The 141,733-nt window shown below is 32.1% G+C and overlaps 17 protein-coding genes across 37 annotated transcripts; 8 read left to right on the forward strand and 9 right to left on the reverse strand.

The window, feature by feature from the left end:
• Positions 1–4,555: 4,555 nt before the first annotated feature.
• LOC126687308 (uncharacterized) lies at positions 4,556–11,767 on the forward strand. Of its 3 annotated transcripts, none has more exons than XM_050381836.2 (10): positions 4,556–4,821; positions 5,134–5,367; positions 5,520–5,754; positions 5,875–6,044; positions 8,325–8,467; positions 8,683–8,860; positions 9,002–9,578; positions 9,906–10,018; positions 11,023–11,263; positions 11,429–11,767. In XM_050381836.2, the coding sequence occupies exons 2-10, from the start codon at positions 5,177–5,179 to the stop codon at positions 11,654–11,656; spliced, it is 2,076 nt and encodes a 691-aa protein (XP_050237793.1). In that variant the 5' UTR covers positions 4,556–4,821; positions 5,134–5,176; the 3' UTR covers positions 11,657–11,767. The 3 variants fall into 3 exon arrangements, with proteins under 3 accessions (XP_050237793.1, XP_050237794.1, XP_050237795.1); XM_050381837.2 differs by having other exon boundaries at positions 5,175–5,367; XM_050381838.2 differs by having other exon boundaries at positions 4,556–4,782; positions 5,175–5,367.
• Positions 11,768–16,069: 4,302 nt separating this feature from the next.
• LOC130015681 (uncharacterized) lies at positions 16,070–20,170 on the forward strand. Its single transcript, XM_056106320.1, has one exon. It carries the CDS (start codon positions 16,070–16,072, stop codon positions 20,168–20,170), a length of 4,101 nt encoding a protein of 1,366 aa, XP_055962295.1.
• A 711-nt stretch (positions 20,171–20,881) lies between these two features.
• Positions 20,882–21,838, reverse strand: LOC126653409 (VQ motif-containing protein 20). The gene has a single exon (XM_050347300.2). The coding sequence runs from the start codon at positions 21,771–21,773 to the stop codon at positions 21,066–21,068; it is 708 nt and encodes a 235-aa protein (XP_050203257.1). The 5' UTR covers positions 21,774–21,838; the 3' UTR covers positions 20,882–21,065.
• Positions 21,839–26,760: 4,922 nt separating this feature from the next.
• LOC126653410 (putative F-box/kelch-repeat protein At1g15680) lies at positions 26,761–33,943 on the reverse strand. 15 transcript variants are annotated; one of them, XR_007632229.2, is made up of 10 exons: positions 30,807–32,307; positions 30,641–30,711; positions 29,932–29,985; positions 29,424–29,525; positions 29,204–29,319; positions 28,586–28,698; positions 28,359–28,500; positions 27,935–28,193; positions 27,498–27,667; positions 26,761–27,416 (listed from the first exon to the last, which is right to left on the reverse strand). XR_007632229.2 is itself a non-coding variant. In XM_050347303.2 (2 exons), exons 1-2 carry the CDS (start codon positions 33,864–33,866, stop codon positions 29,950–29,952), a joined length of 798 nt encoding a protein of 265 aa, XP_050203260.1. In that variant the 5' UTR covers positions 33,867–33,943; the 3' UTR covers positions 29,534–29,949. The 15 variants fall into 15 exon arrangements, 2 of the variants coding, with proteins under 2 accessions (XP_050203260.1, XP_050203259.1); XR_007632230.2 differs by having other exon boundaries at positions 26,882–27,416; positions 27,529–27,667; XR_007632227.2 differs by lacking the exon at positions 27,498–27,667 and having other exon boundaries at positions 26,761–27,458; positions 28,581–28,698.
• A 2,802-nt stretch (positions 33,944–36,745) lies between these two features.
• LOC126653871 (uncharacterized) lies at positions 36,746–38,117 on the forward strand. The gene is made up of 2 exons (XM_050347862.2): positions 36,746–37,008; positions 37,491–38,117. Exons 1-2 carry the CDS (start codon positions 36,922–36,924, stop codon positions 37,983–37,985), a joined length of 582 nt encoding a protein of 193 aa, XP_050203819.1. The 5' UTR covers positions 36,746–36,921; the 3' UTR covers positions 37,986–38,117.
• A 4,678-nt stretch (positions 38,118–42,795) lies between these two features.
• On the reverse strand, positions 42,796–43,725 carry LOC126687531 (uncharacterized). The gene has a single exon (XM_050382091.1). It carries the CDS (start codon positions 43,723–43,725, stop codon positions 42,796–42,798), a length of 930 nt encoding a protein of 309 aa, XP_050238048.1.
• Positions 43,726–44,830: 1,105 nt separating this feature from the next.
• On the forward strand, positions 44,831–52,747 carry LOC126688244 (synaptotagmin-5). Its single transcript, XM_050382876.2, has 14 exons — positions 44,831–45,342; positions 45,721–45,795; positions 45,887–45,994; positions 46,313–46,345; positions 46,464–46,553; positions 46,942–47,064; positions 47,917–48,060; positions 48,861–49,274; positions 49,846–49,980; positions 50,640–50,858; positions 50,967–51,239; positions 51,455–51,592; positions 51,690–51,992; positions 52,266–52,747. The coding sequence occupies exons 1-14, from the start codon at positions 45,136–45,138 to the stop codon at positions 52,488–52,490; spliced, it is 2,487 nt and encodes an 828-aa protein (XP_050238833.1). The 5' UTR covers positions 44,831–45,135; the 3' UTR covers positions 52,491–52,747.
• Positions 52,748–54,794: 2,047 nt separating this feature from the next.
• LOC126688243 (CRM-domain containing factor CFM3, chloroplastic/mitochondrial) lies at positions 54,795–61,410 on the forward strand. The gene is made up of 10 exons (XM_050382875.1): positions 54,795–55,729; positions 55,997–56,465; positions 56,541–56,671; positions 56,935–57,279; positions 57,744–57,900; positions 57,979–58,271; positions 59,815–59,874; positions 60,225–60,305; positions 60,423–60,653; positions 60,960–61,410. Exons 1-9 carry the CDS (start codon positions 54,932–54,934, stop codon positions 60,648–60,650), a joined length of 2,562 nt encoding a protein of 853 aa, XP_050238832.1. The 5' UTR covers positions 54,795–54,931; the 3' UTR covers positions 60,651–60,653; positions 60,960–61,410.
• A 330-nt stretch (positions 61,411–61,740) lies between these two features.
• Positions 61,741–65,248, reverse strand: LOC126653707 (cleavage stimulating factor 64). Its single transcript, XM_050347634.2, has 7 exons — positions 65,088–65,248; positions 64,934–65,011; positions 63,712–63,750; positions 63,046–63,624; positions 62,844–62,936; positions 62,379–62,561; positions 61,741–62,283 (listed from the first exon to the last, which is right to left on the reverse strand). The coding sequence occupies exons 1-7, from the start codon at positions 65,178–65,180 to the stop codon at positions 62,158–62,160; spliced, it is 1,191 nt and encodes a 396-aa protein (XP_050203591.1). The 5' UTR covers positions 65,181–65,248; the 3' UTR covers positions 61,741–62,157.
• A 4,921-nt stretch (positions 65,249–70,169) lies between these two features.
• LOC126686282 (NAC domain-containing protein 100) lies at positions 70,170–73,423 on the reverse strand. Its single transcript, XM_050380319.1, has 3 exons — positions 73,123–73,423; positions 72,149–72,414; positions 70,170–70,987 (listed from the first exon to the last, which is right to left on the reverse strand). The coding sequence occupies exons 1-3, from the start codon at positions 73,274–73,276 to the stop codon at positions 70,505–70,507; spliced, it is 903 nt and encodes a 300-aa protein (XP_050236276.1). The 5' UTR covers positions 73,277–73,423; the 3' UTR covers positions 70,170–70,504.
• Positions 73,424–90,739: 17,316 nt separating this feature from the next.
• LOC126653618 (uncharacterized) lies at positions 90,740–98,263 on the forward strand. Of its 2 annotated transcripts, none has more exons than XM_050347552.2 (7): positions 90,740–91,047; positions 91,145–91,620; positions 91,927–92,271; positions 92,943–93,326; positions 94,097–94,311; positions 97,084–97,347; positions 97,737–98,263. In XM_050347552.2, the coding sequence occupies exons 1-6, from the start codon at positions 90,917–90,919 to the stop codon at positions 97,327–97,329; spliced, it is 1,797 nt and encodes a 598-aa protein (XP_050203509.1). In that variant the 5' UTR covers positions 90,740–90,916; the 3' UTR covers positions 97,330–97,347; positions 97,737–98,263. The 2 variants fall into 2 exon arrangements, with proteins under 2 accessions (XP_050203509.1, XP_050203510.1); XM_050347553.2 differs by having other exon boundaries at positions 97,742–98,263.
• Positions 98,264–103,558: 5,295 nt separating this feature from the next.
• On the forward strand, positions 103,559–105,492 carry LOC126653440 (uncharacterized). The gene is made up of 4 exons (XM_050347335.2): positions 103,559–103,731; positions 103,937–104,116; positions 104,238–104,301; positions 104,940–105,492. Exons 2-4 carry the CDS (start codon positions 103,959–103,961, stop codon positions 105,207–105,209), a joined length of 492 nt encoding a protein of 163 aa, XP_050203292.1. The 5' UTR covers positions 103,559–103,731; positions 103,937–103,958; the 3' UTR covers positions 105,210–105,492.
• Positions 105,493–111,351: 5,859 nt separating this feature from the next.
• LOC126686220 (ribulose bisphosphate carboxylase small subunit, chloroplastic-like) lies at positions 111,352–112,858 on the reverse strand. Its single transcript, XM_050380265.2, has 3 exons — positions 112,639–112,858; positions 111,946–112,080; positions 111,352–111,829 (listed from the first exon to the last, which is right to left on the reverse strand). Exons 1-3 carry the CDS (start codon positions 112,816–112,818, stop codon positions 111,590–111,592), a joined length of 555 nt encoding a protein of 184 aa, XP_050236222.1. The 5' UTR covers positions 112,819–112,858; the 3' UTR covers positions 111,352–111,589.
• A 4,397-nt stretch (positions 112,859–117,255) lies between these two features.
• On the reverse strand, positions 117,256–117,911 carry LOC126688134 (uncharacterized). The gene has a single exon (XM_050382730.2). The coding sequence runs from the start codon at positions 117,769–117,771 to the stop codon at positions 117,481–117,483; it is 291 nt and encodes a 96-aa protein (XP_050238687.1). The 5' UTR covers positions 117,772–117,911; the 3' UTR covers positions 117,256–117,480.
• An 881-nt stretch (positions 117,912–118,792) lies between these two features.
• Positions 118,793–126,353, reverse strand: LOC126688190 (kinesin-like protein KIN-14O). 4 transcript variants are annotated; one of them, XM_050382799.2, is made up of 22 exons: positions 126,247–126,352; positions 125,732–125,934; positions 125,502–125,659; positions 125,147–125,257; positions 124,843–125,065; positions 124,537–124,661; positions 124,186–124,269; positions 123,960–124,037; positions 123,778–123,870; positions 123,265–123,294; positions 122,286–123,179; positions 122,113–122,194; positions 121,928–122,023; positions 121,554–121,733; positions 121,349–121,455; positions 121,098–121,277; positions 120,653–120,816; positions 120,328–120,581; positions 120,068–120,231; positions 119,583–119,917; positions 119,386–119,474; positions 118,793–119,143 (listed from the first exon to the last, which is right to left on the reverse strand). In XM_050382799.2, exons 2-22 carry the CDS (start codon positions 125,853–125,855, stop codon positions 119,076–119,078), a joined length of 3,639 nt encoding a protein of 1,212 aa, XP_050238756.1. In that variant the 5' UTR covers positions 125,856–125,934; positions 126,247–126,352; the 3' UTR covers positions 118,793–119,075. The 4 variants fall into 4 exon arrangements, with proteins under 4 accessions (XP_050238756.1, XP_050238757.1, XP_050238761.1 ...); XM_050382800.2 differs by lacking the exon at positions 126,247–126,352 and having other exon boundaries at positions 125,732–126,186; XM_050382804.2 differs by lacking the exons at positions 125,732–125,934; positions 126,247–126,352 and having other exon boundaries at positions 125,527–125,608.
• Positions 126,354–129,017: 2,664 nt separating this feature from the next.
• On the reverse strand, positions 129,018–132,312 carry LOC126687532 (pheromone-processing carboxypeptidase KEX1-like). Its single transcript, XM_050382092.1, has 3 exons — positions 132,107–132,312; positions 129,714–129,798; positions 129,018–129,359 (listed from the first exon to the last, which is right to left on the reverse strand). The coding sequence occupies exons 1-3, from the start codon at positions 132,310–132,312 to the stop codon at positions 129,018–129,020; spliced, it is 633 nt and encodes a 210-aa protein (XP_050238049.1).
• A 1,747-nt stretch (positions 132,313–134,059) lies between these two features.
• LOC126688112 (NADH dehydrogenase [ubiquinone] 1 beta subcomplex subunit 10-B) lies at positions 134,060–139,817 on the forward strand. Its single transcript, XM_050382694.2, has 3 exons — positions 134,060–134,404; positions 134,486–134,540; positions 139,557–139,817. Exons 1-2 carry the CDS (start codon positions 134,116–134,118, stop codon positions 134,521–134,523), a joined length of 327 nt encoding a protein of 108 aa, XP_050238651.1. The 5' UTR covers positions 134,060–134,115; the 3' UTR covers positions 134,524–134,540; positions 139,557–139,817.
• The last annotated feature ends 1,916 nt before the right edge of the window (positions 139,818–141,733 follow it).

Consider the following 141,733-nt stretch of genomic DNA (forward strand, 5'->3'; position numbering starts at 1 on the left):
TACCCTTGTCTTAAACCTCTACTCGGAACAATAGGCTCCATGCTCACACAGTCATCGATACTCGTATACCTGATAAAGGATAAACAATACATAATCAAATCAATCCACTTATCACAAAAACCCATCCACAGAAGCATCATCTCCACAAAGTCCCACCTTACTCTATCATACGCCTTGCTCGTATCTTTTTTTAGAGCTTCCATGCCAAATTTCCCCCTCCTTTTGCATCTCTGATAGGTGCAAAATACACCTATGTTTAAGAGTCAATTTCACATGCTTTTGTCATACTTTGATATGGTTTTCCCCTGTGTTTGTGTGCTTATTGTATGCGTTATCGTTTCAGGGATAACAGAGCAATGCGAAGTGTTTTGGGCAAAAAGAAGGAAGAATTCAAGTATCGGAAAAGAAGCGAGTCGAAAAGCGAAGAAACGAGCAAAATATGGCTGAAAATAGGAAGGGCTCGATCGAGCCCTTCACTTATGAAGAGGGGCTCGATCGAGCCCCATGAAGAAAATAGTCCAGGGATTTTCCAAGAAGCAATGGCTCGATCGAGCCCTCCTTCCTAAATGAATGGCTCGATCGAGCCCTAAGGGAAATGAAGAATTTGAATCTCAAGACAAGGACAAGACTCAAGGCTCAATTCCATTTTTGACCCAACACTCTTTTAGTGGGTGTTTTTTGTTTCCTCTTTTGTAACACCTATAAATACAACTTTATCTCATTTTTAGGATATGCAACATTTATGAGCTTTTGAATATTCTCTTAGTTATCTTCTTTTAGACTAGTAATCATCTCTAGGATTGGAGATTCCTCCATTGTTGAATGTTTGAAGCTTTTAATAGAGATTGAAGTTTTAGGGTAATTAATCCTGAAGATCACTGAACTTTTGAATTTTTTCATTTCAGTCACTAAACTATTTTTTTTTTATTTTGATCACTGAACTCTCATTTTTTTTCATTTTGGTATTTTCCGGCCAAAAGTGCTTAGGTGGCAGCCGAAATTAATTTTTTTAACCTGAAAAGTTGCCTTATATGGATTATTTGATCAAAAAAGTCATTTTCAAAGTGAAATTATATATGTGTGATAAATTTTCAAAATAAAACTTGTAAAATCCGGATGTCACATGTCAACTTCCGGCTGCCACCTAAGTATTTTTGACCTGAAATACCAAAATGAAAAAAAATGAAAGTTCAGTGATTGAAATGAAAAAAAATAGTTTAGTGACTGAAATGAAAAAATTCGAAAGTTCAATGATCTTCAGGATCAATTACCCGAAGTTTTATTATGGAAGATTTTATATTCTCTATTTCATGTTCTTGATCATTAGTGCTATAATGGTAACTAATCTTTACTTTTTAATGTCTATTGCTCATTTAGTTAGATTTATTGTTGTTTTAGCCATGATTGGCTAAATCCCCTTTGTTTGGGGGTTGGAATGAAATCTTGAATGTTTAGTCTTATGAGATATGCTTGTTTGGCTAATAACTTGTACTAATCTTGATGCTTAATGCCTACCTAGGATTAGCTCCCCTAAGTTTGTTATTAGTTTGCTTAGTGCACCGAGAGGTGGCTAATTAAATGTACCCACAAGATTAGGAGCCTAGGATTTGATGTCGCGAGAGCGGATTAGAGAATAGGCAACCTTAGAATCGATTGATTAATTGCATTTTGTTGACTTCCATGTTTAGGATCACGAGAGTGAACTAGATGTTGTTGCTTGATTAATTGCGGTTTTGTTGCTTTTTGAGGATCGAGAGAGCGGGAGTAGCGCTTTAGAAGCGATTCGGTCCTAGTTCGTACCAAGTTTGCATATCCCATAACCACAAATATTTAGGTTTAGTTCCGACCCCTAGACGCTTCCTTTTATTGTTTACAACCGTTATTAATTTAGTTTGTTAATTGCAAATTGCGTAGTTGGTTATTAGTTTAAATTAGTTCTTAGTAGTGATAATTACCAAATCCAATTGCTTGATTTCTTTCCAAATTGAAAATCAAAGTAATATCTCGTTCACTTTAAACCTTTTGTCCTCGTGGGATCGACATCCGACTTCCGGATTACTACAAGTTGGGTTTTATACCAACAGGTTTTTGGCGCCGTTGCCGGGGATAAGGTTGTGTTTAATTGATTGAGATCATTTTGAATTTCGGTCGAGTTAGCTTAAATTTCTGTTTTTACTTTTATTGTTCTATCTTGCGTTTTCGTGATTTACGCTCGGTTTTTTTGTTTTTGCTTGTGTAGGGAATTGTCCTTTGTGTATGCACAATACACGACGTGTCAATCTTCCACTCGAACCTTTCCAAGAGAACCTCGGTAGTTATGAAAGAGGCGTGAGAAGAAGAGCCCGGATTTCCGTAGTTATGAATAACGAACGGAATGACTATGAGGATGAGGAGAGGTTTAACCCTATAGGAGAAGGGGGAGGACAAAAATATCATCCACCTCCTCCTCCTCTTGAGAACGTAAACCGACAAAAACATCAAGAACGGCCAGGGGATAATCACCCCCAAGTGCACCCACAAGTGCAAAATCAACCATGACAAACCTTGTGCGAGTTCTTCTCACCGAATGTGGATAATGCCACGTTTGGATGTTTTGCGATGCCGGTTCAAGCGGCAACCTTCGAGATCAAGCCAAGCACTATATAACTCTTGGAAGTTTGGTGAAATATGTGTCTATTTAAGGCAATATTCAGTATCAAATAAAAGATATCTTTTACATGCGTCTCTTTCTCTTTTGTTATTTGTTTAATTATTCAACAACATACATACTTAATCACTAACTAGATCTTAACTCCCAAAGTTAAGCAACCAACTTATACGGATGGACCAATTCTTATGCCAAAGACTTTCCATGAAACTCATTACATGTTAAACATTTGGCAAACAACATTCTCGACACTAATTACTCAATCTCATATAAATTCTAACCATGGTAATCAACAATCAACACATACCCTAGGCATATGACAACTATATATACATTGAAGCAGGGTATTCATTGTTCAATCTCAATAATCAACATAAACAACTTATAAACCCAAATCTCAACACATATCACAATACCAAACTCAATAAACAAACAAATCATCAACAAGGGTCACAACTGGTTATCTCTTGATGATCTCCAAGTCAAATCAAAAGGGTTTTGAGGGAAAAATGAAAAGAGACATCAATGAGCTTGAAACCCAACATTCAAATATTCAAATCAACCAAATTCCTTGACTTTAAGTAATTAGAAGAAGTTTAGGGTCCAAGCTTTTAGAAATATAATGAATCTATATGGGGGACGAGTTGTTGGTAAGAAATCACTATAGGGTTTGTGTGTTCGCACAAATGAGCCAAAAATGCATTTTTATATGATTTCCAGGATTAACGATCACCCAAAGAATGATCGTCCAAACCTAGTGATTGTTCAACCCACAGGAAGTCATAAAATTCAAATGGACGATCGTATAAAAGGTGAATGATCGTCCATAACGCTTGGGCCCTTAAAATTTAATTTGTTTTTGTCAAACAAAGGGTTAAACACTCAGAACAATGCCAAACCTCAAATAACACTCACTCCACTCTAACTAAACCAGACATAATGTACCTCTAAGATCATACAACCAATCAGATTCGCCACCCGGCGAATGATACATGTCAACAATATAAGAGGAAACGCATACCATATCGACTTGAACCAAATCAACATCGAATACTCACACAAAACACTTGGAATACACATATGATACACATCAAGACTCAATCAAATACCACATGTGCTAACCTTAACATATCACAATCTAGAATAAAGTCTGAATTATAACAAGAACACGCCGAAAAGTAGTAGGGGGTATAACAATATGGATGGCACCGACAATGGTTTTTAGTTAGGTTTTAGTATTTTTGTAGGAGTTTTAAGGTATTTTAGATATTTTGAATTTTTAGAGTTTTTAATGACGTGTTAGGTGAGATGTAACTATTTGTTTTATTTTTTAAAAGTGCCACGTCACTGAATGTTGACAGTGTTAGAGCATCCACAATGGAGAGTTTTTAAAGCTCAATAACCTATTGGTATTAAACAATTCTCATTGTGAGAGCATAATATTTATTGAGTGGTTGATATGCACCAACCACTCAATAAGGGATCCACTCTTCTCTTTTACTTTTTGTTTTGTTCTTTTAAATTGTATTCAATGTAATAAATAAAAATGTGGGACCCTTATTAGTTTACTTTTTAAAGTCTAACTATTGTGGAGATTGTATAATAAATATGGGTTTTATAAAAAGCTGACGTGGCATGGCTATCAGACTCAAAAACAGTCTAATGACTGTGGATGCTCTTAATTCAAAAATAGACTTAAGGAGTTTATTGGCTTTCAAATCAAGGTTAAGAGGGTTTACAGATCGAAAATGAAGTTTAGGGACGACCGTGATAAAATCTAAAAGCTACTAATGGCGGGTGATTTTAAGCCTAATTGTAAGTATAGCGATATATTTTACATTATCTAAAATTATAAGGACTGAAAAGTAATTTTTCCAAGAAGTAATAGAATCTCCATTCGGTGAAGACGGTGAGGAGATAGTTGCTTGATTGCGCATTCAACATCTGTTAGCGTCACCTGACACAAAAACACAATCACACGCTAAGACATATCAATCTATCCAAATCACAACTTGTCTTTTTTGGATAAACTCACAATTACGACAGAATCATAAAAAAACTCTGTTCAGAACTACCTCAATTTGTAATTTGGTGAAATGGGTTTGTTGATTATGCTCACTGAACTCTAATATCAGGTGGGTTTTTGAAAAGACTGCAAATTGAATCAGTTTGAGGTATGGATGTGAACTTAAACTTATCATTTTCTTTGACATTTCCTTGTTTATAGTTGAATTAGAGACTTTGTTATTAGAGTTTAGTTGATTGTTGTGATAATTTATTATAATGGGCATTTGGAGGTGAGTTTTTGGAGTTCTGGATGATTATAAAGTTTTGGGCTTTTAGTTTGTTGAAGAATTGGCAGCTAGATTTTATTTGAATATGTTCCATCTGTTGATATCTGGGTGAGTTTTGACTAAAAATTGTGATTGGCATTTGGGTGATTAACAAAGAATGTTGTTGATAGTCTTCATTGATTGATGCTATAGAAAGGTGAATTCTGATTCTGGGGTTTTGAGTAAGAAATTAGAGATGGCAGCAGCTATTAAAGCTAGAAATATGCTTGAGGGTTTCGTAAGAGAAGGATCGTTTAAATGGCTACTGAGTAAGAAGAGTTCTTTTGATGAAGAATTTGAGGAGATGGGAAGGTCTCCATCTGCAAGCAGGAATTGGATTGAAGGGCTCTCGCCGCTAGCTAATATGATTGTTCGTAGATGCTCCAAGTAAGCTCCATAACTTTTTTAAGTTGTAGTTCTTTTTCCTGTAATTAGTTATGTTTCCATGACGCGATTTGATTACTGTCTGCCACTTTATGCCATTTGTCCATTTCATATTGTAATTGCTTTCTCATGGACAAAGGAAACAAATAATGCAGAATCCTTGGTATTCCTACAACTGAGCTACAAGAAAGCTTCAATTCAGAGGCATCTGAAACAATAAAGCATCCATCTCGTTATGCTAGGAACTTTTTGGAATATTGCTGCTTCAGAGCACTGGCTTTGTCTGTTCAAGTAACAGGTCATCTAACTGATAAAAAGTTTCGACGCTTGACATTTGACATGATGCTAGCTTGGGAGACTCCAGCATCTTCCAGCCAACCTTTGGTTAATGTGAGTTTGTTACAGTTGAGGTCCTGCTTTCACTTGTGTGCTGAAATTTTGTTAAATCGTTGCTATTGATTCTCTTACTGCGTTATTGATGGATGCCTACGTCTATCCTCTTTCTTATAGGTAGACGAGGACTTCACTGCTGGGTTAGAGGCCTTCTCTCGAATAGCTCCAGCAGTCCCAATTATTGCCAATGTTGTTATCAGTGAAAATCTTTTTGAAGTGCTTACTATGTCAACTGGTGGTCGGCTTCAGTTCTCCACCTATGACAAGTACCTAAGTGGACTAGAAAGGTGATCATTTTACATTATTGTTCAGAACTCGGTTTTGCGATGCTGCTGCTTGTCAAATTTATTTATTAGAATTTGAAAACTTGCTGTTTGAATGTTTGTTTCCTTTTCAAGAATTATTATAATCTCAGTTGATATAAGAATTTAGAGTTGCTTAGGTAAACTGTAACTGAAGAAATGAACTGATTATTAACTCTTTCTGACTTCGTGAGAAATGCTTGACAAATTTAACTCTGGTTGGTCTCAATTAGTCTAGAAGTCATTCACGGAGAAGTTTTGTGATTAGATGAAATAACCAGGTTGATATCGAGAAAACATTTTAGGGTTGAAAGTGCGTTTTAAAACTTACAAAAGTACAATGTGCATTTTTTTCATCAATCAACTGAACCACTGGGACAGAAGCAAATTAAAATCCTGATAATCATTGAAAATGGATTTTGAAAATACAAAGATCCCCTTTTTGTTTTACCACTAAATGGATTGGAACTTCTACTTATAACTCACAAGGCGCAACAGACTGGGTTAGGCCCCTAAAACATAGTTAATTTTTCTAATCTGTCTGAATAAACTTAATCAAAAGAAGCTCTATTACTAAAATCAAAGGTCTGCATTTAATTCCCCCAACCAGTATTAGTTTGACCTAATGAACATATGAACCGAAACCACAGCACTAAAAAGGCCCTACACTGAGTGTAGAGTGAAAATGTTGAATTATTTTATCTTTAATTTTGTTAGTTGCTTCTCCTCACGAGTAATTAGTGTTTTTTTTTTCATTATTCTATTCACATTTCATTACATCTACCAAAATGGAATGTTATATCCAGAAAAAAATAATGTGTTCTAAATTTGGGTCTTTTGTAGTCATACTAGCAGATCAATGTGTGATAGTTGAAACATGAATAGCAAAGATAGTGAATTAAATTATGCAGAAGCAGCAAAATTCAACACAGTAGAAAAATAGAGAATATTAACCAATGCTGACTTTGAATTTTGAGGGCGAGCCTTGGTACAACAAATAAAGCTGCTCCTTATGGTAACTTGTAGGTCACAATTCGAAGTTGCGAACGCCTTCTTCCCAAAACAATATTGAAAAAAGCATAACAATATTAAAAAAAAACATGGAGAATGCTGGTGCTATTGCTAATGTGTCCACACTCCCTGATCCTGCAAAAGCCCAGGAGAACTTTTTGTTCACCCAGAGCCCTTATGTACCTTAATCAGATCCCAGAAACTGTAATTTTATATATGCAGTGTCCCAGTTACAGGATATGCATTAGAGCTCTTTTAGCTTCACCTTGGATTTCTCCGACAAATGTAAACTTTGAATTTTTCTTCAGCATCTCATCCATGAAAATATCTTTGTGGGATGGCTTACTTTTAGGGAATATGTGACATTTCTAATTGTCAGATTTTTTTCCCACAACATGCTATCTGGTTTCCACTATTGATGCTAAATATCTGATGGGAAATGTTAATGCAGAATGAATGAATTATTTCACCCTGCATTAACTTATACATGAACAAGTTAAGGTCGCTTGTGGGTTTGCTAGGAACGGGAAAATAATAGGAAACAAAAATATTCATTTTAGGTTTAAGAACTATATTTGTCTTGATTATTATCAGGCTTAAGTATCTTGCAATTTTTCAGAACCGCTTTCCATTCGTGACTTTTTTGAATTTTAAACTGCCTTTCATCATATGAATTTTCCTCTTGAGGTATCACATCAACCTGCATAGGGAGTGTGATTTCTACGTACAAACTATCTGTGATGGATCCTATATCAAAATGCATCACAAAGCTACATGGATTGCGGAACATGCATGACCTAAATCAGATTCCTCACTGGAAATATATAATAAATTAAATTTTTGGACACAGAAACCATCCAGATAATTGATTTTAGTTGTGTGGTTGAAATGTTTATTATCAGGCTTATTTCAGTGTTCATTTTTTCCTGAATACCCATGGATGTGGGGCTGCCCTCTCTCAACCTTTGCCAAGCAGGCATATGCAGTGATGATGACTTTTACGTACTTAATATTTTGTATCTGACAATTTTCTTAGCATATTAGAATCGTTTCATTTTGAAAAGCTGAATAAGATATACATTAAGCCCAAGGGTATCCCGTTCATACACCTTAGACTTCCAGTTTGTTCCTTGGCAAGGGCCACTTTGTTTTAGTATGAAACAATCTGTTTGATGTTTTTTATTCTTCTAAATGTTAAAATATGTCGCCACATATTTCCAGATTTCATATTTTGTATATCATATTTCCCTGCAGGGCAATCAAAAAGATGAAGACACAATCAGATTCATCACTTCTATCTGCAGTTCGATTGCCCAGAAGAGAAAGGATTATAGAAGTCGATGGAACCGTCACCTCCCAGCCAGTTCTTGAACATGTAGGAATATCTGCATGGCCAGGTTGGTTTATTAAATTAATTTTTTTTATTCAATCAGCTTTGCATATATCCGTCTTTGTAAAACAGATGTAACTAATGCAAATTTTTATATTCATATAAGTTTTCCTGTTGAGTACTTACTTAAACTTATCATTTTTCAGATACTCTTTCTGAAAAGTGCATACATTATGTATGCCAATACTTGACCAATTTTTGTTAACGCTGTTGTGAATACAGGTCGGCTTATTCTCACAGATCACGCATTGTACTTTGAAGCTCTCCGTGTTGTATCTTATGACAAGCCGAAAGTATATGATTTGTCCGAGGATTTAAAACAAGTCGTTAAACCTGAGTTAACTGGCCCATGGGGTACACGACTTTTTGACAAGGCCGTGTCATATAAATCTATTTCCTTGTAAGGCATGATACATATTTGTTCTTCTGATTGAACCAATGCTTGTTTCATTTTTTCCATGTTATAATCTAGATGCTGTCTCATTCTCATAAACTGAAAGCTTCATCTGAAAATTTAATTTCATGTTTATTTTTTTTGCAGATCAGAACCAGTTGTCATAGAGTTTCCTGAGTTTAAAGGGCACAGTCGCCGTGATTACTGGCTGGCAATTATCCAGGAAATTCTGTATGTTCACAGATTCATAAATAAGTTTCAGCTAACTGGAGTTGCAAGGGATGAAGCACTTTCAAAGGCTGTGCTTGGAATTTTGCGACTCCAAGCCATTCAAGAAATTAGTTCTATAAACTCTGTTTCTGAGAAGGTTCTCATGTTTAATCTTTGCGATCAACTTCCTGGTGGAGATATGATACTAGAAACTCTTGCAGGCATGTCAAATGTGAGAGACTTAGAACACACGAACACTCATAAAGCAGGAGGTGGAATGTACTCAATATCAGCCATGGCCATGGTTTCCAATCTAGGCTTTGTGTTTGGGTCAAATTTAAGTGATCCAAATGAGACCGGGCTTGCTGTGGGCGAGATTGCTGTGGGAGAAATGAGTTCTTTGGAGAGAGCAGTTAAGGAATCTAGAAACAACTACAAAAAGGTGGTGCAAGCACAAGCAACAGTCAACGATGTTAAAGTAGATGGTATTGACACCAATTTGGCAGTTATGAAGGTGATACTGATATTAATATTGAACCTCTCATTTTCCTTCATTTATCATTTGCTCTTACTTTTGATCATTGCATTTTAAGTGCTGGATTGTGGAATACGTCTTTGTTTATTGGCAGTAAAAGGCAATGGTGAATGATCTCTTTGTTGGTTTTGGTAAATATATGTGCATTGAAACTATGGTACATTTGCTTATCAGACCTAACTTATTTAATTGCATCATCAACTGGACCATTTTGCATTTTTTTGTGCTGTCTTCTATTAACCATTCATCCATCTTTCACCATATGATTTCCTTATAATACGTTCTAAATTTCTCTTGCAATTGTAGGAGTTGCTTCATCCTGTCGTGGAAGTTGGAAAGTTGTTTCTTTCCTTGGCATTTTGGGATGATCCACTGAAGTCTTTGCTTTTCTGTTTGATTTTCACTTATGTTATTTGGAGGTAAGATGCTGACCTTTTTACTTATTGTTACAATTTACAATTAAGAACTTAAGTACAAATCAAAAGGTTTTTACTTGATGACTTCAATGACCAAACAAATTTGAGTTATCCCATTTTGCCCAAGTAATTTAAATTGGTAATGACAATGAATAAATCAGGGATCGTCTGTTGCACATAGATTGCATTCTGCAGTTAGGCATTAGATATACTGCATGTTTGCAATTATCAAATGCTTTTGCAATAGCTCATCAAAATTTTGTCGCCTTTTTCCTTGCATGCCAAGAATTAGGTTAAATCATGCTTGTCAGTTTTTGGATTTATTCTGATCTAATTGTCTTGAGAATGAGTGGCACTTGGATGAGGGGTGGTACTTTTATATTTTTTATTTCCATAATTTATGCTCCATCTCGGTAATAATGGCATGCGGTTGTAGGAACAGCAAAATGCAAGAGAGCTGGTGTGTTCAATTTTATGTATCGGACTAAATTTTAATTTTGAACACACTAGCTCTCTTGCATTTTCCTGTTCCTACCACCTCAAGGCCCAAGCAGTGGAATCCACTAAAATATAATGTATATCTATAACTAGAATTCCACTAAAATGTTCTTTCAGAACTATGCTGATGTGCCCTCTTAGAAATGTTAGGCTTTTTGGCCGTAGCTATAACACATTAGGTATCTTAATCTTCTCATACTGTAAAGTTGGATGCCACATTTGTCAGCTTCATTGCACTTTGGTCTTGTTTCCACATTGATGTGCTATGAGAGTACATCTCATTCTTTTGGATATTTGTAAACATATGGGAGACATGATCCGAGTTTTTAAATTCTTCTTTTTTGCAGTTGTAAAGTGTGTGCATTTTAACACTTTATTTTAAGAGGAAAGTATAAGAAATGACATGGTTACAGAAATAGAATGGTTATTTTAATGGATTAGGCGGATGGTTACAGATAGTTTGTTATTCTTTAGTTCATTTGAACTTATAGCGTGTTCATCGATCTTAGGGGATGGCTGGCTTATGCTTTTGGAGTGGCGCTCATCTTTCTTGCCTTGTTTATGGTGATTACAAGATTTTTTAACCAAGGCCAGGTGGATGAACTTAAAGTACTAGCACCTCCACCAATGAACACAATGGAGCAGCTTCTGGCAGTCCAGAATGCGATCTCTCAAGCTGAACAGTTCATCCAGGACGGAAACGTTGTCCTTCTCAAGTTCCGTGCCCTGTTGCTATCTTGTTTCCCTCAGGTTTCTCTCTTTTTTCCCATGTCGGCTTATTCAGCTTGCTTCATCCATTTTATCCTTAATATTTCCTCCATAATCGCATCAAAAGCATGTGCGCATCATCAGCATTTTCCATTCAAATTTACTCCGACATGCATTAATTCTTCCCGCTATCTATGTAATGATCAGGCAAGCGAGAAATTTGCAGTAGGACTTCTATGTGTGGCATTGATCCTAGCTTTCGTACCTAGCAAGTACCTATATCTAGTAACCTTTCTGGAGGCGTTTACAAGATATTCACCTCCGAGAAAAGCAAGTACCGAAAGATGGACAAGGAGATGGAGAGAGTGGTGGTTCAGCATACCGGCTGCTCCCGTTGTTCTTGAGAGAGAAAAGGAAGATAAAAAGAAGAAATGAGGCTGTAATTTTATGTATCTGAACGTTTATATGTATATGTAGTTATGTATAGTTGTGCAAGAATTCCAATTACTTCCATACCTTATCAAGTTTACTTTACTTCCAAGCAAACATCATTCTCACAGGAAAGAAATCCTAGTTCAGCAAAACATAAAATTCATATATTAAGGAAAATAACTATACGAATAATCTAGTTTCACTCTAATCTCTTAATACTTGATTAAAAATATTTAAATAACAAAATTGGTGACAATAGTTTTTTTTTTAATGGAAGTTATATAAATAGGAAGGAAAAAGATATTTAAATTAGATTAAATTAAATTTAAGAGCAATTAATTGCAAATACTCTCATGTTTATTGTAATTCACACTTTAGTCCCTCCCGTTTGAAAATTTTTATTTTGTCAATAGTTCAGTCTCTCTGTCCATTTTGAGTTAGTCAACAGAGTCAAATGACTTAGGAATGATAGAAACAAAAGTGAGGAACAAAATTGTTGAGAAAAACAGAAGTAACAGGGACCATATAGTTTTGTTGACTCTATCGATTAGCACAAAAAAGGGCCAAATGTTGTAAAAAGGCCAAACCTTTCATAAAAGTTTCACAAAAGTCTTGACCTTTCAATTTTGTCGATTTTGGCCAAAAACAAATTATTTGGTTTCAGTTGTGGCCAACTCTCAATTTAATTTCAATTGGCCTATGTGGCATGGCAAATATTGAAAGTTCATGACTTTTGTGAAACCAAATAATCCATTTTTGGTCAAAATTGACAAAATTGAAAGGTCAGGACTTTTGTGAAACCAAATAATCAGTTTTTGACCAAAATCGACAAAATTGAAAGGTCAGGACTTTTGTGAAACTTTTGTGAAAGGTTTGGCCTTTTTATAACATTTGGCCCACAAAAAAATAGACAGAAGAACTAAATCGTTGACAGAAATATAAATGAGAAACCATATCGTTTGATTTTCAAATACGAGAGATTAAATTGTGAATTATGGCAATTGTGCGGAGTCTTCTAGTAATTTGCTCTATATTTAAATGCGATACTCTATAAATTAAAATTTTAACATTTATTTATTCGACTAATGAGCTATAACTTAAATAATATAAGCGTTGGACATCAATTTTCTAAGTCGTAGTATGGATTCCTCCCACAAGCGCTTTCCTTTCCCCAATTATCAAAAAAGAAAACATTTATTTATTTACGATCGTAATAGATAAATATATAAATATAATCATTTCAACTACTACATTTTCTAATAGACAATAAGCAAACAAACTCCTATAATTGATCAGATTAACTACTCTTTCCGTTCTATTTTAGAAGTTTCATATTTTATTTTATGATGTCTCAATTTAAAAGTTTCATTTTTATTTTTAGAAGACTCTTATACTAAATTTCTCTTTTTACCCTTATTAAATCATCTTGAAAGAAATTATATAAAAAATTCCATTGTCATGAATAAGAGTAAAATAAGGAAAAATATAATCATTAACGTTTTCTTAGTGTTTTTTAATCTTTGTGCGTTTGCATAAATTAGTCTATTGCGCTTTTTAAAAAGGGAAGTTTAGGTATTTACTCCAAAAATAAAAATATTTGCACATTTTACCTCAACACAGAAAAGTTGCAGAAAATACCTCACGTTTTTTCCATATTTATGTTTTTACTCTGGGTTTAAAAATATTTATGATTTTACTCCATTATCATCTGGTTGTCATAAATTCTTCTGTAATTATATTTTTGCGCACATTATCATCCAATTATCATAACCTTATCATATTTCATTATCATCTAGTTATCTTACTGCAGTATTATGATAATAACGTGATAATATACTGATACTATGATAATCAGATACTGTTTTATCATAACATAATTATAGATATTATCATAACATTATCATATTTCATTATCATCTGGTTATCTTACTACAGTGTTATGATAACAACATGATAATATATTAATACTGACATGATAATCAGATACTGTTTTATCATAACATAATCATAGATATTATCATAACATTATCATCTTGATACCACAAATATCATCATCTCGGTATCATATGATAATATTATAATAACGAAATATGATAATATTATGATAACGATTTGATAATCAAACATTATTTTATGTCGAATTTTTTCCCCTCAATGTTATGATAACTACATGATAATGCAGTGATACTCATATGATAATCAGAAGCTGTTTTTTTTTTATAAAAAAAAAATTTTCTGCAGTATTATGATAATGTGATGATAATGCAGTGATACTTATATGATAATCAGATGCTGTTTTATTTGCAGAAAATCGTTTTTCGTGAAGAAAATCGTTTTTTCATCAAAAAATCGTTTTTCATGCAGCTTTATAGATCTAAAATTGAAAAAAATCAAAGAGTAATTTATTTAGATCTATAAATTAACATAAATCGTATTAACAGCACAAATTAAGAAAAAATTGCTAAAATCAAACATGAAAAGAACGGAGGAATGACGACGAAACGATGGCGAAGCAACGGCGGAGCGAGAAGGAACGATGAAGAAGAAAAAAAATAAAAATAGAGAAGAAAAAAAAAAGAAGAAAAAAAAAATGACGACCAGAAAAAAAAAAGAAGAAGAAGAAAGAGAGAAAGAGAAAGGGAGATAGAAAGAAAAGGAGAGAGAACAAAATAAAAAAGTGACAGGTAATAATATGATTAGAGTAAAAAAAATTTAGTTAGAGTAAAATAATAATAAAAAGTAGGTATCATTATAATATAAACATGTTTTAGAGTAAAAAAATAATTATCTTAAAAGGACGAGGTATTTTCTCGATCTTTCCCTTATTGAGGTAGGAAATCATATTATTTTAAAAACTATAGTATTTTTTCTAATTTTCTCTTTTAAAAAAAACATAGTCTAAGCTGTTAAAGTTAAGTCACTAAAAACTCATAATAATAAGAAAGTGTCTGCCCTAGCAGAATAGTTTTTTCTCTCTGGTTCTCTTGCAATCAGTTAGAATAGTGTTTTCAATGGACATTTTGTCCTTGTGTGAGTCTCTATCCCTATCCGATGATGAGGATATTGTAGTTTGTGATCTTGGAGATGAAGCGAGATTGGTTGGAGAACAAAAGGTTGCTCTTTCTTTGTTTGGTAAAGTCTTGTCAACGAAAAGGGTGAACCGGGAGGGGATGATTGGCACTGTCAATTTCCTATGGAGGACGAAGGAACCGCTAGTGGTGGAAATGGTTGGAGTCAATACCTTTGTCTTTAACTTCAGTTCTGAGGAAGATAGGAGAAGAGTAATAGCGGGAGGGCCGTGGAATTTCTAGGAAAGCATCATTGTATTGGAATGTCCAACGGGTATAGTGGATCATAAGGATCTGAGATTTGATTCAATTTCCTTTTGGATTCAAATACATGGCTTGCCTTTGGTTTGTTTGACCAAGGAAGCAGGTCGGTCTCTGGAGGACAGATTGGAGAGGTGGAGGAGGTGGATCCTGGCGCATCAGGAGATTGCCTTGGGAAATTCATTAGAGTTCGGGTGAAAGTAGATGTGACAAAACCTTTGAAGAGGGGCCTTAAGGTTAAAGTTGATAGTACTGGAAAGGTGGTTGTTGCTGCTCTGAAATATGAAAGGTTGCCGGAGTTATGCTTCAAATGTGGAACGTTAGGGCATCCTCTAGCTGAATGTCGAAAACAGCAGGGAAATGATCCTAAAGGTTTCAAATACAATGCTTCTATAAGGGCAGGTCCTATGCAGAGAGTAGGATTTAATAACAAACGTGTTAGAGGAGATGGGATGATGCCGGAAAGAATGGAATTGAGTAGAGGCTCAGAAAAAAAGCCATTGTTGAACACTAGAAGCGTCGTAGGGAAAGAGAAAGTGACAAACGAAAATCTCGGTGAGGCTGGAGGAAAATCAGGAAATGTTGCTGATTTCAGGGAAGGCAGAGATGGAAAGGAGATTGTTACCCAAATCTCGAATCAGTTGGGAGGGGAGAAAATCTCAACGGTTACTGATTTGGTGGAAGTTTGTATTGATAAGGAATATGAATCTGATATTTTTGAAAAAGTAGCGCGCATTAAACATAAAGGAAAGATGGAAAATGGGCCTAGAGGTGGGCTTAAGCTTCAGGACAAACAAAGAGGGGTGAAAAAGCCTGTCAGTAAGGGGAGTCCTTTTACTAAAAGACTTAACGGTAACATTTTAAACTCTATGCCGTTAAAGGATATAACAAACGGCAGTAATGTGCTAATTGGGGATTCTGGAGACCTAATTGAGAATAGCAATGGTGAAGGTGGGGAAAAAGTACCAAGAAAGTTATCTCAAGATGGAGACTATGCTCTTGGCGAAAATTCTATGGAGTTATCGGCGGTACCTGCTCAGCAGGACTGCCGGTCACAATGAAAATTTTCAGTTGGAACGTTCAGGGAATGGGCCCCCTTCGAACGTTCAATATTTTAAGAGATTATGTCAAAAATCTCAAGCCTAATGTGGTGTTCCTTATGGAGACAAGAATGGATAAGAGGAGAATGGAAAGAGTTTGCAGAAATTTAGAGATGGAAGGGCTGTTCACGGTGGATTGTGAGGGCAAAAGTGGTGGATTGGCGTTGATGTGGGGAAGTTCAGGTACGAAGGTAACCATTCTGGGCTCCTCTAAATTTCACATCGACTGTTTTGTTGAGGATGAGAATCTTAATAAGTGGAGGTATACTGGGGTGTATGGAAATCCTGTTCAAGCTCAGAGGATTCATACATGGACGTTGATGAATAGGCTTAGGGCTATGTTTAATGGCCCATGGATTTGTGGGGGAGACTTTAATGAGATCCTTAAAGAAGAGGAGAAGGAAGGAGGAGCCCCTAAAGCTGCCTCTTTGATACGCAACTTTCAGGAAGCGTTGAATGATTGTGGTCTTGTTGATGTGGGCTGCGGCGATGGAGAAGTCACTTGGTGGGGAAATAGAGGCTCTGGTGTTGTTAAAGAGAAGCTGGACAGGTTTGTGGTCAATTCGGACTGGAACCTAATTTATCCAGACTGTGTAGTTAAGTATCTGGATTTTTGGGGCTCGGATCACAGACCGATAGTTTTATGTGGGAAGCAGGAAAATTGTGGTGACCGAGGAAAGAGGAAAAGGGGGAGTAGATTTCACTTTGAAGAAGCTTGGGCTCTTAAAGCTGAATTTACGGAGGTTGTGAAGAAAGAATGGCAGAGGAACCCTAGTGGAGGGAGTGTGGTTGATATATCTCATAAGCTGAAAAGATGCAGTGATGTTTTCAAGAAATGGGATAATCATTCCAACAAAGGGATGAAAAGGGAGATAGCAGCGAGGAGAGAAAAGCTGAGAGTTTTGATGAATGCTCCTGCTGCTGATTTTAATTTTGATAGAGTTAAAGAAATGGAGAGGGACCTTGACTCTCTTTTGCATGAGGAAGAGGTGAGATGGAAGCAGAGAGCTAGAACAGATTGGCTAGCTCACGGGGATAAAAACACGAGATACTTCCAGCTTAGAGCTACGAAACGTAGGGCGAGAAATCAGATTAAAGGCTTGCAAGATGAACTGGGGATTTGGAAGGAGGAACCAGCAGCCATAGAAGGGATTATTCAGAGTTACTTTAAGTCCATGTTTGAGTCTACTAAACCGAGTAGCGTGGAGATAGATGAAGTTTTGAAGCACGTCACAACAGAGGTTAGCGGAAGCATGAATGACACACTCTGTAAAAGATTTGGGGATGAAGAGATAGTTAAAGCTCTGAAGGATATGGCCCCCACAAAGGCACCAGGCAAAGACGGTTTTCCAGCTCTGTTTTACCAGAGATATTGGCAGGTGGTGGGCAAGGAAATCACTGAGGTTTGTCTCTTAATCCTGAATAGTGAGATTGAAGTTAATTGCATTAATGAGACGATTATTTCTCTTATTCCCAAGATTAAGAATGCCAAATGTATGTCACATTTTAGGCCTATTAGCTTATGCAATGTGTTGTATAAGATTGTTTCTAAGGCTATTGCTAATAGACTTAGAATGGTGTTAGACAGTATTATTGACAGTGCACAGAGTGCTGTCGTGCCTGGTAGACAGATTATTGATAATGCCCTGATTGGTTTTGAGTGCATTCATGTGATAAAGAATTCTCGAAAGAAGAAAGATGGGATGATGGCCTTAAAGCTAGACATGTCTAAGGCCTACGACAGAGTCGAGTGGATTTTTGTGGAACAAATGATGAGGAAGCTAGGGTTTAGAGATCAATGGATTTCTAAAGTTATGCGTTGTGTGTCTTCTGTTCAGTTTTCATTTCTGTTAAATGGGAGCGTTAAAGGAAAGATCAGAGCTGAGAGAGGGTTGAGACAGGGGGATCCGTTATCCCCTTATTTGTTTCTGATTTGTGCACAGGGATTATCAAGCATGATCAACAGTGCAGTGAATAAGAAGTTAATTTCTGGAATTAAGTTTGGGGATGGGTGTCATATTTCTCACTTGTTTTTTGCTGATGACAGCTTGTTGTTTTGTAAGGCTAATTCCCAAGAGTGTAGTTTGATTAAAGAGATTTTGCAGGTGTATAGCAAAGCATCTGGCCAAGTTATAAACATGGAGAAATCTGCTTTGTCGTTTGGAAAGGGAACCAGGCCTGAAACAAGAGAGGAAATCAAAAGTATCTTCAATGTCCCAGAAGTTAAGTGTCATGAGAAGTATCTTGGTCTTCCATCCTCTGTGGGAAGATGCAAAGGTAACAGCTTTCAATCCATTAAAGATAGAATATGGCAAAAACTTAATGATTGGAAAAGCTCCCTGTTCTCGGGTGGAGGTAAGGATGTGTTGATCAGAGCAGTTGTACAAGCTATTCCTACTTATTTTATGAATTGCTTTAAATTCCCCAAATCCCTTATCGATGCCATTGAAAGACTTTGCAATAAATTTTGGTGGGGGAGTAGTGATGTGGCTAAAAGAATTCATTGGGCTAAGTGGAATTTGTTGTGTAGATCTAAATGTAAAGGTGGGTTGGGATTTAGGGATTTGGAGTGCTTTAACAAAAGTTTACTTGCTAAACAGGGGTGGAGGATTCTGGATCAACCAGAGAGTTTGATGGCTAGAATGTTTAAGGGTAGATACTTTAAAAATAGCTCCTTTTTGGAGGCTAAATGCCCTAGGACTGCATCTTATACGTGGAAAAGTATTATGTGGGGTAGAGAATTGCTTAGTGAGGGGCTGAGATGGAGGATTGGAACGGGGGAAAATGTGCATATCTATGGGGATAAATGGGTTCCTATGGAAAAATCCTTTAAAATTCAGAGTTTGCCCGTTCTTGATATAGATGCGCATGTTGTTTCTCTTATGAGGGTGCAGGGGTGTTGGAATACTGAGCTAATCCATGCCTCTTTTTCTACAGAGGAGGCTGCAAGTATAATCAGCATCCCTCTGGCGAGAACTAGACAGGCAGACAGATGGAGGTGGCATTATGATAAGAAGGGTAAGTTCACAGTGAGAAGTGGGTACCATTTGGCAATGGAGGTTAAATATAATGCTTCAAGCTCTGATTCTACAGGTGCTATGAAATGGTGGAAAGCTTTTTGGAAAAATCCTGTCCCTCTGAAAGTCAATGTGTTCCTGTGGAAGTGCTTTCATAACTGGATTCCAGTGAGGCTTAATCTACAGAGAAGAGGTATGTGTATTGATGTGTCTTGCCCAAATTGTGGGACTGATATAGAATCTAGTATTCATGCGTTATGGTTCTGTAATGAAGCTAAGTTGGTTTGGAATTCCTGGCCTTCTTCTGCTTTGTTAAAACCTGGTAGAAGTTGGAGCCTCCAAGACTTTCTGGTTTCTGCTCAGTTAGTGTTGAGTAAAACTGATTTTGCTGTTTTTGGTGTCATTCTCTGGTTAGTTTGGCATGCTAGGAACACCAAGCTATTTGGTGGGGATCATAAACCCAGGGATCAGGTAGTTCAGTGGGCCATTACTTATGTTGATGACTTCAGAACAGCTAATGAGAAGAAGACTAGTGGAGGGATGCGAAGAGAAGTAGGCAGGGAGGCTGCTACTGATAATAGATGGGTGCCTCCTAGAGGAAATGTGTTTGCTGTTAATGTTGATGCTGGATTTGCAGAAGATACTTTCACTACGGGAGTGGTCATTAGGGACTGGCGTGGAGAGGTTCTGACTGCAGAGTGTAGCAGGTATGAAGGAAGACCAGGTGTGGATGAAGGGGAAGCATGTGCAATCAGGGACGGCATTATTCTGGCAACAGAGACTAATCTTACTCCTTTTGTGATCAACTCTGACTCAAAAGTTGCAGTGGATAGCTTCAACAACACTAATCTGCCTTGTAATAGTGTGGGTCTTATTGCACAAGATTGCCTTGAACTAGTTAAGAACAGAAACTGTAATGGTTTTATTCATGTTAACAGGAACAGTAATGTGGTGGCTCATATGCTTGCTAGGAAAGCTTTTTCTGCAAACCACATTAGATCTAGATGGATGGGGCATGTCCCTCCTGATATTACTCGCTATGTGTTGGCTGACCATTCAGCTCTAGTTTGATTCAATAAAGCTTTTATGGATTTCAAAAAAAAAAAACATAATCTATAGCGGCCGTATTATAAATGGAAATAGGTGTTGTCAAAAAATTTAGATGTGATTTAATATTTTTCGACTATATAAAAAATACGGCCGCAGTTAGCATATTTAATTATTGCGACCTTATATAGGTCTCTTCGCAATATTTGGTCCCTAGAAACCTAATTTCTTGTAGTGTATGTAAAAGGTCTCATTTTACAAACTTACATGTACATGTAGAACTAGAATTTATGAGTTATAATTCAGATTTTATAAGCGATATATAAGCTACATTCTATTAAAGTTTGTATTCATTTTCTCCCACAAGCGTTTTATTTCCCCGATGATAAAAAGAAAAACTGCTAGTAATATGTTATATAATTTGAAATTTAAGATCAAAAAAAGGCTGTCCACAGCCAACTCTTTATATTATTATGTAGCTCTTCTATTTGCTGTGCATATGTATTATCTTATCTATAAATCTTCTTTTAAAAAATTTCATATTTCATTTAAAGACAGGATAATATTTTAGTTGCTATTTTTTATGTTTAAACTTGATCCAATAACGTTAAATTATCATCTGTTCTTATCTGGTGAATTTAAAATGTTCTTTTAAAACTAAACATCTCATTTCATACACCCAGCAATGAATTCAAAATTTCAAATTAACCCAGAAAATGAAACAACACAATAAACTAAAAATAAAAGAAATTTAATATGAATCAAGTAAATAAAAAATAAGTAATCTATCTTTTCCTGTTGTAATTTATTAACTATAAGTCTATAACTTGTAATTTATTCTTAAAATAACAAATTCTATCTGAACTTATTGGATCTATCTGAAAATAATAACAATAAAATGAATAAAATGGTAATTTATCTAATATTCACGGAACTCGTTTATCCCCTCCAATGGCGACGGCGACGACGAAATGGAGCTCCTAATGTTAGCCGGTGAGGTAAAATATAAAGAATCTGTATAACTATAAAATGGCTGACGGCGATGATGGTGCTGATTTGCACATAAAAAATCAGCTGAATTTGGTGTAAAAACCGGAATATTCGTCATATAAGGATTCGGCGGCTCAAATATCGGAGGCACAAAACAAGAATTAACCTGTGAACCGTCGCCGGTGATCGCCGAATTCTCGTCGGTGATAACCGACGATGACTCATTATCTTCATTTCCAACGATCTTTAAATTCTTTTTATCTTCCTCCGATGTAGGGTTACCTTTTTCTTGCTTAACAACTTGAGGCTTCCGCTCATCATCGTCGTCCGTACGTGATATTCCGGTGAGTTTCTGCACCAATGCCATGAAATCCCGAGGATGTGTATGAATTATTTTCGGTGAATGTGTGTAGATTATGACCGGATGACGTTGCTGCTGAGGCGGCTTAGCCGGGCCAGCCACCGCGGAGGAGGAACCCGAGGAGGAGGAGGAAGAGGACGGCGGCGACGACAATGAGGAGGAGGAGGATTTCTTGATCATGTGAGAGTCTTTATTGATTTTGAGCGGCGGAGGACATAGACTCACGTTAATGCTGGTTTTTGCATGGTGATCATGAAATGAAGGTGTAGGGCTCATTGTTTATGGTGAAAAAAATTTAGTATTTGAAATGTTTTGAGAGAAAAATAATTTTTGTTTGAAGGGTATATAAGAGCAAAATGTGCACCTGAATTTGTGGTTATGATTTGATTGATGGGTGGTGAGTAGGTAATGTGTTATCAAAAGATAACACTAAATGTGAAATCAAATATATATTTTGTTTATCTAGAATATATTATTTAATTAATACCTAAATTATAATAATCTAGATAGTTAAATATTGTTGAATTTCTATTTATTATGTTAAAATGGTTAAAATGTGTCACTGAAATAGTTAACAGAATTTAAAAGAGATAGAAATAAGATATAAATAGTTAAATATAAACTACTTTTTTAAAAAATACTAGTGTGAACATAATCTTATATCTATAAATAATATTTTCTCTGCTCGAACATAAATTATCTTTAAAATAATTATAATAAATAATATGTGTTTTTAATCTTATAATTTAAAACATATTAATTCACTTTTTTATAAATTTGTTTGATAAAAGTATTAATTAAAAATTATTAATTAGAATGTTATATTCTTAAAAAAATAACATTACGAGAGTAATTTGATCATTTTATAAAATTAAATTCAAATTAACATTTATTTAAAATTCTAAATTTATCAATCAATTTTTAAAATTTAGGGGGGGGGGGGGAAATAATTTTCATAATTGAGGGATGTAATTGTTTTTTTGCAAAATTTTAAAAGATTATAAGGACATGACAAGTGTATTTTGATGGGATACAAAATTTAAACATGTGAAAGAATTGTGCTGCATCAGGGAAGTGCCACTGCCAAGCTAAGAAGCACGGAAACTTCGATAAAGTTGCGTTTCCCGTTTCGGAAACGTTTTGGAAACCGGAAACTCTTGGACACCCGTACGAAACGTTTCGGGCCGTTTCTGTAAATAATAAAAATTTAAAATTTGTAAAAAATTTAAAATTATTACCCACAAGTAAAAAAATTTAACTAGTTACCCATAAATTTTACATTCGTATTGCCCACAATATATCAAATATACTTATTTGTGTTGAATTATATTATAATTTTTTATATATTTATAAATTTTTAAATATTTAGTATATTAAAATGAATTATTTTGTTAATTATGATAAATATTTAGATAATATTTTTATAAATATCCCTATATTTTTGTTATTTACACGTTTCCTCCACGTTTCGTGTCCTTCATTTAAAAAATTTTTTGTTTCCCCGTGTCCGTTTCGTATCGTTTCCGTTTCCCGTTTCCCGTTTCCGTGCTACCTAGCTGCCAAGTAATTTTAGGCGGTTTGATTTAAAATTGGGATGAGGTGGCATAATCTCCTTGAGTATTGGAATGGCAACTTAAAAGAGGTGGGTCTGCGTGGCCGTTAAAACATAAATATAGGTGAGTTGGGCATCTGCGACGCAATTGGCGGAAAAATTAAAAAGTTAGTTAATAGTAAGATTGCTCCTCATTCTGTTTACCCGCTTTTGGTCACATTCATAACATTTATTACACGTATATTATTAATCATCTTAACTTTTTTTTGAGTATATCAATCATTTTAATTAGGGAACGAATTTAATTAGGTTTTTTTTTTTTAAATTAGATTGAGCTAATTTTATTAAAAAAAGAAAAGCAAATTGATAACTTGTAAATTATCCGGGCGTCTTCTGAGGAGTCTTTTCGGCTAAGGGATATGCGAACAAAGGAACACAACCGTTAGAAGGGTGCCGAAAGGGAATTCCGGCAGACCTCTACGACGGTCAAGTAAGTTTCTAGTGAGAGAAAGAAGAGAGAAGTGAAAGAAGTATAGTTTTAGTTTAGAAAATGCGTATTACCCTTTGTCTTCATTCCTGTTTCTTATTTATATGTTGACTTTTCGGGATATGGTACGAGGTAGGTTTTGTCAGTCCGTACTCTCTATGTGCCTTTTGTGCTTACTCTGTCAGCTTTGTGAGTGTTAAAGTCGTTATTTGTCAGGATTAGTCTGTTAGTTTCCAACAATTCTCTGCTGTATTTTTGCGTTCGTCTTCGGCGCGTTGGATGTATTATGTGAAAGTTATTATCTGAGGAAGATGTCATCTGAGGAAACTATTATCCGAGGATATTTCAGTGAGTTTGGGATCTTCGGGGATGATTGTATTCGGCCCTCTTATGGTTACCATATGACCGAGTTGGACTGTTGCGGTCTGGAAAAAGTATTGAGTTTCTTATCAACAATCATTGTGGTCGACCTTGGGGACATGGAGATTATCAAGTTGTTTGCAGCTGTTCCATCTTGGTTGTTATCACAAATCGAAGTGAAAATAAAAGTGATCGGAGTCCATCTAATGATGATAAGTAGACAAAGTTAAATTTATTCAGTAAAACAAATTATAAAAACCCTCATATATTTATTAATCAAATTAGACCGAATATTTGAACCACCACTTAATTAAAAATGGACTTTTCAATTTAAAATTTAGAGTACGATACTCTCGATCCTCATAAATCGATGGACCAATCCCAGCGCTACCAGATCTCGACATTTAAAAATCAAAACGAGAGTCAACACTAAGGTTCGACTCACCAAAACAGCACAACACAACAATCGAGACTATGCCAACACAAAACATGCTAAAACGACCTCGAGTGCTACCCACACGACATAACAGAGATCGAACAACAGACGTCATTTTCCAAAACACACACGCGAGGCATACTAAACAAACAAATAAACAAGTTATGACTCTCACATAACCCCAAACCACCCAAGCATGATTTAACCCGCATATAAACCCAACATATAACAAATATAACACGTGATCATCTAACATGTTATCACGGAAAACGAATATGCAACATCCTATTATCCAAACATCATGTTACTACTAACATGGCAAACAATTCATACTACTATCGATGTATCAAACATCGAAAACGGGCATGTAACAACATATTCGAAAAGAAAATAACAGAGATCAACACGTAGCATGGCTTCAATCAATAGATATGCAACATCACAATTCCATGATCTACGTCCCACTGGCGCATATAGAATACCTAGGTATCATGTCAATCTATCATGTATCAAGCAACCGTGCCAAACATGAAAACATGCTTCGTAAACTGCTACCATATAAATATGTCTCAAATAATTCACCAAACATTTAACATATGAGAAAGCATGTGAATCAATACATCATAACATGTGTACCACTATACATGTAAACCGCTCCAATGAGTACAACTTATTAATCATATGACCAATTCGATAGCTCAAGTATCGATAAAAAAACAGCGCACAGCCAAAAACAACATGTTGGAACAAGTGTATTACTACACGTATCTAACCATATAACACAAAGCATGTAATCAAACAATTCTCAAACATGCTGCCAAACATGATGTATATAACATATTACCAACGACATTCAATGTCGACATTTTAGAGCATGGTCAAACAGTAAAAATACCAAAACAACGAAACATCATGAATCAAATTATTATTTTTTGTAAAATAATCTTTAAAATATTTTAGCCATACGTTAATCTCAAAAATACAAAAACTCTTTTCTTATCTAACTAAGCAACGAAACCACACCCTAGGATATCGTGCCAAAATAAACCATCCGGCTACCGTGTCAACACACGTGCCAAGCCAAAACCACTTTGCATAATTACGAAACATTGTAAAACAAAACACGTAATCATACCATCTACCATAAAACATATAAACAAAACATCACATAAATACGCTTAACCCAAACACCAATCATAACATCTCACGATAGACGGCCCATGCCCTATCGGTTATGGAAGAATCGAGAGAAAACGATTACGTGAAAAGACAAGATTTTGACTCCTAATTACGTAGTAGTTCCTAAAACACGACAACTGACAACACACTTAAGCACAAACTACACAACAATCAGCTCACAATGATCAGGTCTACTGAACTATTGCTCTAATGCCAACTTTGTCACGACCCGATTTCATGACATCGCAACTAGCGCTAGGAACAAAAGTGGTTGCTCCGGAACTCGTAGTAAGACTCGGAAAATGACAAATAACATAAACAAACAAATAATACAACCACATGATTGAAGAAAAACTGAGACCCCCACTCTCATCTCATCGCAAGCATAAACATTTAAAACGTGAGATAGAGAAAGCAAAACCATTTAAATAAAACATTTTACAATAGAGTGCGTAAAAATAAACCGTAAGCAAATACAACAAATAGACTCGATGTCTGACAATTACTACGGTCTACAATTAAAACGACTCAACTTCTTTTGAAAACCGAATCTTCAAAGTGAAAATGGAAGTCCAATAGCTTACTCGATAAAACCTGAAAATGGGAACAACAACGGGATCAGTCAAAACTGAGTGAGTTCTTTAAGTTATATTTAATTATTATTTTCAAAAACTAAAACAGTAGTACATATATCTATCGGCACAGAAATTAATGGAACTCTAAACCTCAACCGTAATATCACATAGTATCATTGAATTCAAGTGATCGTGAAACCCGAGAACTTAATCCATCGAGTACACTCACCGATTAATCTGTTAACCCATAATCCAATTCCATAATCCAAGGAATCAGAAAGGCCGAGAAATTAATTTATCGAGTACATCACCGACTTCACTTAATCCACAAGTTGTGAAGCCCGAGAAATTAATCCACTGAGTACATCACTAGCGAAGTCCGAGAAGTTAATCAATCTAGTACATCGCATAATGAAGCACAAGAAGTTAATCAATCGAGTACATCGCATAATGAAACCCGAGAAGTTAATCAATTAAGCACATCGTTACAACAATTGAATATCCTCAATACACGTATAAATCCACATTCCTAAATCGATTATTAGTGGTGGGCACGCAGTCCTAATGACGCTCATTCGGTAGCACGTTCCATGTTTTCCATACGACTTGTTCGAAAACTATTTTGAATATATTAAAATATTTTACTTAATAAAAGTAAATTTAACAAATAAAACTCATAAAAACCGCGTAATCACGGTACAATCTCCATCACTAGATCGCTCTTCGAGATCTACCTCGACTCCGACTCCCTCGATATAGGCGGGTCTAATACAAATCGATTAAGTTAACAAACGATACGACAACGACCACATCTAACTCTAGAATTCTAACAAACAAAATCATCGAGACAAACCACACACAAGGAAAACACTCGATTACACCAAAACACGCAAAAACACATAAATCAGGAAAACCACGAATTGCCATTATTAAAGGATTTCCTGATCCCAACTATGCTATGACTCAAATCCACCTTTCTAAATAAAGTCACTAAATTCCCAAAACAAGTTTCTAAAACTTTTAAACATTTTACTGGAGCGTCGACATGCTCATTTCGACCGAAACCTCGTTTTCAGGTCTGAAACTGAAGTTCCCGTTAGTACAGTACAAACATCTCAAAAACATAGCTAAATCTTTTGCATTTTCCACCTGTGTCAAACTATTTTATTTCCCTTGCATTCTTACTATTGCTTCCTTGGAGTTTGGAATAGAAGAAAAAATACTTTCACAAGCATCAACAGTAGTTGGTGGACCAGATGGAGGAGCAGCAAGACCAGTTGGCTTCTTGCCTGGGGCCTTCTTTTCTACAAGCAGCCGAGATTTAACTTCCCTGGGCACATAAATTAATGTCAAAAGTCTCTTCCGAGGGCTCCTGTATGGATAATAAAAGCACGAGATAGTATAAATTTACTCATTCAAAATTATCCAATTGCATCTATTACTTTGCTACTCCACCATCACCTACTGTGTGCTTAAGGATATAATTCACGCCGTAAATTATATCCTTAAGCACGGTATTTTCCTAAGGTGCTTGCAGGCTATTAGATGAAGATTAAGTTGGTTCCTTGATCTTGTTCTCATCTGCTTAGAATAGTCACCAGTGAGTTTACATAAAAAGTAAGAGAGGCACATGCTAAAGAAAATGATGCCCTCTTTGAACTATAAGTTTTAAGACCATCATTGTCGGAGTTGTATCATTAAATGTTATTTCCTACAGTTCAAACCCCACAAAGGTACCAGACTCAGAAAGGTAACATTTAATTTGAAGACTTTGTCATTTCAAAAATTATCATTTTTATTATTGCTGTGCAACTTATCAAATTATTACATATTGCAAAGAAAACTCACCTCGTCATCACCGTCATGGAAACAGCGCCTCAGCAGAACAAAAATGTGTGGCCGGAATAGAAACGCAGAATAACATTAAACAAAAGTTGGTAAGATATAATTCACCGCCAGCCATTGAAGTAAATAACACATGCACATACGGAAACACTACCTTCAAAGAATCTACCAGAGCACCAAACTTTTGGTGTAGTGTTGCTATTGTTTATAGAATTAAGTATGTGCATTTAAATTCAAGTAAAATGAGCACCTCAAATTTAATCTGCAATGATAAATTCATCATAAGAATGTATCGATATATTTGAACTAGACATAATGAGTAATTCACTAAGAATAATTGAACCAAACAAAGGGTAAAAGCAACTTGAACATGGTGAGAGGGAGAAGGATAGGTGAGAGATCAGAAAAAGTGAGAAGAAAGTCAAACCATTATATTCTGAATTTTCTGGCATTGGTGTAGTTGCGATTTCCATGTCAACTACCTTCGCCTCATTATACTAATGACGGAAATTGAAGATCTCATTAAAGCAAGGTGCTCTAATGCGAGCCTTCTATGATAATAAGGACATCTGCAACGAAAAAGCATAAAATATTAATATCTTTGAAACAGGCGGATCCTGTAAAATTTGCAAGACAAACAGGCAAGGACCTTACACAGAAGATTGTGTCTCTATAATTTTTTCCTTCACTTCTCCGGTTGATGTGCGCAGATTGCAAATTCAGCTGAAGTAGGCTTTTCATTAATTGGATCAATGGATTATAATTTCCTAGCTCCAGAAACAACAGAAATAACAATCACTTTAGCTTCCAATTCAACATTATGGAGTGCAAGCATCAATAATTCTATCCTATATAATATAACTATTTTATCTAAGGAGATGAAAGGAGTTCCATTAGATATTAAAAAAGGGAAGAGACACTAATAACCTGCAAATATAATTACAAATTTTAAAACTCTACTATGGATTTTAAACTATATTATAATCCAAGACACTCTACTATGTACATTTACGGATGATGTTATCCAGTTCCGTGCCTCTTTTTACTCCAAAAACAACTTCTTGAAGCGTAGTATGAACTCATAATCAAAACTCTGTCTGATTTAAATATTCTAGCCTTAATCTAATTGATTTTCTTTCCCTTAACTGGCTTCTTATAGATACAAAGAGAAAAGTCATTTAATTCTAGCAAGAATGTAAGCCATGAAGCTACAAATCAATTTCTACTCCAAGTCATATTGAAACACGAAAAGCAATGCAATGTAAATCATACTCATCAATTGTCAAAAGAGCTCTAGACTTGATATAAGTAAATTGAGGACTAAAAGATCTGAGAAGGCGACTATTCCCTGACATGCAAAGTTGTGGATGCAAAAGGCGACCTACCATCTATTTGACAAACCAAAAACAAATGTTAATTGATGCGTCATGACAATCCAAGTTGGCTAGAAATGTGAATTATTTATTTAATTCAAAAAAAAAAGGATACACACCTTGGCAAATTTGTAAACTCCATTGGGTCTGCATATGAATTTCAGTTTTCAAATAATATGGGAGGAGCAGTGTGCCCAAAGCAATGAAGATAACATTCTCTCCTGCAATAGTAATTTAAAGCAGAAAAAGCAACATTTTAATACATATAATTGCAAGTCAAAGACAACGTAACCAAAACATATTCATGCTAACACATTCCACATTACTATCTAATTTGAAAGTAAAAGGTTCATTATCAAGCTTACTAAAACATTTATTTAACAAAGAAAAATAACTTATCTCAAGTTACAAATTCTCACAAATAGGCACAGTTTAAATTGAAGAGGTATAGAGTGTCTTATTTAAATTTCACTAGTTGCAGTTAAAGAACCCACTCAAGTACTAACGGCATAACCTATTATAGTAGACATATGAAGTTGAATCTTACTTAAACCAGCAAAATTATAGCACTTACCAAAACTGAAACAAATGTCAAGGGAATTAATGATACAAATCTTAAAATCTTACTTAAACCAGCCAACTCTTTCACGGTTTCATCCACAATTCAGCACACTTGATCAGCTGCATCAGCAGAAAGTTGCACAGCATAAGTAACAAATAAGCCATATTTCAAGGATAACGTACAAAAGAATGAAGTTACATATATTGAAACTTCTAAGTTGAAGTTCAAAACCAAGAACAAAGATTTTAAATTGAAAAGAACTAAGCTTCTGGAAAAACGGAATCAACTCAGAAAAGAACACTACAGAACATATTAATAGCAGTTCAAACGAGCTGAAAATTTGTTGCGAGACGAACAGAAAATGACAGAAACAGTCTAGAAAAATCCTCTGGACTAACTTTAAGATCAGTAACAGTGTAGACACCAGGCTATCAGCAGATTGCACCAGATCCCCAAAATCAAAACCTAAAATAAAATCAAAATCAATCCCTCTTTGCCTGCAACTGCAACAATGCAGCTCTCATTGCCGAAATCAAACCCCACCACGCTCATTTTTCACCAACTTATATCATTAATTGAAAGTAAACCAAATAACAATAAATACTGAATCTCAAACCCTAAATGCAGATGCCAATAGTAATCCACCAAAAACAGACTTAAACCTAATAATAATCACTTAACCTAAAATAATAATCAAATCGATAGAAAATAAAAACACAAACACCTCAGATCAATCAAAATGAATATAATAAGAAACAAACAACTTCAGCTTACATGATAATCCTCAACAAATTGTCGCAGTTGCTAGGCAAAGAGGGATTGCACCGGATCCCCAAAATCAAAACCTAAAATGACAACTCCAATTAAACTAAACTAAAAAACTTCATAAGGGCAATTTGAAAGGAACGATTATATCAAAAAAGATTAATCGATCTATTACCAAAGATGGCAAGATACTAAAGATAAAACCATGGCCACCATATCCAGATTTCTCACCAAGAGCATGTCTCTCAGGATCAATAGCGAAAACAAAGTTGGTAGAAAATGAAAGTCGAAAGAGATTGAGAACTGTCGGATGATGACTTGTTGAACTTGAATGGGAGAGGAAAGAAAGCGCGACCAACTTGGCAATATGAGATGTTTGATAACTCTAATAAGACATTAGGGCAGACAATTGCAAGAAAGCGCGACCAACTTGGCAATATGAGATGTTTTTTCCATTGAATCCATGGTATATGAAGTAACTTTGATCTTGAGCAGAGCTCGGGTGTTTCTGGAAAACAGAACGAATGAGTAGAATATGCAGCAATTTTAACATGGAAAGCATTTGAAGATAAAAGCCAATGACTTTCTAAGTTACAGTATCCTCTTCTCTGAGGTTTTCCAATTGTGCTCAGATTCTTAGCCTGAAATGATATAATATGAATAAGCAAATACTTTTCAAAGCTGTTGCAATGTGACAAGCACTAAAACTCTAGTAGTATTAGTTTTTACTAAAACCAAGCTGACAATAATTCATTTTATCCTTAACTGAGGTCAGAAAACTATAAAGGAACAATAAAATGACCATTTGAACACAACTTATAGTTTTTAAAGGGAAAAAGTTAATTTATTACCAGAACAAAGTTGCTATCTCAGAAAATGAGCACACAAGTGGTAAGCACTATCATCAAATTTCATGATATCCAGGCTTGTAAGTAAAATTGCTTTAGTTTTGACATGGTCGATCAATTACTTCTTCTACCAGTTGACGTTGCATTTAGAAAAGATCAGATACCTAACTCTGCGCAAGCATAGTCAAGTAATAGCAGTTCTATTTAAAATGATGTGAATGCTTTTGACTTTGGGAATTAATTTACTCATTTTATTTAATGAAAATGATTTAATTCATTATATAGTATAAAATCAAGCAAGCAATTTTCTTGAATCTGGCTGTTAGATTGGGTCAAAATTAAATTATGTTGCTCTCATTTCCTTGCTTTAGTGAGAAATATAGTCACTCCTGCCCACCCGTGTTATTACAATAAACAAGTAAATTGTTTTGTACATATTTTGGCCAAATAATTCTCAAAAGGTTTAAGGTACCCAAACTCAAACATGTTCCAAAGATTCCAAATAATTCCCACAAATCATGGCACCATTACTTCAGTAGGCATATCCTAGGTAGCACGGACACGGACACGGACACGGGACACTAGGATTGGACACGGTAAAATGGTGTTACTTTAAGATTTTCTGTGTAAAAGATGAAGTTTCGTGTCTGAAACGTTTCCAAAACGGAACACGTTGATTGAATAAAGTGTCCGTGCTATCTAAGGCATATCATAAGCAACACAAAGGAATATGTTATATGTAACAATTTTGATATTAAACTACTGCAGAAAAAAGAAGCTGTAGAATAAATTTGGTATAACAGAAATAATTATTTCACTATAATGCTCACTTACTTGGAGATGTTGCATATTTAACAACTCTTTGATAAATTTTGTTCCAAATGGTTGTCAATGCAAATTCCATAGATTTTTATAATCAATCATAGATCGGTCTTCATTCTTCAGCTATTCATGATGGCTCAGTCATAAATAGCAAAACAGAGCAACTAGCAGCCAAAATATAGTAATAGAAGTATAACTATTTGAAAATTAACAACAAAGTTGTAATTGGCTAAAAATGGAATTAAATAGAAGTAAACAAGACATAGTTTATCCTAAATAAGGTAGGAGAAGCCAAGACTACAATGACTCAAGATAAGACTGAAAAAGCATAGACCTAAGCAGATAGCAATTTAAGGAATTGGAGATATAAGAGTTGGCCACAATTGAAGTCCCATCATATAAACAGTATTACAGAGGTAATCATTTGAAGACTCATATGCCAATTTCAAGGTTTTGGTTCTCAAATTGCAAGAAACAACATGCTGTCTTCGAACACCACCACCCAAATATAAAATACTGTGATCATATGGATGGATAGCAATCACTCGGTAGAGTCGCAAATCTTTCATCCAACTAGGGCCATGGCGGATGAACTCTTCTAACTCAAATTGGCCCTCGAATACCCACTCGGGCTGCTCGTTGTTGTTCAAGTAATTCAGTTTCCACATTTTCAGAGTGCTATCATTATCATAACGCAATTGACACATATAGAGAACCTCTGAGGATAAAGCAAGTAACATTGCTACATCTCTAAAGAAATTATGAGGAGGAGCAATAATGAACGAGAAGCTGTTTTTACTCACATCATAAACAACAATCTGCTTTCCAAACACAGAAACCCAATGCAGCAACCCGCGATAGTAGACGGCCGGAGTTCCAGAGCACCACATAAGGGGTTTTGGAGATGCGGCAATCAAACGTGCCCATTTTCCGGTGTCGGAAGAAAATACATCAACCTGAAACTCAAAAAGTTCTCTCTTACCTGTAACAGGAAGAAGAACTCGAACCACCGTGAATTTTGTGTTGTACGACGAGAAACCAAACACAGCCGAACCAAGAAATGCATCGGAGATATCATCCAACACGGTACGAGGAGGTGGTGGAGGGAGAGCAATGGAATGCTTGGTGATGGGATTGCAGACATAAAACACCGGTTGGTCTTGAATTTGCAGATCCTCCGTGCACAAGAACAGATCGTTGCTTGCACCCGCAATAAAATGAGTTGTTTTTTCTGGTAGTGAATTGAAGAAGGGTAAGAAATCAAAAGAAATTTGATGTTTATACTCGGAAGGATTGAAGAACAGATGAGGAAAAAAGTATTCGACGGAGAAATTCCCTAATTCTTGAATTTTTTTCTCATGATCGGAACGGTGGTGGCGGTCAAATCGATTAAGGAAATACTTTGATGAAATTAGGTCTCGCCATTTCTTACATACAGACTTACACTGGAAGGCGGATTTGCAAGGAACTCTATGCAGAATCTCCACCAACAAATCATCCCGCAGTACTCTGTTCATAGACGCACTTATTTCCTTCCTTTCACCTTCGCCGCCGCAGCCGCCCATTCAAGACACAGAGATTGACACCGGGAAAACAAATTGTTTATTTTCGGATTGCAGTCCAACCGTAGTGAGCAAATGACTAATTCACCCCTCAACTTAGTACGAAATATTAAAATGATATTCCAAAAAACAAAATTTGCTTGTTTTATCAAAAATTATTTTAGGATGTTTGGTTCAACTTTTCGGTGGAGTTTTTAACTTTTATTTTTTAAAAAACTCCACCAAAATATTTGGCGAGAATTTGTTAAGAATTTTTTGGAGCTTTTTGAATTTCCAACAACTGATGTTTGAAAAGCTTTATTTTGGAGTTTTTTGCCAACAACTGATAGCTGTTTCAATATTTTTAATTATTTTGACAAAATTACCCCTACTAAAATATATCGTTTTTTAATATATAAAATTATTTAATATTTTTAAATACTCTAATCATTCATAAATTATATAAAATTATTTTATTTATATTAAAACAACTACAATTTAATAATTTTTAAAAAATTTATTATAAATTTATTAAAAGAATATCTAAATAAGTTTAAACTAAATATTGCTTCTTATAAAAAAATAATTATTAATATTTTTATTAAATAATATATAATATAATATATTCATAATTTAATAAATAAAAGTAAAAGTATGTCTTTTACGGTTATTTTATATATAAACAGCTACAGTTAATTAAATTTCACCAAATATTTATGGTCTAACAACTAACAGCCACCAGATAGAAGAAACAGTTGAACCAAACAGGTCCCTAAAAATTCTATTTTGAAGTCACACAAATGTTTTTCTCATTTTTGTGTGATATTTGATTTCGTTATTAAGAGTTTTAATATTTTTTAAGATAATGAATCAATATTTAAAATTATGAATCAATAATAATTTTAGTTATTTTGACATGATTTTATATCACTATTTTGGCCTAAGAAGTACGGATGCTTCAACATAGTTGTGTTTTCTGTTTAGAACCCGAAAACTCATTCGAGATATAATCAATTATCCGTAAAGTTTATTATTCAAATTACTTATAAGATATTTTATATTTAAATATTTGTAGAATTATATAATATTTATAAAATACTTAAAAATCAATTTTTCATAAGTCATAAGTCCTAAACCGCTCTTACGTGATTAAACCCTAAGCAAATAATTAACTAGGTCTATTTAATTAAATAACTCTCGTTCAATTAATTAATCACATAACATAAATTAAAAGATCACTTTAATCTAAGCAGTAATTCCAATAAGCACAACAAATTCTAATCACTAATCCAGACCCTAATCACCTAATCAACAACATGACAATCGTACACAACCTCTAAATTAGGAGATTTAGCTACTCACGTCAAAACAATTAATAACAAAACAAGAATAATAAAAAGCATAGGACATAAGTAAGAAATAAATACCACAATAATTATATCTGTTTAAATATTAGTTGGATATCTCCATTTAATATCAATTGGTTTTAAGAGGAATTTACATGGTGTCAGAGCCTTATCCATTCACAAAATTTGAGTTTGTCCCGGCCCACGCAAAGCGTGAGGAGGGATTTGTTGCCCGGCCTAGTCATGCTACGCGTAAGGGGGAGTATTGAAGTGGGAAATCCCACATTGATTGTGTGTGTGAATGAACATGTGTTTAAATATTAGTTGGGCACCTCTAGTTAACACCAATTGATTTTACGATGGAATGTAACATGGTAACATAGTCTTTTCCATTCACACAATTTGAGTTTGGTATGTCCCACATAAGATGCATGAGGAGGGATTTTGTTTCTCGGTCCGGACACACTATGCGTGGGAGGGAATGTTGAAGTAGGAGTATTCCACATTAGTTGTGTGTGTGAATGAATATGTGTTTAAATATTAATTAGTTGGGTCTCTCCACTTAAAAACTATTAGTTTTAAAATAGAATCTGACATGATATCAGAGTTTTATCCATTTACACAATTTGAATTTAACTCGGCCCACGTGAGATGTGTGAGGGGTGATTGGTTGCTCAGCTCGGACACGTTATGCGTAAAGGGGAGTGTTAAAGTTCCACATTAGTTGTCTTTTTGAATGGACATATGTTTAAATATTAGTTGGAAAGATTCAGTTAATATCAACTGGTTTTAAAATGGAATCTAACAAGGGTTTGGGTATGGTCAATATAATTCGTCAAACTTGCAAATTGACTCATAAACTTTTAAGATATTACAATTAGTCCAATTTCTTAAATTTAGATCACAATTTCTTTAGATTTTATAGGGTATTTGCGGCTAATTACGTTTTAAACCTCCAAATTTGCAACTGCGCGCCGATCTAACCCGCTTGAATTTAGACATGCGGATCGCTAGCTCGTCATCCAGACGAGCTTCTCTAAAAAATTATCATAGAACGCTTCAGTCGCTTATCACTTTTTACATGTCCGAAAAATATTATTATCTATTGACAGAAAAAATAATTTCATTGCCACCCAATAATAGGTTTGCCCATTGTTTCCATAAAAGGGCAACCAAAATAAACAAAATTACATAAAGTGATTTACAACTAAAGCAGAGCTACATTTTCATCAAAAAAAAAAAAGCAGAGCTACATTAACATGTGAGAGCAATAATGTAAAACGAAAATTGGACAATTTGATCCAACGAAACAACTATATTCACAAAAAGGTATACAAAACATATGTTCAGGTAATCAAATTGTAAGATTAATTATGGGAAAAGCCATTTTACAATAGTGAAATGACTTCTATAGTAATAGATTCCCTTCACATCCATAAACAATGTGGGTAAAATTGACCACTCTATCATTATTTTAACCATAGAGCACTAAGTTACAAATAAAGGGCACAAAATCAATATTTGTGCTAATTTATATTACACGTGGAAGAATACAATTTGCTAAAGAGGATTGAAAAACCGTTGCTCATAACTAACTTCCTGCAGCGAATCTTGATACGATCTTAAATATTACAAAACTCAACGTAAATTTCAGTTTACTCCAAAAGAAAAATCAAGAAACCACAGCAAACTCTCTCATTTTTCTTTCTGTTCTTAAAAAAGAGGAAAATAAAATGGATAATGATAGCAAGCAATTAACTTCTCAGGAGAGACTCGAAGTAGGGAAATCGTCAGCAACGGAAACTCGGTCTGATGATAAAGTAAAGTGAATCTTTAAACTTTCTGTTTGGCTTATCGGAAAAGAAAATGTAGTTTAAATTTTATCATGCTTTTGGTTAATTATTTGATGCTTATGTTGGCATATATAGGTTATTTTTTAGTTAAGAAACGTTGCCTTTAATTGATCATTTTCTTGTTTTGATTCACTAGAAAATCTAAGAAAATAGAATTATTTCACTAAAATTGATGCAGAATCTCAGTGGGTTGAGAATTGTTTGCATGCGAAACAATCTTGACGTGTTTTAATGTATTGTATCTTGAAAGATAAAGCCGCATGCATGTAGATTAATTCTGTTTGGTTCGCAAGAAAATAACGATAAAGATTAACGTAATATATTTTCTTTTATCATCAAAATAATCAAGAATTCAGTTATGTATTTGATGAATAAACAGTTTCAAGATTCAGGGTTATTCTTTTGTTTGATGTTTATAATTTGTTGAGTAATTAGTTCTTAATTTTCAGAACTCAACTACAGGGGAAGATGTTGATAAGAATAGTTGTGTGAAAGCGGATCACGGAGCTGACATTCTTGCCGGCGCCGGTGAGGAAAATGACCATACGGGAGAGTTGAATGAAGTACAGGATGAAAACGGCGGTGCCGGTGATAACGGTGACGGTAACGGTGGTGCAAGTAATAATTTGGGTGACGGTGGTGCTGGTGATAACGGTAACAGCGAAGGTGATGTTAACGGTAACGGCGAAGGTGATGCTGATCATAATTTGGGCAACGGTGGTGATGGTGATAACGGTAACGATGGTGATGGTGATAATTTTGGTAACGGTGGTGATGATGGTAACGGGAACGGGAACGAAAATGGCGACGGTGGTGATGAACGTTTGGCTGTACAAATAATAAATTTATGCGTAGCGGTTGTGCTAACGGTAACGCTACTGGTAACGGCGGTGCTGTTAATAGCTTGGCTGGACGGGCACAATCCGTATAAATATGATTTATAGTTGACCCGTGAGGCAGTCATCAGTTTAGTTTAGGCTTATGGCAGGTTGCTAATTGTGGTGACTCTTTAGCACAATTAGCAACCTGAGGCCCAATTCAAAAATCAGAACATCTTCATCCAATAAGCAAATAAAATATGCGTTACTGTCACTGTATAATATAACTTTTCCCGTTTTTGCAATTTAAGCACAAAATACAAAACGTCTCATTTAATAGGACAATCTTTTATTATATGACATATATAATATAAATGTCTAAAATGACGTCGTTTTAATCATCCACACGGTTAAAACGACGTCATTAAAAAAAGGGTTAATTGCAAATTTATACACGAACTTTACCCTAATTTGCAATTACAACATAAACTTTGAAACTTGGCAATGTTAGTAACCAACTTTACACTTTTGGCAAATCGATACACCAAACACGAAAAACACTAACGTGGACATTGTAATATACCGCCATGTGTCATTGCGTGATTGGTCGATGTACCAATTTGCCAAAAAATGAAAGTTGGTTACTGACATTGCCAAATTTTAAAGTTTATGTCGTAATTGCAAATTAGGGTAAAGTTCGTGTATGACTTTGCAATTAACCCTTAAAAAAACATAAAATACATATCGGGCTATAAAAGTTTGAAAATGTTGTGCTAAAAGATGAGACAAATTGTAATTTGTGCTTAAAATAAAAGCTAAACACAAAAAATTGTATTATATGGTAACAATTACCCATAAATTATTCAGAATGTTTGATATTTAATGATAAAAATCTAATAAATATTATTTTATCAATTTACTTATGAATAATGTGGTACAATTATTATGCTGAATAATCACTTTTGATTCAATAAAAGATATACCAAGGACCAATTTACGGCTAAATTCTTTCTTTTATGTATTTAAAATGCAATGTTTTTGAAATATTGTTCTATAATTACATACTAAAAAATTTGAACTTTTAATAATTCAGAGTTCCAAACTTTTATTACTTATTGCAATTTAAATAAAACTTTTAATTTTTATAATAATAATAATCAAATTGCATCTTTTTATTGCAATAATAGTTAAATTGGTGGTCAAACTTGCAATAAAAAGTACAAGTTTGGCTATTATTATAATAATAAAAAATTTGATTATTATTTTAAAATTAAAAAATTTAGTTGAAATTGTAATAAGTCGTAAAAGTTTAGATCTCACCATTAAGCCTTCAGAAATCTGATAGCATTTGAACCGGCTTATATACTTCTCCATTCAGTTAAAATATTATGACTTTGATCATACTTTGATAGCCTAACAAATTTAAAAAAAGAAATAAAATTATGAGCATGATATGAAGCCTCGATGAGATTCTTGATCTGAGTGAGTTATAGAAAATACATCTATAGCCATATTTGGACAATCTACATAGATGATAGATTTGAATTTGGTTTTTTTCTTTTGTCTTTTTCTAAATTAAATTAGGGGTATTTTGAGTGTTTTAGATTTTTAAGGTATATTTCTGACGTGTAAGATGATATGACAGTGTCGGATTTTTTTTTTTAAAATGACAATTAACTGAAAAAATGGCGCCAGGGGTATTTTGGTCAAATTTGAAGTAAAAGGGGTTTTGTGAGCGCCGCCACAAAGATCAGGGGGTTTAGTGCCCGTTTTTAAATATCAGGGGGTCAAATTTGATTATTAGCCAAAATGGTGTCAGTGTTTTTAATTACAAAATTTTGAAAGTTCATGTACTTTTTTGCTAAAATAAAAAAATTATATTAATAACCAAAAACACGCGAAAATTTGTGATTTTTCGTGCATTTAAGCCAAAATTAAATTTAACTTTCGTCATTTGACTTGTTTTTTAACATAATATATATATATATATATCTTTATAAAATTTAATATTGTTTTTGTTTTTGTAGTTTTAGAGTTTAAAAAGTAAGAGAAGTAACAAAAAACTTAAAAGAATATAAACTAACCAAAGTACAAATTGAATTTTATGAAACAATGTTCAACTAAAAGAATAGTACTATATGTTACGCTGGACAACAATTCTCATACTTCATGAAATATATGAATGACTCGGTTAACAATGGAAAATTTGTTGCATAATCTAAAGACACTAATCTTAGTTTGCTCCCTAATTCAAGGACTTCAATTGTACGGTAAAATGAGATTATATAGGAGCATAGAGATCAAAATTGACATGAATAAATTATAACTATAGTTAGTTTCAAAAAAAATAAAAAATTATAACTATAGTTAATTTATGGAGATGGAGTGAATTGTTTGCTGTGTAATAGCAAATTTATTCACTTCCTGATAAATTTTAAAAACATATAATACTATTTATAGTACATGGTATTCTTAAGTATATACTCCCTCCGTCTCAAAACAATAGTCAACTTTCTCTTTTTCACACAGTTTAAGAAACACAATTAATGTTCTAATTTTCACAAATTTATTTTCGTTTTTCCTATCATACCCTTATTAAATGTTATGACTATAGGCTAATAACAATAAATGATACACTTTAAATAAGGATAACATGGAAAATAAGCATTTTAAATTGTGATTTATAAGGAAAATGGACTATTGTTTTGGGACAAAAAAAATAAGGAAAGTGCACTATTGTTTTGGGACGGAGGGAGTAGAATAAAGGATCGTTTCTTTTTCTTTTTTGTCAAAAAAATAAAGGATCATTTCACCCTCTTAATTTCGCACGAAATATCAAAAAAAATATTTAATAAGGGTTTAGGTCAAACAGACACAACTATATCAAAATGCATCGCCCCTCATCCTCGCCTACTTTCAACCCGCTTTTGAAACACACTCTTCATAAGAGAATTAATAAAAAAATTCAATAGTCCTTAAATTTTTTCCAATCTTCTAAATTAATACTTCAAGATTTTCAAAAAACAAATAATTTTATAACTTATACGAATTTTATTATATTTTTATATTCTCCACCCACTGAATACCGCCGACCCGCCACTGGAAAAAATATTTCGGCCACCGAATCTCCGACAGATCTGTTATTTTGAAGAACATATCAACAGTTCATTTGTTCTTCACGAGGAATATATGATATTTGTTCTTTGTGAAGAACAGATCTGCCGGAAAAAAATTCTGGCAGAAAATGATGGCGGCCATAAATTGTTTTGGCAGAGGATCTGATGTGTGCGGTGGTCGTCGGTCAAATTTGAGTGGTTTCCGAGGGATAAATTGATCGGGTTTACATAATTTAGGTATCCCCATTTTTATTTGGATGTTTTTGATATGAAAACGCAAGTTGTGGGTTAGTTTGACCCAAAAGCTTTCAAGATGATTTTTTTATATTTCGTGCCAAGTTGATGGGATGAATTGATCCTTTATTCTAAGTATATATGTCATTATCTTTCATAACAATGATAATTTTGTCAAGTTAAAAAATGTTAAGTCGATATTATTTTTTTATACTTTATCTTGACATCAGGAATCAACATTAAAAATGTTAATATGATGAGTTGAATTTCTTTAAACAATTTAAAACTTTATTAGTAAAATAAAGGAAAAAGGGATAAATATGCCCCTAAAGTCTAAAAGGGACAAATAAGCCTTCTATTAAACGGTATAATTAATAGTGTGTGCACGGTGTGTAAATTTTACTAACATAGGAAACGTGAAATCCTAGATGGCATTCCTAAAGCCAAATCAATCAAATAATTTATGGCGTGAAAATAAATTAAAATCGTATAAATTAGAATTTTTGATTGGTTTAAATTTGAGATTTCAAAATTTTTAATTTTAAAATCATTTTTTCATTATAAAGAAAGCTGAAAAGATGTAATGCGCAATTTTAATAATGCCATATAAGATTTATGTTTGCCATGTCAGCAAAATTTACACACCATGCACACACTGTTAATGCGTCATTTAGTAGAAGAATTTATTTTTTTTCTATTTAAATACGTCAGAGGCTTATTTGTTTTTAAAAACATTATGAGTTTATTTATTCTTTTCTAAATTTTAGGGTCATATTTACTCTTGCCCCAAATGTTATGGGCATATTTCCCCACTTTCCTTAAAATAAATAAATTTCAGAGTCTAAATACCTAATTATTTTCTAATATGAATTATCAATTTATACGTTGACAAAATACTACTTTTTATATAAATTTTAAAAATTATCATATAAAACTAACGAATTATATATTAAATAGTATTTTGCTAGATCGTGCGTTTATTTTTTTTATAAATATTTTTCTCTCCTTTATAATTAAAAATATATTGTAATGTTGAAAAATAGTCATAAAGAAAGCATGAAAGACAAAATGTGGGGAGCAACAATAGCAAATAAAATAAGTTGGTTAAAGGATATTCCAAAGTTGGATATATTACAATAGCCATCCATTTTTGACAATTACAAGCATATCCCACCGGTTAGGTCCATAGTCCAAGCATTGACTCCGACCGTTTGATCCATCTCATCCGTTAATGGTCAATCAAAATCAAAAACCAAGAGTCAAGATTTATCCAATAAAATATAACTTAATAAATTACATAAGAGTCTAAAATATAAAATAAACTACTTAAAGGGTTAAATAAGTTAAATAAAGTTCAAGTTCGTTGAAGCTGAACCATCAACCAATTATTAGGTTATAAATTTTACTTTTAATCCTTTCTTTTAGGGCATGTACTGTCAGCAATTACTATTCATTTTTAAAATATATTGGATAATTAATGTAAAATATCCTACTCTTTGTTAATCAAATTTTCTATAAATATTTTTTTTTTGCCGGATAAAAAGATAGTAGATAGATAGATCATAAAAAGTAACAAACGAGAAATATTACAACGCCTGAATATAAAATGACTTAACCACAGAAGCTAAGTCGTGTGCTAACCCATTAAACTTACGACTGCCATATTGAACTAAACAGTTAACAAAACGCTGCTTGAGACGCCATACATCTTGACAAATCCCCCAAGTACGGTAGTCCACTATATTATGTGAATTAATGACCTGTGAGACTTGAAGAGCGTCACCTTCCATTATAACATTATTCCATGAACATAAAACAGCCCAATTCAAAGATTCTCGAAGTGCCAAAAGTTCCAAAATTCCCGGATCCCAAATATGTCTGAAATATGCATGAAAACGGCCAATCACCAAACCATTAGAATCCCTTGCTATTGCAGCTACAAAACCGCAATGATGTACTCGAGAAGTAGATGCATCGTAATTCAATTTTATGAATCCTGGAGGAGGTGCTACCCATGCATCCTGAACTATTATATTATTGTTTACTGAATATGAGGATAAGGAATCTGGATTAATACCTGCATATTCAGAATAAGCAGCAACTGCAGCGTGCATCACCTTCAACGCACATTGTTGCTCATGTTCAAACTGTAACTTATTTCGGCTTTTCCATATAAACCAACAAACAAAACAGCAGAGGTTTAACAATTTCTTAGATGGATCCTGTGAAATCAAAGCAGTAGTGAGATAACGCCAAAGTAAATGAAAAGGCAGAGATGGGAAATTCAACTTACGCAAACCCAATGGTGAAGCAAACCATATTCTCTGAGAAAATGGACAAAGAAACAGCATATGAACCATTGATTCAACCCCGCCACAGTGAATACAGTTAATAGTAATATTACATCGAGTAATCAATTGTTCCCCAATTGGCAAAGCACCATGAAGAGCACGCCACATAAAATTTTTGATGCGAGGATAAATTGGTAATAGCCATAGATTTAACTTTACTCTCATATTGCATATCCCTCTTTTTTTAGTTTTTATTTGAGAAGCTAATGTTCTTTTTCTAAAATAAAACAAATAAATTGATAAAATATTCTTAGTTTTATGAAAAGAACTATAGTTAATAGTTTTAAAATATAAATATATTGATTATCTTTTATATATTTCTTTTAAATTTTATTAGAGAAATAAATAAAAAGGTAGAAGTTTTTGTTCTTTCCTGAAGTGGGAAGGGTATTATGACTTTTTCTCCTTTCTTAATATCCCCCTTTTCCATGAAATTATATACTTTGTGTATATCATATCATATTTTTTAATGGATAAGTTAAATTATAAGATTGATGATAGAATATGCCAAATGTAATATAAGAAATCTGAGAGTCTTTTAAGAATTTTTAGGAACATATCTTTCTAAAAATGCTAAAAGGAAAACTTAATTTAAAAACATTTGAAAAAAAATTATAAATATATTATATTAAAATATTTAAAAAATGTATCAAAAAATATTATGATGACACCAGAATTCGATGATAAATTTTGGTGAATTTAAAATTATGGTATTCAAATAAAATCATAATATAAATTTTGGTATGAAATTTAACGAATTATGATGACGAATCTGATGTTAATTTTGGTGTATTTTAGTGAATCTTGTATTATAATGGTATTTTTGTGATATGAATTTTAAATGGATCTAACGTGTGGATCACCACATGCCGAATCACCGCATACTAGTGTCAGATCACCACTTTTTCATTTTCAGTAAAAATATAAATAAATCAAAAATATATAAATTGTAAATTTAGAAGTGTAATTTTTCAAATTGTAAATGTATTTAAATAAATAAAATTTTCAAATTGCAAACCTATACGTTTTTTTACTATTTTATCTAAATTTGATTCTTTATAAATTGTAGAGTTTATTATAAAAATTATCTTAATTACATTCACGAACAGTATAATATTCAAGTCAAAACCCCTCTAGAAATGTAGATTATTCATCCTATTTGTACAAAAATATCCAAGTCTCCACATTGACCAAAAATAATAATACTATAAAAACAACAAACAGAAAAAAGATCAAAAAATTTTGCTCTTTGATCAAGTAAAGTAGTCATTTCATATGGTCTTTACTTTAGTTGAACTGGTAGACTTTTCATTTCTTATTAATTTTTGCTAAATTAGAAACTCTCCAAATTCCTTTTATTTAATCATTTTTAGTGAACAGTTAAGCTAACAAGAATTTCATTAACACTAACATTTACATCAACCAATCTTTCAGCTTTCCATTAAAAAAAAACGTTTCTTGATCATTAAAACTGTGTTGAAACGTTTTTATGATCATGGTAAGGGAAAAGATTGATTCTTTGTGCATATAAATGAGTAAAGATTTGAACTTTTGATGTGGGTATTGTTGTGAAAAATGGGTGGAGAAGGAAGAAGAAAAAGAAGAGGGAGAGTTAGTTTTAGTGTGGAAGAAGCTGTTGAGTTCTTGAATAATTTGTATGCAGAGAAGCCTGTTTTGCCCTTTTTGGTGCCTTTAGTTTTGGTATTTTGGTGTGTTGAGAGATGGCTTTTCCCTCTTTCCAATTGGGTCCCTCTTGTTCTTGCTGTTTGGGCCACTGTTCAGGTAATCTTTTCTCCATTTTTTGTTGTAGTTTAATGTTTGTTCATGTGTTTTTATAATCTATTATTCAAATGTTAGTGTCTGATGATGTTGACAATGTTACTGTTTTGATTTAGTTTTCCTTCTGTTTCAAGTAATGGAGATTTTTTATGTCTTTTTGTGTTAGTTATTTATGGCTTGAATTTGGTTGTCAGATGTTTCAGAACTTGTTTCACTGTATGCAAACTTCATATATTTATATATCTCTTAGACTCTTAGGCTGCCTTCAATGGTGCCTGCTGCTTTCATTTCAGCTCTATGTTGTATTAATAGTGAGTTTTAGTAACGATTTACATGCTCTGATGGACTATTGGTATTAATTACTTTCTATTCTCTTTGTAGTATTATAGTAATCAACGTCAAATACTTGTCGAAGACCTGAATAATAAGTGGAAGCGAGTTGTATTGAGCACCTCGGTATTTATTCTTTCTTTTCCTTTCATTTACATGGTGCTTATATGCACTTCATACGCGGTTTATTAGTTTGATTGTTTACCTGTTTATACAGCCAGTAACACCATTGGAACATTGTGAATGGCTGAACAAGCTGTTGTTGGAAGTTTGGCAAAACTACATACACCCAAAACTTTCAATAAAGTTTTCATCCATGGTTGAGGTTAGATTCCTTTGGATCCTGCATTTTTCTTACACGGCTTTCCTTTTTCTAGCTTGGTAAGGGATCAAGAACACTCGATTTTTGTGGTCATTTTACTAGTTCTTTGGAAATTAATCTGAGAAGCATATAATCCTGGAGGCTTTATCGCACATTATTATTTATCTGTGCTTTTAAATGTCTCCTTTTGTTTGATTTGTACATTTAATTTCTTGCACACGTATTGGCACATCCACGAGCTCATATGCACATATGCAAATTTGTGGTTTAGACATTTGCGTTTATCGGATTAAACTAACTAGTAAAACTTTTCATCTGCAGAAACGTTTAAAGCAGCTTAAGTCAAAGCTTATAGTAAGTGCCACACTTCTTATTCTCATAATGATGCGTTGAATATTATGAATTTATTATTCGGGGATTAACATTTAACATCAGTAAATGTGTTACTAAGGGATTATTTCTCTTCTTGCAGGAAAGAGTTGAACTACTAGAGTTTTCACTAGGTTCAAGCCCTCCTTGCTTTGGTCTTCATGGCACTCACTGGTCAACTTCAGGAGATCAGGTTTGCTTTTTTATTATCACTTTATGATGTTTATACTGTGTCAGAACTTAGCTGAATGAGTTTGTTTTCTATAATTATTTGCTGGATCCATCATTGCTCTCGGAAAAGAACCAATATATGATAAAAGGCTGCTTAGTTTTGTGACAGTTCAGATGAATAGCAGTGGATGACACTCGCTGTTGGTTCACTTTTTTTATGCATTGCTTTTCCACTAGTAATATACTATATTTCAATTTTAATCATTGCTGAAGCAACTTATGTAAATACTCCATAGGAATGATGTTCACTAATTTTTTTAGAGACCAAATTCATTTTCTTAATTTCCATCCTTTAGATTGCAAATATAACTGAGTTTCTCATAAATTATATTATTTGTGCCCTGTGACAGCGGTTTATGCGTATTGGTTTTGATTGGGATACCAGTGACATAAGCATTATGTTGCTGGCTAAGCTGGCCAAGCCGATGGGAACTGCTCGAATTGTTGTTAACAGCCTGCACGTAAAGGGCGATGTAAGTCATTTGATAAACTGCTTCAAATTAATATTCTGTTATACAATACTCTTTGCAGAAATGTGCATCTCCTAGTTATCGGGTGCATCACTTGTATGTAAAAATGTCTCTTACTTTACTATCTATGTATACCTTGTTTCAAATTACAAAATTTGGCACGGGAATCAATTACAATTTGGAAGTTTATTGTTTTGGTGATGTAGCTCCATGATTCATTGTATTCTAATCATTCTTTACTTCCTCGTTGTCGTTCCATTTCTTTGGTCCCTTTTCTCTTATCCAAAACATGGCCATTTGTGAAGTAAAAAAACCACTACGTTCTGACATGACTGCTTTATTTGGCCAGTTACAAATTATTAGTGATATTATTTTTGCAACATCATTTTCCAATTTATTAGATAACCTTACTATGGCTTTCCATTTCACATCAAAATTGCAGAGATGTGCATTAATGTTTATAGACCTTTCTAAAACTAAAAATGAGAAGTACATAAATTGGCGGATCCTCTTTTGCTGTTCAATAGATAGCAATCTGACTCATGTATTGTACGATGTAAATTGATGTCGATGACCTTTTCATTCATGCTTGATACGGTTAATTGTTGAGTCTGATTTCCTGGAAGCAAGCATCTTTATGGTAATTGATTTAGTTCTTTCTATTGAAGCAAGCATCTTCTTTTCAATAATTGTGGGGTTAGCTGAGAGGGAGCTTGGTGCCTAGAGGAACTATCCATTATGTGTGGTCCTTAATTCAGTGTTGTTTAAATAATACAGATTCCAAATTCCAAATGTTTGTGCTTTTTGACTGTTTCACAGTATTGTGCTTTTCTTAACAAGCAAATCTTCTTGCAGCTTATTTTGATGCCTGTTTTAGATGGAAGAGCAGTTTTATACTCGTTTGTATCAACTCCAGAAGTAAGAATTGGAGTTGCTTTTGGAAGTGGCGGAAGCCAGTCGCTACCTGCCACAGAGCTACCCGGTGTTTCTTCTTGGCTGGTGTGTTTCTTAAGTAATCGTATTTTTACACTAACATGAATGCCAATTTAGAATTCCTTTTTGGTCTTATACAATTACTTGAAATCCTGCTAATGTTCAGCTCCTCAAAGTGTACGAGGCAATCGTCTCTGACCTTGAAGCACATCTATTACGGGAAAAATCACTAGTAGATTTGCAGTAATTGCTGAGTAGTAAGAATAAAAGAGGAATGAAAGAATACCACTCTCACTGTAAAACTAAGAGAATCCTTTGACTTTAACATATTCTAAATAATTTATATATAGACTGGCTGCCGGGAGTTCATTGATAAACATTTACATACACATACAACCCCTCAAAACCTAGCAAGTACAACATGGACAACCAATCTTTGTAGTTCCATGATTTCAATTTGTGGTGAGTTTCATTTGTATAAAATTGTTTAAAGCCTGTGGCCTAATTGGCCAGAAATTAAGAAACTCCAATACTGGTGAAATGATAAGTGTTAGTGCGGGACACTTCTCCCACACTGACATGGGCCCGACATGGCTCCAAACCGAAATCATCACGGCCTTCAGAAAAAGTTGATTTGAACTATTGGTTTATGGGTACTTGGACCCAGGAATGGGTCTACTTACAAGTCATTGTTTGATTAGTTCCTTTTTACCCTCTGGAAGTTATACACTTCATCAACTTTATAGGATTTTTTTTCCCATATGGTTCTGATGCATTTTCCTTAGCATATCTTTCTATATGTGCCATTGGCTTGGCTATTTGTTATACTCTGGTAGTTTAATATTTTTTTGTTTTCTTAAACTCAGGTCAAAATTCTTACTGACACCTTAGTTAAGACAATGGTTGAGCCTCGCCGCCGTTGTTACTCTTTACCAGCAAGAGATTTGAGAAAAAAGGCTGTCGGTGGTGTTATTCATGTCACTGTTGTTTCTGCTAGTAAGCTTTCGAGGAGTTCCTTCAGAGGAAGCCCTTCAAGAAGGCAGCAAAATTACTGTTCAATTGGAGAAGAGAATTTTGATAATAAGGATCTGCAAACTTTTGTGGAGGTTGAGCTTGAAAAATTAATGAGAAGAACAGATGTCAAACCTGGATCAAGTCCAAGATGGAATTCCACATTTAACATGGCTTTACATGAAGAGACTGGAATTCTCCGATTTAATCTTTACAACTGTACTCCAAACAGTGTGAAGTTTGACTATTTGGCAAGTTGCGAGATCAAGGTATGATAAAGTTATCTTCTCATATAGCATGGAGGTCTGGCTATTTCTCTACATTATGCAAATAAGTTTCTGTGAGATTTTCTTTTGTAGTATGCTAACAATGGGGCAGGAGACTTATTGTTTCTGGTGCTATAGGCATTTTATGTGTTTTATGCTCACATGAATCGAGTCACAGTGCCTTCTTCTATCTAATGCAGAGACCTACTTTTCCTTCCTTTTCAATTGTTTCAGTGAAGTTCGTGCATCTCATTAAATAACATTAAAGTGAAACTTATAAGTGTCAAGTTATAGGCTCCACTAGTTAAACCTTTAAATAAGAATCCTATGCTACACTGTGAAAGATTCAGTTGAACGGGTATACGTGTTTTACATTTTGCAAGCAAACTTCTCTTTAATGAAAAATATAAAGAACAACCAAAATTTTGGAGTAAGATTCAACTGCATGGAATCAGCTAATGTCAATAAAATTTTGCACATCCTTTTAACTTTCAGAAAGCATTTTCGGATATCAATTAACTTAACATTGTCCGTGGCATTACTCGATAATTTTGTTTTTTGGACTTGTTGGCAGGTAAAGTATGTTCTAGATGATTCGACTACGTTTTGGGCAATAGGACCCAACTCGGGGGTGATTGCTGAACGTGCTGATATTTGTGGAGAAGAAGTGGAAATGATTGTTCCATTTGAGGGTGTCAACTCAGGGGAGGTATTGCAAAAAAAAAAATGTGTTGCTCGTTGCCTTTTCTTTATTGGTAGAACTGTTTCTCTGGTGCTTCATTTGTTGGTCTTTCAAAGGAAAAGCCTCGTATTTTAATGTATCGCCTAAAAATGGCTTTAGTTTGTTTTCACTTCCATGTAAATTTGCCAGGAATTGGATAGTAAATGTGAAATATACGTGCATTAACTCATCATAACTTTGATGAGTACTCATCATAAGTTTGATTAGCAACCATCATTTTCCAAATACTACAATTTCTGATCCTAGACTCTGAGACCAGATAGACATGATCACTAGTTGATTCTGGTTCTCTCTTTCCAGCCACCAAATGTTGAATCCCGTTAGCGGTAGAACATGTTTTGGCTGGTACTGGAATTATTTATTTATCATATCTTTTTGGACAACACGTTTAACTTTAGATAGACAAAATGGTAATTTCTGTCTAGTCAATGTAAACATTGCAAACTTCCATTATTAACTTTGCATGTGTTGCACATTTTTTTGACCAAGGGTCAGTTTAAATGCCAAATATTAAATAATATTCTTTCATTTTTGTTCGTCATTTTGCAGTATGAATTTGGCAATAAGAAATCGTCTTTATATTTTCTCACTTAGCAAGACATTTCGGCTCTCTTTCAATTGTGCAGTTGACAGTCAAGCTTGTGCTGAAAGAATGGCAATTCTCTGATGGCTCACATAGCTTCAACAAGTTCCCTGTTAGCTCTCGGCAGTCGATTAATGGATTATCAAGTCTTGTTTCGAGAACAGGAAGAAAAATTAACATAGCTGTCGTGGAGGGGAAAGATCTTGCAACAAAAGAAAAAACTGGAAAATGTGACCCATATATTAAACTGCAGTATGGAAAGGTAGGTTTCTTTGTTCCAATTAAATGATGTTACACATCAAACAAATTCTTAGTTGTTATATATGGGAAGCTATCTATGAATGTGATTTTCGAGTAACTGTACTTTCAGGTTATTCAGAGAACAAGGACTGCAACTGCCTCGAATCCCATATGGAATCAAAGATTTGAATTTGATGAGATCGAAGGCGGTGAATGCCTTATGATCAAATGTTATAGTGAAGAAAAGTTTGGAGATGACAGCATGGGTAGCGCACGAGTAAATTTGGAAGGATTGGTTGAGGGTTCAATAAGGGATGTGTGGGTTCCTCTTGAAAAAGTGAGCTCTGGAGAATTGAGGCTTCAAATAGAAGCAATGAGAGTTGATGATTATGATGGCTCAAGGGTAAGCTTTTGTTATGTGTTCTTTTCATGGCATTAAAATATAGGCGGTTTCAACTGAGCCAGTAATTGATAGACACTTAAAAGCATATAGGGTATGCAAAAACCGAGGCGAACTTTATAATATACACCAAGTGTGCCTGTGTGTGGGTTTGTTCATAACCACCTTGTTCATTTGTAGTTTATAACTTTATTTTCTTATTCGTTGGGTTTTTTTAGGGTTCCACTATAGGCTCAAACAATGGCTGGATCGAACTTGTTCTTATTGAAGCAAAAGACCTTATTGCTGCTGATCTAAGAGGGACAAGTGATCCGTACGTCAGGGTGCAATACGGAAACTTGAAGAAGAGGACAAAGGTTAAAACACCAGATTTATTAGCAATGTTCTGCATTTCATATTAGACTGTGCACCTCAAATATTAACCTTATGTTCGTTCCGTTGCATTTATTTCAGGTTATGTACAAAACACTCAATCCTCAGTGGCATCAGACCCTAGAGTTCCCTGATGATGGTAGTCCTTTGATGTTACATGTGAAAGACCACAATGCTTTGATGCCCACATTCAGTATAGGGGACTGTGTCGTAGAATATCAGAGATTGCCGCCGAATCAGATGTCTGAGAAGTGGATACCACTCCAGGGAGTGAGAAGGGGAGAGATCCACATTCAAATTACTAGGAAAATTCCAGAAATGCAGAAACGGCATAGTTTGGATTCGGAACCATCTTTAACTAAATCGCATCGCTTTTCTAGTCAGGTGAGTGTTTATTCATTTTCTTATTGTCATCTACGGGCATATATTTTAGAGTACTACATTTGAGCATTTTGTTTCGTTTTCGGAAACACTTTTGAATCTCTAAAGCTCTATATGTATAGCGTATTCTTATAAGAAATTATGTTCCACTGTTCCCCGTTTCCTATTTCGTCTCATTTCAGTACGAAAACGTTTCAGTATATATAATTCAATGCTGCATAGATTTTAATTATCTAAAAGTTTTTACCATAAGTCTAAGTTGATTGCAATGTGCAGATGAAACAGATGATGATAAAATTCAATTCGCTGATAGAGGATGACGATGTGGAAGGACTATCGATAGCAGTGAGTGAGATGGAAAGCCTAGAGGAAATGCAGGAAGAATACATGGTACAGATGGAGACAGAGCAAATGCTTCTACTGGAGAAAATAAAGGAGCTTGGTCAAGAAATTCTTGGCTCATCTTCTTCTATTAGCAGAAGATCTTCAGGACTTAGATGAGTTGCCATTTCATCCACTTTACATATATATATAGTACAGGTTACACAGAATTTTTAGCCACATATTCATCTGTATAATTTGTACATTACTTTTAGCCCTTTATTGCTCAAACTGGTTTTTAATACTGGAAGCATATGATTTCTTTTTTCTTTTCATTACCATTCCGACTTGGAACCTCTATACGACTATATCAAGTCTGTAGAAATAGGATGTATATGATTTTTTGTTATAAGTGAATTAGTATTATCGTTGTGATATGTATTTTTTTCGAGCAAATAGTCGATTCGGTCTCATAATTTGCGAATCATATAATTAACTATCAGTCATTTTGATCAATAAAAGGCAACTCTTATTCATCAAAAAAAATAAAAGGCAACTCTTTATTTTTAAGGGATCAAGTAAGGACAAAATTGTATGCTATGAATAAGTTCGAAAACCGAAATGACTTAATTTTATCCTTAACTGACATAACAATCATTCTCGACTGACTTGAAAAAGATTAACTAATTGTTTCCCTGTTTTTTAAAAAAACGGTTGGTGCCTTTGAAGTGTGTGCGAGCGTGCCAGAGGTTGGACTTCAAATTGAAAATTAAAAATTGATCAAGCGATTGTGACTGATTTTCAAAGGACGTAAAAAATCTAAACGTTCGTAAAGAAAAACTCTTGAAGAACTTTAAAAACAAGAATAAACTTCTGCAATTAAAATCTAAAATTCAACATTGTAAATGAAACTGCTGCTGAAATAATGTCAAAAACAAAAGATTGAAATTGCTGTAAAGTGTTTACAAATGATTTCATAAAATAAAAGTTTTTGGTTGTGATGATCCCCTGAGAGTATTGAGTTTTTGTTGAATTTGGCTGGGGTTCAAATCGTTGTCTTCTTCTCCCTTTTATAGCGTCTGTAGAAAACTGTCTGATGATAACTGCCCACTTTAACTGCCCACGTCTTCACAATGCTTCCCACGTCTAAAAACTGCTCCTGAAACATCGCTTTACAAAAAGCACGCGACTTCCTCGACTTTGGCCAATTGAACTTCTGGACTTCAGCCTTTTGAGCTTCTAACGGGCTTCTGGCCTTTTGAGCTTTCACTTCTGCTCCCCAAGTTATATTGTTTGAAGTTAACCTCTGAAACTCTCTTTTTCTCAAAGGTCAGGTCAAGGTCAAAAACCTCTGAGATGGTCAAACCTCTGAAGTTAATTTCTCAAAAATCAAATCTCTTGAAATTAATTTCTCAAAGATTTTCTCAAAGGTCAAATCTCTTGAAATTGACCTCTGAAAGTCAAATCTCTTGAAATTAATTTCTCAAACGTTAAATCTCTTGAAATTAACCTCTGAAATCTTTGAAATTATCCACGTAACTTTTTCTATCTTTTTAAAAGAATATGAGCTTTTATGGCCTTCGGGCCATATTTTAAATTTTGGCGTAAACACTAATATAAAATTATAATGAGCTATTTGACCCCGAGTCAAGTTTATAGATCATATTAACTCTTTACTCCATTTTTATTTGTAAAATTAAAGACCTCTAGTATTATTGTTGAAAATTTAGATTTCAAAAGTTTATGTGTTTCATTTTGTTAATACTGCTTTTTAAAACGATTGAATGATCTCAGTAGTATCTGAAATTTTTCTAATGTTTCTATTTTGTTGTTTGAACTTTTTATTTTATTCATATTAGTGTTTTACCTTTTTTTAAAATGTATCGAATAAATATTTTTTACTATTTTAAGGTGTGATAAAAAATAAAAACAATTCTCATTTCATTTAGTAAAAATAATACTAGCAATTGTGTGCACAAATGATACATTTAAAGAATTGAGATTAATACAACAAAAATAGCAAACTAGAAACTCATCCCTCACTGCCACAAACTTCTTATCCCAGAGGAGAATTTGTAGTTCTGTGTCACATATTTTTGAGACTATTAATAGTTGGATTGAAATTCTCTCAAATTTAAATGAGTCATGTTCATAATCTGCATCGTTCATCAAAATGAACGGGATCATGAACATGACCTTCTCAATTTCATTTGGACTTGAGAAAATCTCAATTCTTAATAGTTTGATAATAAAAAACACATTTTTGATACATTTAAAAAAAATTATAAATCAAATAAAATTAAAAATTTAGACATCCAAATAGAATATTTGGAGATGTTCAAACACTGTCCCGATTGTCCCATTTGAAAGGGAATTTCACCCTTAATCCCAATAAATAAATATCGTGCCATGTCAGCAGTATCCATTCCACGTCAGCAAAAAAAAATATCCCAAATTTTCTTATAATCATGAAAAAAAAAAATCTTATCTTGCTTCCTCCCTAAAACCTCCTTCCAACTGAACAAAACCACCTCCATGAACAAAAAGCTCTAACCTTTCTCACTCAAATTTTCTCACTATCCAAACAGATGAAACACTAAAAGAAAATTACAAAAACCCAAATGGCAATCACTTCAACAACTGCAAAACTAACAGAATTACCATTAAGAAACTCACTCCCACTCTTCTCCTCCAAAACCCCAAAACCTTCATTTCAATCCCTCAACAAATTCTTCTGTTCATCTTCACAACTTAGAACCAACCAAAACCCTAAATCCAATAACCCCACTTCCCCATGGCTCTCCAAATGGACCCCTGATAGCCCCACTAAAAACCCACCAAAACCCGCTCAATCCAACGCCCCACCTGACAAAAAGATTCAATCTTTTACCAAGGGTCAGAATGCCATTGAGAGAATTGTGCTCAGGTTGAGGAATTTAGGATTAGGATCAGACGATGAGGATGGTTTAGAACCCGAAAAGGAGAGTGAATTGGAGGGTGGTGGGGAGTTGGTTGCTGTGACAGGAGAGGAGAGATTGGCTGATTTGTTGAAGAGAGAGTGGGTTCGGCCCGATACGATCTTTATCAATGGGGGAGAGGAGGAGGAGGAGAGTAGCGAATTGGCGTTGCCGTGGGCGAGGAAGGTGAATGATGTGGAGGAGGTGGTTGATAGGGAGAATGTGAGGAGGAGAGTTGTTAAAGCTCCGTCGTTGGCGGAGTTGACCATTGAGGATGAGGAGTTGAGGAGGTTGAGGAGAAACGGAATGCATTTGAGAGAGAGAGTTAGTGTGGCGAAAGCTGGACTTACTAATGAAATTGTGGGGAAAATTCATGAGAAATGGAGGAAAAATGAGTTGGTTAGGTTGAAGTTTCATGAGATTTTAGCTCATGATATGAAAACCGCTCATGAAATCACTGAGGTTGGTTGCTTTTTAGTTTTGTACTGCCTAAATTTTTGTTTGGTATTGTTTGTGTTTGTGTTTATGTCAGATTATGTTTATAATGTTTGGAAAGTTTAAAAAAGGTTGGAGTTAAATTCAATTTAGCCACAAAAGATATATCATATAATGAATTGTTGCACATGATTATTTTAAACAAGGCGATTATGCCTATTCGGTGTAGTTCTTTAGAGTATAATATTGATAAGGATTTGGAATGTGAAACTAATTTTTTGTAGTTATGCTCAGCGTCGTACTGGAGGATTAGTTATATGGAAGGCAGGAAGTGTTATGGTTGTATATCGTGGAAGTAACTATGAAGGGCCTCAATCTAAATCCCAACCGGTTGATCAAGAAGTTGATACACCTTTTGTTCCAGATGTTTCTTCTGCTGGCAGTGAAAAGATGAGTAGTGATGATGATGCACCTTCGACTACAGAAAGGAACGTATCACTTATGAGAAGAATTGATAGAAATGCGGATATGACAGAAGAGGAGGTTGAATTTAACAAGTTATTAGATGGTCTAGGCCCTCGGTTTGAAGAGTGGTGGGGCACAGGAATACTTCCTGTGGATGCTGACTTGCTTCCTCCAAAAATTCCTGGTTATAAAACACCTTTTAGGCTTCTTCCTACTGGAATGAGATCGAGTCTTACAAATGCAGAGATGACTAATTTGAGAAAACTTGCTAAGAAACTTCCTTGCCACTTTTCACTCGGTACTACTTGTTTCATATGAATTTTACAGTATCACTTCTGTTCATTGGAGTTTACTGTCAATTTGTTTTATTTAGGGAGAAACAGAAACCATCAAGGATTGGCATCTGCGATACTCAAGCTTTGGGAGAAAAGCTTAGTGGCGAAGATTGCTGTGAAGCGAGGCATCCAGAATACAAATAATAAACTAATGGCTGATGAGTTAAAGGTTTGCTTCATTCTTCAGACATAACTTGTTTAATTTTTCTTCAGACTTTTTTTTTTGATTCATTTTAGTTAAAGCTGTAATGGTGAATGTTTTAAGAAGATAATTCTGTTGCAGCTCTTAATTTTCATATGCTTTGTTATTTATTTATTTTCCTAAGTTTCATCATCTTGTACACATTTTTTTTTATGGAGATGCACACATGCAAATTAAAGTTACCTCGTAGTTCATATTTCTCCTAAACTTTCTTGTACTTTCTTTTGCAGATGTTAACAGGAGGCGTTGTATTGCTCAGAAACAAGTATTACATTGTCATCTACCGTGGGAAGGATTTTTTGCCAACGAGTGTAGCTGCTGTTTTAGCAGAGAGACAAGAACTAACAAAACAGATTCAGGATGTTGAAGAGAAAGTGCGGATCAGAGGAGTGGAAACAGTTTCATCTGGAGAAGAGGAAGGCAAGCCCCTGGCTGGTACCTTAGCAGAGTTTTATCAGGCTCAAGCTCGGTGGGGAAAGGATGTTTCTGCTGAAGAGCGTGAAAAGATGATTGAAGATGATTCCAGAGCAAAAAGGGCCAGAATGGTTAAAAAAATTGAACATAAATTAGCTGTTGTGAGTCTCTTTTTCTCTTCTCTCCCTGCCTCCCTTTTTGAAACAAAAAGTAATTCGTTATATTTTCTGCTCCAGAGTCACTATTGAGTGATTCCTTTTTCTCCTTCTACAAAGTAAATTTTCTCAACATAGATCATGTATTCTTTTTTGGCAAAATTTTCTGTTTATTTTCATATGTACTTGACTGCTTTCTTTCTTTAAGTCTAAGATATGAAATTGGTAATATTTTTTAAAAAATTTAAATTATCCACTCTACTGGAATATGGTAATCAGTAACAACTTTCACTTGCAACTATGAATTAGATATTGGATAACTACCATTTTATGGAAAATACATAAGGTACTTAATAGCTCCTATGCTGCAGTTCTACTTTGGTCTAAACATTTTGGACGATTTAAAAGCTATGATACAACTTATAATGTCCATTACTTAAACTTCGTTGAATGTTTGAGTGTTTTGGCAGGCTCAAGCCAAAAAGCTTAAAGCAGAAAGACTGTTAGCAAAGATTGAAGTCTCTATGATTCCTTCTGGTCCTGATTATGATCAAGAAACAGTTACTGATGAGGAAAAGGCAATGTTCCGTAGAGTTGGCTTAAGAATGAAGGCATATCTGCCACTTGGTGAGTAATCTTTGATCATAGAATGTTTTTTTGAAGGTAGAGCTAAAAAGTGATCATCTGCAACTTTTCACGTGCCAGGTATTCGTGGCGTTTTTGATGGTGTCATTGAGAATATGCATTTGCACTGGAAGCATAGAGAACTTGTGAAGCTAATATCAAAACAAAAAACTCTTGCATTCGTTGAAGATACAGCTAGGTTGTTGGAATTTGAGAGTGGAGGGATACTTGTGGCAATAGAAAGAGTACCCAAAGGATTCGCTATTATTTATTATCGTGGAAAGAATTATCAACGGCCCATTAATTTGAGGCCAAAAAATCTTCTGACAAAGGCAAAAGCACTGAAGCGTTCTGTAGCCATGCAACGACATGAGGTATAATTCTGTACTGTTTTTTGCTACTATATTTGGCCGATTACTTTAAAAGCCTCACGAGCTTGATCCATTTAACCTGCAAAAGCCAATTGAGACCTCATGTTGGTAAAATCGAACCTATAGACTTTGATTTTTCCTTGTCGGGAGCATTTAAAATTTCTGCAGTTAGAGCTTTAGAGAACCTGACAAAGAGTTGTTTAAAGTCTTAATAATGCGGAAGTTTGGGAATTTGTCCACTATTCCACTCCTTTCTACTATTAAAAATGCTGCATGATTTAAAAAATGTAAGATTATTAATTAGAAAAAGTATCATTTAGTCACGGTTTAACACACAGCATTTTTTTCCCTCACTGTACCATATTGTTACGGTTTAAGTTTAATTAGGACTCCTAGACTGCTTATTATTTTTCCTTCAAGAAGTCCCCATTTGGCATAATTTCCTTAGAAGTTCTCCAAAGAAAATTTGGGTTGCATAGTTGTTTAGATCTCCAGCTTGTCATCACTAATAACAAACAAAACTGACATTCTATAGAGCTCCGAAACTTGGTTTTTGTGATTGCAGTCTTTTAGTAATATTTATTTAGTTTCCAAACTTACAGAAAATACTTGGCAACTTTTTAAATGAATTGGACGACTTATAGAGTGCTTTCTTTCAAATAAATACATTGTGATAAAAGATTTCCTGAATCAACCTCTGTTCCGCATGGACTAACATGTTTATAGACAATCTCTTGATTATTATTTTCTTTCAGAATAAAAATAATCCTTTTGCTCTGCCTACTTCCTTCCTCTTGCTCTCGCAACTTATCTGCAAGCTTTTAAATTAGATAATTTCTTTTCCACTGTATCAACACCATTAGAAAAATTGTTAATAATCTCAAGCAACAAATTGGTGCATGGTCTACCCTCCCTGCATAACTCAAAAATGAGCTAGCTCCGCAGTTAAGTACCACCTTATTATGGTCAAGAAGCTTAAATCAGAAATGCCTCTGGAATCTCCATGATTTCAAATGGGTGAAGATTTTTCCCCAACAGCAAATATTGGACCAGATGCAATATGGCTGTGCCACTATGGTTTATGCTTCTAGTGCTTGTTAATCACTAGCAAATTGGAATTTGGTTTTTTAAAGTCACTGACTGCTGTTTGTTGACTAGAACAGTCAATTTAAACTAAGCAAGGGCATGAAAGCTGAAAATTTTGAAACAATAAAACATATTTTGCTTGGTTTAAAAGAAAACCAGGAAAAATGGAGAAGGATTTTTTTTGGAAGAGTGTTATTAATAGTGTTTGAGTGAAAGGTGAAACGAAATAATATCAGAAGAAAATAAAACACCATACCCTAACTCAACTGTTAAAATAATTCTGCACTGTTTTTGTAATATTTTGCTAAATTGATGCAAGTACAATTTGAAGTTCGGCGGTCTAACTTGAACCAATTAGTTAATTCCATTACTGACATCTTTTGCATTCATATTATATATGACCATTCGTTGTTATATGTGCCCTGTACGTAACACTTGTTTCTTTGTGTGAGACATGCAGGCTCTTAGTCAGCACATATCCGAATTGGAAGGAACCATTGAGCAAATGAAGGCAGAACTTGTAAGTATTATTTTCCCTACATAACTTTTGTTGAAAAGATGGGTGAACTTTTGCTGCATATGCACATTCAGTCGAGCACAGCAGTTTATTCGTCTGCTGTTGTAACACCTAGATTTTTAAATTGTTATCATACCATTGTTGTAAGAAAATATTTATTTTGCTTAGTGATACTTCTCATATTGTTTGTGTAGAATGCTGTAATCATTTTTTTCTTGTAATTCCTGCTGGTTGTACTGTCATGTCATCACTTCTATTGCTGTTATAGTTATTAATTACCGCCACCATCATCATTGTTGTTATCCTCGTCACTATTGTTCGCATTAAAACTTATTTCTGCTGATCACTTGCAGGGTTTTTCTCCAGAAGATGATGAGAGTAATCGGACCTCAGATGAACATGGCCAATCTAATGATGTTTCTGAATTTATCCAAGTGAGATGATTATGCTATGCAATTCTCGCTGGACTTCAGTTACATTCACCTTTCTTGTTGCAGTGAAGGCATGTAAAATTCCTTGCATTGAATAATGTAACTTCTATGAATATGCAGAGCCAGAATGGGGGTTCTTTTTCTATGAATTTGGAGAGCGAGGATGAATCTGATGAGGAGGAAGAAGATGATGATGTTGACGATGACGACGATGATGAAGATGATGATGACGACGATGATCATTATGATCATAAAAATGAGATTGACAATGAAGTTGATTGGGAAGCCAATGAAGACTTTGAATCTTCAGACCTTCAAAATGAGACATCTGCAAACAAATATGGTTGACAGGTAGTCATTATTTGGTCCTGTTACTTTTTTTTCTGGCAATGCTGAAATATGTTCATCATCTCAGGTTTTGCTACATTTTTCTAGCAGTGATCTAACCTATATTACCCAAAAACGTTTTCAATTTGATTAATTAGATTGTGCATAATCTTGGTAGCCAACTCTGTAAGAGATCTTACTGGGAGTTAAATATTCATTTTGTCTAAACTTGCAGCCCTTCTAATTAAAGCATAAAGTTATTCGGTAAATGAACTGCATCTTGTTCAACCATCTTTCTGCTTCCTTATTTTGAACTGTGAACTTTGACAGGACGATGATTCTCTTGGACACTTTGTATGGATGAGCTTATTTCACACCAGATTATGTTAGAATCGATACTATGGGGAGTCAATCAAATGGATGGCTTACCAAGTTGTGCCAGCATGCTCCAGTTCATCATGAGCACTCTTCATGGAAGCTAGTTGATCTGCACCTTACTGCATGATCAAACTCGGTGTCTGCAATCGGCCATGATGATCTTATTTGCCGCTTTGTGTTTAAAGCCAACTCTCGGGACCCCAATTCATCCAGGACACAGTGATGAGCTTGGTCTATTATTCAAGATAAAATTGTAACCTCTTTAAAAAGATGGCAATGGTTTCCGCAAAGTTTTGACAGAGACAAATCTCAGTGATGTAAAGCATTATTGTAACTCGTATAGTTTGTATCCACAGTTATTGTAATATTTTGCATCTAATTTACTATAATATTTTTATAGTTATTCAAGCAAGAAAACTATGACTAGAAACATGCATGTATGCTTTGCAAACAGTGGTCAGAGAGGATTAAAGATACATTTAGCCTTAAACGCAATTGTGGATAATCAATTTAGGTCTTTGAATTTTTACAATGACATTTTGATTAACATATTTTAATTTTTTTTACAACATGAAATTTTAATTTGATTTTAGGTCAAATATCGCCTACAAAGTTACTAAACTTTCATAATATTTTATTTTTAATCATGATATTTGCATAATGTTTCAGCACCCATTGCTGGCTAGGCAACAATTACCCTGGAGTTAGATTAAACTTTGCAAGGAAATTAATATTTAATGGCAAAGTAAATTTAAATATCATAACTAAAATGAAATATTATGAAAGTTTTTAGTGAATCCCAAAATTAAATACCCTCACAATTGAAGACAAACTGAAATTATCTAAAGAAGCTAGTTAATAACAAAGGAACAGATCCATTATAGAAATTGCTCAACACTAAACAAGATACAGAGACACCAAGATACAGGGACACCGTCACACTGCCAGCCCCATAATCTTGACTACAAAACTTGCTAAGCTGCAATATAAGATGGCATCAGCTTTTGAACAAACTTATGCACATGGCTTTTAAAATTTTCCCAAAGGAGTACCCTGTTTCAACTCACGGACCCTCTCATCTGCAATCAATTGCCAGCATAGATGAATATCAAGATTTTGTGCTGTCTCTTCGAAGAATAATCAATAAGTTTCATTGGCGAAGCATTTGCTGCAGCTGAAGCACTTGATTTCTTTGCTCAGGAGGTAACAGATGAATCTGTTCGGGTGTGAGGCTCATGACCTGTTGAAGCAGAGCTTTCTCCATATCAGGAGTCAACTAGAACAAAACAATAGATGAAAAGTTGAAAGTTAGTTTTCGAAAAACAAAAGTACGCTCAATAAATAGCAAAACTTGATATTACAAAATATTACAGGTGCAGCACGATTGGGCTGGTTGCCAATGCCCATATGACCAGGAATCAATTGTGGTGCTCCTGGAAGCTGAGCCATTGCTGAGCTCTCTGGTGGATTAGACATCCAAGAAGATCCTCTGTCAACTTGCATCAAACTTCCACCTTGATTATTGTAATCTACCCCTGGGTGTGAACCTCCCGCCTTGAGCAAAAAGGTAAATTAACAGAAGCATAGAGCACAGAGCTTCACAAAAATGTGGGAGCATGACAATACATAAGAGCTATCCATAATGGTCTACAGGGACTATGATTGAAAAATAAAATGGCAAAAGAAGAAACGTATAAAATCCTTATATCATATCACACAATGATCGACGAGATGATATTGTCTGGAAACACAAGTAAAAGCAATAATGCTACAAGCAAGACGCCGCAACGGAAAACTATTCCAGGACTTGAATTAGCAACTAGAGCATAAGCATACCTGATACAGCTGTCCCTGTAACTGAATTGGGAAAGGCAGCTGTCCCTGTGGAAAAGAAGGCCCCCCCATGTTACCTTGAGGCTTGTTAACAGACTGAACATGTTAAAAAGAAAATAGATATTATATCCTCAAAAACAAAAGATATTTAAAACATTTTACAAATGATAGCAAACTTTAACTCGAACAACAATCATCAGCTTACGTGATACATGGACTGTGAGGGATGTTGAGGAGCACTAGGATGTTGAGGAGCACCGGGATGTTGGAATCCCACATTCGGCCCCATTTGCATTCCATACTGATGATGAAAGTTTGGTGCAGAAGGCATTCTAGGTTGTGATGGCAATGGTGGCTGCAGTGACGCATGAGGAAATCCACTTGTGTTTAAAGGTTGCTGCAACTGAGTAGAGACAGTCGGTAATTGGGGTTGATGATGTGGTGGGGGTTGTGAAGCAGAAGGAAGAGGAGGTGGAGGTAAGTTTGGAAGCTGAGAGGATTGTGGACCAGGCATTTGTGTTCCTTGAGAATTCATATGACCCTTGGGCTGCTGTGGTGTTTGTAGAGGGTGGGAAGGCATAGGCTGAGACTGCAAATTTATAGGAGCAACAGAAGCAGAAGAAATAGGTATTGAAGGTTGATTCTGATGTTGCTTTCTAAATGGAGGTTGGTTTTGCGACACAACTGTTTGTTCCTGTAAAGCTTGTGTACGTGCAGCCTGAATGTTTGATTGGTGAGATAATTGTGATGATTGCTGAGATGCGGCAGGCTGGATACTTGGAATCTAGAGCACAACTGGAATTAGTACAAATGATCACAGACCAACGCAACCAATTTACAGAGATGAATATTTAACTGAATAAGATTATACCACTTGTGGAGGCTGTAACATTCCAAGCATAATTTGTGCCTGAACAATAAAAATTACATAGCCTCAAGTCAGTGATAAAAAAGAACTGGTACCAAACGAGTCATTTAAAGCTTATTACTAATATAAACATAATTGGTTCGTCAAGCCAGGTTCAAATGTTGTGCTTGACTATACTATTTATCCAACTAGTTTACATATGTCTGAGTATGACAAACCTGAAAGTATTTACTAAAAGTGTTTAACTAGGAAGAGAAGTCCCGTAGAAATATTTTTGATTCCCAATAACGTGCACAGCTTCTCTAGAAGTTGTAAATCTTATCATACATAACAATTCTCCAACTACCTAAGGGTTTGAAATAAACTTCTGATTGTCACAGTAATGCAAATTCATTAAAATCACATTATTTATAGCTGACATATACTCTTGAAATCAGAATTTTAACGTGATTTCATTTCTTTCAAAATGCTTTTGGTTTTCTAATTTAATACTATGCTCATATATGGTTGAAAATTCAAATTCTGCTGCCAACTACGAGCTCTCGAAACCTGAAAATTGACTAACAGAATTGAATTGAAAGAACAAACTAAAAAATTAAAAAATTTAACAACAATAACAGCAGAATTGTATATCTTGTCATAAATATTTTTGACCAGATATACAAATTTAAAATATTTTTGATTGCCAGTAACTTGCAATGCTTCTCTAGAAATTGTATATCTTGTCATAAATAGCAATTCTTTAACTACCTAAGGGTTTGAAATAAACTTCTGATTCTCACACTAATTCAAATTCATTAAAACCGCATTACTTCAACTGAATTACACTCTTTAAATCAACTTTTTCTACATGATTTCATTTGTTTCAAAATGCTTTTGGTTTTATAATTTAATACAGCGTTCATATATAGCTGAAAATCTAAAGTCTGCTGCCAGCTACGAGCTCTCGAAACTTGAGAATTGACTAGCATAATTGAATTGATAAGAAATCTTGAACCATTCTAAACATAGAGAAAGAACAAACTCAAAAACCCTAACAACAAAAATACAAAACCAAACAAATTCACACAATTGAAAGCTAACAGGCAAATGGGTAATTTTAATTTCACAAAAAAAGTTAAGAAAGTTCACTGCTTTATGGAAAACACAAAGGAAATTAAATCAAAGAAAAAAAAACAAGAGAAAAAGAGCAAATAAAGACAAAATTAAGTAATGAAAAAAGAACCTGGAAAAGGGCTTTAGTCAAGCGAGGATTTTGAATGAGAATTTCTTTAGCTTGCAGTTTGTTCTGTTCGATTAATGTCTGCCATACACAATTAAATTGAGTGTTAATTTGAGAAATTATGTAAAACTTTGAATTAAAATGATAAAAGAGTTGCCTTCATTTGTGACATAATGTCGTAAAGCTGATTCTTGGTCATTCCGGCGAGATTCTCCGTTAACCCATCGCCGACCATTGCCTTTCCCGCCATTGCTGTCGCTGTGATTCTAGAGAGAGCGAGAGAGAGAAGACTATAGTGTGAATGGTCTGGGTCTGGGCGTTCTATAGCAAGACGGCCCAGTCCAATTTCATGCTACAATTACTTTTAAAACCGAACCGACGTGATTGCTGATTTATGATTCAACCGATCTAATCACTTGAAATTAGGGCTGTGCAAAACTAAACTAAACCAAACCGAACAGTTTTACCAAACCGAACCGAAATTACTACTATAGTTCGGTTTTTTAGTGACTGTGCTTTGGTTTGATTTGTAATTAGATAAAAGTTTGGTGTTCGATTTTTGGTTTGGTTTGAGCATTTTAAAAACCGAAAAAACCAAAAAACCGAACAATCAAATAAAAAATAAATATAAATATATGTAAATTTATATTTTTTGGTTTTTATTTTTTATTATAATTGATATATAAATTAATAAATTTCATACAATATATAAATATGCTAAAACATATATAAAAATATTTATTAGACATTTATTATTTAAATTAGAATTAATTTTATGATAAAAAAATAAAAATTAGAAAGTAAAATATTTCTAACTGACCGAACCAAACCGAAATTTTTGATTCGGTTTGATGTAAGTCAAAATTAAAATTCGGTCCGGTTTGAGATTTTTATCAAATTTCGGTGTTCGGTTTGTTCTGTTCGGTGACCGAATCTACCGAATTAACCGAGTGCACAACTCTACTTGAAATGCTTGAATACAAGTACATGGACTCTTAAATGATTAAAAACGAAAAAAAATAATTTTTAAATGGACTTTTATAAAAATTATAATTAAACCTTATATTTGAACTCTTATAGTTTCAAAATATGAATAATAATGAAATTATTTAATTATCTTGATACTCTTAATGTAGCGGAGCGGGGTTCGGCAACCGCTCGCCCAGACTTATGGAGACCTCTATTCTGTGAAGATTTGAAAAATGTGGAGTCGTCACCTAACTCAGTTAGAAAATGTCTATTCTACCGACTGGATAACCTCACGCGCTTATGGATGAGATTATCATAAGTCGGACCAAAAGACCGAGTTCGTGGAGATTCCACCGAATCTCGCGTACATGACTTATCGATTACGTTTATTATCTACTGGGTAAAATTTGATTATGTTTCATCTCAACATTCATGCAATTCACGGTATGATTTGCTAGAAATTAAACACAGATGAAAGCGATAAAGGAACTCAATCAAGACGTGCATATGACTCGATCTGGCATGTGAGGCATGTAGCAATTACTCCTAGGCATACGTCTAACCCTGGTGGTGCTTATCATGTATCGAATAATGGCTGGTTTGGATGTGTTTTACATGCATAAAGCTTAAACCGAATGTCTAAGTGTGGTTGATTTTATTATTAGTCATCTTGAATAACCTATACAACCTCTATTTACATTCTCATGACAGTTCTAAAATTTTTAGGTGATTTGTTGTATTTTCTAGATTTGATTACTAAATTAACGTGATTTGTCGTTTAGCCTGTTAATATTTGGATTTAGTCAATGCTTTTGGAAAGCTTTTAAACAATATCAACATACACAAAGGGCAGGTGATAAACATACAACGTTTGAAATATTTTTAAATCTCGTAAACCGGAGAGTGTCTAACACTTTATGTGATTTGACTATCGAGGTTGTTGGAATTGAAACTCAGTTAGAACACGAAGTTCTTTGTCTCGTCGATACATATTCACTGATTAGAACCGGGGTCGATTCCGAGTTCAGACGAACCCGAAATCGCGTTTGGAAGTTGCTTTTATTTGGTTGTGGGCTTCGAGGTCTAATTGGCTTAGGAGATTAAAAGTTTGGTCTTCGAGGTCAGAAATAAATTGAGACAGGCCTATTACAAGCTACAAACAGACTCTACAACAAAATATACGCGTGGGCTCAAAAGGGATTCAATTTCAAGTCAAACGAACCCAGAAACACGAAAATAAGGTCGAACTGGAGTCTAGAAGATCGGGGAGTCAATGGATTAGGGAGCAGAGATGATCACGACACTAATGTCAGTCCCGGCGGCGGCACTACATAGTGCAGGCGGCGCCACTATGGTCTAGCGGCAGCGCCAATACTAGGGAGGACATTGGTTCGTCGTTTTGTCTCGGGAATCATGCAAAACATCTCAAAAACATGTTAAACGCACAAAGAAATACTTTAGAACATATTGGAATTGAAATATGATGTCTAAAACTGTATTAAACACCCTTAAAACATAAGTTTCAAGCTGATATTATGGCTATCATGTCAAAACAACTAAGAAAACAAAAAGTATAACAACCATGACAATTTGAACCTAACATGCATTCTAAGCACCGAAACTGAATGAAATCTAGATACGATGTATAAAATACGTGAAAACAACCTAATAACATGTTTCTAATCAATTTTCATAGAAATCATGGCAAAAACATTAAAATTAGCAGTTATGATAATTATACTATACGTAAATCTAATCATGCATCCTAGATTTACGAGATCTAACAGATCTAAAATAAACATGGCCAAAGTGATAAAAGGATGAATATTCGGTCCTCAAAAATACCGTTATGAGTCCCTGCCTTATTTTCGGGTGATGATGTGGAATCCAGCTTCAGATCAATGTGCAGCACTACATTCTTGAGTGATTTAAGTGTTTTAGTTTAGTTTGATAGACTGGTATGTGTGTTTGGCTGGGGGGGTATAGGGGTTCGGCCACCACTAAGTTCATAGGGTTTGGGGTTGCGTTTTTGTGTTTCTGGTCAGGTCAATTTTTTTGACCTTTAGCTAGGATGTGATAATAGACCCCTAACATACCATTATCACTTTTTACTTGTACGGAAAATAGGCGTCTACATTTATTATTTATAATAATTAATACTTTTATTTTTTTTGTTTGCAAATTGGACGATATATTATCTTTTAATTTTTTTTCGTTAATACTTTAATTCTTTCATCCATTTTTATGTTAGTAAATTAAATTAAAGGACTTTATTCATGGAATGAAATTTAAGGTCTGCCTCTAAATTCATTTTTAATATAAGTATAAATAAAAATTATATTCTTATGAGATTTTTAATAATTTAATTTAATTTCAAATATTTATTTATTCTTAAAAAAATAAGAGAAGTAAGGAGATTTTAAAAATTAAATTAATAATATAAACTAAAATCATTAAGCCAATAAGAGAAGTAAGGCGATTTTAAGAATTAAAATATTAAGGCTAAATATACAAAAAAAAAAAAACAAACCCCTTTAAGTTTTTAAAAAGAGCACACAAGTCTTTTAAATTTTTTTTTGCCATTTGAACTCTCTTAAAGTTTTTCAAATAGTGCAAAAAAAAAAAACAATCCATTCAATTTTTTTTAATGAACATATAAGTTTTTTTAGTTTTTTTTGCTACTTAATCCCTCATATATTTTGTTATTTCTGTTTTTTTTTTCCAGTTTTGCATGCTTTTGAGTGATTTTTGTACCTTCTGTCTTTTTTTAATTAAATCATTTGACAGATTAGTCGATTAACATAAAAAAATGGAAGAATTAATATGTTAACCGAAAATTAAAATGGTTGACCATTTTGAAAAATTATGTCATTTGTGAGGAGTGTTAAAATAATTTACTTTTAAATTTACAAAAAATTTATATTTTTACAGTTGAACTAATTTAAAAGTCCTTTTGTTCAGTTTTTTCTGGTTTAAAATGGTAAAACTAACCAATGAACCATAATTCGGCTTTTATAAGCGCTGAATAGCAAATTATTAGGTCGTGTATTTAATTCTTATCACAAGCGCTCTTCCTCCCTAATTATCAAAAAAAAAAATATAATGGAAGTATTACAATTTAGTTTTATGTAGAGAAATCAAAATGAATTAACCTTTGATTTATTATCAAACTGGTTGAACCAACTGGCCCAGTCCAATTCTTACAAACCGGTTACAAATCAATGGCTAATAATCACCCATTCCCCCTGACATTTACCCTAAACTTCACTAAACTCTCTATACTTTCAAAAGCTTCCCTAAACCCCCCAACCTTAATGGTGGCGCTCATTCACAACCCTTATGGACAAAAATATCCCTATAACCGTCTTTTCTTTGGCTGCTATCGTTAAAAAAAAAATTGGCGGCGCCACATCAGCTGACACATCACCAAAATACCCTAAAAATTTGAAAAACCCCAAATACCCCAAATTTATATTTAATAAAAAAAATCTAATTCAAACCCAAACCACCACCCGATCCAAACCCACCCGCCCACTCCGGTCGTCTTTTCAAGTTTTTCTGTTCTCAAGAATAGAAATTTTCTGTTCTTGAGAACAAATCTCAAAAACAGAAAATTTATGTCAGTTGAGTTGAGAACAGATAATCTGTTCTCGGGAACAGAAAATTTATGTTCTTCAGAACAGATAATTTGTTCTCAGGAACAGATTATTTGTTCCCGAGAACAAATAGAAATTTGTTCTCCAAAAACAGATTTGACCGGTGGGTGGCGACGTTGGTGGCAGAGGGCGGCGACATCGGTGGCGGAGAGCGGCGGCAGGTGGTGATGGATAGGTTGATAAGATGGGTTGGGTTTGATTTAGTGTGGTTGGATTAAAATATTTCAGAAATATTTTGGGTGGTTTAATTTTTTTTTTTTGGATATTTGGTGATATGTCAGTTGACATCTGGCACTGCCATTTTTTTTTATATAATTACAGCCGCCGAAAAATAAGGAGTATTTTCGTCTATAAGAGCCATTAATGGCGCCACCATAAAATCCGGGGATTTAGAGAAATTTTTAAAAATATAGAAATTTTAGTGAAGTTTAAGGTAAAGGTTAAGGAGAATGGGTGATTATTAGCCCAAATCAATCAAGGTGCCATTCCAAAAATCCATTAGCAAGAGAAGCATGCAAGTTGACTTGTGGAACTAATGCATCATGCATGAATACATTTTTTTTTCAACATATGCTACATGTGCTTAATGGATTAAGCAAATGTAAAGACAATAATTATCAACCATTAATCTTTTTATTATTATAATTATCATAAACTAAAGAAACCTAGATTCAATTTAGAATCTCCAGCATAATTACATAGACTTTGATTTTGCCGTACTTGGTCACATGGACATGAATGAAAATACAGTTAATACCCAACTTAAAATTTGAACATAAAGATCCATGACCTATTGAGACATTTTTAATAACTTCTCCAAATGTCTCCATTTTACTTAATTAACTAAACATCTTATTGAACAATATTTCACATTTTGCATATACAAAACCCTCTTTGCATGGATTTGATGAACACACTAAAAGATTGTAGTTATTTCAACTATTCAACTTTACCAAATGGAGTCCAAATTGAATGGTTGCTCCTGCTGTTGCTGCTCAGGCACCGAATCTAAAACCTTCGAAGAAGAAGAAGAAGCTTGAAAATTAGAAGTTAAATCAGTAATATTACTTCCAATTAACTGATAATTAGGGATAACCCCTTGTGCAAGAAATGAGTATTCATTAGCTGCCCTTTGTTGATAGCTTCTCAGCTGTAGTGCCTTGAGAATCAAGGAATTCATATTCAAATTTGTGTTCATATTTATATTATTGTTGTATGATTGGGCTGAGATGGTATTGAAGCCATTATTGTATGATGAATTCACAATGCTATTTAGGTTTGGTAACTCAATATTAATATCTCCAAACTCATTATTTGCAATTGAATTGGTATCACATGGAGATCCTAATGATTGCTGTGAAGATGATGTTTGCTGTGGTTTTTTGGCTGCTGGTGAGCTCTTTTGAAATATTCTGCATACTACCCATTCCTCCTGCAATAAATGGAAAATTCCCAAGAAAAATTTTCAGTTTCTTACAATTAAGAATTATTATAGATAGAAAAATTTTAAGATAATTAATCATGGAAGTCACTGAATTTTTGTAATACTTCATTTTGGTCATGATACTTTGATTTGTTTCAATTTAGTTATTAAACCTTAATTTGTTTGCAGAAAGAATATTTTATGTGATTTTAAGCCAAGTGTTTCTTTCTTTTTTTGATGAATAGTATTTATATTAGGCCACAAGAAGTGGCAAAAGCCAGTTCAGAGGGCAATCACTGAACTTTCATAATAATTCAACACAGATTGTTATATAGACAACATCATGGTATGCAATTTTCTGTTGCAAAACAATTAAAATTTAGCCATTAAACTGAATCATATTAAAGTATTATGACAAAAATGAATTATTAAAATTTAGTGACTCGCAAATTGAATGTCTAGAATTGCTTTTAAGTTTATTTTACTTTTCTTCTCAAAAAAAAAGTTTATTTTATTTTCAGAACATACAGTGTGACTACACTCTTTAATGTATATTTTTAAAATATAGCTGAATACTATTAATTTATATAGGCTTAATTATCCAAAAATATCTCACCTTTTTTATTTTCTGGGTATGACCCAAACTTCCAATATCGTTAAATCTAGCTTGTTTTTTAGTTTTCAGTTTCAATTGTAGTCATTTGTTCAAATTAGAGTATAATAAAATTCAAATTAGCTCTTCATAATGTTTCATATTGTTCCAATTTGTTTTTTTACCATCAATAATTTCAAACATGACCGAAGAGCATGTTTTACTTTTTTTCTGTTCTAATTTAAACAAATGACTACAATTGAACCTGAAAATTTAAAAATGGGATAAAATTGGCGATTTTAAAAGTTTAGACTATATAAAAAGGGGTATTTTTAAATAACTAAGTCATTTATAAATTATACATTTTTCTACATTATGAATGTAAGAGTGAAATTTTTGGTAATTTCATGTTTTGGTAATTCCTTTAAAAAAAATAGTCATTGTATATATATTGTAATTCGATACGAAAGTTTCAAATTGGGATTTTTTTTTAAATGTAATAATAACAATAATAATAATAATAATAATAATAATAATAATAATAATAATAATAATAATAATAATAATAATAATAGTACCTTAGTAGGCTTGAAAAGATGCTTATTTTCTAGTCTATATTCATGCATAACCCAATTACTTTTTTCACCCTTGGGAGCTCTACCCTTGTAAAAAACTAGGGTTTTCTTCATTCCGACGAGCACTCCTCCTCGAAATATTTCCTTGTCCTTCCCCGTGGTTTTCCAGTAGCCAGCTTCTGTGGCTCTATTCGTTCGAAGTCCCGTCGGATATTTTCTGTCTCTCAAGCTAAAGAAATACCATTCTTTCTCTCCCATTGAAGCTTTTCCTGCAACGGGGAGTAACTTATAAGTTTTTCCGATGGCTTATTACTTGCCGAGTAGATGATGGGAAAACACTTGTTTTTCAATTTTGTCAAGTTTTCTAAAAATGAATGTCCATTTGAAATAAAATATACATTTTAATAATCTTTTAGAATCCATAATACTACATGTTGTTTGGTTATCTAAATTAAAAATTAAAAATTTGATTCGTAATGTAAAAACACGGGTTAAAATATTTTGCATATACCAAATTATAGGTCTTTTACACTTTGCTAACCAATGTTTCATTTATTAAATTTTGGTAATTTATGTTTTAATTTTATGAGGTTATTCATTTATTTCAGGTCAAGTTTTACTCACATGACAATATAAAATTATTTTATAACACCACTTGACCATATAAGAACGCCATATAAACAAAATGATAGAATAAACTGACACGCGGAGGATTATATTATTAAAAAAACTACACATAAAGGACATATCATTAGATTTCCTTTTCTATGTAAATAAAATTTTGTCTAAGTAACCTCTCGTTGTAACGAAAATGAAAGTTTGGATATCAAAATGTAACAAATAAACCGTTGATTACCAAAGTAAAAGCCTATAGTTCTATAACCGCAAAATATTTTAATCCGTAAAAACACTATAATTTAATAACCGTAAATATTTTTAACCCGATAATGCGCGTGAGAAGTTAGTAGTAAACATACCAGGGAGATCCCAAGGTTCAGACTTGTTAAGATCAACATCTACAATAGCCTTCGAAGTAAAACTGATATTAGAAACCTTTGTTGTTAGATAATACGTAATAAGCTCTTCATCTGTCGGGTGAAATCTGAATCCCGGAGGAAGATTTTCTTCCATAACTCTCAACAATTCAACAGCTTATTTATGTGAAAGTAGAAGAATAACAAAAAAGAAACGGATAATTTCTTGAAACCAAACAATATTAAGGATTATAATTATGACATCAATCCAACAAGAAAGAGTCGTATCAAGCTTCTATTTATTCAAGAAGAAGCAGCCCATGGCTAGCTAGGGTGCATTATTTATTCTTGATAATTACAGCTAACACTTTGACTATATTATGTTGCATGCACTTATATTTACTAAAATGCCATCTTCATTTCATGGAAATTTTGCCTATAATATTACAAAAACGCCCCTTGACTGTAAAAAAACACACAACTAAAATGGCATAAGTTGATGGTAGGGTTAAAAACATTTGTGGTTTGGAATTATCAATCTTTTACCGAACGGTAATCCTTGTTTCATTTGTTATGTTTTAATCGCTAATTTTTTATTTTTATTTAAACTGAAGATTATTATAGTAACTCAGGTCAAAAAATGTTTACCTGGTTTGCGTGGTAATCCAGCGTGTCTATTGTCATGTCATATGAACGATTTTTAACCTGAATTGCTATAATAACCTCTCGTTGATGAAAAAAAAATTAATTGTGAAAATATAACAAATATGAAACAATGATATTTGTTCTTTGAAAGACTTATAATTCATTAACCGTATAAACTTTTAAGACCCGTAATGGTCTAATTATTCAAAAAAACAATTCCATTTTTGCATATTTTTACTGATTCTAACTAACTGTCTCAATTGAATTAATCGACTCTTTTAAAAATTATTATCTTTTCTTGAATAATCGGATGAATCTATCCACAATAGAATTAGACTAAGATAATTCAATGGGATGTAAACAGTTTATTATTCTCCTTTTAAAATATTTATTGCTTGGGTAAATGAGAGTTTTGTAGCAATAATTAGAGGGTTAAGACTTGAAAGTTACAGATGATGATTTGTTTAAGTAAAAATAGGTTTTCAAATCTAAGTTCCTGCCCAACCACCTTCACCCATTTCTACCCACCAAACCCCTCATTCCAGTGAGAACATATCACTACTGTTCTTAATTACCAATATATTATTGACACTTAATTTTCTTTCTTACATAAGCTGGTTTTAGCATTTGTTTTTTGATAAATTATTTAGTCCGATTCTCTGCCCTAAACATCTTAACTACTATATATCATGTAGTATTTTAAATTTTATAATGCATGATGTGATGGTTAGACATTGTATAATAATTAAACTGTACAGTTTTAGATCACAATATGATAATTTTTTTTAGCAAACAATATAACAATTTGCTGCTTAATCTTATATAAGATTGATAAACATTAAATCTGTGATAGATTTTATAGTTTAACCAAATATATAAATCCAAGATTGTTTTTGATATGTTGGAACTCAATGAATCCGTGAGCTTACTGCTACACACATGACATATAAACCTATAAATAAATTCAAGATTTCTTTTGATATGTTGGAACTCAATGAATCCGTGAGACACACATGACTTATAAACTTATGGCCTATTTGTTCAGTGTTAGTTGTTAATTGTTGTTGATTATTATTTGCTATTATATTTGTCGCATTTTGCCATTTCACATAAATAAAGAAAGTGAAAAATGTGTCTTGATTATATATGCTCTTTTTTTTCTTGGGCTTTTTACACAATCAACCAACATTGGCTAAATCTTTACTTTTATACGGGTCATATTTTCAGCTATCTAAACTACCATGTGCGGACAAAATTCTTACTTTTATACGGATTGTATATATTTAACTCTAATAGTAGAGACATAATAATTTCACTTTTTTTCTCTCTCCTCATTATTCAATTCTCTCTTCCTTTCAACTCAATTTTCTCTCTCTTCACTCATGTTTCTTTCTTTCACTCTCAGGTCACCTCTTTTTTACCGTTCTCCGCCGTCTTCCGCTGCGTCGTCCTCTGTTCCTCCGCTCCTCCGTCATCGTTCTCATCATCGTCTTCTTCGTCATCTTCGCCAACAATATCATCTCCTCTACTCGTCGTCGTCATCTATTTGATTTCAGATCTACAATTTATTCATTCTTTTTCTTCTTCTTCTTTTTTATTTTCAGATTTACAACTTTTTTACTGTTATTTCACCATTAAACATGTATAAAGATTATATTTTAAGAATATAATGCTAATTTCATGTTATGTAATATAAATTTATGGTTATATGTAATAAATTTTTATTATTTCTGCATTTTTTTTGTGTTTGGTTGTATTTATGTGTTTTTTTATTTTGCAGTTCGATTTATTGATGATGGTTGATTGCTGAAATATTATAATATTACAGTGTTGTTGATTTTATGTTGATTTTGTGTTGATAATCAGTTGGTATTCCTTGATTTTAACGTCGGAAAAAAAATTAATTTTTTTTGGCAAATTAGATAATTTTGTGCGTGAAATAAACTAAAAAAAAAATTAAATGATATTAGATAAGGATATGTTAGCATTATCATGTTGACATGTTGTTGATTTCTTGTTGATATTTTATTGATTGTCACAATTTTTCAAAAAATTATGTTTTATTTTATTCCTTATATTGATTCGTTGTTGATTTATTGTTAACATTATGTTGATATGTATTTTAACTTTTTTTGATTTTTAATTTTATGTTGACATGTTGTTGATATACTGTTGATAACATGTTGATTTTTCAATCATTGAAAGAAAAATAAAGTTAGTCTTAAATTGATGTATTAATGAACTATTGATATGTTTTTGATAATATGTTGATTGTTTTTGACTTAAATCAATCAATGTTCTCATTTTACAAACATCTTGACTAAATTAGCATTAATTGTTGATTCGTTATTGATTTATTGTTGACATTATGTTGATAAGTATTTCTACTTTTTTTGATTTTCAATTTTATGTTGACATGTTGTTGATATACTGTTGATAACATGTTGATTTTCAATCATTAAAAGAAAAGTAAAGTTAGTCTTAAATTGCTGTATTGATGACCTGTTGACATATTTTTGATAATATGTTGATTGTTTTTTGCTTAAATCAATCGATGTTCTCATTTTACAAACATCTTGACTAAATTAGCATTAATTGTTGATATCATGTTGACATTATGTTGATATTTGTTAATATGATAGTAGTAATTCTACTAAAGAACAACAAAGATACAAAATGTTTAAAATAAATGAATCAGATAAATATATTAGCATAGTAAGTAATCAAAACAATATGAAAAAACAACAACAATAATTCAAATGAAAAAAAATAAAATTATTCTTACATATAAAAATAAAAATATATTAAATATACATCAATACAACAGTTCACAAATTAAAGAAATTTATTTTAAAATATTTTTTTTCCTCAATTCTCTTTGCAGCTGCACAGTTTCTTCAAAATCACTTGCATAACTGTTTTACGTTCCACCTCTCATACCTAACTAAATTTCGACAAAGACGGTTATGATACAGTTTCATTTCATCTAACGAAAGTTTATTTCACAGACAATATTATCTTATTTGTCAATGATAAAAGAAAAAGAATCAGTAGATATCAACATAATATCAACATAAAATCAACAACACTGTAACATTACAATAATTCAGCAATCAATCATCATCAACAAATCATTCTGCAGAATAAAAAAAACGCAGAAATACAACAAAACACAAACAAATGCAGAAATAACATAATTTTATTATATAAAATCACAAAATTATTCTATATAACATGAAATAAGTATAAGATTCTTTAAAGATACTTTTTATACATGTTTAATGGTGAATCAACAGTAAAAGATAAACAAATTACAGATCTGAAAATAAAAAAAAGAACAAAAAATTTCAGATCTAAAATTAAAAAGATAAAAGAAAGATGACGCGGCGAGAGAAAGGCGGAACGATGGAGGCGAAACGGCGGAGGCGGAACGGCGAAGGCAAAACGGCGAAGGCGAAACGGCGAAGGCGAAACGGCGAAGGCAGAACGGCGGAACGGAGGAGGCGGAACGGCGAAGGCGGAACGGCGAAGGCAGAATGGCGGAACGGAGGAGGCGGAACGACAGAAGCGAAGGAGCAGAAATCGTGAAAATTTTCTTTCACAGCTCAAAAGAAATCGTGGAGAAGAATGATTGAGAGAAATAAGAAAAAACGTATAAAAGAAAGAAATTTGAAGTACAGGTTATTAAAGTAAGAAAATGAGGTAGGTAAAGTAAAGATTTAACTTGTCCTGTATAAAAGTAAATGGGCTGCCAAAATCAGTATTTTATATAAAAAGCCCTTTTTTCTTTTGGTAAGCCCATCCGGTTTTCAAGATTTCGCCCTGACTAATCCGGATCCGACCCGCGTCGCGCACCTGACATGGTGAATGAGTCTGCCAGTGGGAATTTTCTGCATTCACAAGGACTCGAACCTGAGACCTTGTTTAAGCGATAACAAGCCGCTTACCACTTGGACCAACTCCTATTGGTTATGCTTTTTTATTAAATTGTCCATATTAATTATAACTTTTTATGTTTGACTAATCTTTTTATTCTTAATAAATTATTTATTGCTAAAGACAAATTTGGAAAATAACAATAAATGCTCTCTTGATATTTTATCAAAAAAAAATGCTCTCTTGATATTCTAAATATGACAAATATTATGGACCAAATTTATTTTCCAAATGCGACAAATATTATGGACCGGAGGGGGTAATTAATAAAAAATTATTTGTTGATATGCTAAATAATTTTAAAGAATAATTTAAATAATTAATAAAATCAGAACAGCTATGATCAGCAAAGATAATTTTATCGGCCTAATGTTTTAAAAACACCCGACCTTTTAACCTCTTTTTAATCGTATTTTGACGTTGAAAACAAGTTAATTTTATCCTATTTTGTATTTTTTCGTCTTAATTGTACTTAAGCATTAAATTAATATTTTTCTATTTGAAAAAGTTCTAAAAAATTATTTAAATTAACTCTTTTTGTATTAAATTGACCTTTTTAAAAAACATTGGAATTTTTTTCAAATAAAATAATATCAATTTAATATTTAAAAGTACAATTGAAATGAGAAAATGCAAAATAAGATAAAATTGATCAATTTTTAACGTTAGAGTAGGATGAAAAGAATTAAAACATCGGATGTTTTGAAGGCATTAGATCTAATTTGATCTATATAATTAATAAAATCAAAACAATTATCAATTGTTGGCTTAAAGCCGTTCATATTTATTATATTAAATTTTATTACCGACAACTAAAACATTTATGTTGTTTTTATCAATTATCGCAATACTTTTGAAATCTTTATTCCTCATCTAGTATCACATTATGTAATATTGCACAATAGTGAACAATTCATTTTTCAATATTTATTTTCTTACATAAGTGATCAATTACACTATGGTGATGTGGAAATATAAACTCAAATTTTTTATAAATACAGAATATATAATTTGTTTGTATAAAATATTCAGAAGTCTTATAAATCCTAGTTAGTTGCTCTAATTTTGATTAAAAAAATATTGTGTAATAGTGTTAAAAGCCAACACTTTTAAAAAAAAAAAAAATTTATCCAAATCTTTTAAAAATTACAAATTTATTCTAATTTAATCAATTCATTGAATATCTATCTACATTTTCAAAATCAACGTAATATTTTATTTTGTAAAATTGACTTCTTAGAAATATGTGCCATTCCAATTGGCCATTGTCTTTAAAAAACAATTGTATATTCATTCACATAAGTATAATTAAATAAATTTTAAAAAATTAAATATTATTATCAACAAATTTATCAAATTATGATGAATTTGTAACATTTTAAAGATTTAAATTGATTTAAAAAAATTGGCACCACTAGAATGATGGCCATATTTGGTTCATGGCATGACATAAAATAAAATAGCTATTTTATAAAAAATAGTATAACTATTATTTATCTAATTTAAAAGAATATACTTATTCAATAAAATTATAAAATAGTAATTTTATGTAATAACTATGCCATGAACTAAAATAAAAAAAATAGTCATTTTATACGAAATATTTATTCTATTTCACACCTATTTCATGAATAAAATATAACTGATAATGTAAGATATTGTGAGAAATAAATATGAAAATAATGATTGTCATAGAATATTATCAAAAATTGACACTCCAAGATTAAGGTTTCCTTTTTAATTAATTACTAAATAAATGGATAGAAAAAGATCACTAGCTGGAGTGGTTAAAAGGGTCACCAACCCACACGACTGTCACATATTTTCTTCATTTTTTCTCACTTGTCTTCATTAATTTCAATCCTAACTATATTAGCTTCATCTTTATAGTTGTCTCTCTTTCATTAGATCTTCTAGAATCGCAATACACACATTGAAATTCCTTCAATTAGAAATTTATGTATATATATTGTATATGACATTGTCCTATATACAACTAGGAGTTGGCATGGTTGGTTAAATCCAATTAACCAATCTAGCTATTTAGGTTGATTTTGATTAAAATTTTAGTTAATTCGATTGGGTTGATTCCATCAATTATTTCTTATGACTCGACTAAAATTAAATTAACTAAACTTTTAATTTTAAAAAATTAAATTAACTAAATTTTTAATTTTGAAAAATTAAATTAACTAAATATTTTAAACTAATAGTCTGAAAAAATTTCCATCTTTTATCCTCTTTTCGTTTGCACATTCACGTTATAAAATCACCGATTATACCTAAATACAAACTTTTCACTTTCAATTCTACCTAAAGCATTAAATTAACTTCTTTTTCATTCTAAAAAAATTCAAATCAATTCTTTATTTTTTAATTTATATTTTAAAAATCAACCATCTTCGAGATACCCTCAAATATTATTAAATAAATAATAAAAATTTAATTAATTAATTTAAATAAAAAAAATTAATTTCTGACGGCTTCAAACTTCTCCATACCCCGACTACCTTCAGTTCCGTCCGGCCACCACCACCTTCAAAAGAATTCGGCTACCCATTACCACCATCCACAATAATATCAACATAAAATTGTTCCTGACATGAATAGAGGCCGCCGTAGGAAAATCTTGGAATTTTTATTTCCAAAAGCATTCCAGTTCACACGAGATCTCTTGAGCTGATTAGAAGCTTGATAAAAAAAATCAGCCCCTGAAGAAGAAAGAGTCAAACTCTCATTATCAGAGAGAGTGGCCGAATGCTAATTTAACATTCAAATCACCAAAATAAGACATTATTAGACTTATTAGAGATGTTGCTTCACTTCCTTCAATATTTTTTCATAAATTTTAAACGAATAAATAAATTGAACACGATTTCTTCACGTGCTAATGGTCTGCCATTTTAATTTGGTTATTTATCTAAATTAACCAAAAGTATTTGGTCCCAGACCAATCATTCTTATAATCTTCGACTGCCTGCTAGCAGCACCTCGATATAACTCTAATCATTGATCGTTTGCTTGGGATTGTCTTGAACAAATAGTTGATCGCCATGCTTCAAAACAAAATGTAGGTAAATTGAAAGAATTTATATTTTATTTTTGATATATATTTAGTTCAACCAATAATTAATAATTAAAAAATTAATAAAATATTATTTGTATACACTATTAATTTAAATGATACTGTTTATTTTTTTATATATTATCAGTTCTAATAACATTCCAATGAAGAATAGTTATATTTTACTGAATAATTATTTTTATTTAATTTAATATTTATTTTTATTTATTTTGCTATTACAACGAACAAGATGAGATTTAAATGATCAGGTTAGAAACAGCTCATATGGTCAGTAAAACTATTATATTGTATTGGTTAATATAGTTTTCATATAATAGAAAAATTAATTTAAAATTAACCTTTATAATATTTTATGCATGGATTTGAGGATTTCAAGAAATGGCGGATCTATTCATTCTATCAATAAACGAGCCGGATCTGGTGTATCATAAGGGATTTACCACTTTTAGTTCTGACTCTATTCCCAGACCCGAGGGTGATTCAATTCTTTCATCTCGAGTGATAATGCTTTTCTATCGAAATGCTTTTTAAGTTCAATGAATAGTGCCTTATTCTATCTATCAAAGTCTTTCTTTGTCTATAGCTTGGGTCAGTCCCCCATGGTCCGCTTTGATTTTCTCGATGGAAACGGAGTTTTGCGAATTCTCCCCAAAACTGGAAGATCATTTCGAGATCCTCGAACAGCAGATAATAAACATATATAAACTTTGATAATTATAAAATAAATAAATATTATACAAGAAAATAATAATTAAAACTAACAAAAATATATAATATAATAAATATTAGATTAAATGAAAATAATTATATATAAGATATAACAATTTTTCATTAGAATTATATTAGAACTGATAATTTATACAAAATAAATGCAAAATAAACGATATATATTAAAAAGAATATAAAGTATGGAAAAATAATAAGTATTTTATATAAAATTATTTTATTAATAATTATTAATTAAATTAAATATATATTAAAAATGAAATATAAATTAAAATAAATTTAAAACATTCAAATTTAGGGGTTAAGAAGGATAATGTAACAAATTTAGAGGTCTGATGAGTTGAACAAAAAATTTAGGGGTCAAGTAGGTATATTAGTAAGTTCAAGGGTCAAACAACGTATTAAGCCATTTTATTTTGTCCACCTAACTTTTTCTTTTTCGCCTTAACGCGCCAATTTTTTTTTAAACACACGCGCCAAAGTCAGGTGGACGAGTAGGGGTTAAACGTTTACAAATTATCAAATTCAGAGGTTAAAAGGGATTATTTTGATAAGTTCAGAGGTTCGATAGGAAAACCGTTAAATTTAGAAGTTAGATACGTAAAATGGTACAACTTCAGGGGTTAAATTATGTATTAAGCCTATCTCTATTTGTAATAGACATACATAAATTTAAACTATTATAATATTTTAATATTATGAAGGTTCTCAACATTTTATTAAAAAATGGTGCATGATTAATAAAAGAAGATATAGAGTATAGATTATAGAAAAATAGAAAAATGGTGGATTTTTCTTTACATAAGGCTTTCAATTGGATAGTTAATATACTATAATGATGGAATCCAATTAGATTAAGTAGTAAGGGTTGGACATTATATCTGGAGGATCATAACCATAACTATAAATAATAATTAATGTTGAAAGCATTCTTTTGAAAAGTAGTAGTACTAAGGATAATTGGTTGCTTGTCATTAAAATAGTTGCCAAAATCAAGAGTAAGACAGCATTCTCTGCCAAAGAGCTTAGGGACCAAGTTAGGGACAACATATAACAAAAACAATAAATTTAATCAAACCTTTTCAAAAAGTTTCTTTATCTCATTAGAGGCAAAGAATACAATCTGCATTGTAGTCAATCTTGCCCACTACCTTCATCCTCTCTTTCATAAATCATTTGCATGGGTAATTGATTTTTAAAATTATTAAATTATAATTTATTTTATTTTGGTGACTATAGATTAGTAATTTATTTTATTTTAATTAAATAATTTTTATTTTATTTTAATGGAAGAACAAAAACGTATATATGAAAATAAGTGTGGGACTTTTAAAAAAAAAATATCCATACAGTGCGCAGATATTTTAAAAATACAGTTTCACCAATTTAGGTTGATTAATACGGTTTGACTTTTAAAAAGTGCAAAACTCGAATTTTTGATTGTAAAAATACAATTTTTCTTTGTAAAAATATGATTTTCATAATTTTTTTAAGTTGACTATCAATTTACTAATAGTTTACTACCATATAAGTTTGTTGGTTTACTATAAGTTTACTTAAAAAAATAAGTTTACTATTGGTTTATTTTTTAATTTTAATGTTAAATTAAATTATTATTTAGTTTACTATTAGTTTATATTCAGTATTATAAAAACATAACAAAAATAGTTTCATTTTGAAATTTTTTTAGTTTAATAAAAATTAATTTACTAAATTACTATTAGTTTACTGGAATATGTATTATCCATATAAAGGATTCCCGGATTGAGAAGATCCATCGACCTGAGACGAAGAAAGGGGTCTATCTAATTTATTTAGTTATTCAGTTAAACCAATGATTCGTTATTGGAGCAGATAGCAATAACCACTATTTCATATGACATACGTATTTTTGATTTTCCAATGGATTTATATCTTTCGTTAATGAATTTTTTTTGATGTAATGAGTAATAATTCTGGTTGCTCGCTGATCAAGAATTCTTGTTAAAGAATAAGTTTACTGTTAGTTTACTATCGGTTTACAATTTTACTATTAGTTTACTGTCATAATTATAAAGATATAGTAAATCATTTTATTTAGTTTACAATCAATATTTTTTCATGGTATAAAATTAGTTTATTTACTTTTAGTTTACCATCAGTTTACTTTGAGTGTACTTAAAGATAAATTTACTAGTAGTTAATTATCGATTTATTTTCAGTTTATTAAAAAATATTACTATTAGTTTACTATTGGTTGGTCTTTAATTTTATATTACATTCGAAAAGTGAAATTTATTTGTGAATGCTAACACCAAACAACAAATAAGTAAATTTTGAAACCGACTAGGAGCAGTAAAAATTCGGAAATCTCAATATCCATGAGAGAAAATGAAGGAATGTCTTTGGATAGAAGAAGAAATTGAAAAAAATTGTGTAAATGAAAGAGAAGAAACTGAACTGATCAGTGACGTGAAACACTAAAAAATAAAAACATGAAGATAAAATGCATATTCCAACATGAATATTAATTTGTAATTATTGCTCAATTTGAAATTAAATGGCCAAAATTAGTGCTCAATTGAATTGTTTGGACAAATTGACAAAATGTAATCTGTATGATTTAGCCAAGATGGCCAAATTCTTCAACGTGCTCGTCTCGGTGAGCAGCTTACTTCAGGCGAGCACAACAATTTTTCTATACTTGTGCTCAGCTAACATAATAGAAAAAGAACAGAACCTATTTGCCTAAAAAATATTATTGCATGCAACCGTTGCGCCATATCATTCGTATAATAAACTAATGATGCGTTAACTATTTAAAAAAATTAAATAATAATTAAAATAATTTCTATTGTAAATGCTCATTGGTTTGTTGTAAATATAATATTATACAATCAATACATGTAATAAACACTTGCCATCGAGGAACAACAAACTAAAAGTGGAAGCAATTAAAAGAATTAAAGTCAGCTTAACAAAGTATATCTGAATTTGTAGAATCTGCAAGTATAATTTATTAATTTTTCCTTTGATAAGCTCATCACCTGCAAACCCACCAAAGCCAGCAAACCTATAGCCTTCAGCAAGCCTACCGTAAAATAGAAAGAAGAAAATCTAAAAGTGAAACACGCTCAGATTCCACCGTATTTTTAAGACCGGAGGTTATGCACTATTATATCAAATTAAGTTATCCTTTCACCGTATACGGTCTAATTTCTTCAATAACTTAACTTCCACCATATTTTAGAGACCGAAGATAATGCACCATAATATCAAATTAAGTTAGCCTCCCACAGTGTACAGTCTAATGATTATCTGAAAATTTATTATTAGTACATAGTTCAAAAAACACAACGAATCGACAAAAAATAGATTACCACGTGCTAAAAATAAATAAAATCAGATTACAACGTATGAATATTGACATAAAGAAATTCTGTTAAAATAATTAAAATTTAATTACTGAAATAAATAAGTTGAAATGTGATCACAAAAAAATACTCCCTCCATTTATAATATTTGTCTCTTTTGGCTACTAATTAAAAAACAATAAATAACCAAGGAGCTATAGCTCAAATGGTATAAGCGCTAGGCAGCAAACTGCTAGGTCGTGGGTTCGATTTTTCCCACAAACGCTCCCCCTCCCCAATTATCAAAAAAAAAACAATATATATGTCTTGATATATATGCATTTTTATTAAAGAGCAAATTATTTAAAGGTCCCTGAGATGTACCATAATTAACAGTTTGATACTCTTTGTTTCAAAAATCTATTTAATGGTCCCTCAGTTTTAATTTCGTTAACTGAGAGATCCTTCTGTTAATTTGAGGGACTAAATCGTTTAACGGATTGAAACTTGAGTACTAAATCGTTTAAAAGTGAGGGACCAAATCGTTCACAAAACTAAAGGTGTACCAAATTATCTAAAAATAAGTGTCGAAATTAATGGAGGGATCTAATAGTTAACGGAATTAAAACTGAGAGAACATTAAGTAGACTTTTAAAATAAGAAGTACCAAACTGTTAATTACGATATACCTCAAGGACCTTAGCGTAATTTACTCTTTATTAAATTTTTTATATAAATTACTACTACTATTTTTAGTTAATTTTTTAATCTTACTACATTTTTGGATCACTTTTTTCGGGGTTAATCTGACCTTCTTTCCCATGCATTTTTTTCTTGCTACACCCCGAACACCGTACTCATGCCTCCAGTGAGTGACTACCCTACCACCTATAGGCGGCTAAATTATCTATTGATGAAGATAAACTTGAAAAAGAACACAATAAATGTTTTCTTTGTATTTTAAAGTGACAAGTATTATATGAATTGTTTTTCTTTCAAAAACGATAAATATTATGGATCGAAAGAGTAAAATGATAATATAATAACTCAAAAAACCAATCACCTCATTTACATATACGTTTAATCACCCAAAAAAATGAAATCTTTACGTGTTATTTTTATATAGGCTAATCCTCTGAAAAACCCCCCACCTTTTAGCCCCAATTCATTTGCACCCTGACCTTGTAAAATCACCAATTTTACCCAAATCTGCACCTTTCGGTTTCAATTGCACCCTCAAGCATCAAATTGACCTCTTTTCATTTGAAAATAGTTCACATCAATACTTTAATTTTAACATATATTCTAAATATTGCTTAATGTTATATTTAATAAAAAAAACTCTTATTTTAAAATAAAAATAAAATTTAATAATAATTTTTTATTTAATATAAATAAAAATTATCATGTTATAAATTAATGATGTGGTAATTTTAAAAAATTACAAAATAACACATAAGTGACAAATGGACATTAAGACAAAAAAATTAAAAAAAATTAAAAACTCAAAAAATTAAAAAATTAAAAAATTAATAAATCAAAAAGTTAAAACTTAATTTTACAAAACCCTAAATCCATCTTCTTCCTTGCAACTCCAGCCGCCATCCATCTCGGAACCACCTGCTATCACCGTCTCCTCATCTTCATCCACCACCATCATCAGATTTCACTACCGATTAAAAATGAATGTTCAAATCACACTGCCTTCTTATCTCCAGCCACCACCATCCTCATTTGTTGCCGGAGAAAATGAAATCGTTGCCGAATCCAGCCACACAAACAGACCCAGCTGCACGAACAGGCTGACAAATAGAGGACGAAGACCCAGTTGTTGGTGTTGTTGTCGGAGAAGCTGAAGCCACCAAGCCAGAAGAGGGAAATAAATCTGCTGCTGAAAATGAACTAACGAACGAGCTGCCGACGAAGACGAAGATGGAGCTTAATTGATCTGTGTTGGTTTTTTCCATGAGAAAGAAGAGAACTTTCTGTTTTAGTTTGGACGAAAAGAAAGTGATCCTAAAGCATTGTAATTATGATGTTCTGTAAAATGCCACCAATAAACAACAAATGACATTCATTAACCAAGATTGAAGTTTTCAGTACAATAAAAAGAGTGACCCAGGTTGAGAAAATGGTGAAATTAAGAAACCCAATTAAGAAATTTTTGGTGATTTGAGGCTGGATTGAGTTACGTTTTTTTGTCCAGATTAAATTGGACAGTAGTAATATTTATTTTTATTAAATAAAAATAACTATTAAATTTTAAATTTTTAGGAAGATGTCTTTTTTATTTTAATTTTAACATTAAGGACTATTTAGAATATTTATTAAAATGTGAAGTATTGGCAAAAAGATCAATTTAATACTTAAGGATGTAATTGAAACTAAAAGGTGTGGATTTTAATATTTGAGGGTGCAATTGAAATCGAAAGGTGATAATTTGGGTATATTTGGTGGTTTTACAATGTGGGAGTGCAAATGAATTGGGGTTAAAAGGTGGGGGGTTTTCAGAGGATAAGACTTTTATATATAACAAAAGATTTCAAAAATTGTCAGTTTTAACTTATTCTCTGTACTTTTTAATTATATACATTTATTTAATTTAATATTTTATTCATTTAAAAAAGGTAAAAGAAATTAAATGTTTTCAATTCTAACCAAATTATTTTTTCAAGGAAAAAGTACTTATTAAGATTAAAATTAAATTGATGAAATTAATAGATAAAATTAAAATTGTAATAATTTAAAGATTTGACTTTTTTAGATTAATAAGTTTTTAAATTGAATAGTTGGCTATCATTAATATATACTTACAAACATAGACTAAAATAATTTTTTAAATTTTTTGGTTAAATTTAAAATAACACGTAAAATTCTGGTTTTTTTTTTGAGGTGATTAAGCATTATGTTTATCTATGGCTTAGTTAGTTCTCACCTTCTTTTTATATTAAATTTGTAATTTGTAATTTGTAATTTCCAATTTCTACATTTATTATTTTTTGGTTACACCTTTATACCTTTTCATAAAGTTCCATTTATCTATTCCCTCCGTCCCACTTTAGAAGTCCCATTTGACTTTACACACAGATTAAGAAAACATTAATTATTCTTGTCTTTTCATGTTTTTTCATGTTTTGCCCCTATTAATGATAGTGAAATTTTCCATAGAGCTCTTTTAAGATAACTAAAATAAGGGTAAAATGGGGTATTCAATGAAAAAGTATTCTAAAAATAGTAATGGGACTTTTTAAATGGGACATCCCAAAATAGAATATGGGACTTTTTAAACGGGACGGAGGGAGTATTTATTATCAAACATATATTATATACGTTCAGATGCGTGTTACAAGGTTTAAGTCTCTCTTCTTTTTATTTTTGTCTGGTTTGGAAATTTATTAATTTACAATGTGTATGTGCTTTTCTTGATGCAAAGTGTATTCCTGATGATTCCTTTGTGTCTGTAATGTCTCACATGCAAAAGAAAATCTACCTACCTATTAGATTTGCATATTCATTTATTTTCTTAAATAAACGACTTGGTGCATGAAATATAAACATCTGCAATATTTTTTTAGCTAGGCTGCAATTTATTTGGACCTCAGCCATAACTATGGATCAAGGGTAATAAACACTAATGGTATCCAAACTATCGCTATATTTTATTTTGTTAACCGACTTCTAATTTTGGTTCACTTGAAAATTATTTCAATAGTATTGGGTTTGCGACCAAAAATGATGATGCGGCAGTCAAATTTTATCGCTTGGTAATTATTTTTCTTATTTTCATAAAAATCTGTTACTTATGCATAATTTCAATTCAATAAGGAATTGTTTTGGCAAGTTATAAAAAAAAATTAAAATTCAATTGACAGATAAAGTTTGGTAATCTAATTGAAAAAAATTAAAATTAAAATTTAATAATTAAATTGAAAAGAAATGAAAATTTTGTAATTAAAATAAAAAAAGTCAAATTAGTCACTAAATTAATATATTTTAATAGTTTAGATATTTCCGGTGTCTATTATCCCAATACCTTATATAAATATCTTCAAATCGATCGAAATCTACTTACCATATAGAAAATGACTTGTCCATATTATGAATTTATTACACTCATCTACTAAATAAACTATATAATTTTTGAAGATTTTATACTCTCTTTTTTTAAAAGCATGAAGATTTTATACTTGAATAATGAGAGAATGACATGTATTGTCTACATTATCAATTTATTACACTCATCTACTAAATAAAGTATACTCCCTCCGTCCCACTTAAGAAGGGACATACCTCTTTTACACATAGATTAAGAAAATATTAATTACTCTTGGTTTTTCTTATTTTATCCCTATTAATTATTGTCTTGTAGTTTGTGTGAAGAGTATTAACTTTAATTATAGAAAGAGAAAATAGGGGTATAAGAGAGAATTCCTTGTAAAATGGCACAAAATTCATGATTTGGCCTTCTTATGTGGGACAAAAAAAATTGAGATATGTCCCTTCTTAAACGGGACGGAGGGAGTATATAATTTGATGATTTTATACTTTTTTTTTCCTGAAAACATGAAGATTTTATACTTGAATAATGAGAGAATGACATGTATTTGAGCATCTTAAGTGGAGTGCTATTTTTAATGCTAAATTTAGCATGAAAAAATAGTAAAATGCTATAAATAGCATAGCATTTTAATTTTCTCTCCAATGCACAAAGTTGAAAATAAGTATTATAATTATTATTAAGATAATTATCTCTGAATTTTATTAATTTCTAATTATTTGATAATTTTTTAAACAAAAATTAATGTAATATTTTTTGGTATAATAATGAGCTTTTCAAAAGAAATAATTAAGAGAATCGATGAACTATATAAAAATAATTATATTAATATATGGTCTACTATTAAAAAAATCAAATCAAATCCGTAAAATTAAATTGAAGCACAAAATTTAAAATGAAGAAAGTAAAAAGGTAAAAAAATATTAAAATAATAAATGCAAAAAAAAACTGTGGTACATTGTAATTAATAAAAAAATGCTATTGGTTGTTGTAGTTTAGCATATGCTATAGTCTGTGCTAAATTTAGCACGCGATATCGCATATGCAAATTTAGCACAAACTATAACACTGCATTGGAGTTGCATTTTAAGACTTAATACTAAATTATAGCATTAGCACTTCATTTTAGTATATTGGAGATGCTCTAACAAATTACTCAAAAATAACGGATTCTTGTCGAAAGAAAAAACATTTTTATTATTTTAGCAAGAGATAAGAATTATTTTTGTAAGAGACAATATATTTTTCCACCAAGAATTATGGGTCGTTTGTCATATACATTCTATACTAAAATATTTTCAGTTTGATCCAGTATTTATGCCAATCGTATCAAATATGTCCATTTATCAGTCATAAGATCTCATTGATAAAAATAAAATAGAATTTAGTCTCTTAACTTGTTCAAAAAAAAAAACTAATTTTATATATAATAAATCAACAATTTCAAAAATTATAAAAATACCGTTAGTTGGTAATGAATAAATTATAAATAGATAACAAAAATATTTTTAATTTATTGTAAAAATAAGTTAAAAAAGTAAATTATATTTTATTTTTACCAATTAAATCATTTGATTTATAGGTGAATTTATTTAATGCAGCTCGCACAAAAGCAGGATCAGACTGATATCTTTATCATTATATAATATAATGGAAAACCGACTATAATTCTCGATAGAAAAATACATTTTGCATTTGTTTAATATATAATATGAGAGAAAAATATAGAAAATATAAATTGGCTTTCATATATAGTCCAAATGATATGATCATAGAATGATTGCAACATTATAAGTAAGGTGAAATAAATGTTATAGGACACATTTGATATTTTGTAGGAAAGGAATGGACAAATTTGAAACACAAGAAAGCAAGAAGAAAACACAACCCACCCATATGAATTGAAAGCTAACCAAAGCAATCACCACTCACTTTCTTTTTCTCCTTTATTACTTTGCTCTTTCCATTTACTATTATTGAATTAATCATTTTTGGAGCTAAGCAATTAACAAAATTATGCAAACTCTCTTCTTGTTGTTCTACAATCTTTCAAGCTCTTCATTTCTTCTCCTTATTTTCCTCTATTTCTTCTCTACTTTTCTTCTTAAATTTCTTAACTTCATTGGCAGCTATCCAATCTTTCAAAGGTTTATATAACTAATGATTTCTTTAATGCCAACTAAATAATTATTATGAGTTCCCATTATTTGCATATATAACCTCTTTTTTGTTTCTTGATCACAGAAATAACCAAAATGGATATGAGTATGGTATGTTTTCCGACGAGGACGAAGAGGAAGAAGAAGACGGACGAATAGAGAATGAAACGTATTACTATAACACTGATGCTAGAGAAAAAGATGATCATCTTGTTGCCGACATTATTCATGGCGGGGATTCGATTGTGTTCTTGCAGCCTAATAATAATAGTCACGCTCAAGTTCAAGATTTCATAAAACCCGAAGAGGAGGACGAGGATGAGGAAGACGAAGATGACGAGACTAGTTTTGGTAGTAATGATGAACCACTTTCTAATATTGCATCAGCAGGTTCGGAATCCGAACAAAATCATGATTCGGATATGGTTGACGGAAAAGAAGAAGAAGAAGACAGTACTAGTGATTCAGTCCAAGATTCTGCGCGCGATCATTTCAGCCCCACCTCCACATGCCGACAGAAAACTAGAAATTTGCTTGATGACAGTGACGACAACTATGGCGGTATTCTCATCATAATATGTTTCTTTAAGTGTCCTTAGACCGTACGCCAATTTGGTACCGAAACTTCAATTTATATGAAAATAGTACCGTAAATTTAATTTACATTTCAGACTACGGTCCTCGGATAAATTCAGACTGATGCATGCTTCGAATAGAAAATAAGTTCACATTTGTTCAAATTTATCCAAATATCGTTGCTTGATATATAAATTCACAATACTATTTTGATACGAGTTGAAGTTTTTGTATCAAATTGAAACTAAAGCTATTCGTCCTGATATTGCTTATGTTGTGTTCTTGTCGCAGAAAAGTACGGAATGAATCAAGAGATCGGACATAATAATAAGAAGATCGAAGATGGAAGGTTTATTATTTTCGCGCGAACCCAACTCGAGTCGAAGAAACTTGATGCTCAAGAAAAGGATGATGATGACAATGAAGAAATATTTGGTGATTCCTACACTGTAGGATCTACATCAAAGAGTTCATCTGAATGGAGAAGCTCGATTAAGGATTCGGGTACAGAAGATCCATTTTCTTCTTCATCTCGAAGAAGTTGCCCCAAATGGGAATCCTACACAGTTTTCCAAAAATATGATGAGGAGATGATGTTTCTCGACAGAATCAGTGCTCAAAAGCTTCATGAAACAGGTACTTTGCGTTTTAGCAATTTCATGCAACCAATCATGCTCATGTGGCAAATAGCCGGTTAATTTAATTTGGAGGTTACTGTATTTTTTTCGTTTTGCATTTTGGTTACCGAATTTTAAAACGCTATAAATTGATTACCGTATTATACTTTTAGTAATTCCGGCAAATTTTTCGGCCAATTTCTGTCTATGTGGCAGCTAGAATTCACTCTAAAATTTTAAAGTTTGGAGAAAGATGAAGGTAATATAGTAAACGAGTGTGAGGTGTCTCCTGTTAGTATGATAATGTGGAGATCAGAGGAAATTGAAGTATAAATAGTTTGTCACGTATGCATAAATTGATTGAATTTTATTAAAAATTTGCCGGAGTTGCTAAAAGTATAATACAGTAAGTTTATAACATTTTAAAGTTCGACAACTAAACTGCCGAATGGAAAAACAGTAATTCCAAAAAGCAATTACCCTTCGATTAGATATATTAACATCAAATAATATACTAAAAGTCATATATATTTTAATAATCAACTTTAATTAAATATAAACTTTTGAAGTTCTAAAAATATAAAAATTCTACAAGTTTACCATAAAACTTGTCTAATTCCTTCACACAAGCACCAAAATCCCACTCCCCAATAATTAAAGAAAAATCTATATTAACTGTATATTTTTCAGAGTCGCTCAGGTCTATCCAAGTGAATCCAAGGTCAATTTCGGACAGAATTGTGCATAAGATCACAACTTTAAACAAGAAGCCAGCAGACCACATTCGCCAAAATCCATATCATGAACTAGAAGCTACTTATGTAGCTCAACTATGTTGGACATGGGAGGCTTTCAACTGGAACTACAAGAACTTCCAACGTAAAAGAGCTTCGCGACAGCGCGACGAATTTGATCCCGGTTGTCCCGCTCGTATCGCGCAACAGTTTCAGCAATTTCAAGTTCTTTTGCAGAGATATATAGAAAATGAGCCTTATGAGCAAGGCCGGAGACCTGAGGTGTATGCTAGGATGAGACTTCTGGCTCCAAAGTTGCTTCTAGTCCCAGAATATAGAGGTATGTACACATTGAGTTGAACTCATATTTTTTATGTTGCACGGAAAATTCTCTAGTTTTATTTTTCGGAATTTAAAATGTTTCTAAATTTTTTAAACTTTATATTTATGGAAAAATATTTTTTGAAAAATAATTATTTTGTCAATTTTTATTTCGATGTTTTCATTTATATAGTCATTATTTACTTTTTAATCTTTGATTTAGATATTCCTATGAATGACAAGAATGAAAAAGATTAATTAATAATTGGATATTCTCCTGTACTCTTTTTGTATTAGTAGGAGTGCACTAATAATATTTTATTTCTATCTCTCTCTTTTTTAAAAGCTAAGGTCTTTATTATTTTATTATGGATTTTAAAGGTATTAAAATTTTGAGGTCACTAAACTTGCATTAAATTTCAAGTAGTTACTAAACTTTAGTTTGATTTGTTTGGTGATGAACTTCAATTTATCTAGCAATCAGAAGTTATTTTTTCAATTCATGCCGATTTTTCTTGTATCAGTCATAAAAAGTACTATATATATTGATAGTCGTATCACATTCACATCATAATCACGTTACATCCACATCGTAACTTATTGAAGTATAGTTATCAAAAAGAAGTAAATTAAAGTTTAGTTACTAATATGAATTTAGACAAAAAAATAGTCACTTTAAAAATTCAATGCCCTTATTTTGACCATGTGCATTGCAAATATAGATACTTAGTTATTAAGCTATAGCTAATTTTTGAAATTAGTAATTTATTTTTGGTTACTTTATTAAAGATTCAGAAGATGATCAAAAGGAAGAAGGATTTGGCTCTAAAATTTCATCACCAGCATTTCTGATGATAATGGAAGAAGGAATTCAAACATTCATGGAATTTCTAAAGGCTGATAAGCAGAAACCATGTCAAATTCTAACATCTTTTTTCAAGAGAAACAGAAGAGGATCAGTTGATCCTACCCTTCTCCAACTTATCAAGAAAGTTAACAAAAAAGTAAGCACTTATTATTATGATATTCTTTAGGCAATTTTTTAGAGTCAATTACTATTTTCTCCTTAGCATTACGTCGTAATCAGTAGTTCCGCAATAAGTTTTAAAAGGTTAATTATTTCTCTTCACGTTCGATTAAATTAACTACTATGTCGTTCCGTCAGTCAACTCTGTTAGTTGACTTAGTTGAAGGGTCCAATTATCAAAAATAAAATCCAATTTGACCTGTAAACTTGTTTTTCTTTAAGCGATATATATAAATCATTAAAATTTATTTAAATATTCGAAATAATTTCTAATTACTTACTAAATTATAATACTTTAGAAATATTTTAATTTTTTAAAATTAGCTTCATATTTTATTTGAAATAATCAATAATATATAAATTAAATTTTATATTCCAATTCGGTAAAAAAAATTAAAATTATTCTTTTAGCTTAACTTTTTTAGTTTTTGATTCAAAATAAAAGCATACCAAAAATACATTGCATTGTAGAATTTTAAAGTAGAAGTCGATCAAAATATATTATATCTATTTGTTATTTAAATAAATGAATTTAACTTCAAATTTTCAAAACATATTTTGAAAAAACTATACAAATAGTCATAAATATTTTAATTTCTTTTTGGAATTATTTTATGATATGAATTTTTGAAAGAAACATAAGTTTAGGTGTCAAAAAATAAATTATATTTTTGATAATAAAACGAGTAATTTTCACAAACGTCAGGGAAAAACCATTGTCATTTTAAAAGTCAGAGAAAACCGGTAATTATGACCTAATATCACGAGATGAATAGTAATTACTCTTTTTTTAATCCATAATTAGGATTGTTAATACTGAGGATATTCAAATCATCTTTTTTTTGGTACAATTTTCACCAAACTTTAATTTGTAACATTTTGATTAGGCTAATCCTCTGAAAAAACACTCACCTTTTAACCCCCTTTCATTTGCACCCTCACCTTTTAAAATCGCCAATTTTACCCAAATTACCACCTTTCAATTTCAATTGTACCCTCGAAGTACTAAATTAACCTCTTTTCAATAGAAAAAAGTTCAAATCAATACTTTATATTTTAATATATATTTTAAATAGTTCTCAATGTTAAATTTTCAACAATAAAACCATCTTCCCCAAATTTTTAAAATTAAGTTTTTTATCCCAAATCTGGGCTAATATTCGCAACGTCGTGTTTTAATGCATTTATGATGAATGATCTCGATATTGCATGGATTAGAGAATCCTGCTTTGCATCTTTAAAGGAATGTTTTGGCTGTCTTGAACATTTCTCACCGGAGCCAACCAGACCACCTGAATTGGGACTTTCAGTGAACTAAACATAATTCTCAATCCCACTGAATTGGGAATTTTGAATTCCACTCCATTAGTGATAAGGAATTCATAGAACAATAACTTTAAAGCTATCTCAACTTATACAAAATCAACTCAATTCCAGATCTAACAGGAATTAACAAATACATAGAAAAATTCAAAAGAACACAGCCTAAAAATAACAATTTCTAGGACAAAATAAAAGTAGCAAATTTCATTTTCCAACCTAGATAACCCCTTTAATACATAAAACCCCATCTCCTTGTTACCAAATCTACACCTTAATTAAGCAAATCTCCCTACCACGGTCACATTCTCTATCGCAATTCTGGTCATGGGGAGCATCACAGCCGGAGGGATTGTGAGTTGTGTTGTAATTATGGTTGCTGTTGCTGTTGTTGGAGGAGGACCAGAGAGTGAGAGGATCTGTTGTGAGGACGAAGACCCATCTGCTTGTTGTTGTTGTTGGATGACCGCTGCTTGTTCTGACGAAGACACATCTGCCGCCGAAGAAGACACAGCTCCTTCGCTGCTCTTTAGCTGCCAGCGATGGCGAGGCGATGATGAGGCGGGATAATGGTGGAGCAAGGTGGAGGCGTTGGCTAAGCGAGATAAAGGTGGAGCTGAGGTCGAGGTGGAGGTGGAGGTGGAGGTGGAGTTCACGGTGATAAAGAATGAAATGAGAGTAAAGAGATAAGAAGAGTGGGTAAGGCTAGAATTAGGGTTTTTTTATTTTTTTATTTTAAATGTAAAATTAATAAGTAATAATCGTATTTTATTACGATTAAATTACTTAGTAGAATTGGCCTAATGAGATTAATTATGTAATCAAATTAACAAACGAATTACTTTTTTTTAGGGAAGATGGTTTTTTTGTTGAAAATTTAACATTGAGGACTATTTAGAATATATATTAAAATATAAAGTATTGATTTGAACTTTTTTTATTGAAAAAGAGGTTAATTTAGTACTTAAAGGGTGTAATTGAAATTGAAAGGTGATAATTTGGGTAAAATTGGCGATTTTGAAAGGTGAGGGTGCAAACGAAAGGGGATTGAAAGGTAAGGGGTTTTTTAGAGGATTAGCCTTTTGATTATTATGTTTTAATTTTATTTAAATGAGTGATTTTTCGGCCAAAATTTCTTATGTGGCAGCCAAAATTTCTTTTTACTTGAAAACTTGTCATGTATGCATAATTTGACCTAAGAACTCTGTCACGTATGCATGCATGATAACTTATCTAGGTAAAATTAGTAAAATACGATTGCTATGTTAAAACTACGACTTTCACATATGCATTTTAGTCCAAAAGTATTTTTTTTTAGACAATTTTATCTAATTAGTCATAGTTATGAATAGGCAAAGTCAATTTTTCTTTTCTTCACCAGTAAGTCTAACATTGATTCTAACACTTTTTGTTAACATGTAATGAGCAGAAGAAAATGAAGCTAAAAGATATGCGGCGAGCTCGAAAATGCATAAGGAAAAGAAAATTGAGTGTAGAGGAAGAGATGGAAATTTTGATGGGATTAATAGACCTAAAAGTAGTGTCTAGGGTCTTAAGAATGAGTGATTTGAGTGAACAACAAATGCATTGGTGTGAAGAGAAAATGAGCAAAGTGAGAGTTTCAGATGGCAAACTTCAAAGAGATTCCTCACCAATTTTCTTTCCTGCACAATGACTCACCACAATAATATAGGTAAAATAAATTATCTATCAATAACTATAGCTCATTTGCTGTATATACCACGATGTTTAAACTTTACCAGTCCAATCTAATATTTTTTTAACTATTACCAAATATATCTCTGATTCATTAAGAGCTCACTATGTTGTACATGTCAAGTATATACGATATATTTTGCATAAGTAGATGTTCAACAACATATTGACAATGTTTTAAATGAAATGTGGATATATTTGGCACCGCTAAAAAAATAATGGGTCAAACTGATAAATTTTTAAAAAATGCGGGAAATACGGCAAATGAAATGTAGTTGTGGATAAACAAATTTATTTTGTTGTTTGATGACTAGATCATGTGCATGCATGACTGCACAAAAAATGAATATACCCTTTTGTAAATAGTGTAGGAAAAGATTGGAGATATGGAATCTAATGAAATAAGGAGAAGACTAAAGAGAATGATTGGGATAATATTGAACATTGAAAGTGAAAAGGAGGAGCACATACAAAGCAAAGAACAAGAAGATAGAGACAAGGGTAGCTTTAGTTTACTTTAATACCTTTTTTTTTGTTTATTTTGATTAGGGTTTTTATCTTATAATGGAATTTATGTATGAATAATCAAAAGAAGAGAAATTAAAGGGCAAAGCTGTTCCACATGTAGCTTAATAAAAAGAAAAGAAAAGTAGAAGTAGCACATGGTATGAAGCTAGTGTAAGGTTTATTAATGGTGGGGCAAGAAGTAATAAAAGAAAGCAAATGAATGAATAATAAGTATTTCTATCTTGGAAAAGGAGGAGAGTTCTTTTATTCTAAGTATATAATGCTAATCTCTAGTTGGGATTATGATCATTAATTAGTTTTATCTTTTTCAAAATTAATGTATTGACCCATAAAAGATAAATTAACTATTTTCATTTAGTTATTAAGTTATACTTGTTTCATATACGGTGGATATTGTTATGTAAAATTATGATTTTTTAGAATTGATGATGAAAAAAAATTAAATTAATTTTTATAATTTTTATAATAGTAGTTAAATTGCATATTTTTTGTTACAATAATAGCCAAATTTATGGCCAAACTTGCAATAAAAAGTCCAAATTTAACTATTATTACAAAAAAATGCAATTTAACATTGCTATAAAAAAAGAAACTACTCTAAAGATCCCACATTTGCCATAATTTACAGTTTGATATCCCTTATTTAAAAATTAAACGATTTGGCACCTCAATTTTGATTTTACAAACACTTTCAACCTTCTGTTAAATATAGGTACCAAATCATACGGAATACAATGTGAGGTACCAAATCGTTTGAAAATGGGGTACCAAATAATTAATATAATTGAAAGTGAAGTACCAAATTGTCAATATAATTGAAAGTGAGGTATCAAATCGTTTGAAAGTAAATATCATTATTAACGGAACTAACAGAAACTCCTAATTGTTGACAGAATCAAAACCGTGGTATCAAATCGTTTGATTTTCAAACTAGTGGTACCAAACTGTGAATTATGATAAAAATAAGTGGTCTTTGAATAATTTGCTCTTATAAAAATTAAAAAAATTGGTTTAAATTGTAAAAAGTTATAAAGGCTTTTCTTTTTTTTCCGTCATTAGCCTTTCTATTATTAGTTTAGCATCAAAGACTTAAGAGTTGATGGATATATATTTAAAGAGAAAATTACTCTAATACCCTTCATATATATCTTTTTTTACCATGAAAGATAGGCCTAATACTTTAAAAAATTCCGACCTTTTAGCCCCTTTTAATCCTACCCTGCCGTTGAAAACTGATCAATTTTCCCCTATTTCGCTTTTTATCGTTTCATTTGTACCCCAATTTTTCAATTATTGGAATTTTTTTTATTTAAATGATAAACATCCAATTAACTAAGTTTAAATATAAAATTAAAATCATTTTCATTCAAAAAATTACAAATAAATCCTTTATTTTTACAAACTAACTAAGAACCATAATCAAATTTAAAACTAATTTAAATTCTTAAATTAATTTTACTAAATCTAAATAAATTTTAACACATACAAATAATATATGCTAGACATGGAGAACATTTTTGAATTTTTTTCAATTGAAAAAGACGTCAATTTAATATTTCAGGATAAAATTGATACACAAAAATACCATAAATAATAAAATGGTGATTTTTTAACGTCGGGATAGGATCGAAAAATAGCTAAAAAGGTCATAGTTGTTTTAAAGAATTAGGGCATAAAAATATTGTATTAAGGCAAAAAACAGACGATACAGCCTCAGAAAAAAGGGCTCAATAAGAAAGCATAAGAACGTTTACAAATTTGAGCTAAATTACGAGCCACTCTATTACACTTTCTAGATATATAAACCACCTGTGGCATTTGAAGCCAATGCCGGAGATGCAAAATATATTGCTGAAGACCCCAAGCTTGAGAAAGATGAAGTTGATTGTAAATGATTGTTTGAGAAACTTGAACGGCATCTCCCAAATATAATAATTCACAATTTGATATTCAAAATTTTTTTCATGAGGGACTTTCCTTTTTTAAGGAGACCTCCAAAGTGCTAACCGATCTCTTTCATTCGACACTCGGATTCATAATGGTGTGGAAATAACCTCTTTAGTTTTAAAAACGAAAGTATTGGATATGGAAAATGATAGTATCGATTACGATAAGATAAAAGGCCGAGCATAAAAGAAAAAAAGATTAATTTTCAAACCTCAAAATTTCTATAAGATAGCAAAATATTGTAAACTATCCCTCCTCTTTTTGTTTGAAAATTCTACTTAATGACCTCTCGCTTTCAATTATATAAATAATTAGAGACTTTTGTTAATTTATTGTACCAAATCGTTAACGGTATTAAAAATGAGGTACCAAATCACTAACAAAATTGAAAGTGAAATATTAAATTGTTAATAAAATTAAAAATGAGGTAACAAACCGTTTAAAAATAAATATTAATTCATTAGGAGAATTTACAAAAGTCTCTAATTATTAACGAAAATAAAAATTAGGAGCCATTAAATAAAAAAATTAAATAAGAAGTATTAAAGTTAGATGTTTCAGAGTAATTTCCTCTATTTTTGTTAGAAGTTAACTTCCCTTCTTTCTATGCATCACATGAGAGGTTTGCTACTATATGCAGTTAGCTAAGTGATCTAAAATTAAGGCCTCGGTTCGTTTAATAGCAATTTCCGATAAATTAACTTCCGGAAAAGTATAATTCTTAAAAAGTTAACTTCTCAGAGAATTTGATAAATATTACTTATTTCGATTTTCACTTTCCAGGAAGTATGAAATCGATCTGGTTTATTACAACACATAATAAGATTACAAAAGTGGTTTTTAAGCCCGAAATACATTCGATTTGGCCTACTACAACACATAATAAGATCCTACAACTAATTGCAAAACTGTGGGCTCAAATGAGGCATAATTCTGAGTTCAAACAAACCTAGAAACATAAAAATATAATCTCGATCGAGTTTGGAAGATCAGGGAGACTTTGAAACTAAAGAATAGTGGCGCCATCTGGAGTGGCGATGCGCCACTATGAGTAAAGAAAGCACCACTATGGGGTGGCGGCGGCGCCATCGCGACTAGTTTGCGGGAGTTCGTCATTTGGATTCGATTACATGTAAAAAAGACATGAAAACAAGCAAAAATGTAGAAACAACGTACTGGAACATTCTGAGGTTGAAATAAATGATTAAAACTGATTTAGACCTCCTAAACACATGTTTGTAAGTTGATTTCATAGTAATCATGGCAAAACAAACATAGTAAACATGGTGGTTTATGGCTAAACATGCGATTCTAACATCAGATTCGAACATAGTTAACATGCAAATGATTAAAACTGATGGAAACAACCTATAAACATATTTCTAAATTAATTTTATGGAAAAAGACTAAGAACATTGCGATTATGGCAGAAATATTAAAAACAGACAAAGCATGCATCCTAGTTCGTATAATTCAACAAACATAATAAATATACAAAAAACAATGATAAGAGATAATATTGGGTTATCAAAAGTATTTTTTTAAATCCATGACTCGTTTTCTGGTGATTCGGATTCAGAGCTTAGGATCGATGTGCAGCAGTGCCTCCTTAAATAATTGACGTGCACTAACTTGTTTGATTTATTGGTGTGTGTGCTCGGTGGTGGTGTGGTTCGGCTATGCTAGTTAGATTTGAGATTTGTGTATGATTTTCTATGCATATTAGTTCCACCCTTTGCTAGGCTACGCTAGTGTTCTATTAACAGGGATTTAAATAGATTTAGGGCTAGTAAAAGTCTATATTCTATTAAGAGTCTACAAGTGAGTGTTACAAGTGAATGAAAAGTGTGCAAATGAGTAAATATATGAGTTTAGAAGTCTATCTTACATAATTAATTAATTTAATTCATATTTATTTGTAAAAAGCATGCAAAAAAGGGTTAAATAAATATTTTGGTGTCCGAAAATGTCAAAAAAGGCTTTTAAAATTATAAAAATTTAAATACAGTCGACCCTCTGATAATTAATACACATGGTGGATCAAAAATTTATTAATTATTAGAATTATTAATTTATTGAATTTGAATAAAAAAATTATAAAAAATATTTTAAAACATCTACATTAATAGACCTAATATTAATATTATATTATAAAAAAACTAACTAAATACACTTTACAATCACTCAATTTAAAAGAAATAATTTTATATTTAATTTAAAAAAATATCAATTGATATCAAACCAAAAAATAATTATTAAAAAGTTGTATTCATAAAGTAAAATAATTTTCAATACTATTTTTTATATTAGAGATACTTACTTTAATTTTTTTATCTAATAACTTCTTTTAAAATTTCTCAAAAGAATAAGAAAGTCATAATTTAATGGTATTTTAACTTCTAATTTATGAATTAAGGTTAGTATTGCCTCAAATAAATCATTAATTGTTATATATTTCTTTAAAAAAATCTCTCTAATATTTAATATTTATGTAAAATATATTTTAAATTTTATTAATTATTAAATAATAGAATTATTAATTATCCGACGTGGAACGAAGTTGGTTCTCTCAATTTTATATTAATTATTAGAATTATTAATTTATAGAATATTAACTATTAGAGGGTTGACTGTATGGTCAATTTAACTCGTCAAACTTGCAAATTGACCCATATAATTTTAAAATATTATAATTAATTCAATTCTTAGACATAGATCACAATCTTTGGATTTTTATAGGCTATTCACGACTAATTACGTTTCAATCCTTCAAGTTTGCAACTGCGCGCTGATCCAACCCACTTGAATTCAAATAGGCAGATCATAAGCTGGTCATCCAAATAAATTTTCTGAAAATTATCATTGGTCGTTTTAGTGCATTGTCACTTTTTACATGTCCGAAAAATAAGTGTCTACAACTATCTATCGAGAATTCCTTATGAATTAAATTAATATAATACCATTTTAAAAAGGCTTAATCACCAAAAAAATGTCAAACCTTTATATCTTGTGTCAGTTATAGCTAAACTTTTCAAAATCACCAGATTTAGCCAATTTTTCTATATTCTATTTTTTTTTCCAGCCATTTTTGAATCGAACTAGATTTGTTGCCTACATGTCATCCATGTCACTTCCAACTCAACAAATTAGCTGACATACCATCCAAAAAATGCGAAACCTTTACGTTTTGTGTCAGTTATAGCCAATTTTAAGATAATCAATTTAGCCAATTCTACCGTATTCTGTTTTTTAGCTATTTTTAAATCGAACCAGAGTTATTGCCTTCATATTATCCATATCACTTTTAACTAAATAAATTACCTGTCATGACAACATCCCAAACCACTAACCCAACTTATTTATTTAATTCAACATTTAAAAAAAATCAGCAATTATTATTTTCAGCATTTAAAATTCAGCACTTAATTTTCAGTTTTATCAAACGTCATCTAAGCGCTTAAAAAAAATAGTATTTACTATTTAGTTATTGTAAACAAACTATCAATTTTTAAAAACAATAGTGAAATTCCTCTAAAAAAGAAAAAAATTGAGTACGGGAACATGCGTGAATCAAGTGTGGATCAAATCTCATCTCCCATAAAATTCCCACCACTCGAAAAGCGAAAAAGTGTTCTCCCTCACAATATCTTCCTATGCATCGTCAGCGCAGAACACTACAAAATACAAATATCTCAAAATCCAACGGCTAACCAAACCCAATCTCAAATCACCCATCCAAAACCCAACCACATCAGAACCCACTCCCACCTCATTCTCATCTTCTTCTTCTCTATCATATTCATCATCATCATCTCCTTCTTTCCATATTTACAAACATCTCTCTCTATTTCTTCTCCTTATCATCCTCTCTCCTCTCCTGCTCTTGGTGAGTAAATTGTTTTTTTTTTCTTTTTCAGTTTTCTGTTTGTTTCCCTAGAAAATTTTATATTTTCTTTCTGTTTCTGAAAAGATGAAGTTTTGAATCTCGTTATGAGTTTGGTTCTCTACTAATTTATCTGGGTATTCGTTAGAATTTGCAGATCTTGAGTATTTCTCATATGGGTGTTTTTCTGTTTTTTTTTGTTATGCAGGACGTAATTGAAAAAAAACAAAATGAATCGATGTGGGTATCAACAGAAGAGCAGTGAGGAGAGGAGTATGATGATGGTGGATACGATGTCTATGGTTTGCCCTAAGCCACGTAGATTAGGGATTTTGAATCCTTCTCTTAATGATCAGCTTAGACCTTTGAGATTGCCCATGCCCATCAAGTATGTACGCTATTCATTGTTGGTTAAATTTTGAATTTTTGTGGATTTATATAGTGAAGTGTAGGATTTTGTTTTTTATTTTAAAGTTTATTAATTGTTGTTTGGCTTTTGTGAATAGCAGTTACCAAGGTGAAATGGGAGATTCAAAGGCTGGGGCTGATCTTCTTGATATAATTCTCACTAAGGTTTAACCCTGTCTCTTCTTTGTATGTTTAGGTAGCACGAACACTTCATCCAATTAACGTGTCCCGTCTCGGAAACGTTTTGGACACAAAACTTCATTTTTTATATAGGAAACCTTAAAATAACAGCGTTTGGCCATGTCCAATTGTCCTGTTTTCCATGTCCGTTTCTGTGCTACCTAGTTTACTGGTATTGTTATATTACTTGTTTGGTTTCATTTGATAGCTATGCTTGTGTTTTAATGAGAAAATTGTAAAAAGAACTGCAGTCTATGATTTGAAACTATATAGAATGGAACCTCGAAATAGAATACGGGGAAACTACCTATTTACAAGATTTAGGTTATAAATATAGACATTTAGAGTTTCAAAAGCCGTCCTGAAATGAAAACTAAAGTCGAAGTGTAGGGTGTGAGATTTGAAATCCTATTGCTTGATTGTAACTTGAAGCAGATCTGTATAAATTCATTCAGAAGTAGTAATGTTAACTAAAAACCAGCAAAAGACTAATATTTCTTGTTACCATTAGTTCTAAGAGCTTAATTTGGTGAAATCTAACGTTAAAAGGAGAAATCTGTAGTACACTGTTTGTAATCATCAGTAAGACGGGGAACTGATTCTTGAACATAAATTATCTTCAGGGAGGATGTGTTGGTTACCAAGTGGCATCATCTCCGCCTTTTTATTGCGGATCGCCTCCAAGCAGGGCATCAAACCCTGTTATCCAAGATGCACAATTCGGCAATGAAAAGATCACTCATTTTTCTCCTGGTCCACTATCACCATCGTCGCGTAAAGGAGGAGGTTGTGTCCCAATGACTTATGGCCACAAGCCCGCTGCTGTGAGGGTCGAAGGGTTCGATTGTCTTGGCAGAGATAGGCAAAATTGCAGTATCCCCGCCGTGGCATAGAACCGTTGAATGGTAACGGGAAAAAGTCAGGCAAATTTTGATGTTAAAAAGAGGGAGAAGTGAAGAAAGAAACTAGTAGAGCTAATGGTACTGTGTTTTTGGTTCTCTTTTGTTGTATATATGAGTTACTGGTTTATCTAGGGCGAGTTTTATCTCTCAAAATATGTACATGTAATTAAGGTTGAGAGATGTTTAGTTTTGAAGAAATAATAAAAAGAAAAGGAAAAAAATGAATTTGATTCTGTTTTCAGTTTTCAGGTTCATTTTATTGTTGTTCATAGAGTATGAGAGGGATTTTCAGTTCCATTGTATTATTTCTTTGTTGGTGACTATCTAATCCTTGTTTGTTTGTATAACAATTGTAATATTTAAAAATTTAAGGATTAGCTATTTGGAAAATATCCCTTTGTTGATTTTATAATACCAACTTTATTTTTAAATACAAACTTAGAATTGTCATTTAAGAATTAAATGATACTATTTTGAACTAAATCGATCGACACTATTTTAATGTTTGTATTTTAATGTTTGTTTGTTGTTTTAATTGTAAGCATTCAATTGTTATTTTATTAAGTAATTCTTAAATATATTTTATTAATAGTGCGGTCTTTAACAAATTTAAATCAAAAATTAACAAAATTGCGATATTTTGTGCATGATAAAGTATTAGATTAAAGCACGTGGTAAAAAGCATAGGGATAATGATTAAGTTGAAATTTTTGTAAAGGCAAATCTCAATGTATCAACTTTTTCTAGGTGGCAATATTTTCTTGGTGTAACATAAAGTAAAATGGAACCTATTGAGTTGATAATTGTTGTTATTTTGAGATCTTTAGTGATGACAAGAGGTGGCTAACTCACATTATCACTAATAATATGAAAATGAAAAATGAGTAGATGGGATATGAAGAGACATTGGGGTCTACACATGATTTAATGTTTTGTTATGGTTGGTTACAGTTAGGTTTGTGAATACGTAAGTAGGGTGTGCATAATCAAAACAGACTCAATTTTTAAATCAAATCGAATTCACATAAAATAATAGGTTCTATTCAGTTTCTATTTATTCTAAAAATATTAAATACATATTTTGAAGTTTTCTAATGGTTAGCAGCTTTTATGCCAAATCAATAGCTTTTTTGGTCAAATTTTACGAATACATATCAATAACTAATATAATCAGACCAAATTTTATTTTCTAATTTGGTTAGATTTTAATTCGGTTTTTTAATATAAAAAATCTATCGCTTTGAATGATACGGTCGGTTTGATGACTGAACAGATCGAATTGTTACACTATTATAAGTATGAATAGATGGGTTTTTGACATATTTGTGTCTCATAGACACATAAATTCCGGTTTTGTGCCTCCCACCCCCAGCCCGCTATCCGAGATAGCGGGCTGCACACCAGTCCGCCATATGAGATGGCGGGCTGGTGCTAATTTGGGTGATTAAACCTAATCACCCAAATTAGCACCAGCCCGCTATCTCATATAGCGGGCTGGTCCCTCCCCAATGATTGGGGCAGATTATATTTTTTTTAACCTATTATATATAATAAATCGTAGTTCAAGCTATCTATTTTCGGGCTAGTTTCGGACGCTTTCGAGCATTAATTTTTAAAAAAATTCTAAACAAATATTGTAGGTGACCATTCAAACTAATGGATATATGACACTTTAGGTTCGAAGGGTCCAATATAAAAAAAAATTATAACGTTAAGTATCTCCATAATTTTTTTATCAAAGTCCAAATTCAAAACCGAATCAAACGTGAACGTCCAATTTATACATTACTAGTTTCGCATTACGTGCTATGCTCGTGGCTCGTAACGTAACTCGTCAATGAACATATTAGTAAAAATATTATAATTATATCAATTTTTTATTTATAATTAATATTAAATTAGTTAAGAATTTTTGTAAAAGTCATACTAAATTTATTCTTTTTTTGATTTTATAATAACCATAATTAAATCATTAACTTAATTTTATTAATAATATCTTTAAAAATAATAAGATTGAAATTTAAATAATATTATATTGACCAAATATTGTATTTTAATTTCGTAATTCAATCAAACTAAAAGATAGGTATTCCTATTAATTTGGAGATAATTTAGTTATTTTTTACATATTAAAAACTAAAAGTATAATAATATATTAAATCATGATTTAGTTGTACTACTAATTTATTAATTTCATGCTGCTAAGAAAAAAGTGAAATTTGTTGTTTTCTTTTTATATCTATTTTTGTGTTCATGATTTGATTGTATTGAATTTTAAATTAATGCAGCAAATGGAAGCCAACGTGACAGTCAATTGTGTGCATCCAGGAACTACGATTTATTATATATAATAGGTTTTTTAAAAAAAATATAATCTGCCCCAATGATTGGGGAGGGACCAGCCCGCTATATGAGATAGCGGGCTGGTGCTAATTTGGGTGATTAGGTTTAATCACCCAAATTAGCACCAGCCCGCCATCTCATATGGCGGACTGGTGTGCAGCCCGCTATCTCAGATAGCGGGCTGGGGGTGGGAGGCACAAAACCGGAATTTTTGTGTCTATGAGACACAAATATGTCAAAAACCCTGAATAGATCACAATTATGAGACAAGTTATAAAAAAGAGGGAGAGTTGTTATTTTTTTTTTCAAAGACTAAAACTTCAATTGATAAAATGAAAATTACATAAAGGAATAACTCCTCAACAAATTGAAAGAACTAATCTAAAATAATGATGAGAGCTATTTGATACAATCATCGAATAGGGCTTTTTCAACTATCAAAAGATTACCCAAATACATAAATATTAAAACTACAATTTTGAAATCGCTTGATTCTTGAAACTTCTATCTTCAAATTTTTCAAGTTCTATCTTCAATAAAGAGTCAAAAGTTATTTTCAATCCGCTAAATAGATGAAATGAAGAAGGTAGATAGATAGGAAGCAATGGGGTGGCATTAGTTATAGTTAGTGGTTGAAAGGTGCTGTGGTGACTAAGATGGGAGCTGAGTTGGGTATGAGCTATCCATCCTTTTTATACCAACTTCATTCATTGCAACTTCAACCATCAACATCAACTTCTTTCTTTTCTCCAAATACACAGCCAATGCTTCTACTACTTGCAAGCATCGCATCTAAGCTTGTACATTCGGTGCGAATTGAATTGAACTAAAAATGATTTTTTTTATTTAACCAAGTTAAAATTTTAGAGGGTTAATTTAAAAAAAAAAAAAACCAAATTGAACTAATCCGTTTGATAAAATTTAAAGATCATTTTGGTTTAATTTGCACTAAAATTTAAATGAAAATTTATATGTTTAAAATCGAATTGAAAAAGTTAATTTTTTTAGGCCTAATAGTAAAAAATCCAAATCTTTACGGCTTGTTACAATTATATCCAAATCTTTTAATTTTTGCAATAATATCCAAATTGCATTTTTGTTGTTGCAATAATATCCAAATTGCATTTTTTGTAGCAATAATAATCAAATTGATGGTTAAACTTGTTGTTTTCAATTAAGATATTACGCTATTATTATGTTTTGATGTATAATAATATAGTAAATGTCCCAAAAAAGGCAAAAAAACTCAAAAAAATTCACATAAAAAGTGCAATTTGGATATTATTGCAACAAAATAATGCAATTTGGATATTATTGCAAAAATTAAAAGGTTTGGATATAATTGCAACAAGTCGTAAAGGTTTGGGTTTTTTTTGCTATTAAGCCATTTTTTTTATATCATAAAATAGAACTAGATTTATCAATTTAATTTTATCATTTAGTTAGATTTAATGTTTGCACATCCTATTTGCACTTTATAGTAATTATGGTTAGTTGCTTAGTTTTGTTCCGAAAAGCAATCGGTGGATTCCATTGGAGATTGCCTAGTCCTTCATATCTCTCGATCATCCCCTTGATACATATGTAATATCTGAATTATATCTTATAAGACAAATATATTAAGTGAGAAAGGATTTTGGACTGGAGAATCCTGTGATCATCCACTTGATATCTAGGTAAAATTTGAACTATATTTATATTCTATAAGAAACGAGGTGAGATAAGGCTTTAGACTTTTTATCTAAAGCCCACTCAGATAGTTAAGTAAATATTAATCACAATAAAATATAGCAACATATTATATAAAAAAAATATTTATATAATTATATAACTAAAAGGATCAACATTAGTGTCTAATTTGATTCTGTACAAATGTACGAGCTTATGACTTTAATCATAGTTTGTAATGCAAATGACTAAGGATGTGAAAGTTGAGTTGGGTAGGACTAGAAGCTATCCATCCCTTTTCTACCGACGTGATTCATTGCCACTTCAACCATCAACATCTTGGAAGCATTGCATTAAGGATGAGTATTCAATTCGATTCGAATCAATCCGATTCATTTTAAAGTAAACCAAACTATAGAATTTTACTTAATTACTAAATTTTAGTCAAATCAAACTAATCAGTTTGGTCAATGTTTAAAGTTATTCGGTTTGGTTTTACTAAAAATTAAACAAGATATTTATAATCGGTTCATGTTCTTTCTTACTTTCAACGAGATGTTCATATTCATTCATTTCAATTTTTTTGGATCATGTTCAGTTCATGTTCATTCGTTGAACTGCTAACTGATCCGAAACGAACTCGTTGAACAGTTCAACAAATTTAAATGAACGAACACGAAACCTAGTAATCAAATGAATAACCACAAGCTGAACACGAAATAAACCTAAAGTTATTAAATGCTAATCAAGACCCGACAGCTCTACTAAGTAGGACTACTCTCACTCATTTCATTTGTGATATTCAATGATTTGCATTGTATTTACAAAATTATCCAAGTTAAATTTTTATATATTCATTTTAGAGAAAAAAACAATTATTACAACACTTTATGTGGGGTGTGGAGGATATGAGGTTTTGGAAATTATTTTGATCGTACATTTTATCTGAAAGGAACTTATGAAAAAGGGAACCATAACTTTGTGTTGCAGGAAATGGACTAAAAGGGTCACCATCTTTGGCGTCTTGCTTCTCATCTAATTGAACCAGAACCTTCTGGCTTTTTTTTCCCTTCTTATAGTAAGAAAATAGTGTTTCTATTGTCCATTTTCAGTCATTTTTATATATATATATATATATATATATTTAGGCGCCGTTTGATTCGCCATAAAAGGGAGGAATGAGAATGGACATGATGATTTTTATGTATTTGTTTTATCAGATGATAGTAGAAAATGGGAATGTAATTACTCTTTCAATGGGAATCACCATTCTTCCTTATTCTATGGAAATGGACTTTTAGGAATGAAAATCAAAATTTAACAACATATTTTAATAATGAATAATAAATATATAATTATTAAAAAAACTATTTTTTAAATATTTATTTTAAAAAATATACTTAAAATAATAAAATTATTTTTTAATAATTTCTTTTAGAATAGTTTTTTTAATTTTTTTTTTAAAATATAATTTTTTATTTTTTTATATAAAAAAATATTTTTAATAAATAATAAATAATTTGTTTATTAAACTTTATCCATTCCCATCCCTACACTAATTTTGAACCAAATAAAAAATGAAAAGAATCATTCCCATTTTGATTCTGATTCCCAACCTTGAACCAAACGGCCCCTTAATATCTTAATATTATTTAAACATTTGAATCTGATCGAACCTTTAGTTAAATTGATAGTTGAATCAGTTAAATTGTCGATTAAGTCAGATAGTGAATTAATGACGGAAAAATCCGTCAATAAAATCTTAAAAGTGGTCGGTTCGATTTTCAATACACTGATTCCAAAAACTGGTGACTGAGTTCTTCATGTATGGTCTTATGATAGATATTTATTTTTTAGATTTAAGGTTTATAGTAAAACAAAATGAACTTTAAAATTGGAGTTATATTACAAACTTTCAACATTAGCATTAGCATTTTAAAATATGAATTACTAATTTTTCATAATCTAAAACAACAAGTAATTTTTTTATATGAATTTTGAAATATATTTTCCTATGTCACTATTATAGATATCTAAAATCGTTACAGGGATCTTGAAATAATTTTTTTTATATGATGAATATTCATGAATTAAGGAATTAAGAAGGTATACAAGATTGCAATTGCAAATAAGAAACTGGCTTTTATTTCATTACACCAAAATGTTCAACGATTTTTAAACTCAATATCCTCATACACACTTTCATTCCAATTCCATCAGAATATTCTAATGAAAATGGAACACCAAAATACAAAACAAAATATTTTTGGAAAAGAATATCCTAATTGGACAAAATTCAAAAGGATCATGTCAACAAATTTATGCATGCAATTCCCCGAATAAATGGAGAAATTTTAGATTTAGGAGTCATTAAATTTAGGAGGCTTGTAGGCAATGAAACTAATGCATTGCACTTGACGATTATTGTCAAAACCAATGATCCTAATGAAGGAATCTGGGTATGCTTTAATCGCTTCGTCAAGCTCCTTCAACACCTGAGACGAATCGGTGCATCCAAACATAGGTAGCTTCCACATTGTCCAGTACCGTCCGTCATAGTATCCCGGTGAACTGTGGTTCTCACGGTAGACAAATCCGTGCTACAATCACAAAATTGTATATATAATGTCAAATAATCAATAGATTTTTAAAAACTATTCGTTAGATGAAATTTCAAATATAATTTAATTATGTCTGAACGAAAATGTTTGATTACCTCCAACTCGAACTCCAAACAAGGAACCCATCCTTTACGGAGAAGGTATTCCACTTCCTTACCCAATTGCTCGCGAGTAAGGTCGGGAAGGTATGATAGAGTCTCAAATTTCTTTTTTCCGAGTGGAGGCCACACCTGCATTCGCATTAAAATATTTATGTTAGTTTATATTAAGTATTATTCAAATTGTGATTCAATTTCAAAATTTAAATATTTCAGTCGAATTAAGTAGCCCTTTCATGCTAAGTCACATAAAAAAAAATTACCTAGATATCAACATTTTATTTATCTTGTTAGATTAAAATATGTTTTCATATATTATTTCTTTGCAGTGACTAAATTCTTTGGTGATCAACTATATACATGACTGATGACTGTAGTAAATTGTTATGCATATGGAAACAGAGAATCATGACATTTTTTTTAAATAATGGTCAATAATTGAAATGTACTTATCAAAATTTACGTATTTAAAAGATTAGACCATAACTAAAAAAAAAAGTCAAATTCTCAAAAAAAAAAAACTAAAAAAAGTCAAACATGTTTGGTATTTTCGATTGATTAGGACTTTAAAATAACATGGATTTTAATCCAATTTCACTAATTTTTTTAATATGTCATTCAATTTAGCATTCTCAACGATAAATTTAAAAAATTATAGAAATGCAAGCAATATTAGAAAAAGGGAAGGACCTGCATGCATTGGACTCTGCCACCATTGTTAGCTAAAGTGGTGATTTCAGAGCTGGTCTGGCGGGTCACTGGAAATGCAGCGGTGGACTTAAGTCCGGTGAACGGAGCAACCATGTTCGCCTGAGCGGCGCTGGCTCTGGTAGCCACGGTGGCTGTTGATGAGAGCATTGAGGATGCCATATTTTCTCTTACAATACTGACTTGGTGCAATTATTTCACTACCACTTCTGGCCTTTTATAAACTCCTTTTGCTGTATTTTTTATTATTTTGTCTATTTTGATGTATTTTGCAATCCAACGGTCCCCATTACATACAAAATTTGAAGGGTTGATATTGATCGCTAGCCTTATCTTTTGGTCCTATCTTGGTGTGCCACGTGGAAGAATGTGCATAAACCTTATCAAATCCTTAATAAAAGAAAAAGAATGGCCCTTCACTTTTTTGGGATAGGAGGAGTAGGACTACTCTCACTCATTGGATTAATAATTAAAATTTACAATTGTATTACAAAAGAATAAAAAAAGATCAATTCACCCCCTCAATTTGGCACAAAATATGAAAAAAATATTTTAGACGTTTTTGAATCAAACAAAACTTGCGTTTTTCGGTTAAAAAACCCCTCACCAATCACAATTAAGCAAGTGTGCTACAATCTCTGAAAAAAATAAAAATAAAATTTAAAAAATCCTCAATATTTTATTTATCTCCTATATTAATCTTTAATTTCTTTCAAATTTCAATTATATTTTTATAATTTTATTACTTTAATTTTTTTTTATTTTTAATAAGAATTTAAGGATCTTTTTCTCCTTTTTTTCTTCTTCTTCCTCCCTTCTTCTTCCCTTCCATCAAATTCCTCAACTTTCTTCCTTCTTCTTCTTCTTCTTTTTTCCCTTTCCCTCCACACCGCCGGTGCCGTTCTCAGTCTGAGAACAAACCTGTTCTCAAACGAGAACTGGTTCTGAGACGAGAACGAGCTGTTCTCAGACGAGAACAGTTCTCAGACGAGAACAGATCATTCTCAGATGAGAACAGGTCGTTCTCACCTGAGAACGAGCTGTTCTCAGACGAGAACGACAGCCAAAACAATTTCTCGTGTCCGGACAGCGGCGGCGAGGAATTCCGGCGGCAGCAAGGATTCCGGCGACGGCAAGGGTTAGATTAGGTTTAAGTGTTAAATTAGAATAATTAAGTTTAATTAGTGTTAATTATAATTTTAATTGTGTTTAATTAAAATTAAATTGTAATTAATTAGAATAAATTTTTGGGTTTAGCAATTTCACTCTCTTTTTAGGGTGTTTTTGTGTCAGAGGGGCTAATTTGAGCAAAAAACGCAAGTTACGAGTTTGTTTGACCCAAAAACGTTCAAAATGACTCATTGATATTTCGTGCCAAGTTGAGGGGGTGAATTGATTCTTTGTTCTATTACAAAATTAGCCAACTATGATTTTTTTTTTGACTGTGGTAGAATCTAATTACGTTAGTAGTTAGTGGTTAGTAGTTAAACTTCCATTTTTAATTCGGCCTTAAACACTGATCCTACTGAGACTCGAAACCGAGATCTCAGGAATGCACTGAAGCGCTTTAACCACTCGGGTTAGGCCTCACTGGCAACTATGATTTTGATATATTTATTTTAGAGAAAAAAACAAATATTATTACTACATTTTATGTGGGGAGTGGAGGATGTGAGGTTTTGGAAATTATCTGCGTCGTACATTTTATTTGAAAGGAACTTGTGTAAAAGGGCACCATAACTTTCTTTTGAGTGTTGCAGGTAATGGGCTCAAAGGATCCTTAGCTTTGGCGTCTTGCTTGCCATCTAATTGAACCTTCTAGCTTTTCTCTTTAGAAAGTTTATAAAAATATTTTTAAAAAAATAATTCCCATTCTTAAATTTGGAAATCTTTTCAGTAAGCGTCCGAGTTTATTTTTTAAAATTTTGTGCTTTAGTTTTTTTTGATTTATAGTGTTTTCCTACAAACAGTGAAATTATACTCAAATTACTCTACTTTTATAAAATAATTGTAAAAGATTGGATTGTAAATTGTTATTATATTTGATATTCAGTTTTATAAAATGTTAATAAAAATATATTTTTATACAGTATCTATTCATTGTAAATACACCATAAATATACTATAAAATATAAAATAAAATACACTATAAATACATTATAATTACACCATAAAAACACCAACAAAAATAAAAAAATACACCATAAAGAATATTTTTAAAATTAAAAAAGTAGTTTGGAAAATAAAAAAATAAGCGATGTAATTATTTTCAAAAAGTAGCTATCGCTATAATTAAAATTTTAAAAAGGTGCCCTGAATTTTTTTCCAAAAAATTTCATATAATTTATAAAAATATATTTCGCAACCTTTTTAAAAATAAATTTTAAAAAGATTTTAAATGGTTTTAAATAGTTTTTAAAAGGATTTCAAATAGTTCTAACAATATAGTTTGCAACCATAAAAAAAATTGATTTTTTTTTTCTAACGACTTCAAGTAATTTTTAACAATAAATTAAAAAGAGTTTTAAATTTAAAAATATGAATAAAACATTAAAATAAAAGAGTGTAAGCTTAAAGTTCCAAAATTAGATTATTTTTTATGAATAAAATTAAAATTCAGTAATTTGTTTTTGGTACATAGTTTATGAGGTCTTCTGAACGGATCTCAACTATAAGACGGTATCTTAAAATTTTCCACATTCAAATTGATACTCACTCAAATAGTGTGGGTCTCTTGCGGAAGGCAGACTCTGATCCTGAATGTGGTTCAAATTCACAATATAAAAAAATACCTTACCAACTCACCTGCACGGGATTAAAATTCAGTAATTTTTTAAACTCTTTTTCTTATTTCCTTCTTATAGTGAAGAAATACAATGTTTCTATTGGCCATTTTCAGTCATTTTTTCCATTTCTATACTCTGAAAATATTTAAACATTTTATTATTATAGATATGAGTTAATGATATAAATATTATATTAGAATTTAGAAAACATAAATTTTAAAAATATTTTTTCCATTTTTTACTTGATAAAATCTTATATTAGATGTTAACTGATACTAGTTATTAATTATTATGCTATAATTTTAGCTTAAACGCCTTACTTAAATAAAAAGAACGTCTTACCAATTCACTTGCACTTTGAAGTTAGAATTCTGTAATTTTTAAAACTATGTTTCTTATTTCCTTCTTATAGCGAAGAAATACAATGTTTTTATTGTCAATTTTTAGTCATTCTTTCTATTTATATTCTTAGATAATATATAAACATTTATGTTATTGTAGATACGAGTTGATGATATAAATATTATAGTATTAAAATTTAGAAAACATAAACTTAAAAAATATTTTCTCCGTTTTTTCTACTTGATAAAATTTTATTTTAGATGTTCTATAAACTACGTACTTGCTAGTTCTCAATATTTTTTTGTGATGAGGACTCACTCTATTGAGCCGAAACTCAATATCATTGTCAAATTCCGGGATGTGGACCTCCTGCATAATGACTAGCAATCCAACCTCAATCACTCCGTATTAAGAAAGGGCGTAGCCAGGGTTCGAACCCTCGACCTTCGGTACCCAGATGAATGAGACTTATACAACTAAACCAAACCCGTGCAGGCTACGTAGTTCTCAATTATTTTGCTATAATTTTAACTTGATTTTTTTCCTCCTTTGTAATTACTATAAGATGTTCTTTTAAGAAAATATGAAGAGTAAGCGATACTTAATGTAATAAAGAATATAAAAGTAAATTTCACTTGCCATTAATTTTTTCTAATAATATATAGAAAAAACAATTGTAATAACAAAATTTGAAAAACTGGTGCTTAAACATTTGAAATAAACTATAGTAAAAGTGAAAATATAAACAAAAATGCATCCCAGTCATACCAATGATAAGGAAATGTTTATAAGCCACACTTAATTTTGAGCTCCAAAATGATCTACGACTCAAATGCTTGGTAGATATTCCTTCCACAATCAATTACATTTTATACCCCACAATTAGACCCACCTTATTTGTGCCCAATGTTAACTTTTCCACACAAAATAATCTCAATCATCTCTATTTGGTTTCAATTTTCTAAACCTGAAAATCAACAAAAATTCGGTACATATCAGTTGGAAAAAATTCATTGTTTGGTTAATCGAAATGAGGATAAATAAAAAGTCTATTGAAATTAAATTTTCCTATTAATTTTTATTTTTATTGTAACTATTGCAATTATTATTCCTTTATTTATGAACTAATATATTAATTTTGTTACTTGCATGCGATAATTGTAACGCCTCATTTGTTTGTTACTTGCGTGTGATAATTGTTCCTCACCGTACACTATGAGATTGGGGGTTCAAACCTCAACTGTCGCACAGGCCATGTTTGCCTAATTTGAAATTTTGTTAATATCCCGCTAACCGGGTCTGGTTCAGGGTTTGGTCAATTTTGGGGTGAGTTTGACCGGACCTGTGCAACCTGCTCGTAGCCACCTCTATATCCATAATTTGTTTCAGAAATAAAAAGTATTATAATGGAAAGGACTTTAAGGTTTGTGGACATGGCATTAGCTTGTAAATGCTTGAAACAATAAGATCATAAAGAGACTAAAAAATCCTTAGTTGATGAACTCAATAAGCAGATTACAAGCCTCATAGAATCAAAATTCATAGCTACAATTTACTGTATTGATTTTTAATAATATTTTATAATAACTAGCTATCTCCATTTTTGTTTAATACATTGACAAGCAATAAGAAATTAAAAATTACTCATAGGCATTACAACAAACAGCATGCGTGCAATAAAAAAACAAACGAAAAATCAATTATTATTGTCGCCATGATTGAGATTAAAAGAAGACAACCCAAGAGTAGCAGGAGTCTTAAGCTGATCGAGCTGTTTCCTACCGCGACGAATCAAGTACTCGATTTGTAAGAAATTCTTGCGATCAACTTCCTTTGAATGTCGCCGAAACTCGGTCGATACGACCGATTCAATCTCGCGGCGACCCTCTGGGGATTTTGATCGAGCAGCTCGTAGGAATGATCTGTATAGGCTGAGTACTTGTTTTTGCATTCCTGATAGTTTCGCCACTCTTGAACCTCCTCCCATGGCTTCACACCACCAAATCAAACACCCAAAAAAATTGGAAATTGAGGCAAAAATAGCGGTGGATCTGGCAGTTGTGTGTGGATGAAATTAATGGGCTTCGTTTACAAATTCCCTTTTGGGTTAATTTCAAGAATAGCAATAATAATTTTTGTGTTAAATTATTTTTCAGATTTACATTTTTGCGTATTTTATCGGTTATGATTAAATTTTTTAATCTTTATAATTGTGTTTAACTTAAGTTTCATCTTGCAATCCAAACTTTTGTGTTTTAGTTTTTAATTCAAATACTTGAGTTTTGATGTCAATTGCGATCAAGTTTTAAAACTGACTCCTTTTAAGAGAGAGACAATATTTTTAAAGTTCAATTACAATTGATAAAAAACGTAAAAAAGTAGATTTAAGAAATAAAAATTAAAGCTTTGGACACAATTGCAACAAATCTTTCAATTTAAAGGTGATTTTGCTTAAAAATAATGGTTCTAGGTAGACTCAACAAATCTTAAAATCGGTATTTTAAAAGCTGGACCAGCCGGTTGTAACAGTTAACTCAAAAACCGGCCAGTATTCCGATCCAAAAACTGCAAAAACCGGATATGTAGTTAGACGAGATTGGACTGGAAGATCCGGTGGTTGAACCAGTGAACCGCCAGTCAGAGCAAATAACGAGAATTAATTATAAATACATAAAATCAGTCGCTATTTAATATTTTTATAATTTTTAAAAAATATCAGTCAACTAGTTGAACCGGCGGTAGTACCTGTTAAACTGGTAGCCTCACCAGTTTGGCCCCGGGTTCAGTTTTCAAAACACAAAATTAAGCTTTATGGACACAGACAGACTGACAAACAATGTGGTATATCAATCTTCTGGTGAATTCATCAACTCTGCCCCTCCCATAATTCCTTATCTTCACATAGACACAATACATCAAAAGAAAGATTGCAAACTGCTAAAATGTACATATATAACAGAGGATAAACTTAGAGATAAGATCATTATTTACAGAAAACACCACAATACTTGTAGTAAATGTACATGTATGTACGTATTTTAATAAATCAATATGCAATTTAATTACATTTCCAGAAGAATTATACAACTCTGGTTGGCTTCTGATTTCAACTATTACAAAACTGCCCATCCTGCCATTAAGCCGTGGCAACTTGTCTAGATAAACAAGGCTAATTAAATACATCTATGAGATTATGACTAATTGAAACTGCAAAATTAATTAACAGGTTAATAAAGAATATGGTGTCGATGTTGGTTATGGTTAAAAGAATTCGAATTCGTCTTCTCTAATTTACCGCCATCCTTTCGTAGGTGGCTTCACTATGCTTGAGCTAGAAGAATTAACAGTTCTCTTGATACCTGAAAAAAAAATAGGAGTCATTTTTTAACCCCAAACTCATAATGAGGTTTTGTACTTTACGGTTTTTGTTTATCTGATACTAGTTCGTTTAGGTTTGAACTAAATGTACAGCCTACCTACTCGTATTTTGAAAAAAAAAAAACAAAGTACGAGTAAGGATCGGATAAACAAAAACCGAAAAGTGGACCTCAAGGAAGTTGTCTGATCATTTATATCCAGAAAATGGTCTAACTCTGCTTACCGGTTGGCCCTCTAAGCGGATCTCTCGATACAGTTGATGTAGTTTGCCCTAATTTTTGTAGGCTTCGAATCCTAGACTGCACTTTACTCCTGCATAAAACATATTCGGCTACATTAATTTCGATCTCTCGAAATAAATACATTTTTGTAATAGTTTTCGTGTTTATCGAAAAATAAGCGAGCAAACTGAAAACTCACTTCTCAGGTTTTTCTGAAGGCTGTTTTGAGCTTTCATCAGAAAGGCCACTATCACTTGATCCATCATCATGATCTCCATTTCCATTTCCTAGTGTTTCAGCATCTGAAACCTGATTTATTTCTCCGGAGAACGATCTTGATGTCTTCAGAAATCTATTTTGCTGTTTTAAATCTTCCGTAGACTGTTGAGAAAAAGATTCAGCTTCAGAATATCTATCACTATATTCTGATTGTGTATACTTGTGTAAACCTGTTCCTTGTTTCAGGTCCTTTTGCAATTGCAACCGCTCAATCTCTCCGTCTTTCTTTGCGATAGTGTCTTTCAGAGATGCCAACTACAGACAAGAATTCGAAATAAAACATGAAACATCGTTTTTGGTTTCAGCATTTCCGTTTGCGTGCTACATAAATGTCAGCCATATATTTTATTAGAACATTACGCATTGAACTAGAAAGATTCCGGAAAATAGAAGAAAAAAAGAAACCTGCTCCATTAATTCTCTAACATCTCTGCCATCTTTGCTGCTTTTCGCAGCGCCCAGCTCAACTCCAGAAACTCTTTCCGCAAACTTCAAGGTACTCATAGTTTCAGAATACGACGTTGGATCAGGATTAAGCTGCACAAACATAAGCGTCTTTGCTTGACCGCCTGCAACATGAAAAACCCGCACACAATACATTATTTTTCAATTGGAGTCTGCTGCAAGCTATCAAGAACAATCCACAAGGATATCGCGAGCAATACCGAGAGAAGTTTGCAGAAGTTGAGTAAGCTTGCTATTTCGATAAGGAATGTGAGGACTCTTTTGTGCAAGTGCGAAAATGACATCGCCTAAAGCAGACAATGATTTGTTTATATGTTGTGCTTCTTTTAGTCTATCTCCTGTTACTTCTGATCGATCTACCCTTTCGCTTCCTGCTAGATCCACCAAATGAAGATTTCCTTGTAATGTAGCACCCGTTTGCAAGTCTTTTCCGCGAACATTAATACTCACAACACTGTGTGGACAGATCTAAATGAATATCTAAGTTTTCTAATTCGATAAAAGAAATGATGGAAATGTAAGAACCTATGAGATCGACTGCTTCTCTCGTTCAAGGCGGTGGCACCAACAGATCTGTTGTTCAGTCCGGTTTCCATTAATTGTATGACGTCTGAAGTTGATGTCACAGAATGCATACTTGCATCAGGTACAGCTAACCCGTTGGGTTGGGAAATGGTCTTAATCCCAAGTGTGTGCTAATTAAGGAAATAAAAATGGTTCGGAAAATTGTAGTTGACGTGAACTTCTAATCTATATTGCACGGAAACTTGTCAAAGTTTTACGTTTTGTGTTCTGTTTCCATTTTCAGAAAGACTACCGAAACTCCAACAGTTTATATTTATAATTCTGATAAAAACATGCCACTGCCTTGTTTCTTATTTCAGCATTTTTATTTCCGTGCAACATAGCTGCTCTAAGTTCTACTGAACACGATATGATAGGAAGCAGAAAATAATAGCAAAAAAGGATATCTTTTCTGAGAAGTATCATTCGCTAGCAGATCTCGCAATTGTTCGTTATATATTTCAAACATCTGCACTCCAATTTCATACATAAAGGAGTTGCTTCTTTTCTGAGAGAGGTTGAAAAGATCATTGAGAGCTCGATAATTAACTCCCCAATTTTCTTCGGTTGCTCCATTAGGACCACTCTGAATATACAAATTCAAGTTAATATAATAGCATATATCATAAGGAATTTAACCATGATGCAGATTCGTACCATTGTGTAAGTTTTTCCTGAGCCAGTCTGTCCGTAAGCGAATATACAAACATTGTATCCATCAAGAACGGACCGTATCAAAGGTTGCGTGTCTGAAAATACTTCGGCTGCCAACATTCAAAAACAGAAACACCATATTCAAATAAATCGATCAAGAATACCGGTCAAGAACGCATAATAGAAGTGCAGAGATGAAAATGAAAACCTTGAGTAGAATTAGGACCATAGACTGTGTTAAACCTAAATAAACGATGCCCTTCTTTCCCTGGTTTCGAGAGATTTGCAACTACCAACTCTCCGTTTTCGCCGATATGCTCTATTGTTGTCTTCTTTCCATCCTGCCCTTTCATCAATGGCCTAATCCGACAATAAACTCTAATGTTCCCTGAATCAGAAATTAAAATTATACAACTACCTTGAAGACCCCATCAATCTGCAGCCTATGTTGCACCGGGTCGATTCTTATGCTTTGGCGTTTTGTTTTCATTTCCAAAAAAGTTTCCGAAACTCCAAATCTATATATTTATAACGCAACATAGTCTGCAGCAACCTTATAGAGAGTATACTACAGAATCACACCTTTCAAATCCTGCAGCTCATTGAACATCTTTCGATTCTCAGCAAGAACTAAATGATAATTCTCACTCGCATCAGCCACTGATTTGAGTTTTACTCCTGAAAAGTTATAAAAACATAATCTCTATGACAAAACTCACTGTTACTTGTTGCTTAAGATTGACACAGTTTTGCAGTAAGCAACCAACCTAAGGAAATGAAGTCCTCCGAATAGCTTCTTTGTGTTATCAAGACTTCGCGCTTGATGCCATCTGAAGACAACTTTAAGTCCTAAATATTTTCAAAGTATAATCATTAACAATAATTATTACTATAAAATAAAATACGAGACATCATCGTAAAATGTGAGAAGAGAATATACCTGAAGTGCACCTAACTGAACCTCAACCAAACTCTGGAAAACGAGTTCTTTCTTTTTCCATGTCTGTTGCTTGGACTCGGAATATGCCTCGAGCACTTTCACCTTGCTTCTTGAATCTTCCAAGAGGCTTCCGAGCTCTTTCAGCTTCGACTCGAGCTCTGATCTAACATCCTTGGCCTCTGTTTCCATTTGCAGGCAGTGGAGGTCATGTTTCTTCTTGGCTAGTTCAAATTCTTGCTTCAGTGATGAAAGTTCCGTGTTTATTCTCTCCTTCTCTTTCTCCATTTTAATCGTTTCTTCTTCCTCAAGTTTTCTTTTCTCCTCAATTTTGGTCTTCTCTTGTTCATGGGTTCTCTGCGCCATTTCTAACTCTCGCTTCAGCATCGCGTGTTCGTTATTTGCTTGCTCCTTTTCTTTCATCAATCTCGAAACATCCTCACCGCCATTTTTCCGTTCTTCGTCCAATTTAGACCTTTCGAGTTCATTCGTCTTTTTTATTGATTCTAATTCTTGCTTCAGCGATGAAAGTTCGAGATCTGTCTGCTCCTTTTCTCTCATCAATCTCGAAACATCCTCACCGCCATTTTTCCGTTCTTCGTTCATTTTAGACTTTTCGAGTTCATTCGCCTTTTTAATTAATTCTAATTCTTGCTTCAGCGACGAAAGTTCGAAATCTGTTTGCCCCTTTTCTTTCATCAATCTAATCATATCTTCATCTCCAAGTTTCCTTTTCTCATCTGTTTTCGATTTCTCAAGATCGAGCGATTTTTTGGAGATTTCCAATTCTTTCTTCAACATTGAAAGTTGCATATCAATTTGCTCCTTCTCTTTCATCAATTTTATCACTTCTTCCCCCTCTAATTTCTTTTTTTCATCTGTTTTTGACTTCTCAGTCTGCATTCAGAAAACAAACAAAATCCATGAAACATTTACTAGCAGATTTTTTCGTTTTTCTTTTATTGTCTTGGATGAATTATACCTTTATTTGCCGAAGCTGGCTCGTACCATTCTGCAACAAATAACACTCTTTTCAATAATAGAAAAATACTACTAGCAAGTGGCACTCTTAATCGCTCAGAATTAACTCAAAAAATATTCAAAATCGACACGATATTAATCGAGTTTAAGCTAGTCAAGTCAATTGTCGAGTCGATTTCAAACATCGTGATATTTAACTAGACATGCTCGTGAGCCTAATAGTGTTTTGATTCAATTTCTTCTTTTAATCTTTATAGCTATATCAATTTATTAGGATATCCTTATTTTTATACAATAATTTTAAATCATTTTAGAGAAAATCTAGTAATAAAATCCAATAGAGTCTAATGGAACTTGATTCTCAATTATTCCACCGGACTCGAGTTTGAGCTCCTAAAGTAAAATGCAACCGAGTTCGAGTGGAATTTTGAACTTTAAATTTAAAATTAAGTCGAGCTCAAATTTGATAGTATTTCGACTCGACTCGAATATACTGCTAGTTGATTTGCCATACCCCATTCTCTTCACCAGCCCCAGAGGCAAGGGCTTCAAGTAGTCTGATTCTTGACTGGAACTTCTCCTCGCGAGCCTTGAACAGGTTGTTTTGCTGATGAAAATTGAATCACAGTGAAATTAGTATAGAGAAACCAAGAAAACAAGAAAAGAAAATCAGACTTTATTGTAACATGTCATTACTGTTCTTAAATGTTCTGCTTGAGTTGATATCCGTCGTTCAATCTCTTGCACAACTTTTCTCAAAAGACACGCTACACGCTGCGCAACAAAGTAAAATCAGAGCATACTTGTTAAGAAAATGTAGTTTTTAAAAATGAAAGTTCAGCTACCAAAATGTAACAAATGAAATGAATGGTAACGGTTCTGCGCAACAAAGTAGAATTTTAACTATTTGTGAATCACATACATGAGGTATTTCTCCGTTCTTTCTTTCGATGCTTTCATCCAGAATTCCATTCACCACACTCAGGAGTGACTGAGTTGGAGCGTTCTGCATCAAAGGCAAAAAAGCAGCATTGGAAAAGGATCTTAACAAGAAGTATGTAACTCGGAAACGGAAATGTTTAATTTAAAACGCTGAAACAAAAAGTATACCAAAGAGAAACTTTTTTAGAAGAATGGTTATGAATATAGAGTTTCGAAAGTTAGCAGCGTTTTCAAAAATGAAAATGAAATGTCAAAACGTAGGACTATCGTACAACATAAGATTATGCCAAAGAATATGAATGTCAGCGATAATAGAAGACTTATAACTTACATCTAAGCTGTTTGATTTCATCATCTCTGAGATTTTTGCAGCAGAAAGATCTGCATAACGCCCTTGTTTCAACTGAAACACCTCGTGGAACTTGTGGCCAACATGGTGCATCATTCCTGGTGTCTCTGCGCAAGACTCGAAATGTAAAACAGATAGTTTTCGGCTAAAACAAAGCTGTCAAAACTATACCGTCTTTACAGCAACAAGTTATAAGTATAGAATTTCGGAGTTTCAAATCCATTTTTGAAGATATAAGTGAAATGACTAAATTTAAAACTCGAGAAGTTATATGAGGCAGAACCAAACCTGGCATTAAAGGACTTCGGGAAGTACGATGGTATTTTGACTCAGGCGAAATCCTCAGCCTATCTTCCGGAGACTGCGGAGAAGTAATCCCGTTAGGAGATGAAAGTCCGCGAGGACTTGCACCTCGAGTACTTATGCTAGAAGCAGTAGGAGAGTTATCTCCCCTATTCCCGCATTGTGCTCTGAACGCGGAAAGGCAATCAATAACAGACTTCATAGATCCCTGCACATACACAAATCAACACATATAACAAAGATAATAACAGCACTTTGATCTACAATAGCTCATTTCAACATCGGATACCTTCTCTAGGTCCGATATCTCAAATCGAGGGATCCCTAATTCGTCCACAATCGCCAGAAACTTCTTAACATTTTCAAAGCTTGATGATGGAGGATGATCAGAGCCACCTCCCTATATAAGAAAATGCAGCATCCGATCAACAAAAAATCACACACAATATCTACTACATAACATAATAGCTATGTTGCACGGAAACAAAAACACGTTGAAAAGGGAAATCCCGAAATGAAAAACAGAACGAAACAACATTTTTCATAAGTATACGTCATTGTTTCAAAAGTATTTCCGGATAGATTTGTTTCAGCTCAACAAGTTTCCGTGCAACATAGCATAATAGAAAAAACAAATAGGCAACCTCATTAACAGAACAGGGTCTAAACTTATTTAGAATCTGAAGCAGGACAGTGCCATCAATCAAGCAAGCTCTAAGCTCCTCAGATGAAGCTTTCAATGGTAAATTCAAATGAGGAAGAATACTATTAATCCACTCGATCAAATTTGCTCGCTGATTTGCTGCAAAATTCAACAAAAAATGAGCAATTTTCATGCAGGAAAAAGCTAGAAATTCAATCAAACTATTGTTACCTTCAATAATAGTATCATTACGTGTAATAATAGGCTGAAAAATATCAGAAGTAGCAGAAAATTTCGAAGTGTTGATAATTCCAAATCTTTCAGTGAGAAGATTATTATCTGATGGTGAGTTCATGATTGGAAAATCAGCTTGGAAACCAATTATGAACAACACATCGTAAACGAAAATGCCTCAAGATTGTCATTTACCAGTCCTGGAAAAACATATGAATATCAAACTGTATATCTCTCCAATTTAGCCTACTTCTCTTATGAAAATCAAAAAAAATATGCAGCTGAATTTTCTTGATCATCACCAAAACTCGATCAAACACATGCATGGCACCCAAAATAGACATAAAAACCAACAAATAAATGATCAAGAAAGCGTAAGCGCTAAGCAGCATTCTGCTAGGTCGTATATTTAATTTTTCTCACAAATGTTCCTCTTTCCGACGACAACAAATGATCAAAAAATAAAAATTAAAAATTTGTAGCCATTAATGAAGACCAGAAAGAAAGCCAACCTGTAGACGCTATGCACGTTGTTGATTAAGGTAAGAAATTAAGCATTATTGTGTTATGTCATGATCATTGAGAGAAAATTATTATAATAAATTTTCAATATATTTATTATTATTATTATTATATTAATATTTTAGTGAATGTTTGGTGTTCCGTGTAGCGTTGGTGTTCTTGAAGAGAGTCCGTTAAAGTAGGGAGTAATATGAAGTTTAGAGGGAAATTTACTAAAAATACCGCAATTTCTTTTTTACCATCTATTTTTACTCTCTTTTATTTGTACCACATTTTTATTAAATTTTTTTAATCTAAAGTTATGTGCTTTGTTTTCTATCTCATAGTCATAAAGAAAGAGATTATAATATAAAAATAATAATTGTATGATCCCATCTTTATAAATTTGGGTTGCTTTTTAATGATTTTAGCTTTTTCTAATCTAATAATATCCATTTTATTTAAGAAAATTAAATTGAAGTGTATTTGCATTTGTATCTTTTACACAGATTAGAGGGTTTTTTTTGTTCAAAAGTGGTAGTCGACTCTTTAGAGTCTCAATTGTTAGTTTGTTAGTTACCGAAACGTGATTCGAACCCACAACCTCTTAATGCATTTAGAAATGTCTTAGTCATTCAATCTAGACCCACATTGGCGATTAAAAGTTGAAGAAGATGAAAAGGGGCTATTTTCATTCAAATGGATTAAATTAAACTAGTACTTTTAATGGTAAATTCAAATTAAAAATATTGTTCTAATAAGTTTTTTCTAAATGATATTTTTAAATGTGTTTGACTTTTTTTTAATATTTTTGTAAATTTCTCAAGTTTGGAGCTCAAATAATATGGGCTATTGACACGTGTACAATTTCCGGTTTCAGTTTCGTTGGTAGCTACCTTTGGTAGTCAGTAAAATGAGGAAAGTGGTACTAGCTTTCCGTTTGTTTAAGCGTCATTAAATGTCCCAATTATTTGGAGTTTGTTGTACTTTTAAGATTTTTTTCTCGTATCTCAATATTTATGACCATTACATACATCAAAGAAATTAATACGAAAATTAATTTATAAAAAATGGAGTATAATTTAATATTATTGATTTGGTAAAAAATTAATACATAAGAACGCACATGATATTTAATTAACCGTCTAAAATTAAAAATAAAAAGGGAAGTTGAATAGGATCTTTCAATTAAGGATCCATATAATGTACTACTATTATTTAATAATTTTGTACCAAACATTTAGCTTCAACTAATATGCTACTATTTTGTTTAATTTGATATTTTAAAATATATTTTTTTATAATTGAAGAGGGTGAGTATTTGTGGGAGAAATTTAACCCACAATCTAGAAATTTGTTATCGTATTAAAAAGTACAATATATTTTATAAAATTATTGAACCAAATAATATTAGTACTTATTAAAGTATATTCCCCCATAAAACTTTCCGGTATATTATAAGATTTTGATTTCGAACCTCAATAGGATCAATAGATAAAGGTTGATTAAAATTTAAAACGCTAACTATTAACGTATTTAGATTTTAACTTTGTCAAGAAAACAATATAAGCTAATAAATTTCTATATAATTCACTTTCTGAGATATTTGTATACTATTTTGAATCAAAATTCATTTATGTTCAAAATTGGGTAGCTATATCAAATAAAATTAAAAATACTTACATTTAAATTTATGTTGACCAAGAAGGCATTATATCAATAAAGTTCAGATGTGGCTCACAACAAAATAAAGTTAACAATCATGGCGGCCAAATTTTTTTTTTTTTTGGTAAGCCCATCCGGTTTCCAAGGCTTCGCCCTGACTAATCCGGATCCGACCCGTGTCGCGCACCTGGCATGGTGGGTGAGTCTACCAGTGGGAATTTTCTGCATTCACAAGAACTCGAACCCGAGACCTTACTTAAGCGATACCAAGCCGCTTACCACTTGGACCAACCCCCATTGGTTGGCGGCCAAATTTATAACATAAAAATAAATATAGAAACCCCCAAAACATTTCTTTGCACTTTCTCCTTAAGCATAAGAAAGGTGGCAATTGGGTGGAGTAGGTCGGACTGAAATATTTTAAGTTTGAGATATTTTAGTTATAGATTATTGGAAATTTGTAAAAATAAAATTGCCAAAATGTCTTGCATCCGATATAAATTTAATTACTAGCAAATATCGTGCTGAATAAACACGACTACAAAATTGTTATTTTTTAATGATTAAATCATATTTACGATGATACGAATTGTCAGCCCTAAATAAGAGCACTGAGATCAGTCGAATGAAATGAAAAAAATGCCTCTACACATTGAATACCTTGAGAACCGACTTCTTCAATATTGAAAAGGGTTAATTACATATAAAATCACCACCTTTACACGAATTTTCAAAAATAACACGACCTTTAAAACGTGTCAATTCAGGGCATCACCTTTCATTTCTTTTCAAAAATAGCATGTGCACGTTTTTTGATAAAATTTTGCTGACTTGGACACCCAGTGAGAGTGCCACGTGTCACGCCACGTCAGCAAAAATGCCACTAAAAATGTGCCCGTGTTATTTTTGAAAAGAAATGAAAGGTGGTGCCCTGAATTGCCACGTTTTAAAGGTCGTGTTATTTTTGCAATTTCGTGTAAAGGTGGTGATTTTATATGTAATTAACCCTATTGAAAATAAGACAACTATCAACAGATTGAGCTTTACAAAAAAAATAAAAAAATAAACTGTTAATATAAATGAAATGAAATTTTCAAAAAAAAAGTACTAAAAAAGACTAATAACAAGATAATATTAGCTTTTTTCTCTCTTTAACAACATAATCACTCTCTTTGTTACGTTTACCCTCGTCACCTTTCTTTTCATAGTTGTTACCAGCCTCAAACTCATTATAACCGTAATAGAACCTCTCACTAATATTGTAATCTTCAATTGTATTTTCATGACTTAAGTCATATTTGTTCTCATTATCTTTGTCTTTATCGTCTTCATTGCTATCTCCATGGATCTTATCATTATACAAGTCATTGTCGCCATCGCCATTATCGTTGTCATCGCTGTTATCATTGTCCTCACTTTCCTCATTTGCCTCTTTGTTGCTCGACTCATTCTCATCATCCTCTTAATCCGTATCTTCATCATTGTTTCTTTTTATTCATTGGATTTCTTTGTATGATCAATAGCAGTATCTTCCGAAGAAAGAGACCTCAGTGGGAACATCCGCTTAAAACAAAATATTAGGCAAGATACACAAAAGTAAAATACATGCAAAAGGAAAATTATAAAACATATTTTATCACATTTTACTAAAGGTTTACCTTTACATTACCTTGACGAACAATCAATAGGCTTTTCAATGATTTATGGCATTAAAAAACTAATTTTCTACAAATGTCTTCCAATCTGAAAGCTCATTAAAAATCTTTGATTGATTCAAAACCAATCTATGAACTTTTGTTTTTAAAGTAGCTACTTCATTCCCCTCCACCTCATCTTCGGCTTTACAATTTCCTTTCACAAAAGCCCCTCCAAATCCAGCTTCGACTGTTGGTTGTAGACTTTGTAATTTCAACAGAGTAAAAGATAATTAATCACCAATACATAAAAAGTTAAAATACACACAAAAAAGTAAATAAAATATTATATAAATGTACTATCAATTAACTAAAGTTATTTTAAAGGTTTACTATAACTCATAAACATTTTATATTGTTAAAATTAAAAAAGATAACTAAACACAGTTTACCAACAACTTATTGATAGTATACTAGTATTTTTTTAAAAAATATCAAACACATGCATAACGGACTATATTTTTAAGTACACGTTCAGCAGATTCTTCAAATAAGTTTCGGCACAAATACGAACGCTCCCGAAGAGTTGTTATCTTGGACAGCGGGGAAACACTAAAAAAATCAGGTTTGCAAGGCTAAAGGAAATCCATCATATCGGGAAGAAAGTGGAGCACCGGAAGCTTTTGATTTTTCTTTAAAAAATCATAGTTTTTCAAAAAACAAAGTTTGCTTTTTTAAAAACTCCACAGTCGTATGAAACTAATCTTTTCCCCACGGAAAATTTTCAAAATCGCCACTACCAACAAGGTTAAAATATTCATCACGAACAACTGTATCACTTTTATTATTGTACAAAAAAAATATATATAAAACAGCCATTTGAAAGCCTCTTCCTCATTACTTACTCCAATGCAGTGTGTTCAAAACCGGGCTGGCCTGTTAAACTGGAAACCGGCTAGTAGTTCGGTCTAAAATTGTAAAATAACCGAAATTTACAATTGATCCGGGTTGGACCAAATCTGACCGGATCAGACCGAATTGAATCGGTAACAAATTAGTATTGAACTAGTGAACTATGAATTTTTTAAAATTTATTAAATTGGTTCAACCAGTTGAACCAGGAACAAGTGTCCTTACTGATTTGGTCACCGGTTCAGTTTTTAAAACTCTGCTCCAATGTTTCAAAAGAAAACTATCACCCAAAAACTTTTTTGAAACTTTCTTTATATTTCCAAAACAATTTATTTTGAAATTAACTTCAGTCCGATACAACTTCAAATCAACAGTATCACCACATTTAAGTCGAGTTTTTTTTTTGACAATCGAAATCTTTCATTAATAATAAAGAGCAGTTACAGGTGTAAGAATTCTAAAAGGGTATAACCGTTTCTAATGACCTGACATGGAACAAGATATAAACCTTGATTCGCAGATCGTCTTACAAAATAAAATCAAAATTACATAACTGCTCTAACACAATAAGATCCAATCCTTTTCTGTCTAACAGAACACTCACAAACTCTTCATAAAAAAAAACAACAAATCTTTCATACAGAAAGAACAACAAACTTTCAAAAAAGAAAGACAATCGTTGTAAAATAGTTATCAAAAAACTTATATAACCTATAACGATTTCATCTTCAATCTTGAAAGATCTTGATCCATCTCTGATTTTCATTTGTATATATATTGAAATTGATGCGTCTCGTCGATAGATTTACCAACAAAAATGAAAAAGATGAAAAGGAGTCGGTCATTTATTTTATTTTAAAGCAATAAAAAAGAAATGGCTACCGCTGACGGCAAAAATAAACCATTGACGGCAGCCAAAGCGAAAAACAAAAGGAGATACGCTTGACGGCTAGGGTTTCTATTTGAGAGAGAGGAGAGAGGAAAAGAAGTTTTTCACTAATTCTATTTAAGTCGAGTTATTAAGGCAAAATCATCAACTGAAAACTTTAACAACTGCCATGACACTTTGATACATAACTCATAAAAAACGAGATGTTTTACCTCTTTATAAGAAGCAAACAGTGGATCAGCTGACCTTGAATTTTAAATTCTTTCATGCCTAAAAACTTCTTAAAACATGTGTTTGAAAATCTTTCTAAAGTTTCGGGGTTTAAAACATTTTTAATATTCAAAATCACATCGACACTAGCATTATAATTAATCTTTATAGGAAAATGATCTTCAGACTTAATAAAATACTGTCAGTTCTGAACAAATCTATATTGTATATAAAAGTACGGATAGGGGGGGGGGGGGGACATGCGCATTATTTTTAAGGATACTTAATATACTAATAAATCAACCAAAAATTAATATGTTTAAAATTAAAAAACTAGCAATAAACAAAACATAATAAATGAAATTGATTATCAATTACAAAACTAATGAACAAATACAAAATCAATAAACCAACCTAAATGTATTAAGTAATAACAATGCTAATAATTTTGAAGATTCAACAACAACATTCTTTCCTTTTTATTTTTTAAAAACTGCAAGTTCTTCAAAATTATAATCTTCATCTTTTGTGGATTCAACATCAACACTCTTTTCTTTTTACTTTTCAGAAACTGGAAGTTCTTTAAAATTATTATCCTCAAAATCATTAACAACTCTCTTTTTCTTACTTGACGAAAGCTCGTTTCCCATTTTCTTACTTGAAATTTCAGTGAAACCGGTCTTCCTTTCACTTAAAGGATTCTTTAAATTAGTGTTTGCAACATTTAATTTAGGAGAATTTTTGGAAATTGACCTAGTGATAACCATTGTACAAAGAACTTGTACGAAACGAAGAAATTTAAATGAACAAGAACATGCATCAGTCGTGTACAAACAGTTAAGTATAAATGACTGAAAAAATGAAGAAGAAAGAGAAAAAAATGGAAAGATTGAAGGAGAAATTGTAGGAAATTCAAATTAAAATCGGGAAAAATTCGTACCTAGTCCCTGTTCATGAATTTTCCATGCACCTATCCAATGAAGTGTTAGAAAATCTAACACAATTTCTCTCTCTTCTCATTATTTTCTCTTTTTTCTTATTTTTCTAACATCTCATTGAATAGTCCATGAATTTTTCATGTACCGGGTCTAGGTAAGAACTTCCCTTAAAACCGGCATGCAAACATGATCCCTAGATAATAGCAAAGAATTGATTAGCTGATGAAGCTGATCAACCGTATTTTAATAATATAATTAAGAGCAAATTACTATGACACCCCTCACATTTTACATAATTCACAGTTTAGTCCCTCTTATTTGGAAATTGAACTATATAGTCCCTCACTTTTGGTTTTGTCAACGATTAGTCCTTCCATCCATTTTGGATGTTAGTCAACGAAACTATATGATCCCCCACGTTTATTTTTCTCAACGATTTCACCCCTCACTTTTATTTTTATCAACGATTTCGTCCCTCAGATTTGATAATTAATTTACCCATAAGTCCCTTAATTTCGTTGACTCACACTAAAAATATATGGAGGGACTAAAATGTTGACGGAAGTAAAAGTGAGAGGCCACATACTTTAGTTTTTAAACAGGAGAGATTAAAGTGTGAATTATGTCAAATATGAGGGTTTTATAGTAATTTGCTCTATAATTAGCGATGAAAAAGAAAAAAGAGAGTATGAATATAGAAGAACGAAAGCAAGCACCGTATTTTTGCAAGGAAAAGTTCCGGGTTGTAAAAGTAAGATTATTTGGCCATTTACAGTGCTGAGCCTAATTTCTTCTAATATCTTGGGAAAAGTTGAAAAATACTTGATTTTTTTAAAATAATCTCAAAAATACTTATGTTCGTTTTTATTTGCGAATAATACTTATAAAAGAAAATAAATTGCACCTAGCACTTGATTTAATAAAAACATTTAATTTAACACTTAAAATCTTATTTCTCTAAACCCTAAACCCTAAATTATACTAAATCCTAAACCCTAAATCATGCTAAAACCTAAACCCTAATCCCTAAACTCTAAACTCTAAACCCTAAAACATGCTAAACCCTAAACCCTAAATTTTAAATCTTAAACCCTAAACCCTAAATCATGCTAAACCCTAAATCCTAAATCATGCTAAACCCTATATCCTAAATCTTAAACCCTAAACAATAAATCATGCTAAATCGTAAATCATGCTAAACCCTAACCCTAAAATCATAAACCCTAAACCCCTAAAATCCTAAAATTTAAATTCTAAATCTTAAAAAAATGGAGTTAAATGTTGGATGAATAAAAAAATAAAGTTAAATGTTGGACGAAATAAAAAGGTTGGGTTAAGTGTTGGATGAAATAAAAAGGTGAAATCAAGTGCTGGATGAAATAAAAAGGTGGAATCAAGTGCTAGATGAAATAAAAAGGTGGAATCAAGTGTTGACAGAAAAAAAAAATGCTCAAGTATTTTTGGAATTATTTTTGATAATCAAGTGCTGAGTCTAATTTCCTCTAATATCTTTCTAGAAAGTCCAACCCAAAACTTCTAATTAAAAACAAAGCCCAAAACCCGAATCCAGCAACCACACCTTTTAACAAAAAGAAATTCTCAAGTGTTTCAGATTACAGAAGAAAAGAAAAAATGGGAAGGAAGAAGGGAGTAGTGGAGTTCGAGGAAACCGGACCCGATGACTTCGATCCATCGAACCCGTACAAGGACCCGGTGGCCATGCTCGAAATGAGAGAGCATATAGTACGAGAAAAATGGATTCAAATCGAGAAAGCAAAAATCTTAAGAGAGAGGCTGAGGTGGTGTTACCGTGTCGAAGGCGTTAATCATCTCCAGAAGTGCCGCAATCTTGTTCAGCAGTATCTCGAGTCTACACGTGGCATTGGTTGGGGCAAAGACCACCGCCCGCCGTGTTTCCACGGTACAAATTGCTTCATTTTTTGAATCGCTGTGTGTTTATCGTTGTGCGGTTTGTTAATTGATTGATTGGTTGAATTTTTAGGTCCAAAAGTGGTGGAGGAAGCAGCTGAGTCTGATTGAATAATTTCATTCTTCAGGTATCCCTAATTATTTTGTTTAATGGAGTTGTACATTGAATAAATTAGGGTTTTAATTTTTTATTGGTCGAATGTGATAATATCTTGCTTTAAATTAGCTTATATTACTGCATCGAATGGTTTTAACTGGTTATGTGACGGTATTTTGATCCAAATGTAGAATACCCAGTATTCATTTTGTCGATGGTTTAGGTTACTGGAGGTATATAATTCAGGAAAATAGGTTTTATTTGGTGTTATGCTGCATGTGGTATTGGAAACTGTAATCTGTATATTAGAATATGGTGTTGTAGTGTAGCATAATGGCAAGTAGGCCGATAGTCATTTTCTCGAGTAATTAACTCTAGCGGTCATCAAACTATACCCATTGTTTTAAGATAGGTGCTAAACTAGAATTTTTTTCTTTTTGGTATTCAGACTTTAATTTAAAGTTTAACGGTGACTTATAATAGAATGCCAGTGTATTTTAGCTGATGTAAAAGAAAATTTTCAGAATATTTTTCATATCAGCAGCCACGTCGTTAACCACATGGATTTGGGATTATGTGTCTGATGATGTGGTGAATAATATTCTTTCCACATCAACAAAATTCCACTGCAATTTCCCTAAAGACTCACAGTTGAACTCAAAATTAATGTTTCATTACAATTTTTTTAAAAAGATTAGTTCTGAAAATCGAGAGTATAGATTAAGATGGTTTGTTCATGATAACCGTAGATGAGTTGATGTTCCGGTTAGAAAGGTTGAACATATTAAGACAGAGGGATTGAAGAGAGGGAGATGTAGACTTAAGCAAATTTGGGTAAAAGTAATTCAAAACAACTTAACAACTATTGGCCTTTTTAAAGAGATTGCCCAAAATCGTACTGAATGGAAAAAGAGAATTTATGTAGCCGACCCCAATTAACTTGGGATCAAGGCTATTTGATGTTGATGTTGTTGACTCATTTTTAAACAAATGGCACAATTTGGTAAGTGGTAACTGTCACGAGTAATAACCCTAGTTTTCTTTGATTGGTGTAATGATGTGGGGGCATGAGATGAGTAGTCATTCATACAAGCTTGAGTTCGTAGGGGAAGGTACAGTATTGTAGCTTAAAGCTTTGGTGTGCTTAATATAAAGAGGATTTTGCAGGCATATATCAACATCATAGTTAGAGTAAAAATAGGGATTGTATTTAAAATATATAATTGACTATTTGTCACTTAAAAAGAGTACGTTGATATTTAACTTTCTACAAATGTTAAACTCATTATAGGGCAGTACTTTGATCGATATGCACAACACCTAGTAGTCCAACTGTTTATGGCTAGTGCTATTGTTATAATTATCCTGGCCAGTAAGTTTACATGGTCCAGGAGAGTAGAAACTATAGATTTAGATTAAGACATTGAATAATTGTAATTTGGAAAACAACCGAAATTGTTGGCTGATGTTTGGTGACAAGCAAAGTCAATGGACGAGCTTAAGTTCTTAGGGTGGTAGGGGATATTGTTGTCACTTTCGGAGCGTGTAACAAAAATTACTAGACTAGAATATCTGCATCAGATAGAAGACACTACGAACTGGAATTTAGATTGTAAAAGCTATCACTCTGTCTTGACTAATGAGTGCAATGAATGTACATAATTAGAATGTATCTCATAGCAAATACTTCGGAGGCCTAATGGTAAATTGGTAATGCCTTTGCATTTGAGTCATCTGAGGGTAGTTGAAATAAAAATTAAGTAGCTCTCATTAAACACCAAGTTTCCTTTTTTACATTTGGATATTGCATTAAAAAATTTAAGTTTTGCAGCTTACATATGGACTGTGTATCACGTGTCAGCAGTGCACTAATGACTGGATAACTATAGCGTCTCGTTGGTTGATGTTAACTGTTGAGGGCTAACAAATTATGAGAGATGATTAATTCTTAAAAGAGAGTCTTATAAAAGGTTATCGTCATTATCGTAGCATGCTGTGTTTTACCTCAAGCAGTTGGAACGGGGTTAGAACTTGATTGTGTATGATCTATTAACAGGAAGCACGGAAACGTTGTTGTCTCAACGTTTCCGTGTTTCCCAATATTTCCGAAACGGGAACATTGGGGAAACTGGTATGAAAAATTAGAAATTGTCTTTCCTTTTAAAAAAACATACACTTTATTTTCTAATTGTATCACAAACTCAACAAATTGATTAGTTTTCTCATCATTTATTTCTTAATTGAAACCTCCTCGGGTTGCCTGAAAATCTCTGCACCACTCATCAGAATTTGGCTTAAGCTCTTGAATGTAAATTTGTAACTTTATTTTCAAATTGATTAAAGATTGATTTATACAGGATGAATGAAATTGGATTTTTGAATTTGTGGAAAAAAATTTAAACCTTAAAGTCCGCAACATGCGAGAATTTATGAATGATAATTTATAAAAAGAGAGAGTTGGAGTCTTGGAGAGGAGAAGAAGACGAAAGGTAATGCGTTGATTGTTACGTTACTTGTTATACAAGTCCCTTCTTCTTAAGGTGGGCTTGGGCTCTTAGTTTTAGCAAACTAATTTAGATTATGTATAATTGGGTATAGTTATTATTAAAATTTATTATCAACTTCTTTTTAAAATAAATATTTTAAAAATAAATTATTAGTATTTTAATTTTATATATTTTGGATGAAAAGTTATAAAAATATTCCTTTATGTATATATATATAAATATCGAATATTTTTTATAATTACATGTTTCCCCATATTTTGTGTCCTTAATTTTTGAAAAATGTTGTTTCCCCGTCGGTTTCATGTCGTGTCCTTTTCCCGTTTCCGTTTTTGTGCTACCTACCCTATTATACATTATATGTTGCTTGGACTAATGGGGGATTAAATATTCTAACCCCGGAGAAGAAATTTGTTATGGTGCTATTCATGCTGCAAATGCGATATGGTGTTACTGTTAGGCACCACTCCAGAAAATTTAGACCAAGACATGGCTTAATAGGACGTGTGGAATTAATGGGTAAGGGAGAGGTGTTGGCTTAATAGTATAGGTGTATAATGTAAAAAAAGCAACTTAATTATCATATCAGCATCAGGAGAGATTACAAGAGTGTTACAATCCTGAATCAATAACATAAAAGTAATATATCTTCTGTTTATATACAGTTACAATCACAGCTATACAATTCCATTATAATCATCCTAATTTTCTTACCAAGATCAACAAACCAAGTAATGCCAGCTCATCAATCTTTCTTGCTTGATCCTCAACTGTCATTTCTCAGCTGCTTGGGTATTTGAATCATTAATTCTTTTAGCTAATATTGCAACCTTGAGAAAAGAGATTGGTTTAATAAAGATTTCCCTCTATCATGTCCAATGATTGCGATCAATCCTGTTTGCCTCACATTTTAATCCTTTTAGTATCTGTTTCTTAGATATATTTAGACCATGTACATTTATCATTTCTGTATGAACTATAGAGTTTTTTTGTTGGGGGTTTGCTAGGATACATTGGCACATAAATTTGAGCTTTGAGATTGAGCCTTTATATTTTAAATGATTTCAGAACAAGGCATCTAATGTGTACTAAATGCTGCTTAAAACATAATTTAGTTGCTTCAAGTAGGGACCTTTTATAGCCATTAATTCTCAGGGAGTCGTGAACGAATGGGGCTATGGTGAACTACTATCATCTTATAGATATGCTAGAACTAGTTTGTCAAAGGGAGTTTCATCTGGGATTTTTTTATCTGAAGGTTGAAAAGCAAATGAAATTTGTAAGGTGGTATTGAGCGTGAAGTGGGACAGTGGAACCAGAAGAACTGCAGTTCTTCTTTAACCTTTGACTTTTTGTTTTAAATGGGGTTCTCTTCGTGACATTTAGTTTCTGTAAGAGTTATGTCTGTTTACTCTTCTGAATTGAGGATACCTATAGAGGGAATCACTAGCGCCCAAGGCTTCATGCATTGTAATGCTTTCTATAGGATCATTACTATTCAATAATAGCATCAACTTGTAGATAATGGATCATATCTATTTTTTATTATAGCAGAAGCACGGTTTTGAATAGTTATTTTATCATAGCCCTGTATACGTTTGATGAGGTGGCTTAATTTGGAAGTAATTTTTTTAGCTAAATTAGCTGGTGGACTTTACTTCAGATAAATCTGTAGACATTCCATTATAATTTTTTATATAGGAGTCAGTCTCTGCAGGGTCCCACATATCATCATTAGAAATTCTAAATGATCAGGTCCTAGTGACAAGGTGACAGCAATTTTATATGTGTATGAATGACGTGTTTTAATTGTGTAAATAAACATTGCAAGTTGTAAATTTTAATGCATCATGTGGACATAATTAGAAGAGAAATTGAGCAATCAAATTTAGTTTGGCACAATAGTTTATTGGGCTGTGATTGCAGATAGCAATAGGCCATAATATATTCGAGTGCTTTATGTGTTTAAACGTGAAATTCAACCTTTTTATTAAAGTTTGACGTTTGAGTAGTCTCTTGATTGCATTGGATCCTATTTCTAAGGAGTCGAGAAATAGTACATTTATTTGGTAGTTTGAGTGGGATTGAGTCGAAAGGTAGTTTTCAGAATCAAGAACAATAAGATTCTTATATTCTCCATCAGGGAGTTTTATAGCTATAAACAATCAAGAACGTCGTTTTCTAAGTTTGCATCTATCAAGAAAAAATTCCACCTGTTAAGTTATTTTCTATTGTAAATCATACATATTTTGATTTCATTTAATTTGGAAGTCACTTTCTTTACATGTCCTTTTTGTATGGTAAATTATATTATATACTGTATGGTAGATTGTATCTTGTAAATACTTTTTGCACAACTCGCTTTCTTCTTGGTTGTCACTTTTATTTATTATTCTATGAGGTCATGAAACTATTTGGTTTGGTTTTGGTTAATCATAGCAAGGAAATAGTTTAGATTAATGCATGCATATCGTCTTCATATTGAAATAAATTACTCAGCACTAGCTGTATAGATAGTCTTAAGATACTCCCACTTTTTGCAGGTGGCTGAAATTTTAAGTGGATTTACGCCGGAAGTGAAGGGTAGATGGGGTTTATTTGTACTTATTTTGTGCTCTGCTGTTAGACACACAACGTTTGGATTGACGGGTTTTACTAGGATTGTTTTCATCTGCAGTTTTTTTTCCTTCACTGACCTGTGGCATGGATAGAAATGTATGGCTTGAATCCTTTTGGTTATTAACAGCTAAAAATAACTCAGCGATTTCGCGAGGGATAATGAAATAAGTTCCATGTTTGTTTAAGTGTGATGGATTACGATTTTGTTGCCCTCAGAAAGTGTTGATTTCGCAGATGAGAAAGACTGATTGGAATTTTTCTATAATTCAGTTGGAGGGACCCTGGTTTTTTTCCTGCCTTATCATCAATTGGTTTGAACTTTATAGTTAATTTGGTTATTATGTCAACTATTTTTCTGGCGGTTTTGTGGTGGCTGAATTATTGGCCGAGTTGTCAATTCTCTTTAAAATTGACATTTTTCATTCTTGGAAAAAACAAGTTGGTTATGATCAATAGTCTAATCAATTAGATCTGATTTGATCAATTGAGATATAGTAAATTTATCTACATGAAATAATAAGAAGATTTAGATTCGTTTGATATATAATTAATAACTTCTAAATTAATTTGATTTGGGTTAATTTCTAAAAAAATCACGAACTTTACACGAAGTTTCATTTTAATCATGACTTTTAGAAGTTGCCATTTAAAGGCACGAATTTACATTTTGTTTCAAATCTATCATTTCAGTGTATTTTTATTGACTAAATTCTTCAATAAACCATTAATGAAAGACCCAAATTATAAATCCACATTAAATCTTATTATCTTTTAGTTAGAATATATAGGATTAGGAATTTTTGGTTCGATAAACTCCACCGGATTTTACTTTGACGATAGATTTGAAACAAAATGAAAGTTCGTGCCTTTAAATGACAACTTTTAAAGTTCATGATTAAAATGAAATTTCGTGTAAAGTTCGTGATTTTTTTAGAAATTAACCCATTTAATTTTAATGGATGGATCTAATTAATTCTGTCACGTGAATTTATAGATCTAAATGATTCTATTCTCTTCTGAAATTAGTCAATTGAGTGAGAGATTCGTTAATATTCTGTCCATCTTAGAGCATCTCCAATGGTATTTTTTAAAATAAAGAGCATTTTTTGTAAAATAAAGAGCATCTTAAAGATAAAGAGTGATATTTAAAATTTTACTCTAGTGGACTCTTTAATATCAGTTTTTTATTGTATATAATTTTAATAATTAATAATAAAATAAAAGTATTAAATAATAATAATATTAAATTAACTGCCTCTCTAATATTAAATTTTATTTTATTTTGTTTTCATATAAAATATAAAATATTAGTAAAATAATTTTTATTTATTTAATTTTTTATTCATTTATTTATTCAGTTTTTTTAACTAAAAGTAAAAATATAATATTTAAAAGTAAAAATAACCACCTTATTTTTTAAAATTTAAAATTTTATTATTTGAAAAATGAAGTAGAGAGTGAAAATGACTCTCTACATGTGGAGAGCCATTTTCACTCTCTACTCTGTATATAAAGAATAGAGAATCCATTGGACTCCGAATTTATTGTCAAACTCTTTAATTTAAAGAGTTTGACAATTTTAGAGAGTCCATTGGGGATGCTCTTATATCACCAACTTAAGTGGCAATATGGAGTGTTATCCCACACAATTTATATGCCACGCCATTTTTACACAAGCCAATAATTACTTGCGATAGGAAATATTTATTAATTTATTTTTATATCATTAAACATTTGCACATGGTTAACACCTCATTGTTTTGTTGCACGAATAATGTGGCACAACCGTTGCGTTGTATAATTATTCGGCAACATGTCTCCTAAATCTGTAAGCAATGACAATTAATATATAAATTAATTTGTGGGCAAATCAGTATACAAACCTGGTGATTATAAGCAATTTGCCACTTTAATTTATAAGTTAATTATATTTTAAATTGGCAATTTGCTTCTTAAACTTGTAAGTTAATTTGTCAAAAGGCTAATTGCCCATAATTATCAAGTTCGTATATTGATTTGCCAACAAAGTTAATTTATGTGTTAATTGCCCATTGTTTATAAGTTGAAGGGGCAAATTGCTACTTAAGTCTTATATCACCTT

The sequence above is a fragment of the Mercurialis annua genome, linkage group LG6 (genome assembly GCF_937616625.2).
Source record: "Mercurialis annua linkage group LG6, ddMerAnnu1.2, whole genome shotgun sequence".
Classification (NCBI taxonomy): Eukaryota; Viridiplantae; Streptophyta; class Magnoliopsida; order Malpighiales; family Euphorbiaceae; genus Mercurialis; species Mercurialis annua.

What these genes read in the sequence shown, in the direction of transcription:
- LOC126653707 (XM_050347634.2), bottom strand. Translation starts at nt 65,180, where the DNA reads ATGGCGGGAAAGGCAATGGTCGGCGATGGGTTAACGGAGAATCTCGCC. An exon ending in ACATTATGTCACAAATGAAG is followed by an intron (nt 65,012 to 65,087) that starts GCAACTCTTTTA and finishes TGTGTATGGCAG; the next exon opens with ACATTAATCGAACAGAACAA. An exon ending in TACAGGGACAGCTGTATCAG is followed by an intron (nt 62,562 to 62,843) that starts GTATGCTTATGC and finishes TTTTTGCTCAAG; the next exon opens with GCGGGAGGTTCACACCCAGG.
- LOC126653871 (XM_050347862.2), top strand. Translation starts at nt 36,922, where the DNA reads ATGGATAATGATAGCAAGCAATTAACTTCTCAGGAGAGACTCGAAGTA. An exon ending in AAACTCGGTCTGATGATAAA is followed by an intron (nt 37,009 to 37,490) that starts GTAAAGTGAATC and finishes CTTAATTTTCAG; the next exon opens with AACTCAACTACAGGGGAAGA.
- LOC130015681 (XM_056106320.1), top strand. Translation starts at nt 16,070, where the DNA reads ATGGGCCCCCTTCGAACGTTCAATATTTTAAGAGATTATGTCAAAAAT.
- LOC126688190 (XM_050382799.2), bottom strand. Translation starts at nt 125,855, where the DNA reads ATGAACTCACCATCAGATAATAATCTTCTCACTGAAAGATTTGGAATT. An exon ending in GGGCTGGTGAAGAGAATGGG is followed by an intron (nt 123,295 to 123,777) that starts GTATGGCAAATC and finishes TATTTGTTGCAG; the next exon opens with AATGGTACGAGCCAGCTTCG. An exon ending in ACTTCTGCAAACTTCTCTCG is followed by an intron (nt 120,232 to 120,327) that starts GTATTGCTCGCG and finishes TTCATGTTGCAG; the next exon opens with GCGGTCAAGCAAAGACGCTT.
- LOC126687531 (XM_050382091.1), bottom strand. Translation starts at nt 43,725, where the DNA reads ATGAGAGTAAAGTTAAATCTATGGCTATTACCAATTTATCCTCGCATC.
- LOC126653409 (XM_050347300.2), bottom strand. Translation starts at nt 21,773, where the DNA reads ATGAGCCCTACACCTTCATTTCATGATCACCATGCAAAAACCAGCATT.
- LOC126688243 (XM_050382875.1), top strand. Translation starts at nt 54,932, where the DNA reads ATGGCAATCACTTCAACAACTGCAAAACTAACAGAATTACCATTAAGA. An exon ending in CCGCTCATGAAATCACTGAG is followed by an intron (nt 55,730 to 55,996) that starts GTTGGTTGCTTT and finishes AGTTATGCTCAG; the next exon opens with CGTCGTACTGGAGGATTAGT. An exon ending in TAATGGCTGATGAGTTAAAG is followed by an intron (nt 56,672 to 56,934) that starts GTTTGCTTCATT and finishes TTTCTTTTGCAG; the next exon opens with ATGTTAACAGGAGGCGTTGT.
- LOC126686282 (XM_050380319.1), bottom strand. Translation starts at nt 73,276, where the DNA reads ATGGAAGAAAATCTTCCTCCGGGATTCAGATTTCACCCGACAGATGAA. An exon ending in TGAACCTTGGGATCTCCCTG is followed by an intron (nt 72,415 to 73,122) that starts GTATGTTTACTA and finishes TCCCCGTTGCAG; the next exon opens with GAAAAGCTTCAATGGGAGAG. An exon ending in ATCTTTTCAAGCCTACTAAG is followed by an intron (nt 70,988 to 72,148) that starts GTACTATTATTA and finishes CATTTATTGCAG; the next exon opens with GAGGAATGGGTAGTATGCAG.
- LOC126688244 (XM_050382876.2), top strand. Translation starts at nt 45,136, where the DNA reads ATGGGTGGAGAAGGAAGAAGAAAAAGAAGAGGGAGAGTTAGTTTTAGT. An exon ending in CTGTTTGGGCCACTGTTCAG is followed by an intron (nt 45,343 to 45,720) that starts GTAATCTTTTCT and finishes TTCTCTTTGTAG; the next exon opens with TATTATAGTAATCAACGTCA. An exon ending in ACTTGAAGAAGAGGACAAAG is followed by an intron (nt 51,593 to 51,689) that starts GTTAAAACACCA and finishes CATTTATTTCAG; the next exon opens with GTTATGTACAAAACACTCAA.
- LOC126653440 (XM_050347335.2), top strand. Translation starts at nt 103,959, where the DNA reads ATGAATCGATGTGGGTATCAACAGAAGAGCAGTGAGGAGAGGAGTATG. An exon ending in AGATTGCCCATGCCCATCAA is followed by an intron (nt 104,117 to 104,237) that starts GTATGTACGCTA and finishes TGTGAATAGCAG; the next exon opens with TTACCAAGGTGAAATGGGAG. An exon ending in TTGATATAATTCTCACTAAG is followed by an intron (nt 104,302 to 104,939) that starts GTTTAACCCTGT and finishes AATTATCTTCAG; the next exon opens with GGAGGATGTGTTGGTTACCA.
- LOC126687308 (XM_050381836.2), top strand. Translation starts at nt 5,177, where the DNA reads ATGGCAGCAGCTATTAAAGCTAGAAATATGCTTGAGGGTTTCGTAAGA. An exon ending in TTCACTTATGTTATTTGGAG is followed by an intron (nt 10,019 to 11,022) that starts GTAAGATGCTGA and finishes CATCGATCTTAG; the next exon opens with GGGATGGCTGGCTTATGCTT. An exon ending in TGCTATCTTGTTTCCCTCAG is followed by an intron (nt 11,264 to 11,428) that starts GTTTCTCTCTTT and finishes TGTAATGATCAG; the next exon opens with GCAAGCGAGAAATTTGCAGT.
- LOC126688134 (XM_050382730.2), bottom strand. Translation starts at nt 117,771, where the DNA reads ATGGGAGGAGGTTCAAGAGTGGCGAAACTATCAGGAATGCAAAAACAA.
- LOC126687532 (XM_050382092.1), bottom strand. Translation starts at nt 132,312, where the DNA reads ATGGTTATCACTAGGTCAATTTCCAAAAATTCTCCTAAATTAAATGTT. An exon ending in GAACTTCCAGTTTCTGAAAA is followed by an intron (nt 129,799 to 132,106) that starts GTAAAAAGAAAA and finishes GAAATTACAAAG; the next exon opens with TCTACAACCAACAGTCGAAG. An exon ending in ATGAGGTGGAGGGGAATGAA is followed by an intron (nt 129,360 to 129,713) that starts GTAGCTACTTTA and finishes ACGGATTAAGAG; the next exon opens with GATGATGAGAATGAGTCGAG.
- LOC126653618 (XM_050347552.2), top strand. Translation starts at nt 90,917, where the DNA reads ATGCAAACTCTCTTCTTGTTGTTCTACAATCTTTCAAGCTCTTCATTT. An exon ending in AGCTATCCAATCTTTCAAAG is followed by an intron (nt 91,048 to 91,144) that starts GTTTATATAACT and finishes TCTTGATCACAG; the next exon opens with AAATAACCAAAATGGATATG. An exon ending in CAGTGACGACAACTATGGCG is followed by an intron (nt 91,621 to 91,926) that starts GTATTCTCATCA and finishes TTCTTGTCGCAG; the next exon opens with AAAAGTACGGAATGAATCAA.
- LOC126653410 (XM_050347302.2), bottom strand. Translation starts at nt 33,866, where the DNA reads ATGGGCGGCTGCGGCGGCGAAGGTGAAAGGAAGGAAATAAGTGCGTCT.
- LOC126688112 (XM_050382694.2), top strand. Translation starts at nt 134,116, where the DNA reads ATGGGAAGGAAGAAGGGAGTAGTGGAGTTCGAGGAAACCGGACCCGAT. An exon ending in CCGCCCGCCGTGTTTCCACG is followed by an intron (nt 134,405 to 134,485) that starts GTACAAATTGCT and finishes TTGAATTTTTAG; the next exon opens with GTCCAAAAGTGGTGGAGGAA.
- LOC126686220 (XM_050380265.2), bottom strand. Translation starts at nt 112,818, where the DNA reads ATGGCATCCTCAATGCTCTCATCAACAGCCACCGTGGCTACCAGAGCC. An exon ending in GCAGAGTCCAATGCATGCAG is followed by an intron (nt 112,081 to 112,638) that starts GTCCTTCCCTTT and finishes ATGCGAATGCAG; the next exon opens with GTGTGGCCTCCACTCGGAAA. An exon ending in GTTTGGAGTTCGAGTTGGAG is followed by an intron (nt 111,830 to 111,945) that starts GTAATCAAACAT and finishes TTGTGATTGTAG; the next exon opens with CACGGATTTGTCTACCGTGA.